Genomic DNA, 144,179 nt, shown 5'->3' with positions numbered 1-144,179 from the left:
ATTGCCAACAAGGGTTTTGCCACCAAGTACTAAATCATGTTTTGCAGAGGGGTCAAATACTTATTTCCCTCATTAAAATGCAAATCATTTTATAACATTTTTGACATGCGTTTTTCTGGATTTTTTTGTTGTTATTCTGTCTCTCAATGTTCAAATAAACCTACCATTAAAATTATAGACTGATCATTTCTTTGTAAGTGGGCAAACATACAAAGTCAGCAGGGGATCAAATACTTTTTCCCCTCACTGTAAGTATCATGATAATAGCCTATCGTGAGGTCCCTGTCAATTCCCAGCCCAACACCGTACCAGCATGCTTTTCAGCTGCCGCTCATTGTCCTAAAAAGGAACGCTGTCTCTCTCTCTCTCTCTCTCTCTCTCTCCCTCTCTCTCTTTCTCTCTCTTCTCCTTCAGACAATGGCTATTCTCAGCACTTCTTACACTCTTTCTCGCTATCTGTCTCAGAATATAGTTTGTCCTCACACCATTGACATAGCCTGGCTCAGTGTTGTGGATTTGCGACTCGGCAGCAATTCCATTATGAATGAGCGTTATGAATGCTCAGCGTCTTTCTGGCATATCTCTGTCTCCAAGGCCCCTCCAAGTAGGCTGCGTTTCTGGACTGAGCTTTGTGCCTCAAAGGGGTATAGAGGGAGCCACACTGGGCTTTTGGGAGCTTATGGAGGCAATCGCCAAATATGAAGGGTGGTGTTGGGGTCAGGGGTGGTGAAGGTATGGGGGGTACTGTAGTCCTCAGTGTTGGGGTCAGGGGTGGTGAAGGTATGGGGGGTACTGTAGTCCTCAGTGTTGGGGTCAGGGGTGGTGAAGGTATGGGGGGTACTGTAGTCCTCAGTGTTCGGGTCAGGGGTGGTGAAGGTATGGGGGTACTGTTGTCCTCAGTGTTGGGGAGTAGTGAACTACATGTATTTCAACCAGTAATTTAACTACATTTTGCAATAGCTTGGTGGTAGCTTGGTGGTAAATTCAAATCAAATCTTGGTAGTGTTTTCAGTAGTTAATACATTTTTTTACCATGTAGCGGTGTAGCTAACTACTGGAACTACAGACTACATTTTTGGCAAACATAAAATTAATATGGGAGGCAAGATTTATTTTATTCACTTGAAACACCGTTTTTGTGTTTAATAGGTTAAATTACACATTCTGTTAACAAATGGCACCAAAGTGATCTGTTCTTGCAATTTGTACTGTATGACATTTCAGATTTACATATGATAATTAAAAAAAAAGTAGTTTAGTTAAGTAAGCTAGATTTTTCTTAAGGTAGCTTTAGAGTAGCTTAACTTATTTCAGTGTGAAGTAATTGGTAGCTTGGTAAACTGTCTGTTCAGAGTAGCTTCCCCTACACTGGTAGTCTCTCGAGCTCTTGAGCGGTTAGATGTTCTTTACCATTCAGCCATCAGATTTGCCACCAATGCTCCTTATAGGACACATCACTGCACTCTATACTCTTCTGTAAACTGGTCATCTCTGTATATGTTATGCGGAGTGGAACAGGGAAACCCAAGAGCAGACTCAGACGAGGAGACTGGGATGAAGTAACCAAGGTATTTATTGAAACATGGGGAAGATGGAGTGCAGGCCAGGGGAAGCTCAGGTGGGTTTCAGGAACCAGGTGCGGAGGCTGAGGCTGGAGCGAGAGGGGTTGGGACAGGGTAAGCAGTGGAATCCAAGGGAGCAGTAGAGTGGGGAATCCAGGGCAGAGTAGCAGGATGAGGAGACGTGGGAATGGAGACAGGGACCGGAGTCAGAGCGGGCAGATTGAGCAAAGATTACGATCTGGCAGTGTGGGCAGGGCTGAGTATTTGTAGAGGTCTTGATTATGGAACAGGTTGCAGCTGGTGGGGATCTGCTCTGACTCTAGCACACCTGTCTCTGCCCACACAATCACACACAGAGAGGGAGAGGAGAGGGAGAGGGAGAGGGAGAGGGAGAGGGAGAGGGCACTGGGAGAGTGGCGGCAGGTCAAGGAGACACAGAATGAGCAGTAGAGGGCGTGGCAGGAGCAGATGTAACAGTATACCCGTCGCAAGCCCCACTGGTTGATGCTTATTTATAAAATCCTCTTAGGCCTCACTCCCCCCTATCTGAGATATCTACTGCAGCCCTCATCTTCCTCATACAACACCTGTTCTGCCAGTCACAGTCTGTTAAAGGTCCCCAAAGCACACACATCCCTGGGTCGTTCCTCTTTTCAGTTCGCTGCAGCTAGCGACTGGAACGAGCTGCAACAAACACTCAAACTGGACAGTTTTATCTCAATCTCTTCATTCAAAGACTCAATCATGGATACTCTTACTGACAGTTGTGGCTGCTTTGCATGATGTACTGTTGTCTCTACCTTCTTGCCCATTGTGCTGTTGTCTGTGCCCAATAATGTTTGTTCCATGTTTTGTGCTGCTACAATGTTGCGCTGCTGCCTGGTGTGTTGCTACCATGTTGTTGTCATGTTGTGTTGCTACCATGCTGTGTTGTCATGTGTTGCTGCCATGCTATGTTGTTGTCTTAGGTCTCTCTTTATGTAGTGTTGTGTTGTCTCTCTTGTCGTGATGTGTGTTTTGTGCTATATTTTTATAGGGGAATGCAAGGGAGCAGTAGAGTGGGGAATCCCGGGCAGAGTAGCAAGATGATTCATTTTTATTTTTAATCCCAGCCCTTGTCCATGCAGGAGGCCTTTTGCTTTATGGAGGCCGTCATTATAAATAAGAATTTGTTCTTAACTGACTTGCCTGGTTAAATAAAATAAAATAAAATAAAAATAGTTCTGCTGAGCTTTCTCAGTCCCTTGAGTTCCTGGGCACATGCTGTCTGTCGGTCCCTCTGGCTTTTCATGCTGGAAGAGAAAAGGAGGGAAAGGAGGGTGTGAGTGTACGTGTGTAATGCACTTTTGTGGGCGTGCGTGCATGATCGTGTGTACGGTGCCTTCGGAAAGTATTCAGACCCCTTGACTTTTTCCACATTTTGTTACATTACAGCCTTATTCTATAATGGATTAAATACAACTATTTCCTCAGCAATCTACACACAATACCCCATAATGAAAACAGTTTTTTAAAAATTTCAGCAAATGTATTAAAACCAAAAAACAGAAATACCTTATTTACATGAGTATTCAGACCCTTTGCTATGAGATTCGAAATTGAGCTCAGGTGCATCCTGTTTCCATTGATCGTCCTTGAGATGTTTCTACAACTTGATTGGAGTCCACCTGTGGTAAATTCAGTTGATTGGACATGATTTGGAAAGGTACACACCTGTCTATATATGCCTCTACAGTTGACAGTGCATGTCAGAGCAAAAACCAAGCCATGAGGTCAAAGGAATTGTCCGTTGAGCTCAGAGACAGGATTGTGTTGTGGCACAGATCTGGTGAAGTGTACCAAAACATTTCTGCAGCATTGAAGGTCACCAAGAACACAGTGGTCTCCATCATTCTTAAATGGAAGTTTGGAACCATCAAGACTCTTCCTAGAGCTGGCCGCCCGGCCAAACTGAGCAATCGGGGGAGAAGGACCTTGGTCAGGGAGGTGACCAAGAACCCGCTCTGACAGAGCTCCAGAGTTCCTCTGTGGAGATGGGAGAACCTTCCAGAAGGACAACCATCTCTGCAGCACTCCACCAATTAGGCCTTTATGGTAAAGTGGCCAGACGGAATCCACTCCTCTGTAAAAGCCACATGACAGCCCGATTGGAGTTTGCCAAAAAGCACCTTAAGACTCTCCGACGAGAAACAAGATTCTATGGTCTGATGAAACCAAGATTGAACTCTTTGGCCCATCCCTACGGTGAGCATGGTGGTAGCAGCATCCTTCTGTGGGGATGTTTTTCAGCGGCAGGGACTGGGAGACTAGTCAGGATCGAGGCAAAGATGAACGGAGCAAAGTACAGAGAGATCCTTGATGAAAACCTGCTCCAGAGTGCTCAGGACCTTAGACTGGGGCAAAGATTCACCTTCCAACAGGACAACAACCCTATGCACACAGCCAAGACAACGCAGGAGTGACTTCGGGACAAGACTCTGTGTGTCCTTGAGAGGCCCAGCCAGAGCCCGGACTTGAACCAAATCGAACATCTCTGGAGAGACCTGAAAATAGCTGTGCAGCAAGGCTCCCCATCTAATCTGACAGAGCTTGCGAGGATCTGCAGAGAAGAATGGGAGAAACTCGAGGCTGTAATCGCTGCCAAAGGTGCTTCAACAAAGTACTGAGTAAAGGGTCTGAATACTTATGTAAATGCAATATTTCAGTTTTAAAAAATGTATAAATTAGCTAACATTTATACAAATCTGTTTTTGCTTTGTCATTATGGGGTATTGTGTGTAAATTGATGAGGGGAAAAAAACTATTTAATCAATTTTAGAATAAGGCTGTAACCTAGCAAAAAGTGGAAAAAGTCAAAGGGTCTGAATACTTTCCGAAGGCACTGTATGTGCACATGGAAGTCTGTGTGTGTAAGAGAGAGAGGACAACTGTCCTTTACTCTCAAGACTTTAACCTTGTGGGTGTGAGGCTCTGGGCTGGAGGCTGGGCTGTGAGGCTGGGCTGGAGACTAGTCTGTCAGGCTCTGGGCTGGAGGCTGGTTTGTGAGGCTCTGGGCTGGAGACTGGTCTGTGAGGCTCTGGGCTGGAGACTAGTCTGTCAGGCTCTGGGCTGGAGGCTGGTCTGTGAGGCTCTGGGCTAGAGACTAGTCTGTCAGGCTCTGGGCTGGAGGCTGGTTTGTGAGGCTCTGGGCTGGAGACAGGTCTGTGAGGCTCTGGGCTGGAGGCAGGTCTATGAGGCTCTGGGCTGGAGTGTAGTCTTTGAGGCTCTGGGCTGGAGGCTAGTCTGTGAGGCTCTGGGCTGGAGGCTGGTCTGTGTGACTCGGGGCTGAAGGCTGCTCTGTGCAGGCGAGAACAGGCTAGGGAGGGATGCAGTCAGTAGCACACTGTCTGACATAGATAAAGACTCCAGGCCCTCCACCATTACTAGGATGCTACCATCTGGAACCTCTCTCTGAGCCCCATACACCCCACTCCCCCACCCACCCTGGACCATGCTGGGCCAAGGAGGCCTCTGTCACGGTGATGGAGATGCCTCCCTATGGCACACTTTGGTGGTCGTCAGTGTGAGTGAGGAGCCATAAGGACAGATAGCCAGGGCCTCTTTACAGATAGACTGACATAAAAAGACACTGCTACAGCAGAGAGTGCTTGGTGGGGGTTGGGGTTGGGGAGGAATACTGTTCCTTTCCTGAGGTTGGGTTGCTGCTATCCTACCGACCATGTGTTATTCTCTGTTTCACAGGTTCAGGTTTTGATCATCACCTGTCTTTACAAGGCGGAGGACTGGTGTGAGCCTTGAGGCTGCCCAGGGAAATTACCGTCCGACAGACGGCACGCTGAGGCTTTGTTAGCCAAGAGCACAGCACAACTCACTGCCTCTCCGGCCTGATCAAACGGGGCAACTCTCTACCATGGCCAAGTAAACAAACCTTTTTGCACTGTGCAGAGGCTGTCGGTGCTTTACGAAGGTGCTTATGGAGGGGAAGGAAGGAAGGCAGGCTGAGTTAGTCAGACAGTATAGTAAACAAGCAGCACTAAATGTCCTCCCTCTCTCCCCCTCTCCTCCCTCTCCTCCCTCTCCTCCCTCTCTTCTATCTCCCCCTCTCATCCCTCTCCTCCCTCTCTTCCCTCTCCTCCCTCTCTTTTTTCCCTCTCCTCCCTTTCTTCCCTCTCTTCCCTCTCCTCCCTCTCCTCCCTCTCCTCTCTCTCTTCCCTCTCTTCCCTCTCTTTCCTTTCTTCCTTCCCCGAATTCTTTATCCCTCCACTTAAACAAACATACAGATGTAGGATATTAATTTGAGCCAGTTTGCTACAGCAGGAAAATAATCCTTCAGCAACAGGGAAATGGGAATTATAGTGTGGATTATAATTTTTGTAGGGGTTGATAACTTTTCCGTAACCCGAAAATCAAGTATGAAGTTTTAAAGTGAAAATTACAAACTTCAGAAGCCTTTTAAAACCTCAAATACACTAGAAGATTTACATTTCCTGCTTTGCGCGAAAGTTCTCCTGCAACAGCTTGATCAAATTAGGATCCTACATTTGTATGGCAGTAATTGTGCTGCCAAGCTGCAGCGGAACTCATTTAGCAAACTTCCCAGTGCCTCACCGCTCCTCACATTTTTTTGTGCTTTAATTGATAATTGAATTGACTATCACCATGTAATCAATTAGAGGGTTCCTCCCTGACTCTGACTCCAGGCAGTTAATTGGCTTGTGCCAGAGAGAGCAGGAGAGAGTGCAGGAGAGACAGTGCAGAGCAGGGAGAGACCGACTGCCTATAGAACCACAGATGGGCTTTCAGAACAATTTGCATTGTGTCTGCCTTTAAATCACTGATTATCTTCCTGCTTCCAAGAAGTTGCCTGGGTGCAACCCAGGTTGACTAGGATTGGACCTTAGTGACTGTCCTCCAACTTGATTCAGGGACTGACTGGGGCAGACACAGAAGCATTGACGGACACAAAACACACAGCGGGAGTCTCTCTCTGCTTTGATCATATTCTTTCAGACACACATGCAAGTTCTCTATCCATTCAACACTCCTTTTGTAGGTTTTCTATACAAGTAGTGTCTGGAAAAATTCCTGACTGCCTGCTGTCCACTGTTGCTTTGTACCTGCAAGTGGAAAGAAAAGTATTGAAGGGAGGGGGCATAAAAGTGCAGTATTGATCCAACCCCTACCTTTATGTTATTCTGTCCTCTACAACGTGTCTTTTCACCCAGTTGACCTCTATTCGAGCCAAGCCAGTGTGACCCTCCTTGAATGATGGATGCTTGACTAGGTTCCACTGGGTTCCCCACCCACCTGGGACCTAGGCAGAGGTTGCTTGGCAGTGCACAGGCAGGGGGCTAATAGGCCCGGATAGGGCTGGATAAAGGGAGAGGGGTTTAGGACCGGGACGTAACCATCTGCTTTTGTGGTGGTGAGCATCAAAGCCCTGAAGGAGCCCAATTGGGACCCTCAGTTTAGAGGGGAAACCCCACATATGGGCTTCATATTTCACCAGCCAGTACACAGACAGGCAAGCAGGCCTTTTGGACACAGTCTACCCCCACTATTCTCTCTCTCTGTTTCTCTCTGCATGGCTTCTATAGAGCTTTGAGTTGACTGGAAGGAAGAGAGAAGAGAGCAGACAGACTCCCATGATTAATCCTGGGAATGTGGGTAGTACAATTGTCTGTTTGACCCAGAGGACTTGGGCCATACTCCCTCACTTCACTAAATAAAGATAGGGAGGAGAGGAAGTGGTAGTTGAGTGTGTTGTATGTAGTATAGTGAGTGGTCTTGGAGAAATGGGTCAGTGTGTAGTGTAGCTCCTAAAACATGCTTGCAGGGTGATTCATTATTGAAGTGACTAATACTTAATTTGCCTGGCAGCACCACTGGCTCTCTCACTCTCATCCACTGTGGTGGTCACACAACAACAGTCTGCCACTCTCCTCTCTCTCTCCCCTTCTCCCTCCCTCTCTATCTCTTAATCTCCATATCCACTTCTCCCTATCCCTCCTCTGTATATTCCTCAACCTCTCTATCTTTCCATTCCCACGCTATTGCCATCTCTCTCTCTTTTCTTTCCCTATCCTCTCTCCCCTCTCCTATCCCTCTCTACCTCTTTCTCACTCTCACTTACCTCGTGTTCTGCTCTCTACTCTACCTCTATTCTTCCCTAACTTGTTTTCTTTATCTTTCCTTCATTCACTCTAGCTCCTCGGTCCTCATTATCTACCTCCATTTCGTCTCTTGTTCTGTCAATCTCTCTGCCTAAGTCATTCATTGTCACCCTCCCTCTCTTTCCATCTCTCTATCTCCCTCTCTATTTCTGTCTGTTTTCTGTCCGTCAGTCCTGTATCTGTAAGGAGTGCTGGGATGCAGGAAAAGAGAAACATACAAACCAGAAACATATGATAGCAGCGCCGATGGAAGATAGCCAGACGACACAGTTGCAGTTCTGATATTTCCAGGCACTGCCTGGCTGTCGCAAGACTATGCTTGCCTAAAGGTAGCATATGGCATTCTCCAAGACTGTTGTGCTCATTGCCCTCCCACACAACGTCCTGTCTCCATCTGTCTGTCTGTCTGTCTGTCTGTCTGTCTGTCTGTCTGTCTGTCTGTCTGTCTGTCTGTCTGTCTGTCTGTCTGTCTGTCTGTCTGTCTGTCTGTCTGTCTGTCTGTCTGTCTGTCTGTCTGTCTGTCTGTCTGTCTGTCTGTCTGTCTGTCTCTCTCTCTCTCTCTCTCTCTCTCTCTCTCTCTCTCTCTCTCTCTCTCTCTCTCTCTCTCTCTCTCTCCTTGGTTATTTTCTCTCTTCCCCATCTCCCCTGTCACCGTACACAGCCCCTTCCCTCCCTGTTCTATTTCACACAGCCACACTTCAGTGGCATTGGCTGAGGAGGATGTCTCTGGCCCTGGCAGTTGGTGAGAGGGAGGGAGGCAGTAGAGGGAGGCTGCAAGGAACAGTCATTAGTTAAATATTAGCCAGCCTGTGTTATAATCCCTCAACAGTGAAGGGAGGGTTAGTGAGGCGGTCATGGTATTGAGAAACAATTGGGCATGTGGAGAGGGTTGGAGGGCGAGCTCTATGGCACGCACACAGTGAAACACACACAGAAGCAGGCTATAAACACATTTAAACACACACAGAGACACAAAGACAGACACAGACACAAAGACACAGACACAAAGACAAAGACACAGACACAAAGACACAGACACAGACACAAAGACAAAGACATACACACAAACCCCCATAGTGCCCCCAATAGCCCGTCACAGATGGCTGTCCCTTAATAATACCTAATGACACCTGCATATGTGACCAACCCCAGCAGAGGGGCCACAGAACACTCCAGCTCTACACTGAAACAGACAGAAGGTACTGTTTCAGTAGATACCTGGCGGAACACAAAGAGACAGTGTTTTGGTGCCAACTCCTCATCTACACAGTCAAAAGCTGTGCTACGGTTACACACATAATGCGCTGCACGGTATCTGTCTTGTGAACATGTGTTTTGACATTTGGGATTCAATTTAGGATAAGGAGTGATATATGAGGTAGTCTGTGCAACTCAGATGCTGTGAGAAAATGTAATATGTGTTATATATTGGCATGTAATGTGTGATATTATCTGTAACCAAGCACTGCAAAGTAGCATTTCTCATAAGTAAACAGAAGATAGACCACACATTTATATAACATAAGAACCTACCAGGTAAATACTGACTAAAACAGCTCTGTGAAGTAAAGTTTTACCATGAGGTTGTTTGATACATAACATTATTGAAGAGTGAAAATGTAGTTACATACCATGATATAATTTTTTGCGATATTTGACTCCATGTATCGATTTGCATTTTTTTATTATTATAATGTTGCTACTGTAGGTAGCATTAGCTAGTGCTAGTCGGCTGTACCTGCGCCAAAACTCTGGTATTTTTCATCCTATTGCTTGTTCTCATCTGTAAACCAACATGTTTTCAGCACTTTTATTTCTCTGACTGATCAAAACTTGTTTTTTTATTCTCTCTCTTGTCCCTCTGCAACAGACATATGGTGAGTAATATGTTTGGAACATCAAATCGCAATAAAATTGCGTTATCGAATTGCAATACACATAGAATCGTGAGAATCGCAATACATATCGTTCGGCACCTATGTCACGCCCTGATCTTAGAGAGCCTTTTTATTTCTCTATTTGGTTAGGTCAGGGTGTGATTTGGGTGGGCATTCTAGTTTTTCTATTTCTTTGTTTTCCGGTATGGTTCCCAATCAGAGGCAGCTGTCTATCGTTGTCTCTGATTGGGGATCATACTTAGGCAGCCTTTTCCCCACCTTAGTTTGTGGGATCTTGATTTTGTATAGCTGCTGTATAGCCTGCAGAACTTTACGTTCGTTTTTGTATTTTGTTGTTTTGTCTGTGTTCATTTTAATAAAAGTAAAATGTTCGCCTACCACGCTGCGCCTTGGTCCGATCATTACGACGAGTGTAACAACCTACTGTAAGTATCATGATTATATCCTATCGTGAGGTCCCTGGCAATTCCCAGTCCTACATAACATGTTATCATTAGCAGTAGCCTAATCCGTTCTAGACTAGTTTATTGATAATAGCTGTGTCCTCTACTCTATACAATATTAGTGCTATCTGTGACAGAAATGGATAATAGCTAAGGAAAATGATTCAGCAGTCCTCCCTTCTGATTCTCTACACTCTTAGAAAAAAGGTGCTATCTAAAACCTTTTTGGTTCCAGGTAGAACCTTTTTTCCACATAGGGTTCTACATTTACATTTTAGTCATTTAGCAGACGCTCTTATCCAGAGCGACTTACAGTAGTGAATGCATACATTTCATACATTTTTTTCCATACTGGTCCCCCGTGGGAATCGAACCAACAACCCTGACGTTGCAAACACCATGCTCTACCAACTGAGCCACACAGGTTCTACATGGAAGCCGAAAGGGTTTGACCTCGAACCAAAAAAAGGTTATCCTATGGGGACAGCCAAATAACCCATTTGGAACCCTTTTTTCTAAGAGTGTATCAAGGTATTAAGGGTTTTTGGGGAAATAATTATTACCCAGGAGGTCCATGGTAAAGGAGGAGCTCTGGACTGCTGTGTGCTGCTGAAGGTGGAGAAACACTGTGTGCTAGAGCTGAAGAGAGAGAACCCTACTGATATCTGCTACAGCGCCACAGCTCAGATATTAATTGTGTGTGTGTGTGTGTGTGTGTGTGTGGGCGTGAGGTGTGTGTATGGAGGGGGATGTGCCATGGAATGTGCCATGGAAGCATCTGACTCCCCCACCCTGACCCTGCACCACACACACACACACACACACACACACACACACACACACACACACACACACACACACACACACACACACACACACACACACACACACACACACACACACACTCTCTCTCTCTCTTTATCTCTCTTTCACACACACTCTAACAGACACACACCAAAGGAGATGCACAGCACAGCTATCCCATTCACACTAATCAAAGTGCAAATCCCTCAACCATCTGGCACATATTCATGCACACAAATACACACGCACACACACACACGCACACACACACACTGACACTCTGGGTCCCATAATCAATTAGTTTCTGGATTGCAGAGGAATGTCGGCTGGTAGCGTTCAGGCCACCCTTCACCCTCATTTCCTCACATGCTGACACAAATCAAACAGCACCTACTTACTTTACCCCCACCTCTGCCCCCCTCCTCTCTCTCTCTCTTGCTGTCTCGCTCTCTGACTGCCTGTCTGTTTGTGAGAGAGTAGACTGTATCTGAAATTTAGCTACGTGTGTTGGAGGATGTAGGTCTAGGCCTAGGAAAAACAGGGAACGCCTGTGTGTGTGTGTGTGTGTGTGTGTGTGTGTGTGTGTGTGTGTGTGTGTGTGTGTGTGTGTGTGTGTGTTTGCCTGCGAGTGTACACTACCAGTCAAAAGTTTATACACCTACTCATTCAAGGATTTTTCTTCATTTGTACTATTTTCTACATTGTAGAATAATAGTGAAGACATCAAAACTATGAAATAACACATATGGAATCACATATGGAATCATGTTTAACACAAAAATGTGTTAAACAAATCAAAATATATTTTCTATTTTAGATTCTTCAAAGTAGCCACCCTTTGCCTTGATGACAGCTTTGTACTCTTGGCATTCGCTCAAACAGATTCAGGAGGAATGCTTTTCCAACAGTCTTGAAGGAGTTCTCACATATGCTGAGCACTTGTTGGCTGCTTTTCCTTCACTCTGCGGTCCAACTCATCCCAAATCATCTCAATTGGGTTGAGGTCGGGTGATTGTGGAGGCCAGGTCATCTGAAGCAGCACTCCATCACTCTCCTTTTTGGTCAAATAGCCCTTACACAGCCTGGAGGTGTTTTTGGGTCATTGTCCTGTTGAAAAACAAACGATAGTCTCATTAAGCCCAAACCAGATGGGATGGCGTATCACTGCAGAATGCTGTAGTAGCCATGCTGGTTAAGTGTGCCTTGAATTCTAAATAAATCACAGGCAGTGTCACCAGCAAAGCACCCACACACATCACACTTCCTCCTACATGCTTCACGGTGGGAACCACACATGTGGAGATCCTCCTTTCACCTGCTCTGCGTCTCACAAAGACACGGCGGTTGGAACCAAAAATCTAATTTTAACTCATCAGACCAAACAACAGATTTCCACTGGTCTAATGTCCATTGCTCGTGTTTCTTGACCCAAGCAAGTCTATTCTACTTATTAGTAGTGGTTTCTTTGCAGCAATTCGACCATGAAGGCCTGATTCACGTACTCTCCTCTGAACAGTTGATGTTGAGATGTGTCTGTTACTTGAACTCTGTGAATCATTTATTTGGGCTGCAATCTGAGGTGTAGTTAATTCTTATGAACTTATCATTTGCAGCAGAGGTAACTCTGGGTCTTCCTTCCTGTGGCGGTCCTCATGAGAGCAAGTTTCATATTAGCGCATGAGGGTTTTTGACACTGCACTTGAAGAAACAGATTGACTGACCTTCTTATCTTAAAGTAATGATGTTCTGTCATTTCTCTTTGCTTATTAGAGCTGTTCCTGCCATAATATGGACTTGGTCTTTTACCAAATAGGGCTATTTTTTTTAAAGAATTGTCATTTAGCAGACACTCTTATCCAGAGCGACTTACAGTAGTGAATGCATAGATTTCATACATTTCTTTTCCCTGTACTGGTCCCCCGTGGGAATCAAACCCACAACCCTGGCGTTGCAAACACCAAGCTCTACCAACTGAGCCACACGGGACCACATGGTTGGTTTGTCTGACAGATGTTATTTCTATGTAAATTGTTCTGTAACAAGTGTTGTTTTTGTGCTCAATGGTGGATCTATTCATAATTATTTAAGAGATTCATAATTATTTAATATCTATTAATTTTAATTTTTTTACATTTACATTTTAGTCATTTAGCAGACGCTCTTATCCAGAGCGACTTACAGTAGAGTGCATACATTTTTTTATTACATTTCTAAATATTGCTATCTTTTGTATTTTTTCCCCTACCTTGTCACAACACAACTGATTGGCTCAAACATATTAATAAGGAAAGAAATTCCACAAATTAACTTTTAACAAGGCACACCTGTTAATTGAAATGCATTCCAGGTGACTACCTTATGAAGCTGGTTGAGAGAATGCCAAGAGTGTGCAAAGCTGTCATCAAGGCAATGAGTGGCTACTTTGAAGAATCTCAATTATATAATATATTTTGATATGTTTAACACTTTTTTGGTTACTACATGATTCCATATGTGTTATTTCATACTTTTGATGTCTTCACTATTATTCTTCAATGTTGAAAATAGTAGAAATAAAGAAAAACCCTTGAATGTGTAGGTGTGTCCAAACTTTTGACTGGTACTGTACGTCTAGGCGTGTGGGTGTGTGAGTGTGTGAGTATGCATCCTCCAGCACTAATGGTCACAGCTGCCTCAACACACACACAGACACCTCTCCCTCGCAACCCACTTGCAACCCCCTTCCACCTCTGTCAGATCAGGAATGCACAGGCACGTTCAGCCCTTAATGTTTGCCCCGTTTGCACTGTTTATGCAGCCCACGCACTCATTTAAAGAAACTTGATTGCTTTATTTCTACGTGTGTGTGTGTGTATTTCTCTGCCAACAGTGTGTCAAATCAAATTTATTTGTCACATACACATGGTTAGCAGATGTTAATGCAAGTGTATTGAAATGCTTGTGCTTCTAGTTCCGACCATGCAGTAATATCTAACAAGTAATATAACCTAACAATTCCACAACAACTACCTTATACACACAAGTGTAAAGGAATGAATACGAATATGTACATATAAATATATAAATGAGTGATGGCCGAACGGCATAGGCAAGATGCAGTAGATGGTAAGAGTACAGTATATACATATGAGATGAGTAATGTAGGGTATGAAACATATAAAGCGGCATTGTTTAAAGTGGCTAGTGATACATGTGTGTGCATTTGTGTGTCACGCCCTAGCTGTCTGTTTATTATTATATCATATCATAAAGTCTGCGTTTATTCTAATAAGTCCAGTAATGAATTGCACCATTAGACCGCTGGGTTCAGGAATGCTCACCGCCGGAACCACAGTGATTGCCCATTCAGGTTGTTCACCCTGTTTCTTAAAAGAGTCTGATTATCATTTTTTTCAGTAACTTCCCATTTAATTAAAAAAGGCCGATCATCCATGCTCAGTTTGTTTCTCTATATGTTTTGCTTCAGGAGTGAACCTATCCAGCCCAGTGCCGTTATTCTCTTTGGTGTAAAGACATTGCTCTCTGCCTGTTGTTGGAACTGCACTTCAGGAAGGCAAATAGAAAAAGTCGCCTGGCTGGCTGGCTGGGTGTGGTGCTCCAGTTTTACAGATTAACCTCCTTCACTACCGTTCAGAAGTTTGGGGTCACTTAGAAATGTCCTTGTTTTTGAAAGAAAAGCACATTTTTGTCCATTATAATAACATCAAATTGATCAGAAATACAGTGTAGACATTGTTAATGTTGTAAATGACTATTGTAGCTGGAAATGGCAGATTTTTTATGGAATATCTACATAGGCGTACAGAGGCCCATTGCCTCTTCACTGTTGACATTGAGACTGGTGTTTTGCGGGTACTATTTAATGAAGCTGCCAGTTGAGGACTTGTGAGGCGTATGTTTCTCAAACTAGGCACTCTAATGTACTTGTCCTCTTGCTCAGTTGTGCTCTAGGGCCTCCCACTCTTCTTTCTATTCTGGTTAGAGCCAGTTTGCGCTGTTCTGTGAAGGGAGTAGTAAACAGCGTTGAACGAGATCTTCAGTTTCTTGGCAATTTCTCGCATGGAATAGCCTTCATTTCTCAGAACAAGAATAGACTGACGAGTTGGAGAAGAAAGTTCTTTGTTACTGGCCATTTTGAGCCTGTAATCGAACCCACAAATGCTGATGCTCCAGATACTCAACTAGTCTAAAGAAGGCCAGTTTTATTGCTTCTTTAATCAGAACAACAGTTTTCAGCTGCGCTAACATAATTGCAAAAGGGTTTTCTAATGATCAATTAGCCTTTTAAAATTATAAACTTGGATTAGCTAACACAACATGCCATTGGAACACAGGAGTGATGGTTGCTGATAATGGGCCTCTGTACGCCTATGTAGATATTGCATTTAAAATCAGCTGTTTCCAGCTACAGTAGTCACTGAAAACATTAACAATGTCTACACTATATTTCTGATCAATTTGATGTTATTTTAATGGACAAAAAATGTGCTTTTCTTTCATTTACATTTTAGTCATTTAGCAGACGCTCTTATCCAGAGCGACTTACAGTAGTGAAAGCATACATTTCATACATTTTTTTTCTGTGCTGGCCCCCCGTGGGAATCAAACCCACAACCCTGGTGTTGCAAACACCATGCTCTACCAACTGAGCTACAAAAACAAGTACATTTCTAAGTGATCCCAAACTTTTGAACTTTTGTTTACGTACTGGTCACTTTTGCATCAAAGCTGCATTTTAGAATTGTGTAAAATGCAGATGATTAGGAGGAATGGTTAAGATGTCAGGATATGTTTTAGGATGTCCACTCTGTCTCCAAATCAAACACAGTTATTCACTTCTTCTATTTTATTAGCGACTGGTATAAGTTACAACAGGACAACATTAATTGGTACAGTTGTACTTCAAATGAACCTTCTGTGAATAAATAAGTACCATGCTAATAGTCAGATGAATACCAACACAGTCAGATGAATACCAACACAGTCAGATGAATACCAACACAGTCAGATGAATACCAACACAGTCAGATGAATACCAACACAGTCAGATGAATACCAACACAGTCAGATGAATACCAACACAGTCAGATGAATACCAACACAGTCAAATAATGATGGAAGAACGAGAGGTAAAATGAGTAGGTAGGAATGTTCAGAAGGTGAGGTCAGTGAAATGCCACAGCATCACCAGCATCTGTCCAGTGTAAAATATGTCCGTTACCTCCGCAAGGATCAAAGCAACTGCATCATTCTATAGACTGTCTGTACTCGATGATGCAACTTTAATCCATGGTTTTTCTCTCTTCCGAGGGAGTTTGTTTTCTCACAGTTTTGCAATTAAGCAAGAATCTCTTTTGAAGTGAATGGCCCCCCTCTCTCTTCCTGGCTTTGTTTCTTCTTATTTAAATGAGAGCATAGCGACCTGGCATACCACACCGTATTGAGCCCACTGAGTTTATAACACTGCTGTAGAACGTAAACAAAGGATGCTTCATTAGTAGCCTGGCACTTTATTAATCCTTAACACACACACGCACACCCATACGCACGCACACCCATACACACACACACACACACACACACACACACACACACACACACACACACACACGCACACCCATACACACACGCATACGCACGCACACCCATACACACACACACACACACGCACACCCATACACACACGCACACCCATACACATACACACATGCAAGCACGCACACCCACCCACCCACCCACCCACTCACACACACACACACACACACACACACACACACACACACACACACACACACACACACACACACACACACACACACACACACACACACACACACACACACACACACACACACACACACACACTCACTCCTGTCTCTTTGTCTGGTTAAGGCTTAAGTTAACAAATAATGAGGTCCTCGGTTGTACAAAGGACACTTAAACCGTACTAAGGACCAACTAAGGAGGGTCTCTGTGTGTGTGTCCTGGAAGTTGCAGTAATTGGTTAAAAAGGCTGAAGAACACCAGCGTTTGCCAACCGCCCCTTTCTGTCAGGGACCACAAAGAAGCAAAGAAATATGCAATTCAAAACAAAAATAGAAAACAAAAGGCAGACAGAAGCCACCCCCATCTTGAAAGCATATGCAGGCACATGCTCCGGCATTCTATTGTCTCAACTGCTGGCCCTCTCTCTATAACTCACTCTGTCCCTCTGACAACTTTCTCGGCAGGGACTTGGAGACGCCCCCACCAGAGGCGTGGGAGGGATGGGGGGTCAGGGGGGTCAGGTTGAGGGACGTGTTTTGGCAAAAGGAGCACGCTTCATTAGGCCTTTTGGCTCAGGGTTCATTAAAACTCCAGGAGAGGAACATTCCAGGATACTATTAACCAAGCACTCCTCCTGAAATGCTGTCAGGACCAACAGATTTGAACCATCATGTGTTAACCCCCCCCCCCCCCCACCCTCTCCTCCTCTACTCCAGCCAGACCCTCTATTCTATGCGCCACCACAGCACTGCACCCTGTCTTACTCTCCTCCCCAGACAATAGGCTCCATCTGTTAGGCAGCTCAACTTTCCCTGGCAGGACTCTGGGGGGCCGTGAGGCTGAGAGCTGAGCCCAGTACGGCAGGCGGAGGGGTGACAGTCACCTCTCAGACACCTCCACTGATGACGGAGAGAAGGAGGGATGGAGGGAGGGAGTATGTTCTAACGGTTCAGTGAGGCCATGAGGGAAAGAGAATTGTATTTTTGACGGGGCGGGGGTGATGGAGTTAGAGAGGGAATGAGTGAGAGAGGAAAGGAGGGAGTGAGCTTTAGGGGTGGAGAGAATTGATACAGGGAGAGAGGGATGAAAGGAGAGGGGGAAAGAGGGAGTGGGTCTCTGGGTTCGGGGTGAGGTGAACCACCAGGGTCCCATCATAGATCCAATAGCCGACAGCTGCTGCTGAGGAGAATATAAGTCATGCAGCTGTGACTGGGACCAACACTGGCTTTTGGCACTATAATCACCAAGAACGGGGGTTTACTAGTCTATACGTTCAGCTGTACTCAAAACATACTGGACAGATTATTAAAAATAAACCACAGTACTGTTCTCAATACCAGTGTCAAGGGACTTGATATTCACTTGACGTGGCTTGTTTTTATATTAGGATATGTCCGCTATATATGCACCGATATACCAGCTATAGTAGAGATGTAAGGCAATGTAAAGTCCAGGGTATAAAGTTGGTAGTGTGCAGTAGGACAGGTATAGATGCATGAGTCCCTGTGGTGCCATCGGCCGGGCTGATTATGTGGGCTCCATGCCTGGTCAGTTTTAACTGGAGGAGATTAGAGAGAGCAGGAGAAGGGTTTAACCTCGTTTGGATCTCTGATATGTTAATTAAAATGGATTTGTGAAAAAGGGATGGAGGGATGGGGAGGATGGCAAGCTCCACCTCAGCCGACCCAAAACTCCATCTGTTGGCTGAGGTAGGTGTGGGTGCGCACGCGTGAGTGTGTGTGTGCGTGTGTGGCCAGCAGAACAGAGATAATAGGCCATACAGCTTATGTTATTAAAGCGCCATTTTACCGCTTAATCGCTTTGTGAAAGGCTTCTTTTTTGGATCTGTTCGACAACGTTTCTGCCCCTGCTTTGTTATTCTCCCCATTTTTAGCTTTCCTGGATTTAACTCAGTTGCATCCATCCGTTTCCTAATCCCTCTGTTTTATCAGTGACACTCGGGGAGCAACCCAGATTGTGTGGCCATGTCAAGTTCCATGCTTGTCAGACCCTGGATCATGTCTGTCTCTCTCTATCTGGGTGGGTTATTGCCTGGCCTGTCAGACCCTGGATCGTGTCTGTCTCTCTCTATCTGGGTGGGTTATAGCCTGGCCTGTCAGACCCTGGATCGTGTCTGTCTCTCTCTATCTGGGTGGGTTATTACCTGGCCTGTCAGACCCTGGATCGTGTCTGTCTCTCTCTATCTGGGTGGGTTATTGCCTGGCCTGTCAAACCCTGGATCGTGTCTGTCTCTCTCTATCTGGGTGGGTTATTGCCTGGCCTGTCAGACCCTGGATCGTGTCTGTCTCTCTCTATCTGGGTGGGTTATTGCCTGGCCTGTGAAGATGTAGATATTCAAGTGTCTGAGACAGGCCGCAGCTGACGGGACGCTAAATAAAAGAATGGGATACACAAGGCTGGGCAAAACACATCGTCTTCTCTGACCTCAAATTTCAATATGATCCCCCTACTCTCCCTCCCTCCCTCCCTCCCTCCCTCCCTCCCTCCCTCCCTCCCTCCCTCCCTCCCTCCCTCCCTCCCTCCCTCCAATCTTCCCTCCATCCCTCCATCAAACCCCTGCGCGGTGATAGATGGTGCGGCAGAGACAGCGAGCGTTAAAGTTTGTGGGCCGTGGACCGACGGCGCCGCATGAAAATCACCGGCGTAGAGTAAGCACTCGGAATTGGATGAGAATGAGAGTGAGGGAGGGAGGGAGGTGTCAGCACTTTTCTTCCCATACATTTCACTCAGCTGAAGAGAGTCTTATTATCTGACCCGGCTCCCGTTCCCTGAGTGACCTAATAATATTGTGGTGGTGATCCCCAGCCAGCCTCTAACCTCATCACATCACACAGGAATCTACTACCATACTTCCTCTAAGAAGCTCTGCAGCGTAGCTTAGCTAGCTTGTTCTGAGACTCTGGCCTGATCATATGCACCACCAGTATCCATATCACTTGAATTGAATTAGCGTTATCCATATCACTTGAATTGAATTGGCGTTATCCATATCACTTGAATTGAATTAGCGTTATACTATTAATGTTCTTTGTTTATTCATAAGATAAGACATACTGTATTGTCCCCAAAGGGATATTTGTCTTGGGAAATCAAGTGCTGCTGTTGCCACATAACAAGTCATATGTCACAATCACAGTCATGCACTCCTCAGCCCAGACCCAGAGCTAGCACATTATAGAAGTCTTTAACGTTTAGTCCTGCATCTTGGCCTTACCTCCTACATAACATCTCAGAAGAGGGCCAAATGCCAGATCTTTCATAATCAAAGAAATGTCAAATATCAAAGTATTAGTATCTGTATCATATTAGTAGAATTTTCATTATCCTATTCTACTCATTTTAAAGTTATTCTGTTTGTTTAGTATGTTAGTGATTCGATTTATTTGATACTTGAGTTTCATAAAAATAACTCCAGTCAAGTTATTTGATGAAGTCTCACTCACTTTTCCACACACTTTTGCATCATGCTCCCTTCACCAATGTTGCCATTGTAATGTTCTGTGGTGTGTTCATTCAAACGTGTGCAGCCTTGCTTCACACAGGGTGTCATAACAGGGTCAAAGCACAAACACTTGACCTTCCCTTTGATTGGTCCACCCAGCGGAAGGTGGTGTGTTATTTAACGTGCTGATGTCGAGCATCTGACTCACAATATCTATTTATTAAATAGCTGTTATGCACACGCTTGTTAGGGGGTTTGGGATAAATGGAACCGATTTGGGGAATAATCCTTTCCCAATCTGGCCACCACAGCTGGATGTCTCAACCTCGACCCAGCCAACACCGCCTTACCAACCCACCCACCCACCCACCCAACACCGCCACTCAGTCATGCATGCACACACGCACACGCCACACACACACACACACACACACACACACACACACACACACACACACACACACACACACACACACACACACACACACACACACACACACACACACACATCCTCCTCTTCAACCCCCTGACTCTGACCAACACAGGACAGGAACAGAAAGAGAGATAGAGGGATAGAGAGACAGAGATAGAGGGTAAGGGAGAGGAAGAGCAGTCAGGGATAGATATAGGGATAGAGAGACAGAGATAGGAAGAGGGGTCAGGGAGAGATATATGGATAGAGAGACAGAGATAGGAAGAGGGGTCAGGGAGAGATGTAGGGATATAGGGTAAAGGAGAGGAAGAGTGTCAGGGAGAGAGGAAGAGGGGTCAGGGAAAGACATAGGGATAGAGAGACAGAGATGGGGGTAAGGGTGAGGAAGTGGGGTCAGGGAGAGTTATAGGGATAAAGAGACAGAGATAGTTCACCTGGCCGTGCTGCTGCTCCAGTTCCAACTGTTCTGCCTGCAGCTATGGAACCCTGACCTGTTCACCTGACGTGCTACCTGTCCCAGACCTGTTGTCCCAGACCTGCTGGAACCCTGACCTATTCACCGGACGTGCTACCTGTACCAGACCTGTTGTCCCAGACCTGCTGGAACCCTGACCTATTCACCGGACGTGCTACCTGTCCCAGACCTGCTGTTTTCAACTCTCTAGAGACAGCAGGAGCGGTAGAGATACTCTCAAAGATCGGCTATGAAAAAGCCAACTGACACTTGTGTTACTGACTTGTTGCACCCTCAACAACTACTATGATTATTATTATTTGTCAATGCTGGTCATTTATGAACATTTGAACATCTAGGCCATGTGCTGTTATAATCTCCACCCGGCACAGCCAGAAGAGGACTGGCCACCCCTCATAGCCTGGTTCCTCTCTAGGTTTCTTCCTAGGTTCTGGCCTTTCTATGGAGTTTTTCCTAGCCACCGTGCTTCTACACCTGCATTGCTTGCTGTTTGGGGTTTTAGGCTGGGTTTCTGTACAGCACTTTGTGATATCAGCTGATGTAAGAAGGGCTATATAAATACATTTGATTTGATTTGATAGGAAGAGGAGTCAGTGAGAGAAATATGGATAGAGAGACAGAGATAGGAAGAGGGGTCAGGGAGAGATATATGGATAGAGAGACAGAGATAGGAAGAGGGGTTAGGGAGAGATGTAGGGATATAGGGTAAGGGAGAGGAAGAGTGTCAGGGAGAGAGGAAGAGGGGTCAGGGAAAGACAGGGATAGAGAGACAGAGATGGGGGTAAGGGTGAGGAAGTGGGGTCAGGGAGAGTTATAGGGATAAAGAGACAGAGAAAGGAAGAGGAGTCAGTGAGAGATATAGTAATAGAAAGCTAGAGATAGGAAGAGGAATCAAATCAAATTGTATTGGTCACATACACGTAATTAGCAGATGTTATTGTGGGTGCAGCAAAATGCTTGTGCTTCTAGCTCCGACAGTGCGGTAATATCTAACAAGTAGTAACTAACAAATTACACAACATATACCCCATACACACAAATCAAAGTAGGAATGAATTAACACTATATACATATGGACGTGCGATGTCAGAGCGGAACGGACTAAGATACAGTAGAATAGTATAGAACACAGTATATACACATGAGATGAGTAATGCAAGATACGTAAACATTATTAAGTGAATGAGATGCCATAGAATAGTACAGAAAACAGTATATACATATGAGATGAGTAATGCCAGATATGTTAACATTAAGTGACTAAAATACAGTAGAATAGTATTGAATACAGTATATACATATGAGATGTGTAATGAGTAATGCAAGATTTGTAAACATTATTGAGTGACTAAGATACCATAGAAAAGTAAGGAGAGATATAGGGATAGAGATAGGAAGAGAGGTCAGGGAGAGATATGCAGATTGAGGCAGTGGATGTCTGATTGGGTTCTCCCTCTTCCAAATCCCTCTTAACCCAGATACCCATGGTCCCTCCACCTACTCAAACATGGCTGGGTCACAAAAGGGAATTAGGATGGAAACCCTAGACACACACAAACACACACACACTCAGACTCACACACACACACACACACTCAGACTCACACACACACACTCAGGCTCTCACACACGCACGCACGCACGCTCGCACGCACGCACACACACACACAAACACACACACACACACACACACACAGACCCTCTTGGAAAGATAAAACAGCTTCAAGTCCCTGATCCCGGCACGTCATTCCAAACTCAATGTCCTCCAAATCCAACAAGAGAATCCAACAAGCCTTACTACTGCAGACTACCTATGCCAGATTGCCTACGATCTGATCCATGTGGTAGGGGAGAGTGGGGTAAGTTGAGCCACCTTTGTTTCTGGGTAGCCATACACAAAATTGGAGTCTGTGAAGGAAGAACTCACATTGGAAAAGTGTTAAGCAAGTTAGGTCCAAAAAACAGATTTTCACCAAGTCAAATGTATTTATTGTGTTAGAGGTTTCATGATGCTTGTATCTAAACCAAAGCAGATAATTTTAAGTTAGTTCTATACATCACTTGGGGTCTCTATAAGATTCAATATAAGGTCCTAAACCTAGCATGAAAGTGCATCCTTGTACATGTGTGGGCTAATATTGTCACGACTTCCGCTGAAGTCAGTCCCTCTCCTTGTTCGGGCGGCGTTCGGCGGTCGACGTCACCGGTCTTCTAGCCATCGCCGATCCACCTTTCATTTTCCATTTGTTTTGTCTTTGTTTTCTACACACCTGGTTTCATTCCCCAATTACATGTTCATGTATTTAACCCTCTGTTTCCCCCATGTTTTTGTGTGTGATTGTTTCTATGTTCATTTGGTACGTTATGGCTGGTTTTCGACGGGTGCTGTTTTCACCCGTGCGTAATTGATTACCGTTTATTGTTGGTCAAGTGTATTGTTACCTTGTGCCTTTATTTTGAGTAAAGTATGTTGCTCACTCATTCTGCTCTCCTGCGCCTGACTTCATGCACCAGCTATACCCACCTTGTGACAAATATAGTCAAAATGTTTACCTTGGGGTAAGCTGAGCCAATGGCCATGGGGTAAATTCAGCCAATGGTTGAGCCAATGGCAAGTTGATAAAATTGAAGTGTAACGCAAGGAATTTTCGCTGGCTCAACTTACCACATAACCGGGCTATATTGTGCCAAGAGAGCACGTTTTTTAGACAAGCTATGTTTTCCAAAGTGTAATGTTTACATTAATTTTCATTATTTCCAGAGATACACAACATCCTGAAATATATGTAAATATCTTTGTGAGAAAGAATACTATATTTCCCTTGAGGGAGAAGTGCTGAATGTAAAAAATGTCTCCACTCTCCCCTACTCTGGCGTTGTAGCGATGGCTGGCATGTAATCACACTGCCTTCCTCTTTCCTCTTTGGGTTATTGAGGCTGAAGACCTCAAGACCTTTAGCTCCATCTCCTGTGGCTGCTTGGTAGCCAGATTGACCAGAGAAAAGCATTGTGACCTTGCCGTCTGACACGGAGCGTAGCCCCACACAGATACGCCAGTTACAGCAGCTTTAGCAGGGCAACAACAGCACAACAACAAATAGTAGAAGCAGGTTAGCCTGTTGTAATTAGTGGTAGGCCAAAAGGGTTGGGATGTAATTCTTTAGCTCAGGGAATGGAGAGACCCAGAGGCCCCTGTGCAGGGCCATAGGAGACCCTGTAGGGTCACCCGGGGTCTTCTTTCATTAAACAGGCAGCCCTAAGACCTAGAGGGCTGAAAGCGTTAAACCCTGCTATTGGTGGAGATCACATATTGGATGTTGAACATACTGTCTGTACTGTCTGTCTCTGTCTCGGTCTGTCTCTCTGCTCTAAGCCGATCGGCCCAAGCTGCCGCCGTGTTCATTTCATAAAGAAACTTTTTTGGGGGGTTGACAAGTGGCACGCTCTGATCTGTTGTTACGTTACAGTTACTGATCCAACTGTCACCCTTAACACTCCTGTTACACACACATCACACACAGGCAAACACACATGAGTGCACTCACACACACACACACAACTTTCTCTTTCTCTCTTATTGCCCTCTTTTTTCATTGCAGTGCTTATTGCTTTACCCTATCTCTGCTTCTGACCTCTAGCTTTTTGGAGGCCCTAAGCGAGATTTGGTTTGAGGGCACCCCACTTCACAGGTAAACTATTTGAGTGGGGCCCTTCTGGATGGCAGAGAGAAGCAATTTAAGTTTTAAAGTTAATTTCCTGCAATTCTACACATTTTGCCATGGGGTGGAGAGAAAATGTTGCATTTTTAAAACTAATTTCATGGAATTCTACAGATTTTGCCATGGAGCGGACAGAAAATGTTGCAGTTTTAAGGTCTGGCCCACTGGGCACATGCCCTGCATGCCTGGTCAGTCATTTGGACATGATTGCTACAAGGTGTAGATAGCTGGCTAGATTAATTTACCAATGAAACATTTTTTTGCTGACATGAGCAAATTGACTGAATGTCGGTGAGTGACATTACAAGAAAAAAACTTGCTTATTGCAATTATTATATATATATATATATATATATATATATATATATATATATATATATACACTGCTCAAAAAAATAAAGGGAACACTTAAACAACACAATGTAACTCCAAGTCAATCACACTTCTGTGAAATCAAACTGTCCACTTAGGAAGCAACACTGATTGACAATACATTTCACATGCTGTTGTGCAAATGGAATAGACAACAGGTGGAAATTATAGGCAATTAGCAAGACACCCCCAATAAAGGAGTGGTTCTGCAGGTGGTGACCACAGACCACTTCTCAGTTCCTATGCTTCCTGGCTTATGTTTTGGTCACTTTTGAATGCTGGCGGTGCTTTCACTCTAGTGGTAGCATGAGACGGAATCTACAACCCACACAAGTGGCTCAGGTAGTGCAGCTCATCCAGGATGGCACATCAATGCGAGCTGTGGCAAGAAGGTTTCCTGTGTCTGTCAGCGTAGTGTCCAGAGCATGGAGGCGCTACCAGGAGACAGGCCAGTACATCAGGAGACGTGGAGGAGGCCGTAGGAGGGCAACAACCCAGCAGCAGGACCGCTACCTCCGCCTTTGTGCAAGGAGGAGCAGGAGAAGCACTGCCAGAGCCCTACAAAATGACCTCCAGCAGGCCACAAATGTGTATGTGTCTGCTCAAACGGTCAGAAACAGACTCCATGAGGGTGGTATGAGGGCCCGACGTCCACAGGTGGGGGTTGTGCTTACAGCCCAACACCGTGCAGGACGTTTGGCATTTGCCAGAGAACACCAAGATTGGCAAATTCGCCACTGGCGCCCTGTGCTCTTCACAGATGAAAGCAGGTTCACACTGAGCACGTGACAGACGTGACAGAGTCTGGAGATGCCGTGGAGAACGTTCTGCTGCCTGCAACATCCTCCAGCATGACCGGTTTGGCGGTGGGTCAGTCATGGTGTGAGGTGGCATTTCTTTGGGGGGCCGCACAGCCCTCCATGTGCTCACCAGAGGTAGCCTGACTGCCATTAGGTACGAGATGAGATCCTCAGACCCCTTGTGAGACCATATGCTGGTGCGGTTGGCCCTGGGTTCCTCCTAATGCAAGACAATGCTAGACCTCATGTGGCTGGAGTGTGTCAGCAGTTCCTGCAAGAGGAAGGCATTGATGCTATGGACTGGCCCATCCGTTTCCCAGACCTGAATCCAATTGAGCACATCTGGGACATCATGTCTCGCTCCATCCACCAACGCCACGTTGCATCACAGACTGTCCAGGAGTTGGCGGATGCTTTAGTCCAGGTCTGGGAGGAGATCCCTCAGGAGACCATCCGCCACCTCATCAGGAGCATGCCCAGGCGTTGTAGGGAGGTCATACAGGCACGTGGAGGCCACACACACTACTGAGCCTCAGTTTTTTTTTTTTTTTTTGGTTGGGGTCCCCCTAGCGGCCGGGGGCCCTAAGTGAATGCCTGCCCTGCTTTGCATCCAAAGACTTCCTGTTCCCTTCCATCTTTTTTTCTAAACAACTTGTTCATGTCAATCATCTCTCTTATAGAAACTCCTTTCAGTTTCTCTCTCATTACTTTCATTCCTTCTACACCTCTCTTCTATCTTAAATTTTCCTGCTTGTTTCTCTGTTTCTTTCCATCCATCCATCCCTCATTTCCCTCTTTCCATTACCTCTTTCCCTCGTTCTTGTCTGCCTTCCTCTCACTATTTTCCCTCTATCCCTCCCCTCTGCATCACTCTTTTCTCTCTCCATCTCTCTGTCAGGTCCAGTCTCTCTCCTCTCCCCCTGTCTAGCCGCAGAGGCTCCTGCATTAGCCGTGTTGCTGACAGTGCTGTTTGTGTGAGCAGTGAGCTCCTCCATGGCCTCCCTCGCCTCTCTGCCTCCTCCTCCCCTATCTACCCCCTCCATGCAGGGGAATTAACCTTTCAGCCCTGGGCTTCTGTATTTAATGACTGTCTGAGGGGCCACCTCCAACTACATGGCCCAGCTGTTAGCATCTGTTCCCACAGCACAACCCCCCCCCCCACACACACACAGCACAGTACACACACGCTACAGGGGCTCCATGCTGCTGCCCTCTCTTTATTACCTGCAGAAGCTGTGGAAAGCTTATTAACACCACAGACAATACCTGCTGCAGAGGGTCTATGCCTAATTCATGGCTGAGCACACAATGAATGTACTGTACAACGGCCGTAGGTGAGTACTGTATAATGTATGCTGTGTGTACTGTATATGGTTGGATATGGACTGAATACTGCAGATTGTACATAAAAAGCACTAAGTGGGGTCAAATAAAAAATACGTATTGGTAGAAAAGAATGTGACCTTTGTGTTAGTCACTGTAGAAATGTTCCAATATGCCTCCCAGTCTCCAGTCACCATTCACTTTCAGGTGTGCACGTTAATATGTATTTGAAAATTATTTTATATATATATATATATACCGTATGTATATATTAAAGTAAACACCTGAAAGTGAATGGCTAGGAGACTGGGAGGCATATTGGAACCTTTCAGCACGAAATCAAGTATTCTGAAGTGGAAAATGAATTCAGCGTAGTCTCCAACTCTACAGCAGCGCAGCTGAATCCCCCCAGGAGTATTCAGTATATAAAATAAAGTAAAGTGGATACTCGCTGTCCCATGCATTATGTATGAGCATAAATGTTACAAAACGGGCGGCAGTGGAGACATCCATGTTGCCTTTGTATCTTTGAAGGTTCCCTTGCTCCCTCAAACCCCAGACACTATGAGTTCTGTAGTCTCCCTCGGAAAGGATGAGCAGAGGAATCATATTCTCTGTTTATTACAGCTACACTGTACAGCATATTGAAGCTTTTTATTAGAAATGTAGAATATTCTAGTAGACTTGAAATGATATTGTTTCTCTACTCCCTATGCCTAGCCTATATACTCACTATCCCTAGCCTATATAATCCCTGTCCCTAGCCTATATACTCACTATCCCTAGCCAATATACTCCTTATCCCTAGCCTATATAATCCCTGTCCCTAGCCTATATACTCACTATCCCTAGCCTAAATAATCCCTGTCCCTAGCCTATATAATCCCTATCCCTAGCCAATATACTCCCTATCCCTAGCCAATATACTCCCTATCCCTAGCCTATATACTCACTATCCCAAGCCTATATTATCCACATCCCTAGCCTATCTAATCATATCCCTAGCCAATATACTCCCTGTCCTAGCCTAAATAATTCCTATCCCTAGCCAATATACTCCCTATCTCTAGCCAATATACTCCCTATCCCTAGCCAATATACTCCCTATCCCTAGCCTATCTAATCCAATCCTTAGCCTATATACTCACTCTCCCTAGCCTATATAATCCATATCCCTAGCCTATATAATTCTTATCCCTAGCCAATATACTCCCTATCCCTAGCCAATATGTTCCATATCCCTAGCCCAATATACTCCCTATTCCTAGCCTATCTAATCATATCCCTAGCCAATATACTCCCTGTCCCTAGCCTAAATAATTCCTATCCCTAGCCAATATACTCCCTATTCCTAGCCTATCTAATCATATCCCTAGCCTATATACTCACTCTCCCTAGCCTAAATAATTCCTATCCCTAGCCAATATACTCACTATTCCTAGCCAATCTAATCATATCCCTAGCCTATATACTCACTCTCCCTAGCCTAAATAATTCCCATCCCTAGCCAATATACTCACTATTCCTAGCCAATCTAATCATATCCCTAGCCTATATACTCACTATTTTTAGCCTATATAATCCCTATCCCTAGCCAATATACTCCCTGTCCCTAGCCTATATAATCCTTATCCCTAGCCAATATAATCCATATCCCTAGCCAATATACTCTCTATCAATAGCCTTTCTAATCCTATCCCTAGCCTATATAATCCCTATCCCTAGCCTATATACTTACTATCCCTAGCCAATATACTCCCTGTCCCTAGCCTATATAACCATGTCCCTAGCCAATATACTCACTATCCCTAGCCAATATTCTCACTATCCCTAGCCAATATACTCCCTGTCCCTAGCCTATATAATCCATATCCCTAGCCTATATACTCCCTATCCCTAGCCTATATAATCACTATCCCTAGCCTATATAATCCCTATCCCTAGCCAATATACTCCCTGTCCCTAGCCTATATAATCCCTATCCCTAGCCAATATACTCACTATCCCTAGCCTATATTTGTACTATCCCTAGCCTATATACTCCCTGTCTCTAGCCTATGAACTCACTATACCTAGCCTATATAATCCCTATTCCTAGCCAATATACTCCATGTTCCTAGCCTATATAATCCCTAGCCCTAGCTAATATACTCCCTATCCCTGGCCTATATACTCACTATCCCTAGCCTATATAATCCCTATCTCTAGTTTATATAATCCCTATCCCTAGTTTATATAATCCCTATCCCTAGACTATATTCTTACTATCCCTAGCCAATATACACCCTATCCCTAGCCTATATAATCCCTATCCCTAGTTTATATAATCCCTATCCCTAGTTTATATAATCCCTATCCCTAGACTATATTCTTACTATCCCTAGCCAATATACACCCTATCCCTAGCCTATATAATCCCTATCCCTAGCCTATATTCTTACTATCCCTAGCCAATATACTCCCTATCCATAGCCAATGTAAAACATCTAAATGAGTGGCATCACTTTTTTGTTGTCAGCTGTTTTTTTGCATCTATTTTTCCTTAAGATGACCCCCCTAACCCTCATACACACTCCTCTCTCTTCCTCCTGTGTCTTTCTCTGTCTAAGAAGAGGAGGATACAGTACATTTGGAGTCAGAGAGTGGGAGAGTCCTATTGGCATTCTTTCTCATCCACGCTGCACACTTTTGTTCCAAGCGACATCGTGAGATCAGGCGAGACATAGAGAGCGGCTCCGGGGCCTCGACGTTGCTCAACAGGTAAGCACAGCTCTTCTCTCTCATGCAAATCCTTACGTATATTCAAAGACTAGTGGCTTCTTTATGAGAGATGCACTGTCTCTCTTACTCTTTCTCTCTCTCACTATCGCTCCCTTTTTCTCTCTCTACCACGGTCTCTCTGTGAGCTCTCAGGAGACAGATAAGGATGAGTCAGTGGAGGTTTGAAAGGACGTCTTCTCTCCTTCTGTCTCTCTTTTTTTCTCTCTTCCAACTTTCTCTCGAGGCAAGTGACATGTTAGGGAGTCAGAGAGAGAGAGACACATTGAGTCGAAGTTGACGACTCTACAGAGCAGAAACAGAAACCAAGCCAAGCAGACAGACACTCTGCTCAGGTTGGTGAGAAGAGCTTCTCGGAGACATGCTGTCCAGCTGCCACTGTAAATTGCTGGACGAGGCTGATGCAATCTGGCTCGTCCACCTGCCCGTCCTTGACTTGGCTTGAAGTTTGCTCTGTCTATTTGCGTCTGGAGAAGCAGGCAGGCTCACCCAGGCAACGCTAATCAGACTGTCAGAGGACCACCATGTTTTCATGCACAATTAATGATTTTAGTTCGATTAAGCCATATGGATAACCTAATCTGCATCTTTGGCCTATAACTGATTCTGCTGGTGAGTGTCAGTGGGGTAATGGTGTCACAACAGACCTCCCCTATGAGGCCCTGTAATTGGGCCCACAGGCTAATGGTGAGATTGGTGGTGTGTGGGTGAGCCTGATATTAAGATGTAGGACCATATCTGAATTGCATGGTTGCATGAGGTTGAGGCTTCATTTTCTGTACATTGAGTGATTTCATGGGGTTTTGCATCAAATTGGTCCAGGATTGAGTGTATTGAGTCGTTTGATGGTGTTATGAAAGAAGCCATTAAAATTCTACCTGTCGGGGTCACGCCTGATGCCTCTGCTCTCTCCAATACCCTGGAGGGGAGAACGGCTGACTTGTCTCCAAGAGCAAATCAAATTTCAAATCAAACTTTCTCATTAGCATCTGTGGAAAGCTAGTGAGGGACAAGGTCAGAAACTGTAGTAGCAGTGAAGGTAGAATATCTACTGACTTATACAGGCAAGTTACAACAATGCTTATCCTGGGTGGTGAGCACCAGTTTTCAATCTCATCCTGACTCATACTACTCTATTGTTGTCAGTGAAATTCAGATTATATTACACAGTACAAGGTTTTCCTAGACAAATACATTATTTAGCTTGATAGCACTTGAGTAAATGTGGGAAAATTCAAGGAGTGTGAGTACTTTCTGAAGGCACTGTAGATACTGAATGAATGTAATTGTTCATGTATTCCATTATACTGTGTGCATGTGTGCGTGTTATGAAGCTTGTTGAGCTAGTTCTGGATAATGACAGAGATTTGTGCAAGGACAAGAACTCGATTAGCTGCCAGGGCTGAAGGTCTGCTTTTTAGCTGTTTGTGTCTCATGTTGTGAATTTTGAATATGTGTTTGTGTGTGTGCTTGCATGCATGTGTTCATGCATGCATACTCGTGTGTATGGTTTTCTCAGGTAGCCTAGTGTTTAGAATGTCGCTGGTTTGAATACCTGAGCCGACAAGGTAAAATATCTGCTGATGTGCCCTTGAGCAAGGCACTTAACCTACCATAGCTGACCCTGGAAATCAACACATTTCACTGCACCTATCTGGTGTTTGTGACAATAAAACATTCATTATTTATTTTTTGGATGATTGTTTTCTGCAATTGTTTTCTCCATTCATTTTAATTTTAACATGACTTCATCAGAGTCCATCCAACAGACACAGCCCAGACCCAACCCTAAAATAAACATTGTCTAGGACAATGAAGCGAAACAAAAACAAACACTAGAGAATGAACCAATCCTCCATTTTGTGCACGGACCTATTTTCCCAGTAATTAAGCCCTGTGTTTGGGTTAGCAGTGGTGGCGGTAGTGCAGGGAGGGGACAGAAGGTCAGAGTTCGTAGGCTGCGGCTCTTTTCATTAAGATGTTCGGTAGAAACGTGTTGAGTCATGTAGCCTTCCTCTCCAGACCAGTTCTACCTCTCTCCCTCTCAGCCAAGTTGGGCCCCTGCAGTTCTGCAGTTCTGCAGTAACAGCATCACTCCCACGGAGGAGGGAAGGCATGGGGAACTTTCATTACACATATAGAAACCAACCAGCCAGCACTTTACTTTCTCTGGTATTTAGATCTCAGATGTGAGGAAAAGGGCAGACTGGGATGGAAAATAAGTATGAGGAAAATCAATTAATGAACATCAGTCGGGGCTGAAATGCTTATGGTGTTTTAAAGGGGCAATCAGCAGGTCAGGTTAAAACAAAGTGTCTCTCTGCCCATGTTTTGATAAGGGATTGGGCAGGAGAAATGTAACCACTCTCAAATTCATAAACAGAGCAAGGACTGACAATCCATGATATCAAAAGTATAATTTTAACCATGTTTTGAGGCTCTACAGTGTTAGTTTACATTTACGTTGTTTACAAACATTGGAGCTTTTGTTTTGGGTTCTGAGGGGATACGACAATTGAACCAAGCTCACGAGGTTAAGCTATATTGAAGTTATATTCTTCAAGAATCAATGGGTACATATCCTATATACAGTGAGTCCAAAAATGTATATACATGTAGCAACTGCAGATTGACCCTTTAATAAAGGGAGTATTAGAAAGAGGGAAAGGGAGGCAGAGAGAGAGAAACAGGGAGAGAGAGAAAAAGAGGGAGAGTGTGTGAGAGAAACAGAGAGGGAGAGTGAGTGAGAGAAACAAAGAGGGAGAGTGAGTGAGAGAAACAAAGAGGGTGAGTGTGTGAGTGAAACAAAGAGGGAGAGTGAGTGAGAGAAACAAAGAGGGAGAGTGAGTGAGAGAAACAAAGAGGGAGAGTGAGTGAGAGAAACAAAGAGGGAGAGTGAGTGAGAGAAACAAAGAGGGAGAGTGAGTGAGAGAAACAAAGAGGGAGAGTGAGTGAGAGAAACAAAGAGGGTGAGTGAGTGAGAGAAACAAAGAGGGTGAGTGTGTGAGAGAAACAAAGAGGGAGAGTGAGTGAGAGAAACAAAGAGGGAGAGTGAGTGAGTGAAACAAAGAGGGAGAGTGAGTGAGAGAAACAAAGAGGGAGAGTGAGTGAGAGAAACAAAGAGGGAGAGTGAGTGAGAGAAACAAAGAGGGAGAGTGAGTGAGTGAAACAAAGAGGGTGATAGTGTGTGAGGGAGAAAGAGAGAGAGAGGGGGGAGAGAAGGCAGATTTGTTTTTGAGAGCTCAGAACAGACATCTAATGTGGTGAAGGGGGATCAAATTGCCCTTGTGTGTTCAAAGTGTATGTTGGGGGGCTCTGAAATGCACTGATGTTTCTGAGAGCCAGGAATAATTGAGTGTGAGCTAATTCTTATCAAAGCCTGTTGGAGTGCAACTAATCGACTGAGGGGAGATGCCTCAAAGAACCGTTGCTTTTAATTCATTTTGTTTATTCAGATGAGAAAATGTTTAGTTTTCAATCAAGTAAATCACTATTATTTGTTCCACCGCGACAGATAAATTGATTGATTGCAAACTAACTTAAAATGCACATCGGGTCCCTTTCCAAAAGAAACAGGCAGAGGGGGACTGTTAGATTAGAACAGAATGTAATGGACGTAGACATAGTGTTACTCATGGATTTAACTCAAAACTGTTGATGGGTTAATTCACTAGTGCATGCAAGAGTCATCCAATGATCAGTAACCAGGTTAGTCTGTCTTCACCAACATAGCTAGCTACAGTAGCTAGCACAATATGGCTAGCTACTGGCTATGGCTATGGCTTTGAGAATACTTTGTGTGTGCTCAGTAACTCAAAACTTGACATTGAGTCAACTAAGCCTTGACTAACTCAACTTTCACCAACATGATGGTAGTCCGTCATTGTGAATTAGAATTTGTTCTTAACTGAGTTAAATAAAGGTGCCTAGTTAAATAAAGGTTAAATAAAAAATAAAAAAATTGACAAACAGTTCACTGTCTGTCATCTCTGTGATTGGTCGTTTCAGGATTCCGCAGGGCCTGGATTAAACGATTGGAGCCTGAGGTTTGAGATGGGTTTGTCATCAACAACGTGCTTCTCTAGTCCACTTCTTCTTCTCCTCACTCTGCAATGGGGTAAGAAAAACAGCCACAATGTACCTATTGTCACCTTTCGAACTCAGCAAGGCCTTCTGTTAAATTACACACCATTATATTACTCTATAGCACTGTGCTCTCCTGGACTTTATGAGAGGCATAATCTAGAGTTCTGTTCAACTCAATGGATGAGTTTGCATCAAGGTTTCTGTAGCCTGTTGTAGTGTTGTTGATAATTGTATGCAGCACATCAGGAATTATTCCTTGAATAAGACCCTTTGCATTTCACTTACCTTGAATTGCACACTTCTGCCATTGGATTGTTATTCATCGACAATCACATTGATACAATTAGATATTGTGCTAAGGCCTCAACATTACGCTTCCTTGCCAATGTACCAGCTGGTTCTCAGAAGAGCAAAACCAACTGAATGGGAGCAGAAATAGGACAGCTTAACGACAACACATTGTCAGAAGAGAAGGATCCTGTGACGAGTGGCTAATCGTTTTCTCAAAATACGCTGTCGAATCACCAAGCTGTCAAAGTTGTTGTTTTTCCAATCTGTGATCGTCTGTTTACTGCTGCTGGAACTCCTCAGACAATGACAATCTGTTCAGATTATTTTGTAAATCACATAAAAAAATGGTGGCTGTCAATCAACATGAAATCCCACAGTACTTGTAAGCCTTTGCTCTGTGAAACAAATCTAGTTCCAGTGTTCATAGCATCATTATGCAGTTACAGCACATTTACTGACACATACAGTAAATCAGCTCCAAAATAAATCTAACAATCACAACGAATATTTATCATCCACACTAATCTGTTAATGGAACAGATCCCACTGTACTGCTGACATAATTATTTCAAGTTGATGAGGTCTGATAGCATGCCTTTACATTTAAATTCTCTCTCTCCTGCCTTTGCAAACATCACAGAGAGAAACAGAGAGACATTGTTCAGTAAGTTAACAAGTGACAGGTATCATCTTCTCTTAACTTCTACCTGCTTTCTGTCGACCCTGTCCAATGTTTTGATACTAATAACTTCATCTGCAATTATTACAGATGCTTTTCATAGCGGTTCAGCTTATACTCCAGAATATGGCTAGCTTCTGCTTCCATCTCGTTGTGACAGCGAAGGCCATGGAGTTTTGTGGGCAGCATCAGCTCCATAGCATAATTCCAAGCCATTATCTCGTTCAAATAGACGGCAAATCCTTGGATGGGGAAAGGAAATGAATGGCCTACGGTGTTTGCCTGTCTTACCACTTCCATCCCCCATGCACCTCTCTAGGTAGTGGCAGTAGAAGAAGAGAAGAATCCATTTTGTTCCTGTTTGTTTTTCAACTTCCTTTTGCTGCTCATTTGTACACGGAATTGTTGTGTATTCATTTATGTAAACTGATATGCAAATGAAATTTTGTGGCTGGTTGTTTGCATGCGTCGTCTATAATGGCCAATCTTGCCCTTCACGTTTGACGTGAGGTGACTGATGTCCCCTTGATCTGAGAGTTCTCCCTCTCACTCACATTGCCGAGGCGCAGCCGAGCATGCAGTTCGCAAACAACTTTGTGATTGGCTCAAAGAGGGTCAAGATTCAAACAACCTTCCAGAATTAGGCGGTGTAAATAGCTGCTCTCCTCTCCACTGCATAGTTTAAAAATAAGATGCATGCTTATATATTAGGGCCCATAATTAGCATAGGACTTTGCATGCAGAGCTACACTCGCATTACCTTGTGATCCTGGTCTCATTGTTCTAGCCTCCACCTCACTCACTCACTCCCAGGCTGGCTGAGTGGCGGTAAGGTTACCTTCCAGCCACCAGTGCAGTGTACCGGAGCGTTTCACTTCATACGGGGAGTGAGGGATTGCCCACCCCCACCTCCTGACACCCCCACACCACCTATGACAAACGAGGGCATTAAACCAAATATCATTACTCTCATCTGTAGAAATTAGCCGAAGGGACATCGCCAGTGAAGAAAAAGCAATGGGTGAACAAGGGCTTGGTGGGATTCCCCCCCGCCCTCTCTTCTTTTCCATTCCTTATCTCCTGGACCGAGGAGGGGTTTAATTCGCAGTAATTACATTATTGACTCATTTTCAGGGCCGAATTGCTCCAATTTCCCATCAATAAAACATACGATGTGATGAATAATGTGGCCCGACTCTACTGTGTTTATTTGAGCCCTCATCCCCTGCCTCCCTAGCTTTCCCTTCTTCCCCTCCATCTTCTCACCCTCCTCCTCTCCCTCCATCCATTTTACAATCCCCCTAACCCATCCCTCCCTCTGTTCCCTCTTTCCTCTCACCATCTTCCCTCCTTTCCCTCCCTCTCTTCTTCAGGTGTGGTGGAGGTGGGGGCCCAGCAGGCGTTCAGGACCCAGCCCAAGAACATGACGGTGCGTGCGGGGACTACGGTGATGCTGAGGTGTGAGGTGCTGAGGCCCTCAGGGGTTGTCCAGTGGGTGAAGGATGGCCTGCTTCTGGGTCCACAACAGAGCCTGCCGGGGTTCCCTCGCTACAGCCTGTTGGGGGACCCTAAGAGAGGTGAGAGCCCGGGGAAGGGTTAGGGTTAGAGTTTGGGTTGTGGTTGATGGTTAGGGCTAAACCAGGATGTGGACTTGAAGCTAGGGTTAGGGTTATGGCCAGGGTTGAGCCGGGCTGTGGACATGAAGCTAGGGTTAGATTTAGGGTTGTGTTTGAGGCTAGGGCTAGGGTTGAACCAGGATGCAGACATATAGCTAGGTGTAGGGTTGGCGTTTGCGTTATGGTTGAATACAAAGTAGGGAAATGTTAATAGTAGGGAGAAATGGGTGGGAAAAGCAATATATCAAAATTGGGTAAGAAATAATGACAGGGAAGCATAAAATGATAACACACATGGGTAGTAGCCCAACACAAATGTGTTTTTACAGCTTGAGCATATGCAGAACACAAGCCACCAAATTAAAACATTGAGTGGTAGACAACCCATAGGACAAGATGAACATGAGGAATATGTCTGCATTATGAGCACAGAGATGCAGTCGCAGAATGAAGGCCTACACAAGCCACGCAAACAGGTCAAAAGGGCCAAGAGTTCAAGCATTGTGTTGTTGCTCTAAGAAGTGTGTGAATTTGATGGTTTTCTTTATTGTGACATATTTCAAATGACAGGTTGTTCGCTGTGAGGGTGAACGGTGCATCTGTCAGCTTTAATTGCATTGGCTGTAAGACAGACATAGTAGCAGTAAGCCTACACTGTATAGCCTTGATATGCATAGAGGACACAGTGATAGGCCTAAATGAAGTTACCACGGGGACCTGATGGTAGTGGCTTAACAGAGGACGTCTAAACAGAGGCCATCTGTGACTACAGAGACTATGTGAATGTGAAATAGCCTCGCGTGTACCACCATTGCCCCCCTCAGAAGTGAATAAATGGAAAATGAAAGTGGCAAGAGAGAGTGAGAGATATAGAGAGAGATGACAGCAATACAATTAGACCCAACCAAATCATGAAAAAACAAAAAGATAATTACTTGACACATTGGAAAAAATGTACAAAAAAACAGAGCAAACTAAAATGCTATTTGGCCCTGACCACTGTGCCTGACCCAAAATAAAGGAAATCTTTGACTATGTGCAGACTCAGTGAGCATAGGTTTGCTATTGAGAAAGGCCGCTGAAGGCAGACCTGGCTCTCAAGAGAAGACAGGCTATGTGCACACCTGCCACAAAATTGGGTGAAAGCTGAGCTGCACTTCCTAACCTCCTGCCAAATGTATGAACATATAAGAGACACATATTTCCCTCAGATTACACAGACCCACAAAGAAATCGAAAACAAATCCAATTTTGATAAACTCCCATATCTATTGGGTGAAATACCACAGTGTGTCATCACAGCAGCAATATTTGTTACCCTTTGCCCCAAGAAAAGTGCAACCAGTGAAGAACAAACACCTGTAACGTCCGCCGTATGGAGTAGACCAAGGCACAGCGGGTTGAGTGCTCATATTTAACTTTTATTTGAGATACGTAACAAAACAAGAAAACGAACAAACGAACAGTCTTGCAATGCAAAATCAGCAGTGCAAAAACAACTTCCCACAAACGACAGGTGAAAAAGGGCTACCTAAGTATGACTCCCAATCAGCAACAACGATGTACAGCTGTTCCTGATTGAGAGCCATACCAGGCCAACACAAATAAATATACAACATAGAAAAACCATAGAAATACAAAACATAGAACAAAACCCCAAAACCCCGGCAAGGCACCCTTTGCCTTGATGACAGCTTTGCACAATCTTGACATTCTCTCAACCAGCTTCACCTGGAATGCTTTTCCAACAGTCTTGAAGGAGTTCCCACATATGCTCAGCAATTGATGGCTGCTTTTCCTTCACTCTGTGGTCCAACTCAACCCAAACCATCTCAATTGGTTTGAGGTCGGGTGATTGTGGAGGCCAGGTCATCTGATGCAGCATTCCATCACTCTCTTTCTTGGTCAAATAGCCCTTACACAGCAATAATTTAGATTTTTCAAACATACGACTATTTTACACCATTTTAAAGACAAGACTCTCGTTAATCTTACCACATTGTCCAATTTCAAAAAGGCTTTACAGTGAAAGCAAAACATTACATTATGTTAGGAGAGTACATAGCCACAAATAATCACACAGCCATTTTCCAAGCAAGCAAATATGTCACATAAACCCAAAACACAGCTAAATGAAGCACTAACCATTGATGATCTTCATCAGATGACACTCCTAGGACATTATGTTATACAATACATGCATGTTTTGTTCAATCAAGTTCATATTTATATCCAAAAACAGCTTTTTACATTGGCATGTGATGTTCAGAACTAGCATTCCCACCCAAAACTTCTGGTGAATTTACTAAATTACTCATCATAAACGTTGACAAAATACATAACAATTATTTTAAGAATTATAGATACAGAACTCCTTTATGCAATCGCTATGTCATATTTTAAAATAGCTTTTCGGCGAAAGCACATTTTGCAATATTCTGAGTACATAGCTCAGCCATCACGGCTAGCTATGTTGACACCCACCAACTTCGAGGCACCTTTGCTGATCTTCGTCAGAATGCACTCCCAGGACTGCTACTTCCACAATAAATGTTGTTTTTCTTCCAAATAATCCATAGTTATGTCCAAATACCTCCGTTTTGTTCGTGCGTTCAGGTCACTATCCGAAGGGTAATGCACGAGCGCATTTCGAGACAAAAAATTCTTTATGTTCCTTTACCGTACTTAGAAGCATGTCAAATGCTATTTAAAATCAAATTTTATGGTATTTTTCTCGTAAAATAGCGATAATATTCCAACCGGACAATAGTGTATTCATTCAAAAAGGAAAAGAAAACACAGCATGGTCGTGGGACCGCGCATATCCAGTCTCTTAGTCACCAGGCAGACCACTGACAAACTGAGCTACCATACTCTGCCCAGAGACAGGAGAGGCCTCAATCCGCTTTCTGAAGGCTTTAGAGAGCCAATGGAAGCCTGAGAAAGTGCAACGTAACCCCAGGGATACTGTAGGTTCGAAAGGGACTAGAAAGAAGAACTACACATTTGCAGACAGGCCACTTCCTGCTTGGAATCTTCTCAGGTTTTTGCCTGCCATATGAGTTCTGTTATACTCACAGACACCATTCAAACAGTTTTAGAAACTTCAGAGTGGTTTCTATCCAAATCTACTAATAATATGCATATTCTCGTTTCTGGGAAAGAGTAGTAACCAGTTTAAATCGGGTACGTTTTTTATCCGGCCGTGAAAATACTGCCCCCTAGCCCATACAGGTTAAGTTTGCCTTGAATTTAAAAAAAATTACTGACAGTGTCACCAGTAAAGCACCCCACATCATCACACCTCCTCTTCCATTCTTCACGGTGGGAACTACACATGCGGAGATCATCTGTTCACCTACTCTGCATTTCACAAAGACACGGCGGTTGGAACCAGAAATCTCACATTTGGACTCATCAGAGAAAACAACAGATTTCCACAGGTCTTTTTTATTTTTTATTTTACCTTTATTTAACTAGGCAAGTCAGTTAAGAACAAATTATTATTTTCAATGATGGCCTAGGAACAGGGGGTTGGTTAACTGCCTTGTACAGTGGCAGAACGACTAATGTCCATTGCTCTTGTTTCTTGGCCCAAGCAAGTCTCTTCTTCTTATTGGTGTCCTTTAGTAGTGGTTTCTTTGCAGCTATTCGACTTTGAAGGCTTGATTTGCGCAGTCTCCTCTGAACAGTTGATGTTGAGATGTGTCTGTTACTTGAACTCTGTGAATCATTTATTTGGGCAGCAATTTTTGAGGCTGGAAACTCTAATGAACTTATTGTCTGCAGCAGAGGTTACTCTGGGTCTTCCTTTCCTGTGGCGTGCCTCATAAGAGCTAGTTTCATCATGGTTTTTGACACTGCACTTGAAGAAACTTTCAAAGTTCTTGGCATTTTCCAGATTGACTGACCTTCATGTCTTCAAGTAATTAATGACTGTTAATTCTCTTTGCTTATTTGAGCTGTTCTTGCCATAATATGGACTTGGTCTTTTACCAGATAGGGCTATCTTCTGTATACCACCCTACCTTGTCACAACACAACTGATTCGCTCAAACGCATTAAGAAGGAAATGAATTCCACAAATTAACTTTTAGCAAGGCACACCTGTTAATTGAAATGCATTCCAGGTGACTACCTCATGAAGCTGGTTGAGAGAATGCCAAGAGTGTGCAAAGCTGCCATCAAGGCAAAGGGTGGCTACTTTGAAGAATCTCAAATATAAAATATATTTTGATTTTGTTGAACACTTTTTTTGTTACTACATGATTCCACGTGTTATTTCAAATTTTTGATGTCTTCACCACATAAAATGTAGAAATTATTCTACAAAATCAAAAATAAAGAAAAACCCTTGAATGAGTAGGTGTGTCCAAACCCCCTTAAATTGAAATGGAATTGAGAGAGAGAGATGAGAATAAAATTATGTAGCAGGATATGCACACGGCGTGTGTAAAAGGCAATCGTCAATTAGAAGGCAATCCTAAATAAGAGCATAACATTTGCTCATGCTCAACCAGCACAGAGCCACAGGGTGCTATTCCATGGTGCCATGGCTGTTGTGAGACACACAACACTAGCAGACTGGCACACGGGAGTTGACAGACATTCAGGTACACACTAAACTCTAGAAATTGCACACATATTCACAGACACTGATAGGCAGAATGAGACACTTATATATGCTTGTGGCATACACATTCTTAAATCTATTGAAGCAAAAACACAAGCGTTATCACTTGACGCCACTCGATGAAACTTGTCACTGATTGTCACCATCAGTGATGTCTGTTGGCGCTGAAAGAGCTCTCACACTCTCACATACGCTCTCACACACACACACTTGGCAAGTTGATTGCAGCATTTGTGGTGAGTAATTTCAGGAAAGAGGAAAATTATTAATAATTCGAAGTCTTCCCGCTGTATGATAGCATAGATGTGAAAATTGCTGCTGGTTGGTATTAATTATCTTGCCAGCTTTGTTGATGAGTCCTTTTTTAGGACTGGGAGGTTGTCACACCAAGATGCTATTTTATACATGTTAGTACGCTGTGAGTCAGAGAGCGACACAAAGCAGGAAAAAGCCCCCAGACCCCAAACATCCTATAATAGACACGTTTAATGGCATCAGTCAACATATTAACCCGTGGATGGTGAAACACTATCAGGAGAGAAATAAAGATGGAGAGGTACTTTGTCTCTCCTCCTCAATCGATACATACCATATTCCCACCAATATAAAACAAAATGACAGATCTGGAGTCAGACTTCATACACCACACAGCTATCCCTCTTCGTTGGTTAGTGTGTGTCTGCTATTTTCCAAACCTACGTAGCCTAATGGTAAATCAACAGAGTGTGAGACCAAGTTGCAAGCAAAATGTCCCCGAATTCAGGTACACAATGCTAGAGAAAATATTTACTGAATTGGACTAAAGCCTCTTGTGTTATAAACAGATGGAATTCCAGTGTGTATCTGGTGCTAAGATCCTCCTCAGTACTGTATGTGTGGAAACCAAGCTCTCTCACTGTGGTCGGTAGTCAATACCACTCTCTCTCTCCTCTTTTCAAAGGGCTTCAACTTGGTGCCTGATAAATGAGAATCCTACCAGTCTGTTTCCCCATAGGTATCGATGATGCAGGCAGACACTACGCTGTATCTACAGTATTATAACAGCTCTGTATCAACCACATAATCTGGCAGCATTACAGATATTCAAGTCTTTCATTTCCCACACAAAACATCTGTGTTCATTCAACCATGTTTCCTCGGTTGAAGGTAATTCAAAGCTCAGTGCTTTTTGGAACCAGTGCCCCATAGAGACACAGGGGCTTGGTAGTGAATGTTCATAGATGTACATTGGGTGTGTATAAAGAGAGCTATTTCAGATGAAGAGTGAATGGTAGAGACTAAATGGACCACCTCTCATTGTAATTACAGTTCATTGTGTGAAGCTTCGCAATTACAAGATAATGCGTCATTACAACATGAATTACTGTCTTTGTGTCTCTCTCTACTCCAGGACAGTACTATCTCCAAATCGAGAAAACCGAATTGGAGGACGACGCCCCCTACGAATGCCAAGTGGGCCAATCCGAGAGCAGCCGGGCAATCATCTCCCATACAGCGTGGATCAATGTGCAGAGTGAGCAAAACCACTGTTACTCCATAGGGGGGCACAGAGGGTGGTGGGTCATCTTATTCAAGAGAAAGCATGACATTAATGTATGAAAATCTTCAGGAGCTCAGCCACACACTGGACCTCTTGACCTGTAATCTACAGGTCCTTGTCCTTGACACAATGTGTTATTTGTTGCTATGCAACTTGAGTCTGCTGTTTAGGCTTATTTTGGGCTCAAAATTATAGCGATTAAACCCGTTTCTTACTTTTATTTGTACATAAACAGAGTACAATAACATAAAGTGGCCATTTTTGTTACTTCTTGGATATTTAAGCAATAAGGTCTGAAGTGGTGTGTTACTGTATATGGCCAGTATACCACTGATAAGGGCTGTTCTTAGGCCCTACGAAAGCGGAGTGGATACACCCCTTAGCTGTGGTATATTTGCCATATACCACAAACCTCGGAAGGTTCCTTATTGCTTTAATAAACTGCTTACCAACATATTAAAATAATGAATGACATATTTTCATTAAAAACTGTCACGAATCCCACCGAAGGTGGCTCCCCTGCCTGCTCGGGCGGCGCTCGGCGGTCGTCGTCACCGGCCTACTAGCCGCCGCTGATCCCTTTTTCCTTTTCGTTTGGTATGTCTTATTGTTTGCACCTGTTCCTCATTTGGTTCTCTTGATTTATGGTTATTTAAGCCTGTTTAGCCCGCCCAGGTTTGTGCGGGATTATTTTGCGTCAGAGTGTGTTTTTGTTATTGGATGTGCTGGCGATCGACAAGTGTTATTTTATATGCATGCTGTGTACCTGTTGTTCTGGGCACTTTGCATTTTTCACGCCGGTTGTGTTGGCGTCGACCGTTTTGTGTTTTATGGAATAAACACAAATTTCCTTACCTCTGCTCTCTGCGCCTGACTCCTACCACCACTCCTAGCAGTTACTGACAAAAACATTATTTTCATAAGTCAATTCATACTATTTCATCCTTCCACCAAAGGAAATCTTTTCCCATCATTGCTATGCAATCAAAGAATGCTTTCCATTCAGCCTGGCTAACATTCTTGTCTTTTGTTAGCTCGCCATCGACCGAAAACAAAATCACGTCAATCTCTGCAGTTGAAATGATAGCAAACTAGCTGTATTTCCTTTTGTTTGAGTTTTTTCTATTGAAAATTCTTTGGATATATCCATAATAATGATTGTGATTTTGCCTGGCTCAGTCAGAAAAGTTGCTGTCTCATCAGGACACCGTTCACTCTCTATGACAGAGGACGATCTCATTTGTAATTTGCAAAATGTTTGCAGAATTGCAGAGAGGCAGACAGCAAGGTGAATACAGTAACCCAAACCCAACAGTTGCACAGTCCATCCGCTAATCCCATGACCATGAACTGCAGGACATATCTAAGATTATTCCTTTATCGCACACAATAGAGAAATATGACAATTGAGATATGTTCTAGATTCAATGGACCACACACAAGCAGTGTGTGAGCCTCCGTCCGTAACATCCACTCATGGTGCTCCGTGTCAGTAGCTCCTGGAGAAGTAAATCATAATAGAATGGGAGTGAATGAAAAGTTTCCACACAGACGTGGGAAGGAATGGATGTAATTGTGTGAGTACACCAGGCCGCCTGTTGTCACTTTATGATGAACAGCATACTCTCTCATTCCCTTTCTCCTCTCTCTCTCCTCTCTTTCACCTCTTTCTCTCTCCTCTCTCTCATTTCTCTCTCTCCTCTCTCTCTCTCACCCTCTTTCTCGGAGCTGGCTTTCTCTGTCTCCTTGCTTTTGGGAGCTATGCCATATGTGGAGAGCACGGTGACTCTGAAAGAGCTTTTCTTCTCCTGCTACGGTGTATTCATTTCCCCCTTCTCCATTCATCTCTCGCTCTTTCACTCTTTCTTTTGGGGGGCCATGGAGTGTGTATACTGGGGTGCTGGGGATGGGGGGGCGTTGCCTTGGTGACTCTCGCTGCCTCTCTCGCTCTCCTGGGAAGGGAGCAGATTTTTCTGACATCAATGGGAGAGACTGAGAGAGAAAGGAAGGAGGGGGAGTGAACCCCAGCTCTCTCTACACTCCCCCCTGTTCCAGCCAGCTCCGTCTTTATACACCTGCAGCTACAGCAGGACTCAGTCCCACATTTATCACTGCTGTGACTTGAAGTGTGTTGTTGGGTGGGTGTGTACACAGTCACTCACAATACGTAAAGGCTATCCACCCAGGTGCCTATGAGGCACCGGGCCCAGATCAGAGAGGTCCAGGCCCAGATCAGAGAGGTCCAGGCCCAGATCAGAGAGGTCCAGGCCCAGATCAGAGAGATCAGGGTGTCAGGAGACTGTAGTGTAGTAGTTTGTCTGGAGGAAACCTTCAACTCTCCTGTCTGTCCAACATGCGTAGATCCTAATGCTCCCACACTTCCCAGCTGCTATCCCTGAATATTTTCCCTGAATGTTTTCCAACTGATTCCATGACAGATGGATGTATTGATACAATCAGACAGACAGACAGACCAGCCTGAGGCCACAGACTAATCTAAATCCTGCAACAGCAGTGGTCGTCAGTCCTGGGGACCCAGAGGTGTGCAGACGTTTGTTCCAGAACAACACTAAAACACTTGCTTCAACTAATCACAGGCTTTAATATTAGTTGATGAGTTGAGTCAGATGTGTTATTATTGTAATACTGGGTTAGAACCAAAGCCAGTACTGTACAACCTATGAGTGAAATGAGTAACACAGCTTGACAGCTTTCCAATGAGTTAAGAGTTCCTCCAGACTACCACAGCTCCCATGATAACACAGACAGCCTTTACCAGTCAGCCAACCAAAACACTATCGCACTATCTCCTTTAAGAAAAGAGAGATAGAGGTTGTCACACCCTGATCTGCTTCACCTGTCTTTGTGATTGTCTCCACCCCCCTCCAGGCGTCGCCCATCTTCCCCATTATCCTCTGTGTATTTATACCTGTGTTCTCTGTTTGTCTGTTGCCAGTTCGTCTTGTTTGTCAAGCTTACCAGAGTGTGTCCTGTCAGCGCTTGTCTTTTCCCAGCCTCTCTTTTTCTCGCCCTCCTGGTTTTTGACCCTTGCCTTGCCTGTCCTGACCCTGAACCTGCCCGCCTGACCATCTGCCTGCCCCTGAGCCTGCCTGCTGTCCTGTACCTTTGCCCCTTTCTGGATTTCCAACCTCTGCCTGACCTGAACCTGAGCCTGCCTGCCATCCTGTACCTTTGCCTCTGTTGCTGTAATAAACACTGTTACTTCGTCAAGGTTTGCATCTGGGTCTTACCTTATCCTGATAGAGGTAGAGACGCAAAGAGAGTGAGAAAGCATAGAAAGATCATGTAAAACCAAAAGAAAAGCGAGCCTTGCTCTCTAGTTGGATTCCCCCAGGTCGGAGTGGTGGATTGTGGGTATCATCACCAGCTAATTCGAGACGGATCACCACACGCATCGAACAGTCGAGAGGGAGGCACACAAACGTCAATAAGTCCTCTCAGCGGGCCAACAAAGAGTCATTTTCGAGACATTTCTATCAGGGGCGACATAATTCCTGTGTGTTTTTCCCATCCTGCCGAGTTCAGATAGGGGATTACGGCAATAGGCAGATCAAGCGGCAGCAAGTAATCCATGACAAAAACAACCTCTCCACCACCCCCGCGTCCTCCCGCCGAAACTTATACTCCCGGCCTCCGCCCGTCAGAATACCAGAACACCTGACACATCCACTGTCCTTTGTTTGAAACCATTAGCGTTTCCATATAATCCTATTAATTAACAAGTCCCTCTTTCCATTTCTCCTCTCTCTCTCTCTCTCTCTCGCTTTTTCTCTGTCTCCCTTTATCTCGCTCTCGCTCTCTCTCTCTCTAAGCACAGGCCTGCCTGTATATCCGGATCCTGCAAATAATATTCTAAATGTTTTTGTTTGATGTGTCCCCGTTTTTAAGAATACGTTACTCATGCAGTTAAGCTGCAGTTAGGTATTTCTGTGGGAGTAGACGGGGATTGGGGGAAAGGGGGGTGTTTAAGCTTGTTATCAGTGTTGGTTGGGGGTTAGAGACAACAGTTAAAGGTACGACGGTTGGCTAACGAGTTTAGCGCACGAAGAGTATACTGCACAATGAGCCTTCATGTTATGGCACTACTTTATGAATAATGTAGCAACTCATAAACGGGGGCATTTACACAAGCAGAATGGAAGGCAGGGTGATTTTGTTCAATGGGTATACCTTTGTTCTATTTGCCTGTGAAATAGGCCCTCTTTTTCAGCACAGTGAGCAATCAGGTACTAGCTGCCCAAGGCTGCGGACCAAAAAATGAGCCTTAGCTAGGTATGTGGTGTGCTGCGGATATGAGAAGGATTTTACGAGTTATTGCTCAATAATCTCAAATATGTGGCCAGGTCAAAAAGCTAGTGAGTGTTCTGTTGTTGTTTTGTCTGTCTCTAGTATCCAGTTCTCACTCACAGGGAAGATGCTGTGTCTTTGTGACAGGGGATGGAGGTGGGGGTTGTTGAATAAGATGTTGTTTCTTATGTAATGTGAAAGATGAGGGGGAGAAGGACTGACTGGGGCCTATTTCTGTCTTGGACACCTGCTTCGCTTCCTGTTCAGCACTGGGGAGAACGGAAGAGAGGAGGAGAGGGATGAGGAACGAGGGAGGAGGATGAAGGGGGAGGACCGCTTCAATGGCTTTCAGCCTCAAATCTCACACACCTGAGTCCTTAGTGTGTGCGTGTGTCTGTGCGGCGTGCATGAATGCATGCATGTCTGGTTTGATCTAGTGAGTCAGGCACATGAAGAGTTTCATTCCAAAACGCTATATATCCATTTTCAAAAATGTTGCTAAATGAGCTTTTAATGTTTAAAGAAATTAGGAAATAGATTGGTGTGTTTATCTAATCATGGCATGGGGTTGTTCAATGACAGACATGTATTTGTTTCAAATATAATTTGATGGTTTCATTTCAGAGAGACAAACAATCATGTTTTTGGAGGCAAAATGCTATATATCTGCCTCACTCTCATAGAAATAAGTAGTACTGCTTGGTTTTACACAGCCAAATGTAACAAATAAGTAGATTTAAATATACTGTATGTAAAACAATACAATTTGCCATTTTTCTCATTTAGCAGATACTCTTATCCAGAGCGACTTACAGTAAGTGCATCTATCTTAAGATAGCTAGGTGAGACAACCACATATCACAGTCAAATATACAGGTTACAAACATTCCGTTCCAGCTAAACAATGGCTATATAGAGTTTTGCAAAAAAACAATTGTAATTCAAATGTCAATAATTTCGGAGCAAAAAACACAAATATGAAAGATGTGTGGATAATATAGCGTTTTGGAAATGAACTCTTCACATGCATGTGTTCTCTGTGGTGGCTAATTTCCGCATTACCAAATGAGGAGTTACAAACACACCAGTCCGAGTTAAACTACATCTTTAATACTTAAGATACTTTTGCAAAAGTTCTTGACCTTCAATAATGCACTCTCTCGAATGAACCAGGAAAGTGATTACAGAATGGCTACAGGGATCTTTTATAGCAACGATACACCCCCTTCAAAGTACATTGACAAACCACAGATACTTAGTAACAGTTCACAAAGGTTAAGTTTTGTATGACAGATATCAATAAAACACATCAGACAGTAACTGCTATGTCAACAGGATTAATGGTATAGCCCAGTATCTGGTCTCCTTAGAACCGTCCCTCCCTGGTACGGTATTGAACAGAACTATTTCATCCAATGGCATATATCAATTGTCAACTCTAGATACTCCCATCTCAAGCAAACCCCCTCTTGACCCCACTCCTGGACAGGCTCACTGGGGGGAATGAGCCTCTAGGCCATATATTATCACAGGATAAGTGTGAGATCTAAGAGAGGACATACAAGGGTCCAGACACTGCCATAATCCTCCCCACAATAAAGAAAAGGAGGGAGTGACTTGCTCACAGACATTGTGGAGACAAGTCATTGGTTCCCCATTAATCACGCCATCCCTTCACATGGTTTAAGAATTGGTAAAGAGACATTCACATATGAAGACAAATCTGACCTCTCCCCTCTCTGTGCCCCAAGTGTCTGAGCGCCAGCTAAGGTAGACGTGCAACTGAAAAGACACCAGAGTCCAATGGACACTTTCTAATGACAAGTACCTCAAATAAGCATATTATACTAATAAAACATCTTAATTATCTATGTTACCCAACTAATTCTGATTTGTCCACGACATCTCACAGGAGTGTGTGTGTGTGTGTGTGTGTGTGTGTGTGTGTGTGTGTGTGTGTGTGTGTGTGTGTGTGTGTGTGTGACTGTTAACAATGACAGTGATGTAAACGACAGACTCTCTGGGGGGGGGGTTTTGGGAGGTAGTGGGGGAACTCAGGTGGGGCTCATTGGGGTCACATGGTCCACCTGAGTGGCTGTGGTGATACGGGGCTCTCATTCCCAACACAAGCTACAGCACACCCTCCACCATACTGCACCTCCCTCTGCAGATTTAACAGCAGTGATAGAGAAAGAGAGAGAGAGGGAGGAAGAGGGTTGGCTAGGGCTGGGGAAGGGGGATAGGGGATGATGGAGTAAGTGTGAGATAGGAAGAGGAGGCGAGCATGAGAGTGAGAGAGAGCGGGAGCAAGAGAGAAGAAATGACATACCTGCCCAGCTCGTTTGCGAACATCATTATTCTTATTTTAGGAGATTTGTTAGGTGGCGAGACTCTCCTGGAGCACAACAAGTGATGCAGCCGTGTGAATCATGTGGGCTTCAGTAGATTGAGCGTGCAGGGGCCTGTCAATAGACACATGGCCCAGTCATCGGCCCATCATCCCGGGGAGTGGAGACTGGTGTGGGAGGGGGAAAAAACACACAAACAAATGCATCTCATTATTTCAGTGCTCACCTCTGCAGTGCTCCAGGTAACCCATCACAGTCCACACAGATCCAATTGCTTCCATTAAATCCGTTTGAAGCTGCAGCTAGATCTCATCTGTCTCAATAGCGGGGCTGGAGCCAATAGGACTACTCTACTGCACACAGCAACAGCTCCTCCCAGTGGCGCTAGGTGAATTACCCAGATTTGGAGGAGAGGAGAGAAACTGTTTATCCAGCCATAACCATTGGATTTATGTCAGCATTCAGCAGTGGATGATGGAATTACCCCTTGATGAAACATATAGCTCTTCCCCTGGATGACTCGCATGACGAACAAACAATAGCTGCTTGTTTGTCTCTCTTTCTTCCTCTACTGTTCAATTTTCTCTTTCTTTCTTTCTTTCTTTATCTCCTCTCTCTCTCTCGTCATCCTCTCTCTTCTTCTCTATATTCCTCTCACTAAACCATGCTGTCAGTTGATATCTGTTGAAAAGTAGCAATGACCTTTGTTTCTTGTGTGCTATGCTGGCTCTCACCCACTCACAGAAAGCTTCCATTTGCTTGGTAAAATATATGTTAAAAGATCTCTTTCCTCTCCTCTTTCCATGTCCCTACTCCTTTACCCTATTCTGTGACAGGTTGTTGTGGAGTAGATGATCATGTGTCCAGGGTAAATGACAGTTGTGCTGAAGCCTGTTTGTTGATTAGCACATCTGGTGACATTTTCTCTCTGAATTCCCTTCCAAATAACTTCAACTCTCTTCAACAAAGTTTTCTTTCTCTGAATTCCTGCATGGTCCGAAAGAAATTAAAGAGAGTGGGGAAGAGAAAACTAGGAGTGGGAAGTGCTTTGATCTGCTGTGTAAGCACGTATTCAGCTGGGGGGTGATCTGAGAGAAGAACTGTTTGGCGCTAACACAGATTATCATCTGTCTTGTTTCATCACCAACCCATCTCTGTATGCACACCACAGTTTTATCTACTGTACACCACACTAATGATATGGACCCACTGATTCTCCAGGAATATAACAGAACCTGCCTTATTAGCTTGGTACAAATGTCTTTCTTCAACATCTAAGGGTCTCAAATGTTTTTAATGCATTAATGACCAAAATCAAATTTTTCTGTGATCTGTAAACAGAATCACCAATTCTGGTCAAGGCCTAGTCTGTACTGTATATCTCTTAAGACGACCCAGAACCACTGTTATAGACACCAGTCCTCTGTTCTCCCTTCAGTTCCTCCCTCTAAACCTTACTTTGAGCTGGAGACCACAGAGCCGTGGGTAGCAGGGAAAAGCTACACTGTCACATGCATCGCTCCAGACGCCAAACCAGAGGCAGTGATCACTCTGTTTAAAGGTAGGTCACCAAGTACGGTATCAACCCACTGCACACCAACTAAATAATGCTAGTACATACAGGTTTTTCCATTAGGAATAGCAGAGACGTTAAATGTGAATCAGTACTGAGTTGAGGGAAAAACATGTTTGCAAAGACCTGTTTCAACCTACACTATAATTGTAGTACACTACAACTCAATGCCCTGTTTTTACAATGACATTTTAAAACTATGGCCGTGTCTGAAATCTGTCTTGCCTACTACTTACTAAAACGACATACTGTGTACTAGTAGTACTACATACTATTTAGAATTTACTGGTTAGTAAACCATATGCAGTAAGCAACAAATATTGTAATAATTATCATCCATACTGAGAAGGCGTCATCTTTTTTAAATAAATGTTTTACCTTTATTTAACTAGGCAATCTAATGCGCAATCGTGCTTGTTCCCTGCCATTTTTGTAGAGCACGTCCCCTATTCTGATTATCAGCTGTCGTCAAACACCCTACACCCCAACCCGAGCACTCTGCCACCTCTGGTCTTTTGTTCCTCCCACCCCTACGAGGTGCCTGCTTCTACTCATCCCAGGCAAAGCTTTTCTCTGTCCTGGCACCCAAATGGTGGAACAAGCTTCCCCCTAACGTCAGGACAGATAAGTCCCTGCCCATCTTCCAAAACGTCTGAAACCCCCAACTCTTCACAAAGTATCTTTGGAAAAATGGTGGGGACAAAACGAACACCCTTGCCTTGTTTGCTCTAACACACACACTCTCTTTCCTCCTCCCCCTCCCCCTCTCTTTCTCTCTCAGACGGAGTTGAGCTGACAGGTGTAGAGTCTTTCCCTATGCCTGGCTCTGAGGACAAACTCCAGAACACACACGCTACAAAAGAGTATGTGTTCCTGTTCTGTCGTGTGTGTGTGTGTGTGTGTGTGTGTGTGTGTGTGTGTGTGTGTGTGTGTGTGTGTGTGTGTGTGTGTGTGTGTGTGTGTGTGTGTGTGTGTGTGTTATCCCTAATTGAAGCACTTCTGCATTCTCACAGAACTACAGTACAGTGTAATGAATTGGTGCCGACGGTGAACTGTCACTCGGTGCCTTGTGTCAAATCAAATTAGCTTTTGTCATAGACACAGAATTACATTTCAGTTGCTAGACAGATCCAATCCTATCTGATTCACCTGGTGGTACATACATACATTCACCAATGCTGCAGATCAGTCTAATCCAGCTCTAAAGATAATAACCCCTTGTCATCTGCAAAAACACGCTGTAGAAGGTATTAAGGACATAGTTCAGTTCCAACGCAGAATAGCCTGGTCTCCAACTAAATCCTTTATGTGTAGATGGTGGTTATAAGTAGAAATCATATTTTGTATAGGAGCTTTTAAATCTGGAGATGAATCTAGATAACATCGTGGACTTTGGGTTTGTCATGGGTATAATGCGCACATTGTTATGATGATTAGCGGGGTTATAATGCTCTTGATATCCAGACCCCAGAGATTGTATGAATCTGTCTGTTCTTATGGGGTCTCAAGGGCTCAATTAGAGTGTTAAGGGGTGATGTGTCCTATGTTAAGCCATGATCTTTAATGTTATCCATCATCTATTCTTCTCTTCCATCCAATCCTTCCCCATGACCCCTTTTCCCCCACGCTCCTCACTCACCCATCCATATCACACACACACACACACACACACACACACACACACACACACACACACACACACACACACACACACACACACACACACACACACACACACACACACACACACACACACCCCTCTGCAGGTTCATGTTCTTAAGCAGTTCGGACAATGGGAGGGAGCTGGTGTGTCGTGCGAAGAACCCGGCTCTCCCTAGGGCTCTGGAGACCAGCCTGGTGATGAATGTATACTGTGAGTGTGTGTTGTTCCTTACCTCATGGACTCACAGACACCTTTACCTTTCCTTATTCCCTTCTCCAGCCACGTGTGGACCCCGACCCCGGGCTGGCATTGGGGCAAACATCCTCACACTGAGCAACCACTCCGAGGGGAGACTTTCAACCACGGGCGAACTCACACCTACTGGGGACTCAATCCCAATGCTCAGCCTGGAGTGTTTAATTTTTATTTATTTTTTCACCTTTATTTAACCAGGTAGGCCAGTTGAGAACAAGTTCTCATTTACAACTACGACCTGGCCAAGATAAAGCAAAGCAGTCCGACACAAACAACAACACAGAGTTACACATGGGATAAACAAACGTACAGTCAATAACACAATAGAAAACAATCTATATACAGTGTGTGCAAATGAGGTAAGATTAGGGAGGTAAGGCAATAAATTGGCCGTAGTGGCGAAGTAATTACAATTCAGCAATTAAACACTGGAGTGATAGATGTGCAGAGGATAAATGTGCAAGTAGAGATACTGGGTTGCAAAGGAGCAAAAATAAATAAATAACAACATGGGGATGAGGGAGTTGGATGGGCTATTTACAGATGGGCTACTGTATGCACAGGTGCAGTGATCTGTGAGCTGCTCTGACAGCTGATGCTTAAAGTTAGTGAGGGAGATGAGTCTCCAGGTTCAGTGATTTTTTCAATTCGTTCCAGTCACTTGCAGCAGAGAACTGGAAGGCGGCCAAAGGAGGAATAGGCTTTGGGGGTGACCAGTGAAATATACCTGCTAGACAGCGTGTTATGGGTGGGTGCTGCTATGGTGACCAGTGAGCTGAGATAAGGCGGGGCTTTACCTATCAAAGACTTATAGATGATCTGGAGCCAGTGGGTTTGTCGACGAATATGAAGCGAGGGCCAGCCAACAAGAGCATACAGGTCGCAGTGGTGGGTATTATATGGGGCTTTGGTGACGAAACGGAGGGCACTGTGGTAGACTGCATCCAATTTGCTAAGTAGAGCATTGGAGGCTATTTTATAAATGACATCGCTGAAGTCAAGGATCGGTAAGATAGTCAGTTTTACGAGGGTATGTTTGGCAGCATGAGTGAAGGATGCTTTGTTGCGAAATAGGAAGCCAATTCTAGATTTAATTTTGGATTGGAGATGCTTAATGTGAGTCTGGAAGGAGTGTTTACAGTGTAACCAGACACCTAGGTATTTGTAATTGTCCACATATTCTAAGTCAGAACCGTCCAGAGTAGTGATGCTGGGCAGGTGAGGCAGCGATCGGTTGAAGAGCATGCATTTAGTTTTAATTGTGTTTAAGAGCAGTTGGAGGCCACGGAAGGAGAGTTGTATGGCATTGAAGCTCATCTGGAGGTTAGTTAACACAGTGTCCAAAGAAGGGCCAGAAGTATACAGAATGGTGTCGTCTGCGTAGAGGTGGTTCAGAGAATCACCAGCAGTAAGAGCGACATCATTGATGTATACAGAGAAAAGAGTCGGCTCTAAGAGTGTTAGAGGTCGACATGAAAGCATCAACGTCTCTACTGCTGTCACATTCAGCCCACTCAACTCTGTCAATTCCTCTGGCATCAGTGCAATCCAAACTCCAACTCAAGCCCAACTGAAACACTATGATAATACTGATCAGAGGAGCCTGGGAATGAAACTCAAGCCCGAATTCTAAACTCTACTGATGCTAAATATAATTGTCAGGACTGTGAGACCATAACATCTCCTACAGTGTAGGACATACAGTACACAACGTAATAGGGGTGGGTGATTTTACATCTCAAAGGATCATTTCCTTGTTAACCTTTGTCTTGTTTGGACAAACAGTATATCTTTGAAACAATATGGCAACCCAGCCTATTGTTTTAGTTGTTCCTCAACATTTTGTAGAACAATTTCAGTAATTGATTGTTCTAGAGTCCACCCACCTGGTTCTGTCCCAGGTCTAAATCAGCTGCTGATTAAATGCTACTGTTACTGAAGACACTCAATGGTGAACATTCCCATTCTACTTCCTTTCCTTCCACCCCCGCCATATTATCCACAGCCATCCATATGAAATACTGTCTCTATCTATCTCCCTCTGCATTAGACGCTGTCCTATTCTATCTCCTACACTTTAACCACCGCCCAGAAATGGAAATGCTTCTACACCTCCTCTCTCTCACTCCCTCTTTTTTATTTTTTTATTTTTCTTTCTTTCTTTCTTTCTTTCTTTCTTTCTTTCTTTCTTTCTTTCTTTCTTTCTTTCTTTCTTTCTTTCTTTCTTTCTTTCTTTCTTTCTTTCTTTCTTTCTGTCTGTCTGTCTGTCTGTCTTTCACTCTCTCTCTCTTTCACTCTCTCTCTCTTTCACTCTCTCTCTCTTTCACTCTCTCTCTTTCACTCTCTCTCTCTTTCACTCTCTCTTTCTCTCTCTCTTTCACTCTCTCTTTCTCTCTCTCTTTCTCTCTCTCTTTCTCTTACTCTCTCTACTCTCTGTATTAAACAACATCCCTCCACAGTAAGTGCTAATGTAGCAGAACCCGTCGACCACCGCAACAGTAGTCCTTACTCAGCAAGCCAGCCCATCAAAGCCTGGAGCACCGTGTCCATTTTCAGCCAGCCAGATTGTTAGTGAGGTAGCAATTTGTCATGCCGGCCCAGGGTCCACATACAGCTGCCTGCGCTCCCAAACTCATTGCAGCAATAACAAAGGCTGGCCCTCCCTTAATTTATTTTACGCTGTATATTTTATTCAGGAAGGCTGTAATTTATTCATATTTCCAAACGTTGCTTTATTACTGTTTAAACATCTGTTATGTTGCTTTATGGAGTCGATCTAGCCGGCTGCTCCCTTAATACTTAATGCTTTCATCAGAGCTAGAGCCCTTACTCTGCAGTCAGGATAAATGTTGCCGATTTATTGGCCCTGTCTCAACAAATAGAGAGGATGCTCCCTTGCTCATAAAGCCAAGTGTCCACTCATCCCAGTGCATATTTCTCACCCTCTCTATCCTCTCTTTCTGTCATCTTCTCTGTTTCTGATGATTCATCTCTCCCCCTCTCTCTCCCTCTTTCTTTCTATTGCTCCCTCTCTTCCTCTCTATTCACTTTCTGTCGTTCTTTCCCAAGATGTTGTTTCATCTCTCTCTTTCCCTCTCAACATCAGTCCCACCCCAGCATCCAGTAATCCAGGGCCTGGACAGAGAAGGCCTGGTGAAGAGGGGGACCATGTTGAAGCTGGTTTGTGTGTCCCAGGGAGGGAACCCATTGGCCACCCTACACTGGACCAAGGTACAGAGACTACACTCGGCTAAAGCTTATAATCAGTAGTTTTTGGTGTATTCTCCATCTTCTACTTCTGTACTCTTTCTTTCAGAACTCACTCCCTTCCTGCTGCAGCCAGTCAGTCACCTATTATGTTAGTGAATAACCCATAGCCCCGTCCTGTCCTCTGCTTGTTACTAACTCCTAGCCCCATCCTGTCCTCTGCTTGTTACTAACTCCTAGCCCCGTCCTGTCCTCTGCTTGTTACTAACTCCTAGCCCTGTCCTGTCCTTTGCTTGTTACTAACTCCTAGCCCTGTCCTGTCCTCTGCTTGTTACTAACTCCTAGCCCTGTCATGTCCTCTGCTTGTTAATAACTCCTAGCCCCGTCCTGTCCTCTGCTTGTTACTAACTCCTGGCCCTGTCCTGTCCTGTCCTCTTCTTGTTACTAACTCCTAGCCCTGTCCTGTCCTCTGCTTGTTACTAACTCCTAGCCCTGTCCTGTCCTCTGCTTGTTACTAACTCCTAGCCCTGTCCTGTCCTCTGCTTGTTACTAACTCCTAGCCCTGTCCTGCCCTCTGCTTGTTACTAACTCCTAGCCCCGTCCTGTCCTCTGCTTCTTACTAACTCATAGTTCTGTCCTGTGGATCAGAATGGGGAGGTGATTTCCACCAGCTGGGAGGTGGACACAGAGTCGCGACGGGCCATCAGCCACCTGACCCTGCAGGTTAAACCACAGGACAACCAAGCCGAGCTGCGCTGTGAGAGCGTCAACCAGGTGACCCCTGTGCCTCTGTCCAGCAGCCGCAAGATCACTGTCCTCTGTGAGTCCCCGACTGCTAAGAGATACATGCACTTGAATGCTACAACACACACACACACAGACACACAAAATCAATGGAATGTTTGTGTTTATTCAAATGGTTGTTAACCCAATCATTGAAGTTATTTTCAATAGCATTCATCCCAATCACAATTACATTAACATTAGTCCTAGCTCCAATACTGAAACAAATTCTGCATTAACACAAATTCTAATATCGATATCATTAATGAAACTAATGGCAATTATGACCCGGGCCCATATTTCACACAGAAACTAATTTGAATCCCAGCTTGGTCTTTTACAGTGAGCTAATTTAACTGAATCGCTTCATTGCACAATCCAAAGGCAATAAAACCGGCACTTTCTGTGGCGATAATAATGCCAGGTAATAAATGATACATTTTCACTTCACTGCATAGGAGATTTCTCTACTACCATGACTGGAAAACAAACAGAGAATGAAGGTTCCTTCGCATCACACCGACTCTTCCTTCACGCCATCACTCGTTATCTTGCTGCGTCAGTTAACGGGATAAACCGCTCTCTTCTTCCTCTCCAATCCCACGTAAAAGCCATGTTACCTCCTAGCTATTCCTATTCACGCCTCATACACGTCAAAAATGAGTTGCAGACCCTTTATCAATGTATCTCTTTTTCTATTGCTCTCTCTCTCCTTTTAGTTTAGTCTTGAGCTGGAGGGCAGAGAGACGAACTGGTGTGTTATGGATATGCCTGCGTCGCCCTAAGGCATGTGTGTAGCCTAACACACTGTCTGTCTATGAGTGTAGCCCTCATGTCTGCCTGTGTCCCGTGTATAATGTACAATCATACATGACATGATGCATTCATGTCTGCCTGCTCAGTCATTAGCCTGTCTTACTGCAGCCCCTCAGGGCTAACTGCTCAGCTGCACTTCCTTTGTGCCAGTTAAGATCCCTCCTTTGAAAAGGCGTTTGATAAAGTATGATTAGAATTTATATATAAATGCCTGAAATACTTTAATTTTGGTGAATCTCTTATACAATGGGTTAAAGTGATGTACAGCAACGCCAGATGTAAAATAGTAAACAATGGTTACTTCTCAGAAAGTATTGAGCTTTTAAGAGGAGTAAAACAAGGCTGTCCGTTATCTCCATATCTATTTATTATGGTCATTGAAATGCTAGCTATTAAAATTAGATCCAACAAGAACATCATGGGGTTAGAAATCCAGGGGATAAAAACACAAGTGTCAATGTATGCTGATGACTCTAGTTTTTTCTTAAGTCCGCAATCTGGATCTCTGCACAGTCTCATTGAAGATCTTGATCACTTTTCTACCTCTCTGAATTAAAACCTAATTATTACAGGTGTATCATATTACGTATTGGATCGTCAAAAAATACAGTGTTTACACTACCTTGTAGTTTACCAATAAAATTGGCGGATGGTGAAGTAGACATACTTGGTATTCACATCTCAAAAAATATAAATGAACTTACCACAATTAATTTCAATAGAAAGTTAGCAAAAATAGATAAGATTTTGCAACCATGGAGAGGTAAATAGTTGTCTATTTATGGAAAATTACATTGATTAACTCTTTGGTCCTATCACAGTTTACTTACTAATGGCGTTGCCTACTCCAAATGATTCATTTTTTTTAATATATTTCATTTTACATGGAATGCTAAGCCAGACAAAATTAAACGTGCCTATTTATATAATGAATATGAGTTTGGGGGGTTAAAATTATTAAATATTAAAGCTTTAAACCTCACTAAAAGCTTCACTCATATATAAGTTATACTTATACCCAAAATGGTTCTCCAGTAGATTATTAAGAAAAGCTCATACTTTGCTCCAAAATTGCTTTTTTTTGCCTTCATACAGATTACAACTTCTCATTTCCGACTAATTGAAAATGAAATTTTGTTTAAAGTATCTCCCTTTCTTAAACAAGCCATACAAAGCTGGTTACAATTTCAGTTTTATACTCCAGAAAAGATTACAACAAATGTTATGGTTAAGCTCAAATATATTAATTAGTAAAAAAACGATTCTTTATCGAAAAAATTATTTAGAATTGTGTTATATTTATTAATGATATTATGAATACAAATGGAGGAGTTATGTCACATATGCAGTTATCAAAAATATATGGGAATATCTGCTCAATCCAAACTTACAACCAACTGATTGCAGCACTACCACAAAAAAATGGAGGAGGCAAGTGGAAAAGGGAGAAGGTAGGGAACTTGTTTGCCTGCCATATATTAAAGATACAAATTGGCTGAAAGGAACTGGCATAAATAGAAAAATATACCAGTTTCATCTGAGGACAAAAATGTTGACAGCTGCACCATATAGGTTGCAAAATAAATGGGAGGAGATTTTCGATGTACCGATTCCATGGCACATGGTTAATGAACTGGTACGAAAAACTATACTTAACTCAACCCTTAGAGTTTTTCAATTTAAATGATTATGTAAAATTCTTGCCACCAACAGAATGCTATATATATGGGCCACAGAACAGTCTCAGCTCTGTAGATTTTTTTGTGAAGAGACAGAATCAATAGATAATTTATTCTGGTATTGCCCCTATGTAACTTGTTTCTGGTCACAGGTTCAGGAATGGTTAAAAAATCACAACATGCACTTAAAATTAACCTTCCAAATAGCAGTGTTGGGCAAACTGGAAAGCCATAGCCAGTCAATAAACACTATAATAATACTCGTTGGAAAGGTTTTCATCTTTAGCTCACAATCTGTGGATAATATACGATTAGAAAAATAAAAAAATGTTGTATAACATCACAGCACAATTGAAAAATATATGGCACATGGAAACCAAACGATGGCGGTCTATGGTGATAGGTGGGATGGGCTGAAAGTGGCTGAGGGTTGGGGGATTAAAGAGTTTGTTTGGTAATGTAATGTCCTCAGGAGAGGACAAGACTTCATAAAGTGATGTTGATAGATTAGAAATGGTTTCTTTACTTCTTCCTTTACTTTCAAATCCAGTCTTTCCATCCTTTCTATAAAATATTGATCCTGACACAGAGCACTTTATTGACTGAATTTACTGTGTGTGTGTGTGTGTGTGTGTGTGTGTGTGTGTGTGTGTGTGTGTGTGTGTGTGTGTGTGTGTGTGTGTGTGTGTGTGTGTGTGTGTGTGTGTGTGTGTGTGTGTGTGTGTGTGTGTGCCAGTTGAGCCAGAGAAGGTGATGGTGCTGGGGTTGTTCGAGGCGAGAGAGGGAGAGGAGGTGACCCTGTGCTGTTACACCTCCTCCAGTAACCCGCCTGTACACATCCGCTGGTGGCTGGGCTTCAGGGAACTCAACACCACCGTGGTCAATGTGGAAGAGGTAGAGGACCTGCATTTACTTCGACACACACTTCTTCTCACACTGAATCACAGTTGCAGTTCAAGCTTGTATGGCTCCCTGGCTCAAGGCGCTGAAGCGGTATGATCCCACCTCCTCTGACAAGTCCTGGGCCTCAATCTTCATCACAGGGTCTTTGGTTTGATCCCTCACCTCAATCAGCGCCTCTCTCACTGCTGCTGCCTGATACCTCAGTGGCTCGACATGCTTAACTTTACTCCCACCTTGTCTCAGTCCACATCTTCAAAGTGATGTCCACATGTTTTTTCAGGATGGCCCATTGCTGTGTGGAGGCTGAGATTAAGGTGTACAGTTTGTGTAAGATGCCAAAGTAACCCATGGCATCAACAGAACTTTAAGCAGCATCAGCCACAACCAGGTTCAATGTGTGAACCCCACATGGCACAATAGAGCTCTTGGATTAATTTCCAGGAGTCTGGCTTGGACACCTTCATTTTCGCCTCTCTTGTTGGCCCCATTATCATAAGACTTTCATCTGCAGTCCTCAAAAGGAATTTTTAGCTCCTCTAATCTTTTGAGAATCAGGGATGCCAAATGTTGGCCCGTGGACTCCTCTGCCTCCAAAACCCCCATAAAATGTTCCTTTATGTGGGGCTCCTCCTTCAGTGACACAATTCTAATCACATCAGACAACTGTTCAGTATGGCTGACATCTGAGGTGCAATCTAGAATGATAGAGAAGAATTTTGCCAGCTTGATGTCACTCACCATTACTGTAACGTCCTTGCTGCTCAACAAATCAATGAGTTCATTCTGTATTTGGTGGCCAAGGTAGCTGGTGGTGTGACTCGAGGTCCTTTTTTGGACACAGTTAAGGTGCTCTTTCATGACTGGATCAAATTGTGCCATCAGTTCAACCTCTTTGAGGAAATTTCCATTTGATGGAGAGTACAGTGTTTCTGTGTTTCCCCTTAGTGCCAGATTTCTAATTGCCAGAGACTGCACAATAGCAGTCAGACGTGTCAACCCCTCTCCAACTTATCCTCTCAGGCTCCATAAGTGCCATCATGCTTATCAATTGTTTCCCCTTTTTTGATCCTCATTGCCAGTTCTTTCCATGTTTTCATGCAGTTTTGGTGTTTTGGTGTTTTGGACTGGTGTCGTGTGAAGTCAGAAAATAACTTATATGTTTCCAGTCTGTCAGTCCTGCTAAATTAATTTTCTTCTTAGAAATAAGTTTGCAGCAGAAGCAGAAGAGGCTGTTGTTTCTTTCAGAATACACCAACCATCTTCTAGGGATTTTTTCACCACTCACCAAGGTCTCCCTGAAATACTGGTGGTGGCAACTTCTTTCATCACACTCATTCCTTGGGAAAACAAAATTAGATGGTACCTAACTTGGTCCTCTGCAAACGAGTTGTGTCCAAATTCTGTCAGTCAGAACTGACGGCCAGTCAGCAGGGTCTGTAGAGAGGGGTTCATCCTCAGCAGCAGGATGTGGTGGGGATGCTGCTAAAGGCATTTCTAATGGAGAGCACATGGGCATTAGTTTACAGATGTGATTCACAGCTTTTATAGTGGTGGAACATCCCACATACATATCCAGTAATAATAAAATAATCACTGTTACCTACAATGTGGAAACTTAAAACTTTGCAAAAGGAAAAAACAAACACACCCAAAGAATCCTGGTGGGGAGAAGTGGAAGCAAATGGGTCTTCATCCTCATCCTCAGGCTCAGACAACGTTTGTGAAGACACCTGTGTGGGTGAGGAGGTGGATGGCTCTGAGATCATTTCTGAAGAGGCCTGTGTGGCTGAGGAGGTGGATAGCTCCTCATCCTGGCCTGTGCCAGAGGGTGCTGGCCCCTGAATTTGCATTGAAATACAGTATGAGTCTGACACCCTAAATACATTTGTTGCACAATTAAATATACATGTCATTATGTCATTAATTTTCAGAATAGGAACCAATTGAACCATACAACCTCCTTGGCTAATTCTAGGCATAAGACACCCCAAAAGACTCAATATGCAGTTTTGGTGTTCTGGACTACTGTCGTGTGAAGTCAGCAGTCCAAAATATCAGCATAATATAGACGTATTTTAAGTTAGCCTACAGCATTGGACATTCCCCCTACTGAGCTCAGGACCTAGTAAGTACAATCACAGAAAACCTTTATGATGTCACCTCAATGAAAGTTAACCAAATCAATTATGGGCTAGTTAGGTTGTAATCGTTTTGCTGCAGGCTACACACATTATCATGATGAAACTGTGTGAACTTATATCCAACGTTATGTAAGTTAGTTGGACAGAAAACTGAATATTGTCGCCCTATGTGTAATAGCATAGCAAGTAACATAGCAACATACAGTATGCTAACAAACATAACACTAGCCTATTTCATTACATGCATAATATTATACTCATAAAGAGATGACATAGCTGCATACCTTTATCTTTTGCGCGTTTCTCCTCTTCTTCTTTCCTCTTTTTCCTAAACTGGGCACCTGATCTCTTAGACCTTTTCTTATCCATTTGTGTTGATTTGGCACTCGAGCATCAATACATTACCCATCCCCCAACACTGTCAACCAAGAGTCAAGACTAAACCAATTCACCTTGGTGGTGTGCAGACTGGTTTTATATTATTCTTAACAATTTCGCACAACCCCCCCAAAAAAGCAACAATATGTCTGTGAAACTATATATTCACAGTATTATGAATGAATTGTGGTTTATTTGGTAGCATTTCGTAGTGTAACTGATTTTACTAATTGCATTAGTACTGTACAAAGTTAGAGGTGCACTATTTGATAGATTCCACTGCTCCCCCTACCTCGGGCTTCCAGTGGGGAGACTTGAGGTCAACCTATACCCGCCCCCCTCCCCATCTCATACTTCTGAGTGGGAGACCTTCCCAGGCAGTAGCCTGCCTAGCTCACAAGCTAGAATAAGGTCACAGACTCCGACAAGGTCAATTGACCCACAGTCCCACACGGTGACATGATATCATTGACTTGACGTGCAAATGAGCAATAGAAAACTGATCGCGCAAATGTCACCATTCCTAATTTTTTTGTGCGGGTGCCCTGTGCCGCCCCCGGCAAGATGCCGCCCTGGGCGGCTGCCCATGTCGCCCATACCTAACTCCACCACTGCTGCATCATACACTATAAACCTACTTCCATGAAATAGCTCAGGAAATATTTGAGTGAGCTAAACCAGACAGGTTCCTGACAGGGGAGCACATGGGGCAGAAAGTAATTAAGTAATTTTCCAACAGAAAATCCACATTTCTAGATAAAGGAAGCTTCCAGAAAACACTTCCAGCAGCATTAGTGCAGCCTCACTTTGGTGTGTAATACATTGTACAGCAGCTACCCTATGTTCTTCAAGAACAAGCTACAGACAGCTCAGAATAGAATGTCAAGGGTCATTCTGAATCTTAGCCCTCAGGCCCATGTTGGCCCTTCTCAGCTCAGTGAACTACAGTGGCTATCAGTTGAAGCTGAGATTGGCCCATGAAACTGTGTATGTACAGTCCCCCAGTGTCTAAAGAACTCTCTTACTACTGTTAGGGACTCTCATTCCTACACCATGAAAGGCAGTGCCACAGATTTTGTGCCATGTCGATTCAAGAGCACTAGAGTGGAACAAACTCCAGGCTGAGATAAAAACTGTTTCTGCCAGTCTTGGGCACAGGGACTATGGTGGCATCTTTGAAACATATAGGTATTACATACTCGGTTAGGGAGATGTTGAAAATGTCAGTGAAGACACTTGCCAGTTTGTCTGCGCGTGCTTTGAGTACACGTCCTGGTAATCCGTCTAGCCCAGTGGCTTTGTGAATGTTGACCTGTTTAAAGGTTTGCTCACATCGGCTACAGAGAGCATGATCACACAGTTGTCCGGAACAGCTGGTGCTCTCATGCATGCTTCAGTGTTGCTTGCCTCGAAGCGAGCATAAAAGGCATTTACCTCGTCTGGCAGGCTCGCGTCCCTGGGCAGCTCGCGGCTGGGATTTCCTTTGTAGTCCCTTTGCCTACCAATAGAGGACCACAACGGAAACAAGTCTTTGACTTTTTGTGTATATAACCCTCTGTAATTTCGGTACATGTTTAGGTTGCCTGCTGTGGCTTCTTTACGTATTGTAAATTGAATTGAAAATTACCTTTCAAACTACACCTCGGAAGTCAATACACACTTAAAATACTTAATTCAGACTTCAGGCAGTCTGATTTGCACATCTCGAGCCCCCAATGACAAGCATCTGTGAGAGACGCCTTTGATTCTGAAAGAACTCATATTATTCTACCCCGTGTAGAGTTTCCACCTTAACCACGTTAAATCTGTTCTTCATTCTCTCTCCGCTCTGAACAAAGAACTACTGTTCAGTCTATACTACACAAGGCTTTGCCACTGAGTGAAGCCTCAAAAAGTGTTCCAGTATTCTTCTCTCAGCTTTTTAGTATGTTAATGAGATAAAAGTGAATAAAAGCTGACACGGGAGTTGAGAGAACCATTATTTCGGCTCTTTGTTCATTTGGAGAAATAATTTTCATTTGATCTAGCATTTACAGCTGCATTCTATCCAGCTTTAATGTGCCTGAATACATCTGAGTGTTAATAAAGACTGACACATCAGTGGTGGTTCTTTGTGAACGCGTTCCTTCTTGTGTCTGTTTCTCTCTGAAAAAGGCTTTTGCACTAATCATCTCAATAAAAGCCTTGATAAACCCGGGGTGCCAAGCAGACATCACTAGCATCATGCAGGAGCAAATGGGGGTTTGATTACATTTATTACGGGTTTTGCGAGCAGGAAGAAGAATATGAAAGTGATTTATTTGTTTGTTTATTATCAGGGACCAGGCACAATATAAGTAGAGCACAAGAGTTAGAGAGCCACAAAGCTAATTTCCATCATCAAAACAGTATTATTATTGTATTTCCTGTGAGCAGCTTACTGTGTATGTATCTCCAAGGAAAATGTTCAGGGACACTAGAACTTCCCGTCTCTTCCTGACGTTGTCATGTGTCCTTTCCTGTCTCCAGGGAGAACACGGGGGGAAGACAACCATGTCTAACCTGACCCATATTGTCTCTCGGGAGGAGAATGGGCTGCCCCTCACCTGTGAGACGTTCAACAAGGGCACACGCTTCTCCAAGAGCCAGTCCAACAACCTCATTGTTTTCTGTGAGTCTCTGGATAGAACTATGACAACAACAACCCTACAAGCCTAATGGTTGTAGGGAATCTCTATTGAATGACTATGACAAGTACAACCATGAAAGAACCTTGCATAACCAGAACATAACTATGCATTGTACAGTAACAATTGCAACAATCTCAATCTGTGCTTTCTGTAACTATAACAATACAGACACAACCCCCTCTCTCTTTCCCGCCCTCCCCCTCTCTCTCTCTCTCTCTCTCTCTCTCTCTCTCTCTCCCTCCCCCTCCACTCTCTCTCTCCCCCCTTCCTCTCTGTACTCCCTCCCCTTCACCCCTATCTCTCTCTCCTCCTCCACCTTCCCCTCTCAGACCCTCCTCAGAAAGTGTGGATAGAAGCCCCTCCCCCAGGGCTTCCTCTGAGATCAGGAACCATCATACGCCTCATCTGCTTCTCTAGTGGGGGAAGCCCCAAAGGAACCCTCAACTGGTACAAGGTGTGTACATGTGTGTATTGTATGACAACATACATTTCGATTGGTTAAGTTGTTAAAAGTTGTAACAGCTTAGACTCTCTGTCTGTACGGTACCATGTCGTCCATTCTCTACTCTCCTCTCCACACCGCAGGATGGTAAGGCGTTATCAGACTACCCCAAACAGGTGCCCTCTGATAAAGGCGTCTCCAAAGAACTGGTCGTGCGCCTCCAGCCCAGTGACAACATGGCAACCTACCGCTGTAATGCCACCAATAAGGCCAAGATGGTCCTCAACACTTCCGTCAAACTCATGGTCCAGTGTGAGTCTTAAAGACCGACAGACCGGGCTCTGGGCATGAGTGGATTAATACTAGCCTTTATGGACCTGACTAATAGACGAGGAAAGCATTAGCTATATTCAGGAGGATAGGTAAATTCAAGACTATAGGTGGATTCAAGATGATAGGTAATTAATTCAAGATGATAGGTAGATTCTAGATATAGCTACAAAGACACGGAATCAGCAGCCTCAGTATGTTGACAGTGGTGTCTTGTCCCCTCTCCTCTACCCTCCACCCCTCCCCAGTCCCTGCAGTGAGTGTGACAATCATAGCCAAGCAGAAGGAGCTGCGTCGGGGCCAAAACCTCAGTCTGGACTGTCTGTCTGGGAGCAGCAACCCCCAGGCCAACATTTCCTGGAGCCTGGGCCCAACCAGGTGAGGGGAGGGCAGGTTAAGCAGAGCCGGTCTGTGGGCCGTGGAGTCAATGGAGACCCTAGACTACAGTCTTGTGCAGGTCCATTTTTTGCAAACCGCACCTGCCACAATACCGCGGCAGCACCGTAACCCGCCAATCATGACAGAAAGCTGTCGCAACCCGGCCTGTAATTTGTACCCAAACCCGCCCGCAAACCGCCAGATCATATCAATTGATTTAATTGTTATGACTAGTAGTAGGCCTAGGGCATATAGGCCTATAGACAGTAGTAGCCTATCCCAATGCCATAGCTTATTGAAAGAATTATGTGATTGCGTGCAGCCATTTGAAAAGACAAAAGCAAGCAATAGGCCTCACTGAGTTTTGAAAAGCCTTGTTCTACCTGCTGGATGAGGGGCCTGTTTTGGACTGCCCTCATCAACACAAACTTGTACGCTGAGTCAAAATCCATCCATGGGCTAACTTCAACAATTAGGCAACAATATCCTGTTAACATAATTGTAACTTGTGAACTGTTTTCCATGAGTTGGCTTTACACTTGCGTTATCAAACGCTGCCATTACGTGTACAAGTTAGTTAGCTAGCTAGCTAGCCCAGGTAAGATCGGTGAGTACTGAGTGAAAGTCACATGAGGGGAAGAGCAAGAAGTGGGAAAGCAGGAGAGGATAATGCGTTTTACAAGATAGTAAATAAATAGAGGGCTAATCTTTATATCTGTGCCATTATAACATCTGTGACAGCATGGGCACCGCCACCGAGGCTACAACCCATAGGAAATCCCCACCCAGTTGAATACTTTGACTACTTTAAAATGAAGGAAGCATGGTGGAAGCCCTCACTGACGCTGCCCATGATAAAATGGCCATTTGGCCACTAGAGGCCTCTATCATTCTCTGACGTTTTCCTCAGCACCACTGTGAGCATTCTGTGCAAGCAGCCTGTCTCAGTTCCGCTCTGATGGCACACACACACTACAGAATAAATGAATCAACTGTCAAAGCACAGAAAAAATTGTGAAGTTGTTATTTTATTAATTAAAACTGCAACCCGGCCACGGATTTATCGAATGTTCAAAATAAACCCGCCAAATGTTCTCCTCTCATCTCTCCCTCTCCCAGGCTGAAAGGGGTGGATCTGCCTCCTAAGAACACAACGTTTGGGGGCGTATCAGTACGCAGTACCCTGTCCCTCCCCCTGTCCTCCCAGCACCATGGCCAGAGGATCACCTGTCAGGCCTACAGCTCTCTGCTGTCTGAGGGAGTCAACACCTTCTACAAGCTCAACGTCCTCTGTGAGTGGTGAAGAGTGTGGGTGGGTGGGTGGGTGGGTGGGTGAGTGAGTGGGTGGGTTGTATACATGTGTCTATTTCTCTCTGTGTGTTATACAGAGCTTTTGAATACTTTAGTTGTTTCACTGTGAATATGAATTTTTTTTCACTGTGAATACTTCATTTGTTTCACTGGGGATCCAAATAAAGTATTGAAAATGTGTGCACAGTTATGAGTAGGAGAAAAAGAAAGTCTGTGCTGCTGTGTGTGAGGCTTGAAGCATGATGGTAATGTGACACGATAGTGTGCATGGAAGGCAGTTTTGTTTGTGTGTGTTTGTGATGTTCTCTGTGTTTGTGCGTGTGAGTGTGTGTGTGTGTGTGTGTGTGTGTGTGTGTGTGTGTGTGTGTGTGTGTGTGTGTGTGTGTGTGTGTGTGTGTGTGTGTGTGTGTGTGTGTGTGTGTGTGTGTATATATGTGTGTGTGTCTGCGTGTATGAGTGAGTGTTACTGTATTCCTTTGTTGTGACTGTGGTTTAGTCAGGCTCTACGGCAGTGTTCTTCTAATTGTGTGTGTGCTTTGCAGCACAGCCATGTTATTCTTTGATGCTGTTTCGCAGGCTGTAAGCAGCCAGCTCTTCAAAGCCTGCTGCTCCGTGCGAGCATGAAGGAATGTCACTGTGTGTTTGTGTGCAGCTGCTGTTGGACAACACTACTGTCACTCGCTGTTTTAATGCCTGTCCCTCTCCTTGCCTCTCTCCCGAACCTCCCGAACCTCCCTCCCACCCTCGTTCTCTCCCTACCTCTCTCTCTCCCTCCCTCTCACCCCGGCCTCCTGTGTGAATTCAGTATTTTTGTGATATTGGTGTACACCGCTTCTCTACAGGTTATTCTTTCATTTGCACTGCTGTCGCCTTTCATGGCTGATATGGTTTCTTTGTGTCCGTTTTTCTCCCTTTGTGTGTGTGTGTGTGTGTGTGTGTGTGTGTGTGTGTGTGTGTGTGTGTGTGTGTGTGTGTGTGTGTGTGTGTGTGTTGTCGTGTCTTTGGGGGTACCATTAAACGGAAGATATGTTTATCAATTAGCTCCCTGTAATTATTATCACGCGATTAAACTGATTAATCGTTTACTTGTAATTAACTAGGAGGTCGGGGCACCACGGAGAATATTCAGATTACAAAGCTATAATTTTCCTAATATAACTTTCCTGTACTATAATATTCTATTCTATTATAGTATAGGTCGATTATCTTGTAAGTTTAAATGGGGTATTTACCTCTAGTCCAGTCTCATTCCAAAACGTCGTAAATTGTTGTATCTGCACGAACCCAGTCTTTACTAAAATCATCCATACATCAATTGTCTTAAAATCATTTATTTACTACACTAAGTAATTAACAGAAAAACATACAAACAGTAATTATCGTCAACAAAGGATTGGTATCGGAATGTGCCCTTGTGGGCTAAACAGGCTGGTCGTCCTGTTGAACAATGGGTCATAAATGGTCAGCTGAGAAGTTTACACAGAGTTCATTAACAATTGACAATTGAAGGCTCACTCATTCGGGAACAATTGCAATCAATATATATATTTACGCTCAGTGTGTCGTTCTGATTCTTGTTGGAGAGTAGTTCTGTTGGGGAGTTTTGTCCGCGTTCTCTCTCTCTCTCTCTCTCGGTTAGAATGGATCTTTCAGAGCGACATTCATTAATGTCGTCATAGAATGGTGGTTTCGTTGGTCTTCGTGTTCGATGATATAATTTACTTAGCTGCAGACTAATAATTAATATCAAAGACTTGTTCTTATTCTGTCGGTATCAATAGTCTAAAAGTTAACCACGTGGTATGGTTCACTTTCAGTAGAGGACTTGGATGGTCAAACCTCTGGCCCTAGAGTGTAGGCCTGGTCTGGAGAAATGTAAATCAGGGAGTGTTTTATAGTGCCCATCGAACAGGCTGGTCAAATGACGCCTGGTCCTGTATATGTCCCTGGGGCGTGCCTATGACTGAGTTAGATTTGGTTACAGAAATACAATTCTATCACATTACATCAGTACATAGCATCTCAATGTCTTACAAAAGCTTTATCCTTATTAATACATTCCATACACCCATATGAGGCAAGTCTTAAACTGAGTCTATTATATAAACAGTTTTATGGTAATATGGCTATATTGTCTCTTCTGAGTATCACAAAATTGTACCAAAAGAGGCCAACGTCATGACATACCCCCCCTGGTGGTTTGGATCTTGTTTATCCTGCAAGTTACAAATCAACATAAAATCATGACCACGTGATGTCCCATTGGTAGATCATCGTTGCAGTCCTCTCTGGTGGTTGAACTTGGTAGGCTCTCTGAAAGCGGAGCCGTCCACCACAAGGATGGGCAGTTGATGTCCGGTTGGTGATCGCCGTTGCGGTCTCCTCAATTGGTGTACCTTGGTAGGTTCCCTGGAAGCTGTAAAGTACCCCAGGAAGGGCCAGGGGATGTCCTGGTTGGTGATCGCCGTTGCGGTCCCCCCCTCTGGTGGTTTACCTTGGTAGTCTCTCTGACAGCGGGCATGCCGCCACAAGGATAGGCTGTGAGTGTCCGGATTTGGGGTCGCCGTTCCGGACCTGTCGTCCAGACTGGAAGATCTGGGCAGTAACTTAGGCAGATGTTAACAACGCACACACACTCATGAAATATATATAATTACATTCATTCCCCAATGAGCGGCGTTGTGGCACTAAGTGATGGTTGTATGGGGACTTTGTTTATGGCTCTATCACTTCCTAAGTGTCAAAGGAACTGAACCGAAAAGGAATGAAAGCATAAACAAAACAAAAATATACAAAATATAGTTCACACAAAAAATATCATCTAATTGGACTGTATTCTATATACGTCCAATGTTCTGGCAAAATGATTATCATGGCATTGTCTCTAATGCCATATCTAGGGTTTTCCTACTTGGTGTGTTGCTTAGGCGCTATCCTAAGTTGATAACTATATGATAAGTCTACAGCTGTAATGCACTAGTTTTGGGCAGTCTACAGGTATGACCTACGGACTTCTGGGAAGAAAACTGGTGAGTGCTGTAGTGTCAAAGGCCTAGAAGTAAATGTTCAACTTTACTAAGGCTGGTATATTGCTTGGGCCCTTAAGTGGTCCTAGCATAAATCCTAATTGGATGTTCCGTTGTGCATGTGCGTTTATGCTTACACAAGCGCGCATGTCAAGGGAAGAAAACCAAGTATCCGGGCAGATTACAACTTGTTCAGAATGAGTCTGACGTAATCAGGTAATTTTCAGGTCAATGCCTGGAGGTCAGTCAGAATTGGTGTCAAGGGAGTCTGTAGTAGTTTTCTACAAGTCACTGTCTTCCACTATTGTAGTGGCGATAGGTATGAAGTCTATTTCATAGCTATGTTATCCACGGAGGAGCTAACCTCACGACGGAAGTACTCTTTAAGTATTGGACCAGTCATAGGTGGTGTGATCATGGTTCATGACTTCTAATAATTTTATTCCTGAATGGAGGGTCCTATTTATTAGTGACATGTGTGTTAACCATTGGAAGAGTGCACTGGAGATTCCCCTCCACGTGTTGCACTCTGAGTGACTCCTATGTCGCTGTTGTCAATGGTAATTTGATTTGTTAAGTCTCTAACCTTCTTACTGATTGTAGCTGGTATTGGTACTGGTACTCAAGGGGACCAGTTATCCTACCGATTTATTCTGAAATATTATCTACCGGAACACATGATTGGAGTATTTTATTAGTTGTATTGTAGTTGAACCTACGCATGGCAAAGAATGATTATTGATGCCATTAGTTTTGGAGGTAGACAAGTCCACTGGACTTCCTTTACGACCAGTGTGGTACACCTCAGTACTATCTTAGATGTCTTCTAAGATAATCCCCGTCTAGGGGCCTGTCTGCTCCTCACTGTTCTCATAGGAGAGTTTACAACTAGATTTGATTTATTCTCTGGCGGCCTCGTACGGTGTTTTCCGTAGTCTCGACCCCCCCACAGGCCTCGATGAGGCTCATCATGGGTCTGGGCTACTATTCCCCCCCTTTGTGCCTCGGGACCCCCCCACCAGCGGGTGGTGTTGGTGTCCGATGCGCAAATGAAAAGGTCGGACCCTATGTACGAGTTGTCAGCGGCCGCGTTTTTATGAGAGTGGCTGTAACCTTTCAACCAAATCTCCTGGTGTTTGTGCTTCAAAACGCTCAGTCGCTGTCGAGGCATGTCAGTCACCACCGCGTCCGCGTGTGGCAACCTCTTCATTACCTGTGAACTGAGACGAGGATATCGGTCTGTGATATCGCAAAGTGCTTCACAAGTGGGAGTCATCGGGTCAGTTGCTGGACTGACGCCATTAGTGTCATTGTCAGGGCCGACAGTCCCCAACAAAGCGGAAGGTGTATCATCGGAAGCAGAGTATACTCTGCGCATCAATGTTTTTCTTGCTGGGACGGCCGCAGTGCTTGCGGAAGTGTCCAAAGGGAAAGAAAAGTTCATCTCAACTACCGTATTACATGACTGCAAGGAGGAGGGAAGTTGCTTATTCACAGAGACAGCTGGCTCGAAATCATGAAAAGAATGGTCAATCAGGTTGGCTGATGGAACGTGTCGAGATATCGTACTATCTCCATGGATCGGATTTTGTACCAAGAGGTTTCTAAACGTCTTTTTCTCAAGGGGTGCTTTCGACAGATACCCCTCGTGAAGGACTGCATTGCAGCTAGCGTTAAGGGGAGACGGTGTGGTCAGTGGAGAAGGCACTGTGGCCTGTGACCATACCTGGTTGGTTTTCCAATCCATCAATGGGAGTAACCGATCCATCAAGTCTGCTCCATGTTGCAGGGTTACAGTTTCGAGGCTGGTAACATACACAGGGTGAACGAGCGATACGTCCTGGAAGTGTAGTTTCAGCATGACTCTCAATGTGAGAGGCGAGGTAGTCTGAGTGACCCCTCGAAGTTTAGTGTCGCATCGTTCCACTTTTAACCAACGTTTAGTTGGCTTCAAAGCCCTTTTGAGATCATCAAACAATGTTTGAGAGATGAGTGATATTGTCGCACCCGAATCAAGTAGCGCATGACAAGCTAAGCAGTCCTCCAGGACTGTTTCCAGGTATGGCCGTTTAGATTCGTGGTTAGTGGACATATTCCCCACAAAGTGGAGTGGTCGTTCGCAACGACGTGATGTGCCATGTCTGTTCAAGATGGAAGCAGATTTACTTTTCTGATTTTGAGTGGGCTTGGCTTTAACGAAGCGTTTGACCTTTTTCTTCGCAACTTTTGTATCAGAGTCTATAGACAGAGCCCGGGGGCTTGTTTCTTGATCAAGCGGGCCCTGGATAGGGTCTTGAATGAGAGCGGGAGAAATTTGAACTTTAACGTCCATGCTATGGGTGTTAATTCCTGCGGACCTGGTGTCCGGTAATTCCCTGTCTAGTCCTTGTGACTTGTCTTTTACCCTTTTCTCAAATTGTTCTCGCTTAAGTTCTTCCCGTAGTGGGACTTCTGGAGAACATTGGTCTACGTTTTGGTCGTCCTTCAACCCTTTGTTACCCTTGTGCTCTGACACTTTTTGTGGGTTGGGTGCAGGAACGTAGCGAACGGGTCGATTGTAGCGGTAGTCATGTTGATGGCTACGTACTTTACAGTTATTTCGACCGCGGAGGTTATTGGAATCATGGTTTCGTGGTAGAAACTGTTGTTGTGCGTCATCTCTAGACGCTCCAATACCTGATAATGCACCCTCTAACTGGAGTGAGTGCTCCTGGTTAAACTTCAAAACTGAGTGGTCAGGGCTCTTAGCGTTGTGAACTTTTGATGCCTCAAAAGCTGTGCTTGCAAGCTCTCTGAGTTGTAAGATAGGCAAGCCAACGTGGGCTGCAGGGCCCAAGTAGGTAATGAAGGTGGGATACATGTTCGACAGAAACATTTGTTTGAATGGTAACAGCTCTTCCATTCCTGTTTCTGTGAGTAGGCCAAAGTAAGCTGAACGAAGCCTATGATAGAAAGCTTGTGGGTGTTCGTTCCGAGCTTGTTTGACGGTGTTAGCCAGTGAGCTATCGTGTTTGCGAGTCGCAGAACCACTGAATTCTAATTTCAAAGCTGTGGCAAGTTTAGCATAGTCATTTAGCACGTGTTGCTGTTGTAGACGAATGAACCTCGTCACGTGTCTATTCGACGTTCGCTTCAACAGGTAAACCCTGTCAGAACCCGTAGCGTTCGGGTAGCCACCCAACGCGTCCTCTATGTCAGCTAGGAACGTCTCAGTGTCGTTTGGCTGACCTGGAACGGGGTCAAAGGTGGGGAAATTCTTGACGAGTTTGTCAAGGTATTCTGCGCCAAGCGGGCGGAGAGTGTTGGCTTCATCCTGTGGAGAAATTGGGGCTGAAAGGCCAAGAGAAGAAGCCAAGCCTTGTTGTTGTTGGCCAAGAGGCGCCATATTACTCAGTGCCGAAGGGCCAAGAGGAGAAGACTGAGGGACACATGAGGGAGGCAAGGTCTGAAACCTATTGTCTTCACTCCTGTGAGTACAGTGCTCCGGTTGCTTGGATGGGAAGTCGCGCTGTAGAGCGTGACCATTCTGGATTTCCTCCAGATGGTACCTAAGGGTGGAATTCTGCTGCATTGCAGAGTTCACTTGAGCGCTTGGAGTACTGATTTTGGACACGTGAGTGTCACACCTGCTCCTTTCGGTCTCAAACTTATCTGTCATGGTTTGCAGATAGAGGTACGGAGCGAGAGATTCAGTGATGAGATTTCCTCTGCTTGCTTAGAAATCAATATTTCCAACCTCATCACCTGAGTTCTCTCATCATTCATTTGGTCAGCGACTTCAATAAGTTCTGCTGATTTATCATCCAACTTTGTCATTGTGTTCATTAACTGATCGTCTTTTGTCTGCAGCGCTTTGAGGAGCACCGTGTTATTTTGAGTAACATTCAACAAAACAGCATGCATGTTGTCAAGTTGAGCGCTCCTGTTTGTAGATAACTCTTCAGATTTATCTAGTTTGGCATGGACATCATCGTATTTAGTTTTGGCTAAATCGAGTTGTTCCTGTAGAAAACGATTTTGTTGAAGAGCTTGTGCTTGTTCATCGTCATACGTTTTTGCAATTACATTTAATTGTTCAGTTTTCGAACGCAGTTCCATAGCTAGCAGAATTTTTCCTTTTTCTGCATTTGTCATTGGTTTCCCGGTTCTCTCCACCTGTCCCTTTATGTCTACCGTTACCTGCTCGTGCTTCAGCTGTGCACTGCGGTATTGGACAGATGGCAATCTCGGATGGCAAGACATCAGTGCTAGACTGGAGAGAACCTTTACGAGGCCTGCGCCTCGTAAACATTGTTGTCTGTTTTTCCACTAATGGCATAATTAGGGTTGTTATCGCTGCTGAGGTCAGAGATCAATCCATTTACGGGTGGAGGTTCACTAATTAGCGGGCGAGTGGGAACCACCCCCTCTGATAGCTTGCACATTATTAGAACATTTGAAAGGAAAAAATTGTTTTTCCTAATTTTTCAAAATTTGGTTTTGGAATGTGGAAAACTGCAAAGACGATTTTAATCTATTTATAGACGTTAATGAACCATCAGTACTGTACAGTACTGTGGAAGTTGGACGTGAATGAATTTGCAAAAGCAAATTGAATTAATCAATGCCAATGATTAGTCCTACCTGGGTAGGCTATCTGGGTATTAAACTTGAATTACCTGAGAGGTTGCTTCATCCAGGTTAATATGCAAAGTTTAAGTTGTCTCATTTAATTGGAAGAACCTAGAAAGGTATGTTCGACAATTTAACTAAATAAATTGAATGAGACGATAATCCATACAATCTCCATTGATTGGATATCATAAGTGTAAACCGTAGTTCAAATGTTGGGACCCTTCACCACTAGGGTACGCACCTCCCTGGGGCTGAACGTCCGTAAAGGGGTTTTACTGACTGTGCCTTGCTAAAGCAGATTTGACTAATTAATCTATTTATGATATATCAAACCTGTATAGGCTATCTGGGAATTAACTTTCAATTAACCTGAGAGCATTGCTTCATCTAAGTTAAGTTTGGAAAAAGTTAATCATGTCTCATTGTAGACGCCCAATCAATTTTGGATATTATTTGAAAGATCCACTTGAAAAGGTAAATCTGGCAATTTCACTTGTTAGTTAAATTGAACGAGACGTGCTCCCCGTTTGAATTTCCCCTAGAGATGTACTGGCAATTCTTCACCACCAGGGTGCAGAATGCTGAAATTTAAACGGAAGTACAAAGGTCGGACTTCCGTCGCGCTAGCGGAGAAATTTTAAACGTGTTACGGTGGGGGTAAAATGTTCCCTCTCTGTTAGCTTACCCGTAATGCTAAGCTATTGCTACTTGGTTCAGGAGTATCCTTCCAAGCACCAAAATAGGATCCTTTCCCTTATGGAAAGGGTGGGTTTTCTAGTGACGTCTCACCTTAACCCCATTCAGCATACTCTGCTAGGGTTTATGTTGACCGGAGCGACACGGTACCTAACTAAAAATACGTATACGGTCTGCCCACAGTCCTAGTACGGTAGGCAAACCACTCGGCTCGGTTCCCGGACAGCTAACCTCTAATTTCTAACCTTACTCTAGAAGTTAATATTTACCGACAGAAATAGTACCGTTTGGCCTAACGGACTAAATCTGGAATTTAATCCTCACTGCTATCGACATAAGACCGGAGCTATTCTAAATAGCTTCTCTCAATGGAAAATGCACAATCACTTTGTTTACATAGCAGGCTGTTTGTACAATTCTGTTTGCACAATTGATATATAGAATTTCACAGCAAAGTCCAATTCTATCTTAGATTCCTCGCACGGGGGCTCCAAATGTATTATCAAATTGAACCAACGTGCGTTTTAGTTTGAGTCCTCATACGGGGGCACCAATATGTCGTGTCTTTGGGGGTACCATTAAACGGAAGATATGTTTATCAATTAGCTCCCTGTAATTATTATCACGCGATTAAACTGATTAATCGTTTACTTGTAATTAACTAGGAGGTCGGGGCACCAAGGAGAATATTCAGATTACAAAGCTATAATTTTCCTAATATAACTTTCCTGTACTATAATATTATATTCTATTATAGTATAGGTCGATTATCTTCTAAGTTTAAATGGGGTATTTACCTCTAGTCCAGTCTCATTCCAAAACGTCGTAAATTGTTGTATCTGCACGAACCCAGTCTTTACTAAAATCATCCATACATCAATTGTCTTAAAATCATTTATTTACTACACTAAGTAATTAACAGAAAAACATACAAACAGTAATTATCGTCAACAAAGGATTGGTATCGGAATGTGCCCTTGTGGGCTAAACAGGCTGGTCGGCCTGTTGAACAATGGGTCATAAATGGTCAGCTGAGAAGTTTACACAGAGTTCATTAACAATTGATAATTGAAGGCTCACTCATTCGGGAACAATTGCAATCAATATATATATTTACGCTCAGTGTGTCGTTCTGATTCTTGTTGGAGAGTAGTTCTGTTGGGGAGTTTTGTCCGCGTTCTCTCTCTCTCTCTCGGTTAGAATGGATCTTTCAGAGCGACATTCATTAATGTCGTCATAGAATGGTGGTTTCGTTGGTCTTCGTGTTCGATGATATAATTTACTTAGCTGCAGACTAATAATTAATATCAAAGACTTGTTCTTATTCTGTCGGTATCAATACTCTAAAAGTTAACCACGTGGTATGGTTCACTTTCAGTAGAGGACTTGGATGGTCAAACCTCTGGCCCTAGAGTGTAGGCCTGGTCTGGAGAAATGTAAATCAGGGAGTGTTTTATAGTGCCCATCGAACAGGCTGGTCAAATGACGCCTGGTCCTGTATATGTCCCTGGGGCGTGCCTATGACTGAGTTAGATTTGGTTACAGAAATACAATTCTATCACATTACATCAGTACATAGCATCTCAATGTCTTACAAAAGCTTTATCCTTATTAATACATTCCATACACCCATATGAGGCAAGTCTTAAACTGAGTCTATTATATAAACAGTTTTATGGTAATATGGCTATATTGTCTCTTCTGAGTATCACAATATTGTACCAAAAGAGGCCAACGTCATGACAGTGTGTGTGTGTGTGTGTGTGTGTGTGTCAGATCCCCCAGAGTTCAGCCCTGACCATCCCCAGAAGATACAGGTAGTGGAGGATGAGACAGCCATCCTTCCCTTGCTGGTCTCGGCTAATCCAGATGTCGTCTCCTGCAGTTGGCTCTACCGCAAGGAGGAGCTGCACAAAGGTGATCCACCCTGCTCTCGTCCTTTCTCCCTGTGGTATCTCTATATAGCCAGCCAACTAACTCTCTACAGCTGAGCCAGCAACTGTGTTCGTATCAGCCGCCATTCAGGCTCTAAATAAAACATGGCAGGTCGGGCAGCAATGTGAACCTGCCTGATGTGATTCTCGTTCAAATCAAATCAAATTGTATTTTATTTGTCACATGCTTTGTAAACAGTGAAATGCTTACTTCCTTACGGCCCTTCTCAACAATGCAGAGAGAAAAAAGATAGATAAATAATAGAAAAGTAAAACACAATAATAAAAGTAATAATAAATACACAATGAGTAATGCTAACTTGTCTATACACTGTACACATGGTACCAATACCGAGTTAATGTGCAGGGGTAGATATGTACATAGAACTAGGAATAAAGTGACAGATAATAAACAGTAGCAGTAGCATATTTCAAGTTAGTGCCAAAAGGGTCAACGCAGATAGTCCGGGTAGCTATTTGGTTAACTATTTAACTAATTATTTAGCAGTCTTATGGCTTGTTCAGGGTCCTATTGGTTCAAAACTTGGTGCATCAGTACCACTTGCCATACGGTAGCAGAGAGAACAGTCTATGACTAGGGTGGGCCTTCCTCTGACACCGCCTAGTATAGAGGTCCTAGATGGCAGGGAGCATTAGGCCATACGCATTATCCTCTATAGTGCCTTGCGGTCGGATGCCAAGCAGTTGCCATACCAAGCGGTGATGCAGCCAGTGCCCATGTCAAATCTTTTCAGCCTCCTGAGGGGGAAGAGATGTTGTCGTGCCCTCTTCACGACTGTGTTGGTGTGTGTGGACCATGATAGATCCTTAGTGACGTGTACACCAACAAACTTCAAGCTCTCGACCCGCTACAGCCCCACTACAACCCCGTCAATGTGAATGGGGGCGTGCTCGGCCTCCGTTTTTGGTAGTCCACGATCAGCTCCTTTGTCTTGTTGACGTTAAGGGAGAGGTTGTTGTCCTTGCAATCTCTGACTTCCTCCCCTATAAGTTGTCGTTGTCGGTCATCAGCAAACATAATTATGGTGTTGGAGTCATGCGTGGTCACGTAGTCGTCGGTGAACTGGGAGTACAGGAGGGGTCTAAGCATGCACCCCTGAGGGGCCCCATGTTGAGGGTCAGCATGGCAGATGTGTTATTGCCTACCTTCCTGACCTATGGGCGGCCTGTCAAGAAGTCCAGGATCCAGTTGCAGATGGAGACGTCTGGAGTGGGTCTAGTATTTCTGGGATAATGGTATAAATGTGAGCCATGACCAGCCTTTCAAAGCACTACATGGCTACAGACGTGAGTGCTATGGGTCGGTAGTCATTTAGGCAGGTTACCTTAGTGTTCTTGGGCACAGGCACTATGGTGGTCTGCTTAAAACATGTTGATGTTACAGACTTGGACATGGAGAGGTTGAAAATGTCAGTGAAGACACTTGCCAGTTGGTCAGTGCATCCTCGCAGTACACGTCCTGGTAATCCGTCTGGCCCTGCGGTCTTGTGAATGTTGACCTGTTTAAAAGTCTTACACACATCGGCTACAGAGAGCGTGATCACATAGTCTTCCGGAACAGCTGGTGCTCTCATGCATGTTTCAGTGTTATTTCCCCCGAAGCGAGCATAGAAGAAGTTTAGCTCGTCTGGTAGGCTCGTGTCACTGGGCAGCTGTCGGCTGTGCTTCCCTTTGTAGTCTGTAATTCCCTGTCATCGGGCCACAGCCACCACACTCCTATCCCTAACCTCCCACCTCAACCTCCACCACCGCACCCACCTCCCTGAGGGGTTACCCAGCCATTAAAGGAGGGGTGCTGTGGTACAGTGGTGGTCTGACACATGGGCTGTTGTTTCTGTGGGAATTTTTCCAGGCCAATCAATAATATAGCATTAGATGTCACTTATAAGCCTTGAGTGGCTTAGGGACATGTGGTTTATGCATTTATAATGAATATTTTTGTGTGGCTGTGGATGTGTGTGTGTGTGTGTGTGTGTGTGTGTGTGTGTGTGTGTGTGTGTGTGTGTGTGTGTGTGTGTGTGTGTGTGTGTGTGTGTGTGTGTGTGTGTGTGTGTGTGTGTGTGTGTGTGTGTGTGTGTGTGTGTGTGTGTGTGTGTGTGTGTCCGTGCGTGTGTGGTTGTGTGTGTGTGTGTCCGTGCATGTGTGGTTGTGTGTGTGTGTGTGTGTGTGTATGTGTGTGTGTGTGTGTTTATGAACAGAAATGGATCCTCGGTACCACTTTACTGAGAGCACAGTGTTTGAGATCTGGAATGTGACAAGGAGAGACACCGGGGTCTACACTGTGAACTGTACCAACGAGGTGGGGTCTGACAATACCACCATCACTCTGGACGTACAGTGTAAGTCTCACTGGCGTTGAATCTGGTCTGTCTACTCACCTCAACACCGTGTTAGAACACTGAACTCAAGTCGAGGCATTAGCTCAGGGATTGAACACAAGTCTTCAGGACTCAGGCAAAGTTTCTCAGTCCTCATACGAGTGTGGTTCATCAAGCCACCTACATTACATGCTAGTGTTGTATACCCAAAAACACCAATTCTGTCACAACCTTGAACCAACAGACCAACACATCCCCGTCCCACTGCACTCTTAATGACGTAACAATAGCACTGTTCTGAATGTAGGTCTGAATGTTCCAGTAAAACCTACAGTGCAGAACAAGCCTAATGGACAGACAGCACAGCGCTGTCCTGATCCGATGGAACCTGACAGTTGGAGGTATCCATAATGTATAGAGGATTGTAATAGCTTTTATGCGTGGCGATGTAGCCCACTTAACAATGTTGTTCCTGGTTAAAATGAATGTGGTATGTGAGAAGGCCGTAAGTGTCTCTGGTGATTCCATCAGTGTGCTGTGTGTATCAACACAGACAGGGGCATTGGGGCGCTAATGCCACTACTGTTATAACTAGATGGTACCCACAGGAAGAGAAGAGCACACAGCCAGGTGGAAAGGGATTACACTGCAGTATGTTGGTGGAGTTATAGTGCTGCCGTATCCAGGACATAGTGACTGACTGAAGGAGGGATGGAAGGAGGGAAAGTGGGCCATGATGACTGCACCCTGCCTGCCTCTGTGTCGCTCAAAGTTAAAGTGGAGGACAGGCGGCATGCAATGGGGAACCTCCAGGGTGATATGGCCCAATTTAGGGACATTGAATTGGGAAGGGGTGTCTGACAGTAGGGGGTTGGGACAGTTCTAAAATAAACTGGGGTTAAATTGATTGGCAAATATTTAATGTAAAGTGGTCACTTAGAGAAAGGTCATTAGTTACAGTATGTAGAGGGTGTCTGTAGGATCAGTGATGCATAGAATAGAATAGAATGGAATAGAATAGAATGGAATATAATACAATGGAATGAATAGAATTACAGAGAGAGCTGGAAGACAGTGGGTGGTGAGTGACTGATTGTTCCTTAAGTTCTAAAGTAGAAATGTACTTTCCTACTGTTTCTCTCGTCCTACTTTCTTATTGCCTACTCCCCAGATGCCCCTAGTGTGAAGATGGAGAAGGACCCAGTGTACGTGGACGTGGGGGAGACAGCAGACCTGTTTTGTGTAGCAGATGCCAACCCCATCATCAACACTGACATGTTCTCCTGGAAATGGCTGGTGAGAATCCCCATATCCCCATCTCATCTCACCTCTCCTTTCTTCTCATTTCATTTCCCTTTATCTGGCCTCCTTTCTTTTATTTGACCATTTCTTACCGTTTATCACTCCCCTCTTAAATGCAGAGACGTGCCATATTTCAGCGGCTCTAACTATCCTTCCGCCCCACCTCTCCTGGCTCCCGGCTCCACACTTGGCCCAAATCCAGAAAAATTGCTTTCATTACGGCACGGCGACTAAAGGGCACATTCATCAACGTATGCTCTCTTCCCTGTATCTACTGCTCTCTTTTTTCTCTCTTTTACTCTTTTTCGCTCTCTCTTTCTCTTTCTCCGCTCCCCTTGGAGTACCTGCACTGATCTTGCACAGGAGAGGGTGGGGTGTACGAAGATGTGCATGCTGTCCTCCTGTCTTCCTATCCTCTTGCCTTCCTCTCGTTTACCCCTCTCTCTGTCTTCCTCAGGGCGAGGGGGAGATGGAAGAGATGGGGGAGCAGAGCCAGGATGAGGCCACTGGGCAGCTGACCATCCAAGGGGCGACTCGGGCCCACGCCGGACGCTACCAGTGCACTGCCGACAACAATATAGCGCCCCCTGCCAGCGTGGCAGTCCAGCTGGTGGTGCGCTGTGGGTCTAACGAACTCTACCAAGATCTATCAATCATGTAGTGTGAATACATCATGGGTGCAATGGAGTGGAAAAGGGTTGTGGGTGTCTTTGTTTGCGTGACACCATTCATTATGTCTATGCATATCTGTATTCATTTGCATGTATTCCATGTTTCTGTCTATCCATTTCTGTTTGTACATGTACAATGTGAACATCTCTGGCTGTATGTTTGTCCTTTCCTGTGTAGTTAAGCCAGAGCTCCAGAAGGGGCCTCAGTGGAATAAGGTGGCGAGCAGAGGGGATGGCACCAGAACAGCTGAGGTGGTGTGCCAGGGAGAGGGCATCCCGCGGCTCCACTTCTCCTGGGCTAAAAACGGCTTGCCCATAGACTTCATACACCCTAGGTGAGAGCACATCACATCCCACCCCTCACTCTCCATCTGGTTCTCACCTTCTCCCCGTTCCACACACACACACATAATCAAACATAGCCACACACATCCCTAACAATGTAAAAACTTTAAACTACTGTGTCATGAGAATGTGGCAAAATATTCATGATGGTGGATAACTAGATTCGTTTCCATAGTTTATACATTCATTCAGTATCTCACCATTAAATCTTAATTTGGGACTTTGCCTCTCCCTATGCAAATACCTGTCACAGTGCCTGCTGTCTGCCCTATAGCCATATTGTGTGTGTGTGTGTGTGTGTGTGTGTGTGTGTGTGTGTGTGTGTGTGTGTGTGTGTGCGCGTGCGTGTACTGCAGGTACCAGGAGAAGACAGTTAGGGAGGGCTCATTACACACCAGCACGGTTACCGTGGTGAATGTGAGTGCAGCGCTGGACTACGCAGTATTCACCTGCACCGCTCGCAACACTCTGGGAGAAGACACACTCAACATCCAACTGCTCAGCACCAGTATGTGTGTGTGTGTGTGTGTGAATGGGTAAAAGGTCAGAGTTTAGGTCAGACATCAGGGCCCAGGGATGTTGCTATGATGTAAAACACGTACTTTACAGCCAACTGCTAGAGTCCCATTGGTCCTAATTTAACTACGTCCTCTCATAAAGTAGTGTTTGGGCATTTGTGTATGTGCTGCCTTGTCCACGATTTTATTAGTGTGGGAGGACCCTCCAGCTTATAGAGAAAATGTTCAGTCTCTCTCGACGGTAGGAAGAGCAAGTCCTCAGTGTCAGACACCCTTTAGCTATGTCATTTCTATGGAGTATCTCTCCTTTATCCCCTCCCTATAGCTCTAATTCCCCTCTCTGTCAGATAGGCTGAGTCGCCCTCTGGCTCACTAGCAAGTGTATTCCTACCCCGGCGATGTCAACACGGCCCCTGCTCCCAGCAAGCCCCCCAGCCTCCATTGGACACATTTAATGTTTAAAAGCGTGAAATACAATCCAATATTCACTGCTGTTTTTTTCTCTCCCTCTGTTTTTTTTACTGCCTTGAATATTCATAATCTGACGCAGCGATATAAATGTTATATGCTTCTTATCATCAGAAGGCCGGGAAAGGAAAGAAGGCTGTATTCTCTCTATCCATGCCCGCCTCGCTGCCGCAGTTTGGATTAAAAAAAGACAGATCCAAATAAGACTGACCCCTCTAACCTCGTATCTTATGAGCGGAACTGATAATGGACATGATTTACTCTGCAAACAGCATGCCTGCAAGCACAGCTTTTCTCTCTCATTCTAGTGCTGAACTCTCTCATTCTCTTCTGCTCTCTTCCTCTGTCATTCTCTCTTGTTTATCCTTTCTATTCTCCTATTTCACCTACCCTTCATTCTACCCCCCCCTTCTTTCTCTCTCTCTTTCCCTCTCTCTACATTTTTCCCACCCTGTTTTTTCCCCAAATCTCTCTCCTTTTCTCTTCACCCCCCCCCCCCATCTCTTTCTCTTACCTTCCATCTCTCTCTAACACACAGATCAACCAGATCCTCCCTCAGAGTTCCGCCTGGTCAGCTTCACACATACCTCTGCAACTCTAGAATGGATCCCAGGCTTCGATGGGGGCTTGGAGCAGAGATTCCGTGTCAGGTGAGAGAGCATTGACTACAGTTTGGCCGGACATGATGTGTCAAATATTGTGATCTCTTCTTTGCATTCATAAGCAACCAACACATCCTTGATAGGGATATTAGGAACAGGTCTGGATCAAGGGTCAATTCCATTTCACTCCTTTCAGGTTAGAGCCCATCCATGTACTGACTAAGATACTGTTAATTAACAGATACCGTTGGGCTGACTCTGTGAGTTTCCTCTACGTGGATGTGTTCCCTCCAAGAGCAAACATCTTCATTGTGACAGGCCTGTCCCCCGCCACTACATACAACTTTTCTGTCAACGCACTCAACTCCATGGGAGAGAGCGGCTACGCCGACAACAACTCAGTACTCACCATCACCACCAAGGGTCAGTCTAGAGCAAGTTCACAACATGACTTCTGGGTCCTTGCTAGGAGAGGCACAATGGTCGGACATTAGATGGTTTGGACACCTGCCCAGCTGGTATTGAGATCAGGTTATGTCTCTAATGACATCCTATGCCCCATTTTGTAGAACATTAATAATCTTGGCACTATATTGGGAATAGGATGTCATTTGACATTTGACCCAGGTTTATTTTGCAGCGTAAGAACAGCATTGATGTTTTTTTCCCCCTGTCTTCCATGGTTCTTCTAACCAGAGTGGGAAGGAGCAGTCCAGGAAGAGGATCCCTTAGGGGAGGGTAAGTTTATTTCATATTTTTTGGGACTGTGGAAAATGGCTATTTTCTAAGCAGCTATCTTCATTTGGCTAAATCATGTTAATGTACAGTATGCACCTCCAAGGCCCTTAAATGTGTGCTCTTTGAGTAATGGTACTGTAGTAATGGCAGCCGTGGTCATAAATGCTACCTTCTTTCCTTGTGTTAGTCTTCTATCAATAAAGGAAGTGAGAGACCGCCTTACATTCTGATTATTATTATCCCTTAATAAGTTTGACTCAATATGCAATAAACGTATCTACCACAAAAGAGTCAAAACTCAGAGTGAAGTTCAGTTGTTTAATCCCAAAGAGCAACAGCTGTAATGGGTGCCTGTCGAATGGTGCAGCCATATACAGTGGGGGAAAAAAGTATTTGATCCCCTGCTGATTTTGTACGTTTGCCCACTGATAAAGAAAGGATCAACCTATAATTTTAATGGTAGGTTTATTTGAACAGTGAGAGACAGAATAACAACAAAAATATCCAGAAAAATGCATTTAAAAAATGTTATAAATTGATTTGCATTTTAATGAGGGAAATAAGTATTTGACCCCCTCTCAATCAAAAAGATTTCTGGCTCCCAGGTGTCTTTTATACAGGTAACGAGCTGAGATTAGGAGCACACTCTTAAAGGGAGTGCTCCTAACCGCAGCTTGTTACCTGTAAAAAAGACACCTGTCTACAGAAGCAATCAATCAATCAGATTCCAAACTCTCCACCATGGCCAAGACCAAAGAGCTCTCCAAGGACGTCAGGGACAAGATTGTAGACCTACACAAGGCTGGAATGGGCTACAACACCATCGCCAAGCAGCTTGGTGAGAAGGTGACAACAGTTGGTGTGATTATTCGCAAATGGAAGAAACACAAAAGAACTGTCAATATCCCTCGGCCTGAGGCTCCATGCAAGATCTCCCCTCGTGGGGTTGCAATGATCATGAGAACGGTGAGGAATCAGCCCAGAACTACACGGGAGGATCTTGTCAATGATCTCAAGGCAGCTGGGACCATAGTCACCAAGAAAACAATTGGTAACACACTACGCCGTGAAGGACTGAAATCCTGCAGCACCCGCAAGGTCCCCCTGCTCAAGAATACATATACATGCCCGTCTGAAGTTTGCCAATGAACATCTGAATGATTCAGAGGACAACTGGTGAAAGTGTTGTGGTCAGATGAGACCAAAATGGAGCTCTTTGGCATCAACTCAACTCGCCGTGTTTGGAGGAGGAGGAATGCTGCCTATGAACCCAAGAACACCATCTCCACCGTCAAACATGGAGGTGGAAACATTATGCTTTGGGGGTGTTTTTCTGCTAAGGGGACAGGACAACTTCACTGCATCAAAGGGACGATGGACGGGGCCATGTACCGTCAAATCTTGGGTGAGAACATCCTTCCCTCAGCCAGGGCATTGAAAATGGGTTGTGGATGGGTATTCCAGCATGACAATGACCCAAAAGACACGGCCAAGGCAACAAAAGAGTGGCTCAAGAAGAAGAGCTTTAAGGTCCTGGAGTGGCCTAGCCAGTCTCCAGACCTCAATCCCATAGAAAATCTGTGGAGGGAGCTGAAGGTTCAAGTTGCCAAACGTCAGCCTCGAAACCTTAATGACTTGGAGAAGATCTGCAAAGAGGAGTGGGACAAAATCCCTCCCGAGATGTGTGCAAACCTGGTGGCCAACTACAAGAAACGTCTGACCTCTGTGATTGCCAACAAGGGTTTTGCCACCAAGTACTAAGTCATGTTTTGCAGAGGGGTCAAATACTTATTTCCCTCATTAAAATACAAATCATTTTATAACATTTTTGACATGCGTTTTTCTGGATTTTTTTGTTGTTATTCTGTCTCTCACTGTTCAAATAAACCTACCATTAAAATTATAGACTGATCATTTCTTTGTAAGTGGGCAAACGTTCAAAATTAGCAGGGGATCAAATACTTTTTTCCCCCACTGTACGTGCCTTTCGAGTGGCGCAGCACTCTTATATCCAAGCAAAGCTCCCCACCCATACAATTATATATCAGTAGTTTTCCACTCACATCACACAGCACTTTCCACTGAGCTTACGGACATGGTCTGCTGCTAACCATGACCCAGGAGTTTCAGTCATCCCAACCAATGTTGGCACCACTTCCTCTTATCTTGTTGCTGTTTAGGCCATTGAAAATATCTGTGGTTTCCAGTCACCGGAACCCTAACAGACAGTTATCTAAAACTACATACTCACTAATATCAACTAACCCTTTTTCTCTACTTTTACTATCACCTTACAATACAAAAACACCCCCAAAGACTTAAGGCCTCATTCTACTTCCCCTTTAATCACACAAAAGCTATTAATCATACAAACCACAATTATTTACAACCGAACACCCTGTTCCTGGATCTTGCTTCCTATGATGTCACCATGGTGGATCAACTCATTCCTGTTCTTGGTTCTCTTGTAAACCAGAGACGAGAGGGTTGTCGCTGTATCAGACTGTGATCATGGCGGTGGTTGGTGGGGCTCCGCTGCTGGCTCTCAACTGGCTGGGCTGCTTCCTGTGTCTGAGGTGGAAGAAGAGGCGGGGCCAGACAGGTAACCATGGCAATACCATGGTCAAGGTTGTGTGACTGTTTTCTTCTGCATCTCAGTCTCAGAAACCTCTGCCCAAGTCACCAAAGAGTTGAGCCTGAATCTTAATGAATCTCTCATTTCTTTCTTTTTTTCTCTCTCCCGCCATTTCTCTCAGTGTCCTCTTATCTCTTCTCTTCCTCCTTTCCCTCCAAACACACCCATCTGTTCCTCCCTCCCTCTGCAACCATCCTCCAAGACTGTCACTTCTTCCCTCTATCTTTCCCTTCATCTAATTTATTTTATATTTTGTCTCTCTCCCCCTCCCTCTCTCTCTCCCTCCATCCCTTACTTCCTTTATCTCTATATCTGTCTCCCTCAGTTTCCGTTCCCTGCAACTGTCAGGTCGCCTATCTCACATACCTCTCATCTCACTCTCTCCTCTCCACCCTTCGTCCTCACACACTTCTCTATTTCTTCATCCATCCTTCTCTGTCAGATCTCTTTTACTTCTTCAATAGTGCCCCTATCCCACTTATTCATCCCCCACCCTCTCTCTCTCTCTCTCTCTCTCGCCATCACTTTCTCTCCCTCTCTCTCACTCTCCCTCCCTCTCTTCTCCAGAGAGTAAAAGCAGTGTTTCAGATGGGAAGAAGAGTAAAGGAGATGGGTGAGTCATCATCTTAGTGTGTCCAGGCTAGTCAGCGTGTCCAGGCTCTGTGTGTCCAGGCTAGTCAGCACCCAATCCAGTCCAGTGGTTACAGACAAATGACTATACGTCCAATCCCCTCAGAGGCCTAAACCCTGCCCTACTGACAGACCACACCCAGCACCCACAACAGCAAAACTACAGGACCCTGTGACGTATGATGTAATGTAGCAACAGAAGAGTAAAGCAGACGCTCCTGTCAGTCTAAATTTGCAATTAGGGGGCAAAGCAACAGCGCAAGTACAGGTGTCACATCCAAATATACTCAAAATGCAATACGCCATATGGCATTGACAGTGCTATGCTCTTGTGCACTGTACTGTTGTGTACGTCTTTGTATGTAGCTATTTTCTCCCTGAGGATTAAGAAAGAGTGACATACGATGAGTGGGTGGGTGATGGGATGGAGGGTGTTGATTGGATGATGTTGATATGTCTTAATTTAAAAATGGGAAGGAAACAAAATAAAAGAGTGAGATGGGAGGATGTCGGTGGGTGGTTGGGGAGTCGGGATGTGATGCTGTGTTTTCTAATTAAAAAAAGATGTAAAAAGAATGGAGGAGGTTAGACGCTTTGTTCTGTCTGTCATATCCAGGTCCACTGTGTCCACTGCCAGCAGCTCCACCAGGTACGAGGTCAGAGAGCTGGTGAATCCTGCGGCCCAGTGCACCCTCCTCATCGACAGCGGATCAGAACCAGACAGCAGCGTCTACGAGAGCTACGCTGGGGTAAGAGGAGAGAGAGGGGGAGGAGGAGGTGGGGAGAGGCGGGGTGGAGGAAAGAGAGGGGGAAAAGGGGGATACTTAGTAAGTTGCACAACTGAGGAGAGGGAGTAAGGAGAGGAAAGAGGGAGTAAGGAGAGGAAAGAGGGAGAAAGGGGGATGACAGAGAGAGAGATAATAGAGAGAGTGAAAAACACAGTAAGGTAGAGTGGTGGATGAAGGGGATAGAAGAGGAAGTTGACAAAATAAAGAGAGCGGGAGGGGCTTAGAGAGGAATAGGAGAAGAATAAAGTGAGAAAACAGGAGGGATGAGAGGTAGGAGGATGCTAGCACACAGAGGTGGAGAGGTGAGCAGAAAAGGAAGGATTAAGGAAGGGGGAGATCGGTCAGAAGAGAGGAAGTGGAGGAGTCAGGCATAACGAGGGAAACAGAGGAGAGATAAACTAATAAACACCTTTGGCTGTTCTCAGAGTAGGAAAGGGAGATCGATAGCCCACAATTAGCATTCAAAATACACTTCGATCCTGGTGAAATTGCACATTGTAAAAGGCCAACAAGGCTGTGAACCCTGCAGAAAAATGTTAAGTAGAATATAACAACACCGTCAGAAAGAGACTATGGTTAGAATAGGCTCTAATGCAAGCAAATTCTCCTCAGAGATGTTAGCTAACCTTCAGTTATAATACAATACATCTAGTCTAGGCAACAAAATATACTGTTTGTCAGGTGTCTCTGTACAGAGTCACCATGTACAGTCGTGGCCAAAAGTTTTGAGAATGACTCAAATATTAATTTTCACAAAGTCTGCTGCCTCAGTTTGTATGATGGCAATTTGTGTATACTCCAGAATGTTATGAAGAGTGATCAGATGAATTGCAATTAATTGCAGAGTCACTCTTTGCCATGCAAATGAACTGAATCCCCAAAAACATTTCCACTGCATTTCAGGCCTGCCACAAAAGGACCAGCTGACATCATGTCAGTGATTCTCTCGTTAACACAGGTGTGAGTGATGACGAGGACATGCTGATTGAGTTCGAATAACAGACTCGAAGCTTCAAAAGGAGGGTGGTGCTTGGAATCATTGTTCTTCCTCTGTCATCCATGGTTAGCTGCAAGGAAACACGGGCCGTCATCATTGCTTTGCACAAAAAAAGGGCTTCACAGGCAAGGATATTGCTGCCAGTAAGATTGCACCCAAATCAACCATTTATCGGATGATCTCGAACTTCAAGGAGAGCGGTTCAAAAGTTGATTCAGCTGCGGGATCGGGGTACCAACAGTAAAGAGCTTGCTCAGGAATGGGAGCAGGCAGGTATGAGTGCATCTGCACGCACAGTGAGGTGAAGACTTTTGGAGGATGGCCTGGTGTCAAGAAGGGAAGCAAAGAAGCCACTTCTCTCCAGGAAAAACATCAGGGACAGACTGATATTCTGCAAATGGTACAGGGATTGGACTGCTGAGGACTGGGGTAAAGTCATTTTCTCTGATGAATCCCCTTTCCGATTGTTTGGGGCATCTGGAAAAAAGCTTGTCCGGAGAAGACAAGGTGAGCGCTACCATCAGTCCTGTGTCATGCCAACAGTAAAGCATCCTGAGACCATTCATGTGTGGGGTTGCTTCTCAGCCAAGGGAGTGGGCTCACTCACAATTTTGCCTAAGAACACAGCCATGAATAAAGAATGGTACCAACACATCCCCCCGAGAGCAACTTCTCCCAACCATCCAGGAACAGTTTGGTGATGAACAATGCCTTTTCCAGCATGATGGAGCACCTTGCCATAAGGCAAAAGTGATAACTAAGTGCCTCGGGGAACAAAACATCGATATTTTGGGTCCATGGCCTGGAAACTCCCCAGACCTTAATCCCATTGAGAACTTGTGGTCAATCCTCAAGAGGCGGGTGGACAAACAAAATCCCACAAATTCTGACAAACTCCAAGCATTGATTATGCAAGAATGGGCTGCCATCAGTCAGGATGTGGCCCAGAAGTTAATTGACAGCATGCCAGGGCAGATTGCAGAGGTCTTGAAAAAGAAGGGTCAACACTGCAAATATTGACTCTGCATCAACTTCATGTAATTGTCGATAAAAGCCTATGACACTTAAGAAATGCTTGTAATTATACTTCAGTATTCCATAGTAACATCTGACAAAAATATCTAAAGACACTGAAGCAGCAAACTTTGGAAATTAATATTTGTGTCATTCTCAATACTTTTGGCCGCGACTGTACAGTACAGCATCTGTCTAGGTTTTTCACCTATGGTCTTTGTCCTCCGAGGAGAGCTCCCACTACTACTACCCCACCAGTGACTACCGCCCGTCTCTCTACCCCCACCCCGAGGGAGCACAAGGGCAAGGTGAGAGACACCAAAATACTAACTATGAATAATACATCACAAGAGAAAAGACAGAGACATTTCTCTGTTTAACTTCAAATTACCTCTTTGGCTCTCTTTTTCAAGATGGCCGCTGCTACCCACTAGAACCCATAGGCCATGAGTATGAGGAGGTGAGAGACTGGGGCATGTATCAGGACGTGCTGAGGTTGTCTCTCCCACTGCCTCCTTCCCAGTTTGACCCCAGGTTACCAGAGCAGAGGCGAGAGTGGAGACCACCACCACCCAGTTACCCTCAGGTCAGCACAACCCCACTGGGATAAAGTACTAGTTATTGATCCCTGAGGGGTGATGACCCTTATAGTTTCACATATTGGACTAGATGTATTTTATCACCTTGAGTTTTTTCCAAATAACATAGAGATTGGATGGGAAGTATCGTGTCAAAATCATTTCAAGTTAGGATTTGGCTTACAGTGCTATATAGTATCGTCATGTCTCTCACCTTCTTGACACAGCTTTCTTCTCCAACAGGGAAGTGGGAGGGACATGACTGCCCCGCAGCAGCCAATCAGAAGAAAGGATCCGGTGGTTGAGCGACGCCCAGAGAGAAACAACTATGATTTACCTTTTGAGCTCAGAGGACAGTTAGTTTAGTAAGCTTAGGCCTTGATTCCAGAATGTGGGAAATACCTCAGACTCAAATACAAACTCTTAATGCTGTGCTGGTATTGAGTACGATATGAATAGGAAGCCTTTCAACTGATCAAAATGTTACTACCAACAGGTACAGTATTTACAGTAGGTGATGTTTTGGGACAGTCAATCAATACAAATTAGGCCTACTGTCGATCCAAAGACGTAAAATGTAAAAGATTAAGCAACAAAACATGTTTTTCTTACAGATCTTTTAGTAACAATTGACTATACTCTACTGTACAAATAAAATGGCAAGGATAATCTAGGCCTAAGCCTAACTGATACACAATTCCAACATGCCTCCAGTGTTTTTATACAGATACATGTCATATCCAAAATCTTTCTCCAACCAGAGCCTTTACTGGAAATGTCACTCCAGCAAGATGAGAGATGAAAAGGAAGTTAGAAAGTCAGAGAAGATTTTTGTATTTTGTATTTGTATTTGCATTTGTATTTATTATGGATCCCCATTAGCTGCTGCCAAAGCAGCAGCTACTCTTACAGTTTTTTACGATTGCTTACACACTAAAATTAAACTTTTCCCACAATTAGCTAAACCTTACACTCAAGGAGCAAAACACAAGGCTAGATTTTCACAACTGTAAGCACATTGTCAGCTTCACACTATTTGCAAAACATTACACACAGTGATTTGCAAAACACTAAACACTTGTATACGTCAGACACAGAAGTATATCATGATGTCACTTCCTTGCAATTCCAAAGCACTGACTGTCAAATTACCACACCTATGAGCCAATCTGTTAAACACAGCCTTCAAGTGCACAAACACATGATTGCTAAATTGTAGACACACCAATCAGGTTTAAGCACTATAAAAATGCAGCAGGTAGGTTCACCTGCCTTCAACCAAAATGGAAGGAGTCAGAAGAAGAGTGAGGATGAGAGGAGGAGTACACAGAGGAGGAGAAGGAGTTAGAGTAAGAGGCAGAGGCCGGGCCCGAGCCAGAGGTCGAGGAAGACCTGAAGCAGGAGGAGAACGTGCACAAAGAAGAAGAGGACCGAACTTATCAAATGACATTCGTGCAACACTAGTGGACCATGTTGTGAACCACGGATTGACGCTGAGGGAGGCTGGACTGAGAGTTCAGCCAAATCTTAGCAGATATACAGTGGCATCTGTCATAAGGACATTGACAGGAAAACAGGTAAAAGAAGATCTGTCTACAGTTACAGTAATCAGCCGCTTATTGTATGCACCATATCAGCACTTGTGATACCCCTTCCTGTGACATTGTACAGTAAGTTACATGTATTATTCTCTACATAGGATTGAGGGTCGGGAACGACAAGGAGGAAGGGGGCCCATATTCATGCAAGAACAAGAGAGAGAGAGATAATAAACATGGTTTTGGCAAATAATGCTATCAGGCTCAGAGAACTACAAGCCAACATTATCGGTGACCATGCCATTTTCAATAATGTCCATCAGGTCTCTCAGTCAACACTGGCACGCATCCTGAAAAGACATCAAGTTCAAATGAAACAACTTTATCGAGTGCCTTTTGAGCGGAATTCAGAGGGTCAAACGGCTGCGGCATGAGTATGTGGAGGTTTGTATTGTTCACTTTAGCACTGTGATGTTACATACTGCACACATTACTTTTTTACATTGACTGTATACTAGACCTATCCTGAACTACACAATCTTGTCTTTCACTGTATTTCAGGGAGGTTTGCAGATGGATGCAGAGGAAATCCTGCATGAATTCATATATATTGATGAGGCAGGGTTCAACTTCACAAAAGCAAGAAGGAGAGGCAGAAATATCATTGGCCACAGGGCTATAATCAATATCCCAGGGCAACGTGGGGGTAACAACACCCTTTGCGCTGCCATTTCACAGCATGGGGTTCCCCTCCGTCATGCCAAAATGGGCCCTTACAACACACCTCACATTCTCGCATTTTTGGACCGATTGCACCACATCGTCACAGCAGGTAATGAAATGCACCAGATGCAATACTGTCATCTGGGACAATGTGACATTCCACCGCTCTGCTTTGGTCCAGAACTGGTTTCAACACCATCCACAGTTGACAGTACTATACCTTCCACCATACTCTCCGTTTCTAAACCCTATTGAAGAGTTTTTCTCTGCATGGCGGTGGAAGGTTTACGATCTCCAGCCCCAGGTACCCCTCATTCAGGCCATGGAGGACGCCTGTGACCAAGTCGACGCCGCAGCTGTGCAAGGATGGATTCGACATTCAAGACGGTTCTTCCCGCGTTGTCTTGCTAATGAGGATATTGCTTGTGATGTTGATGAAATTCTCTGGCCAGATCCAGCTAGGCGAAGAGATAATGTATAGTATGTTTACTGTAGTATTTTCTGTACAATATTGTCCGTTTTTTTCAGATTATTTTTTGTTTGTTGTTATTTACTGTAATTGTAACCTGTACTGGATACAGTATTTTACGTTTGTCTGTTTGCTGAGCTAACAGTGTTATGCACACTACTGTAGTAGCATGAAAACTGGGACATGTTTTGTTGTGATTCTCCATGTTGACTGATTTGGGTATATGGAGAGAAATAAATGATATTTTCCTCAGTCTGCAGCATTGGTCTTGTGTAGTGTTTGTATAGTTGCACTTTCTCTGTACTTCATTTACAGTACTCTAATCACTGACAATTAGACTTGCTAAAAGTGTTTTAGGTTAGCAACAGCAGTGTAACTGGTTCAAAAAGATTGAAGTCATATGAAATGTGTGTGTTTCGTATGGTAACAAAATATTGTTTTTATGAAGTCGTGTATAGTTTTGACAAAAGTGTTCCATTTTGCAAATGATCTGAAGTGTTGTGCTACTTTGGCGTAGGGTTGTGCTAATTGTGTGTAGTGTTTTGACAAACCGGGCCCTGTTTTCAAAATTGTGCTTAAACAATTGAAAAAAACTGTAAAGGGGTCCAGCAAAATTAAGGCAGTTTATACAATTTAAAAAATGTACAATACATTCACAGATTTCACAACACAGTGTGCCCTCAGGCCCCAACGCCACCAATACCGCATATCTACAGTACTAAATCCATGTGTATGTATAGTGTGTGTGTGCATGTGTCTGTGCCGATGTTTGTGTTGCTTCACAGTCTCCGCTGTTCCATAAGGTGTTTTTTTATTATCTAATTTTACTGCCTGCGTCAGTTACTTGATGTGGAATAGAGTTCCATGTAGTCATGGCTCTATGCAGTACTATGTGCCTCCCATAGTCTTTTCTGGACTTGGGGACTGTGAAGTGACCTCTGAGCTCATGGGTGTCCAAGCTGTGTGCCAGTAGTTTAGACAGACAGCTCGGTGCATTCAACTTGTCAATACCTCTCATAAATAAAAGTAATGACGAAGTCAATCTCTCCTCCACTTTCAGCCAGGGGAGATTGACATGCATATTAATATTAGCTCTCTGTGTACATCCAAGGGCCTGCCGTGCTGCCCTGTTCTGAGCCAATTGCAATTTTCCTAAGTCCTTTTTTTGTGCCACCTGACCACACGACTGAACAATAGTCAAGGTGCGACAAAACTAGGGCCTGTAGGACCTGCCTTATTGATAGTGTTAAATGTACCGACATTTGTTGTTTCTCTAAAATCTGCGATGGTGACAAAAGGCGCTGCATGATTTACAACTGTCCCGTTGACGGGACGCCGATCCCTCAAATCACCCAGAAAATATACTTCTCCGTTGATATCACATACATTATCAAGCATTTCACACATATTATCCAGATACTGACTTTTAGCACTTGGTGGTCTATAGCAGCTTCCCACAAGAATGGGCTTTAGGTGAGGCAGATGAACCTGTAGCCATATTACTTCAACAGAATTTAACATTAGATCGCCTCTAAGCTTTACAGGAATGTGGTTCTGAATATAAACTGCAACACCGCCTCCGTTGGCATTTGTCTTTTCGGTAGATGTTATAACCATGTACTGCTACCACTGTATCATCAAAGGTATTATCTAAGTGAGTTTCAGAGATAGTCAGAATATGAATGTCATCTGTTACAAGCAAGTTATTGACTTCATGGACCTTGTTTCTTAGGCTACGTATGTTAATATGGGCTGTTTTTAGCACTTTTCTGGGTTGCTTGATTGTTTTTAATGCTTTACTGGGAAGCTTATCAGAGGTAGACTTACTCATGTTATTTACATAAAGTGGTCTTCCTACAATTGCACACCGCCTCAGTGCTAACAGTGTAACTGGTTTATAGCCTCATGATTACTGCTTACAATAGCTGTAGGATAAACAGATGTATTCGGTGCAATTAGGGGTACATAAATTCAATTATTTACATCATGTTTGCCAATGCCCCTAAGATCATGTATATTTGATGCAGCATTATGATGACTCATTGTAACAATGGTAGGGATTAACTGAGCTGGTCTTGGATCATTTAGCAGTCATTGTTTTAACGCAGCCTCGAAGTGCGTGGACAGAGATGACCGTAAACTTCAATCAAGTTCTCAATCATGTGGGGCCACAGGTTTCCCTCCATCCTCCCCAGACCAGCTTCCTACCCCAATGCCCTACATCCCTCTCCTCCTCTCTCCCACCCTCCTCCCTCCCACTCCGCTCTTCTCTCTCCCACCCTCCTCCATCCCACTCCACTCTACTCTTCCTTCCCACCCTCCTCCATTCCACTTCCCTTTAGCCCAGTCAGTACTACATCCTACAGACCCTGCACTCAGAAAGGCAGAAAGACAGACAGGTAGACAGGGACACAGACAGTCAAGGGAGACAGTCAGACATCCGCTGGCACTTTTGGGCCATATGTGAAGCAGGACTCGCAGCGTCGCCCAAACTGAAACCATCTTCCATGCGCCTGCTTGCCGCGGGCACCTTGTCCTTTTGAACAATCTGCCTGTCTGTGACACACGTCCCTCACAGCGGCAGACGAAGCCTGGGACTATTACAACACATGGTCACTGCCCAAACCTCCTCCACCTACCTCCCCCTCAACCTCCCCCATTCCCACCCTCTCACTCCAACCTCCTCCCCCCTCCTCTGAAAGAAAGAGACCCTGAGCACTCCCGGTTCGCCCCTCCAGCCCTGGGGTGAGCCTCTGAAGGTCGGGGATGAAGGCAGTAATTGAGCATGGTAATGTGTTGTAAAGGTAAAACCACCACACTGTATCAACAGTCTGCCTCCCTCCCGCTAATCCTGTTGTCTTTCACATTTCAGTTTCAACTCATCATTCTAGACAGAGACCATGCAGGCCATTAGTCCTACTCTGCGACGAGAGAAAGAGGAAGGGAGGCTGAGAGAGAGGGTAAGCGAGTGGAGAGAGAGAGTATGACAGATAGATGTAATTTAAGATCTAGGTAGAAAGTCTACCCTCAGATAGCCCTCTAACTTGGTTTTATTGTGCAGCTGGGTAGTTAGTTCAAGGTAGTTTAAGTTCATTGCAGGATATTTCTCCCTGGTCTGTACAGATTGAACTGATATGAACATTTTGACAATGTACCTGGTTATAAATGTACCTGACTTGGTGGTGTTATTCAGGTGAGGGTTCAGATTAGGAATTGTCCTACAAACATTGTCCTGAGAGCATAGCATCTACACAAACACACACAGAGATGTTCCTCCTCCCACTTCCCATAATATCTGGTGTGTGTGTGTGTGTGTGTGTGTGTGTGTGTGTGTGTGTGTGCGTGTCCCAGGAGGACAAAGAACAACACTACTTCCTCATAGCCCTCTGCATAAAAATCACATTGAACACACACTCACACACTTACACACCCAAACACATACAATATTATACACACAGACACAACCAACCAACACCCTACTTCCTCATTCTCCCTTAAGCTTGATTTTTCATATCAGTCACGAGTGCACACACAGACAAATACACACAGACAGAGTCGAAAACATCATCTTGATTTACTCATTCCAAGGGGAAAAATAGAATAAGCCACTGGTTCTATTTTAATGAGGATCATTCCGCCTGCTTTAAGACCTATTCTATTTCTGGAGGAGGTCTCCCAGGAGATCCCAGATATTATTTATTATTACTACTCTGTATTGGGAAAATTCTCACCAAATTGGCCTGAAAACGTAACTGTTGTGAACACAGTTGTGGAAATATTTACAGTTAGGGTCTATTTGAGATCAAGCACTTGACTGATAATGATGAAGTCTGTGTTCTTCTATTGTCTATTCTATATGCGTTTCCCCCACATTGCCAGGAATCTGCGGTTGTCTCTACCCAGCTACCCAGATATGAAAGAGATGAATCCCAATGATTCACCAGACTGCTGGTGCTGTCTCTCAATTAGGGGTGACAGATAGCCTAGTGGTTAGAGCGTGGGGCCAGTAACCAGAAGGTTGCTGGATTGAATCCCCGAGCTGACAAAGTAAAAATCTGTTGTTCTACCTCTGTACAAGCAGATAACCCACTGTTCCTAGGCTGTCATTGTAAATAATAATTTGTTCTTGACTGACTTGCCTAGTTTAAATAAAAGGTGTGTTATTTTCCATCATGGACTGTCAAGACACATTTGTCTCATTACTGAACAATTGTTTAAGTTCCAGTCAAAGTGACAAGCAGGTATTCAAATGAAAGTCTATTCTCTCCTGCTGCCGATGCATCATGGAGGAGTGGAGAGGAACTATAATCTGCTAAATTGAAGGTTTGACAGCCTAATACAGGTACGTCAACGTCCATTTCTCTTCTCTCATGTCATGGGTAGTTTGATGTATTATGTGCAGAAGAAGGTCCCAACGGTACGAGTAGGAACAGGAAACAAATGGAGAAATGAATTAGCTTAAAAGTACAATATGTTTTTTCCTCTTTATACACCTCTTTTCTATACCCTTTTTCTACACAATAGAACAAAATACACTGCAATAAAAGTGAATAGACCTTTGTCAATCCCAGGTGGCTAATAAGGTTGCTGAACCAATGCCGTAGCACAAACCATACAATCAGTAAAACCTTACCCTATATGCTGCATCACATTTTCACTTCCTGAACTAAGTACAGTAGAGATAAAATTGAAATTACCCTAGTCCTGCTCTACAGAAACCTGAGAGTACATACTGTCACGTCCTGACCAGTAAAAGAGGTTGTTTGTTATTGTAGTTTGGTCAGGGCGTGGCAGGGGGTGTTTGTTTGGAGTGTTTCGGGGTCTTGTTAGTCTATTTCAATGTTAGTTCTAGTATGTCTATTTCTATGTGGTGTTTATTGGGTTGACCTTCAATTGGAAGCAGCTGCTCCTCGTTGCTTCTAATTGAAGGTCCTATTTAAGAGGGGTGTTTTTTCTATGGGATTTGTGGGTAGTTGTTTCCTGTTTTGTGTTCGTGCACCTGATGGGACTGTTTAGGGTCGTTTGTTGTTTTTGTATACGTGTTTCTTTTTGTTTTCCTTCTTTAATAAAATAAGAAGATGAGTTTACACGTTCCCACTGCGTTTTGGTCCAATCCCTACTACACCCGTGACACATACAGACATCTTTAGCGCAGTTTCCTGGAGCGGGTTATGTGAGCAAAGAGAATGTAAAGTGAGTTTTAGATTTGGATGTAACTCAAAAAAAAAGAAGAGTTGTCTTATGAAAGGCAGCTTTGAAATAAAAACAGAATTAATGGTTAATATTTGATGAAGGCTGATTTGAATACATGCTAAAACTAAAAGAGTATGGTGAACCTCTTTAACTATTGATGTTAGCTAATGGCTTTGATGGCATGGCATACACGTTCCTCCCTGTCTGGACCACGTGGTTAATAAAGAACACCAGAATACAATAAAACCAGTTACATTTGCATGTTGGGTAGGCTATAACACCACAGCGCTTTTAAAGCTGTGTAACACGCATTGAGGTATGTCTATTGCCATTTAATAGCCATAGAGGTAATAGAAAAACAATGTTTAACAGACAGAAAGTATTATTTTAGTGTCCAATGTTCACCATTGTACAATATGTTGACAGCATTGCATTACTGTAAGCTTGCTGAAGACATCTGTAGAATACAGTAGAGCAGCGGTCCCCAACCTTTTTTGGGCCACGGACCGGTTTAATGTCAGACAATATTTTCACGGACCGGCCTTTAAGGTGTTGCGGATAAATACACAAAATAAAATGATACGACCGGCATAAAAACGGTGGTATTCTTAAAATATAATAATAAACGTGAATCCACTGTGTACTCGTATGCAACTTTATTAGCAGCGTCCTCGTAACATCGCACCAACAACATAACATGAGTAACATCCTCTCTGCCCCCTAACACTCTCTGGTCGCTATGGTAACGTTTAAACATGCCTTAAAAATAAGATACAACACAAAAACAAATTTAAAGTGCATGAAAAATACAACTCACCATAACGCTAAATCAGTGGGAGCCCTGAGCTTGTTTCTCTGCAACGAGACGGTCCCATCTAGGGGTAATGGGAGACAATGACACCCGAAGTGTGTTGCTTATGTCTTATGTCCGGTCTACTCCGTAATTTTGTTTTGGTTGCTGTCACTGCAGAAAATCCCGCTTCACACAAATAGGATGTCGGAAATGGCAACAGGGTTTTCAATGCTGTTGTGGCGATTTCAGGGTATTCTGCCGTGACTTTAATCCAGAACACCGGCAGAGTTGTTGTCTCGAACATACTTTTAAGGCCGCCGTCATTTGCGATCTCCAGCAGTTGATCTTCTTCTTGCATAGACATGCTGGATTCACCTGTTTTTTTGACAAATGGGTCGCGGATCCATTCCTTGGCAGTTTGTGGGTCTTTTGTGGTTGGGAAGTAGTGCTCAAACTCTTTTAAAAGCAAAGACAGGTGTACGTGCACCAGCTGGGACAATGAAGGCTCGGGCTCAGTCTCTTCCAAAATCCCTGCGAATGTTTGAAACATGTCAAATATACCTCTGTTCACGCGCTGTCCCCACAAATCCAGTTTGGCTTTAAATGCAGCTACTTTATCTGCCAACTTGAAGACAGTTGTCATTTTCCCCAGAAGTGACCGATTGAGTTCATTGAGCAGGTTGAATATGTCGCACAAGTAAGCGAGTTTTACGACCCATTCCTCGTCACTGAAATGTGCTGCCAGCGGTGACATTTTTTCTGAGAGAAATCTCTGCAGCGGCTCTCGTAATTCAAACACTCTGGCCAGCGATCTCCCTCGGGACAACCATCTTATTTCTGTGTATAAGAGAAGGTGTCTGTGCTCCGCGTTCATTTTTCTAAATAAAACATTGTTCAGACTCAGATAGTAAATAAAACGGAAATAATGTAAGTTATTTATTCTTTCTCTGCAGCCCGGTACCAAATGACCCACAGACTGGTACTGGTCCGCGGCCCGGGGGTTGGGGACCGCTGCAGTAGAGAATGTGCCTGTGATTCTCAGCCATGGTCAGTGGACTTCAGGAAACAGCAGAGGGAGCACCCCCCTATCCACATTGATGGGACAGCAGTAGAGAAGGTGGAAAGTTTTAAGTTCCTCGGCGTACACATCCCGGACAAACTGAAAAGGTCCACTCACACAAACAGTGTGGTGAAGAAGGCGCAACAGCGCCTCTTCAAACTCAGGAGGCTGAAGAAATTTGGCTTGTCACCTAAACCCTCACAAACTTTTACAGATGCACAATTGAGAGCATCCTGTCGGGCTGCATCACCACTGGTACGGCAACTGCACCACCCACAACCGCAAGGCTCTCCAGAGGGTGGTGCGGTCTGCACAATGCATCACCGGGGGCAAAATACCTGCCGTCTATGACACCTACAGCACCAGATGTCACAGGAATGCCAAAAAGATCATCAAGGACAACAACCACCTGAGTCATTGCCTGTTCACCCCTGCACCATCCGAAGGCAGGTACAGGTGCATCAAAGCTGAAAAACAGCTTATATCTCAAGGCCATCAGACTGTAAACAGCCATCACTAACAGAGAGAGGTGTGACCAATCAAATTTGATTTGGATTGTGTTCACCTGTTTGAAGACTACCTGCTGAAATCTAGTGGTCTGGTGCAGTGTGGCCAGTGGCATGTCTTGTGAGGAGGAGGAGAAGGAGGATGTACAGCATGTTGAGAAGTAAAGAACGTGACTGGATGGGGACAGTCCAAAAGCCACCCCAACTCCTGCAACGAAGACTGTGTCCTCTGTTTGAGGGCCTGATTTGGCCCCATTGTCCATTGTGACCGGCCTGGACTGGAATCACTGTTGTGTAATATTGTAGTGGCTGGAGAGGCTGTGCTGACAACTCTCCAAGAGCATCACCCCACTGGGCTATAACTGATGGAATCAATGCTGTAATTTCAACCCACAAAAATAAATGTGATGTTGAATCAACATGGAAATCTAATTGCATTTGAAAAAAATTATCATAAATGTAAGAGTATTTATTCTTTTTTTCAACTAACTTTTAACCTAAGTCAACGACACTGTAATTTGTATTTGTTGATTTCACTTTGAATACTCGTTAGTTGACAAGTCAAACAAATGTAAATCAAAACTAGACGTTGAGCTGACATCTGTGCCCAGTGGGGCTATTTTCCTTATTGTGTTTCTCAGTACAGTACTATGCTTCTTCAATGCACTTTCTTACTGGAAGTTCTGCGCTAATTGAATCTGTGAAGGACAGTTCCCTTCCCACTAATCTTTGATGATGCTTAAATGTATGAGTACTGTGAGAATTAAGAATTAATTAAGAATTAAAATTAAACTTTTTGCGTACAGTTGTTGCTGCATTCCCTACGTTTAAAGGTGTACAATACATTGAAAAGGCGACAGCATTGAAAAGTCTCCAGGGTCACATTTGGACATTTTCTGAAGAATTCTAAAGATGTATTTAGTGTCTGTCTATCTGGTCTTTATTCTGAGTACTGTAAGGCCAATGTGGGAGTACAGAAAGACAGACTGACTGGCGAGCACGAGACGGGGTACAATGCAAAAGAGAGACATGCAGACACACAGACATGGAGAGAAGCTGTCAAAAAGAGAGACAAGCAGACAAAGACAAGCAAACACCAACAGAGAGAAATAGACAGACAGACAGACAGACAGACAGACAGACAGACAGACACTAACACAGAGACGATTGAGGCAGACTGACTGACAGTGAGAGAGACTAGTCTGGAAGACAGAACAAAAAAGGAAGTGACGTGACCCACGTGTGAGAGCCAGCAAACAGAGAGAGAAAAAAAAGTGTATTGCGCCAGGGATGGAACAAGGAAGTCATGAGCAGAAGGGTGTGGTCGACTAACTAATGGTTCCTGACGGACACACAGAGGAAAGGGACCGTGTATGCTGCTCTGGAACAAGCTCTGGAACTACGCAACAACTCAGGATGGACACCAAGGTGAGCTGAATGGCTTTCTTTGGGGACTCAAAGAGGAAATGAGGAAGGGAGGGACATTGGTACTCATGAGAAAGGGAGAGAGTAAGATATGTGAAGTAAGAGACAGAGAGAGAGAGCATGTGGCGGATGTTCGAGATGGACGGACAAACAGATACACAGAAAGATAAACAGACAATGGGTGAGTGAGTGAGAGAGATAGAGAAGGCCAGACAGGGGGTTAGAGGGGTGAGAGAGAGGCTGGTAGGGAGGCTGGGTGAGAGAGAGTCTGGTAGGGAGGCTGGGACAGCCCCAGGCGAACAGGCCCTTGCCTTGACATATGCTTCAGAGGCTTCAGAGTGAAATTAGGACTGGCGTAACCCGCTAATCTGAGCTGTCAAGCCTCATGATGCCCACTGACGCTCACCTGTCACCGCCTCCCCTGAGGACATGCTGCCATCAGAATAGGTCAGGGGATCTCAGCTAGGTACTGATACAACACAAACACTCCTCTGGCTGTCAATCCCTCCCTCCTTTCCTGCCTTCATCCACCTTGCTCTCTGCTCTCCATCCCTCTAGAACAAATAATCATTGGGTTCCTCGTTGGTTTACTGATGATGTTATTTTTCTGTATACACAACTGCTTTTTCTCAGAACTAAAAGGTTGTCAGGGTGATTGCGATTCTCCTCAGAATGAATGTGTTTACTTGTTTGCCTGTTATTTTATGTCTATGATTACCATATGGTGCCGATGAGTGATTAGAAAAACCTATTATGACCCTGTACAGTAGTTGTGTGTCTCAGAGAAAGCTCTGAGAGTAGCACCTGATTGCTGTAAGTGTTGTTGTTATGACAGATCCTCATTCTGCAACTAGATTTAGTTGGCGACACTAAGGAGTTCAGAAAGGATTTACAGTGTGATGGCTGAAGGAGCGGTGGTAGCGACCTCAAACTTCCCCCTCAGCTAAATTAGGGCCGTGTGCTGTGTGATGATATGTGTAACTATACAGAGATCATGGCTTTCAGTTGGAAAAATGGAAACAGGGCTTCAGTATAATTCCATGGATTACAAAATGTGAGTGCACTCATCCAGTTTGTATATCATATTATACGTTTCGTTTGATATTGTCAGCCATCTTTATTGTGGGAAAAATGTGCTTGACTGCACTTTGGTGTGGGGGTGAGAAGTGGTAGAAACAACCGCTATGAGTACAATTTCCTGTGTTTCAAAAGAAATGTTATAACAGCACAAGGCAAGACCCAGATGCAGACACGGGAGGCAGATGGTTTGAGTCTTGATATTTATTAAACAATCCAAAAGGGGTAGGCAAGAGAATGGTCGTGGACAGGCAAAAGGTCAAAACCAGTTCAGAGTCCAGGAGGTACAGAGTGGCAGGCAGACTCGAGGTCAGGGCAGGCAGAATGGTCAGCCAGGCGGGTACAGAGTCCAGAAAACAAGCAAGGGTCAAAAGCCAGGAGGACTAGCAAAAGGGAATAGAAGCAGGAGTACGGAGAACCCGATAGTTGACTTGAAAAACATACAAGACGAACTGGCACAGAGAGACAGGAAACACAAGGATATATACGCCAGGGATAATAAGCGACACCTGGAGGGGGTGGAGACAATCACAAGACAGGTGATACAGATCAGGGTGTGACACATGTACCCTCAGTGACTGACATGAAACCAGTAACATGGCTACTTCCTCTTTATACTGATATTAGTCATGGGCCTACATGATCGCATTCCTTGTTCCACACAGTAGCTCGTAGTGTCTGTCTCGTTGTGTAGAGTACCTTTAGAACACCATTAGAGAATCATTACAAAACCATTACAGCTACTGTAGAGATAGGAGCTGGTTCTGAAACCTGTTACTCAGCCCTATAATGGGCAGAGAGAAGATTAGAGAGTGTGTGTTTACGTGCAGCAGGAGCACACAAACAAGCAGGATGTTAATGAAGGTTGATAGATGTGTGGTTGTCATGTGTCTGTTGTAATCTATTATCGGTATAACAGATGTGCCTGTGTGGCTGTCTCTAAGTGATCTGTATTCATTGCAGTGTCACCTTTGCTGCTTAAGGGCCTTTGCTTATCTTGCAGATTTCCAGCTGAAGTAGTAGTCAGCTTAACGCTGTATTAATTACAGACCCTGCTGAGACTCTGTACCACAATCAATCTCTCACTCATATCTATCTCTCACTTCTTCACGTGCTCCGTCTTTCAGATTCAGCTGAGCTGGACGGCAGTATGTCTGTTTCTCACACTACCAGGTAAGTCATCAAAAATAACAATTTATTTCTCTGTCACACATACACATGCGTGCACCCACGGTCACACACACTGTTCTCATATATAAACATACTGTATACACACTCTCTCCCTTTCTCATCTCAAACTAAAATGTGTCTAATCCAGAGGTCTTCACCTTTCCTTGCCCAGGGACCCCCATTATATGTTATCAAAACATGGTTTTTTTCTTCAGATGTTTTGTCTATCATCCGGTGAATGATAATGAGAAGGACAAGTAATCAACAATTCAAAATGGGTAGATTTGGTAGATAGGTTTTCATTATTTTGACCTCCACACATTATAATTGGAAAAAGTGTAAACTCTAACATAGCCTATTAGTTAGAAAGGTAACTCCAAGCTAGGGATGCAACGATTATAGAATTTTGGGTAACAATTAAATGTAATGCAAATGGCCACAGTTGTCATAATTGTCTCAAAAACAAATGGGTTTTGAACTCTTGGAAACCAAGCTTCTCCTCCCAACTGGGCCGTTCTGCTAGTAAAATGATTACTAACTTCACCCTCTCCATGTAAAAATGAAAACTGCTATTGGGTGAGCCATATCTACTTGAATATAAAGTTCAATCTCTCCCTTCTCCTAAAATAAATCTATTACAATAATTGTGATGATTATTATACGACAGATGTGCCAGCCCTACTTCACATACATGTTGGTAGCAGCTGTTTAGCTGGTTAAACAAAGGTTAGCAATTTGTTGACAAAAATGTATGTCCAAGTCAAGAAAGCTTGCCAGCAGCTAGCGTAATTCACCGCGACTGGTATTCTCTGGAGTTTTTTCAAAGCCTATGTCACATACTCCAGTGAGTGTAATGCGCTCCAATGAGTTTAATTTGCTCAATATTAGGAGTTGAGAAATAAAGACATAATGAAAAAGATATTCCCCTCTTTTCTAAAGTAGGTATTTAAAAATGTGTTCAGTCTGTTGCTAGTGATATTCATACAAATCTATAAATTTTTGCCATATATTTTTGCGGACCACCTGCAGTACCTCCGCGGACTCCTAGGGGTCTAAACAGTCTCGAGCCACAGTTTTTTCAGTGACATCTCTCCTCCTATGAACCACATTGTAAATATCTCAAATGACCTCACAGGAATTCAGCAACAGAACCGATTTCAGTTCTAATCACATTTCCTTGTGGGAAACCAGTGGGCCAATAGCAGGCTTGTAGCGATTCATCATGGAGTGGTTAGTTGGAAGGTATTGATGGGGAGTGGAGTGTGTACAAAGGCCTGCTTCTCCCGTCTCTCAGGGCCAGGAAAATCCACCTCTGTGTTGGCCAGAGCAGCCCCTTCATAACAACGCTGCACTGCCCGCTCACAAGACAATTATTATGACAGACTTTGAATACATTCACACCACACCACTCTATCTACCCAGCTAACAATTCTAGGGAGAGATAATGTTTTTATGATGTTACCCTTAATGTTCCTTTAATGTTTGAGTGTCCAGTTTTCCGTTATTTAGGGTAACATTCTATCTTTGTGGGCAAAAACCTTCTGAGAACCTTTTCAGCATGTTTTGGCGTTATAGTAAGGACAACGTTCCCTTAATGTCAAACAAAACATACCCAGAACACTACACATCACGCCTTGTAACCGAGCCAATCAAGGACCTGATTGGTGAACCACTGATAGCTCCTTGTCTGTTCGCAAGTGATACTCACACACAGTGCTTTAAAAAAAAAAAAAGTAAACTTAAATATTTGACACACTTTGACATACACTATATATACAAAAGTATGTAGATCCCCTTCAAATTAGCGGATTCGGCTATTTCAGCCAAACCCGTTGCTGACAAGTGTATAAAATCGAGCACACAGCCATGCAATCTCCATAGACAAACATTGGCAGTTGAATGGCCTTACTGAAGAGCTCAGTGACTTTCAACGTGGCACCGTCATAGGATGCCACCTTTCCAACAAGTCAGTTCGTCAAATTTCTGCCCTGCTAGAACTGCCACAGTCAACTGTAAGTGCTGTTATTGTGAAGTGGAAACATATATGAGCAACAACGGCTCAGTCGCGAAGTGGTTGGCCACACAAGCTCACAGAACGGGACCACCAAGTGCTGAAGCACGCAGCGTGTAAAAATCGCCTGTCCTCTGTTGCAACACTCACTACCAAGTTCCAAACTGCCTCTGGAAGCAACGTCAACACAAGAACTGTTAATCTGGAGCTTCATGAAATGGGTTTCCATGGCAGAGCAGCCGTACACAAGCCTAAGATCACCATGCGCAATGCCAAGCGTTGGCTGGAGTGGTGTAAAGCTCGCCGCCATCTGGAGAAGTGGAAACACTTTCTCTAGAGTGATGAATCCCGCTTCATCATCAGACTGTCCGACAGACAAGTCTGGGTTTGGCGGATGCCAGGAAACACTACCTGCCCCAATGCATAGTGCCAACTGTAAAGTTTGGTGGAGGAGAAATAATGGTCTGGGGCTGTTTTTCATGGTTCGGGCTAGGCCCCTTATTTCCAGTGAAGGGAAATCCTAACGTTACAGCATACAATGACATTCTAGATGATTCTGTGCTTGCAACTTTGTGGCAACAGTTTGGGAAAGGCCTGTCCTGTTTAAGCATGACAATGCCCTCATATATAAAGCGAGGTCCATACAGAAATGGTTTGTTGAGATCGGTGTGGAAGAACTTGACTGGCCCGCACAGAGCCCTGACCTCAACCCCATCGAACACCTTTGGGATGAATTGGAACGTTGACTCAAGTCAGGCCTAATCACCCAACATCAGTGCCCAACCTCATTAATGCTCTACCTGAATGGAAGCCAGTCCCCTCAACAATATTCTAACATCTAGTGGAATGCCCAACCAGAAGAGTGGAGGCTGTTATAGCAGCAAAGGGGAAACCAACTCCATATTAATGCCCATGATTTTGGAATTAGATATTTGACTTTTGGTCTTCTAGTGTATTTGAGTGAGAATCGACTAACAAAATCAATGATTACTACAAGTTTAGATAGCTGGCCGCTAGACTTAACAAAATATATATGCTGACATAGGATAATTTAGTGACTGTCAGTGACTGACATAACAAGAGAAACTGCTTACACACAACCAAAATTGCACCTTGTGTATACTACTATTTTTAACTCTCAATAGTAAGTTGAGACCCCAACTGAGTTCCTATGATTTACTTTGGGTACAGTATAGTTAGGCCCTGTCCAGAAGAAACCCTAACCCCTCCTCCTTTGGCACTCATGAATATGAAACAGCTCAATAGGTGTACGCAATAGGTTGAGTGCACTTTGGAGTAAATCTCAGCTCTGTTAAAGTACAAACACTATATCATTGATCATAGTAATTCAGGAGTATCATTAAAACAGCTTAACATGCCCCAACATTAGACAACTATAGAAAAAGCTCTTAAAATACTGAAATAAGTCAATGAAATCATTGAGATTACCGTACCGTGAACCAAGAGGTTGTGAATTCAAATCCTAGGTGAAGACATGTTGAATAATTATTGTGTATATGCACATTCATCTATTTTTAAAGTGTGTAAAACGCGTAAGTTAAAAGCACTATGTTAAATGCACTGTGTGTGTGAGTATCCCTAACGTTCACAACAGGCAAAGAGCTATCAGTGGTTCCCCATTCAGGCCCTTGATTGGCTCTGCAACATTAACAAGGCGTGATGTGTAATTCAACTTTTTTGGGGGGGAAACATTTATTTAGGACCATCAGGCGATATCCTGACAAATGATACACAGAAATGTTCCTGCATCGTTCCCATAAAAAGTGTCTAGAACAATATCTTATGTTCTGAGAACATGACAACCATGTTTGATGGAACGTTGATGGATATTCTCATAACACAGAACTGGACACATGACTGTTCTTGCAACCTTACCATGAAACATGTCTAGAACATTGATATCTTTACTTCTGAGAACATGGTAACCCCATTCTGGGTAAGTTATATTTGACATTAAGGGAATGGTTTCTTGGAAACATTCCTTGCACATCACCAGAACATCTGATATCAGAACTGATATCAGAACATGAATATCTTCTACCAATCAAACGATGAAGCTGTTTTAGTAAGAGCATCAAGTACTTCTCCTCTCAACCTTTTGAAAGAACTGCCATTTTGACCACTTTCCCAAGTTAGACAAGAACGTAAAGCGTATGAAATCTTAGTCTACATCTCTGCTATACAAATGTGAAATCAGAATAGAATAGAATATATTATACCAGTCAAACGATACAGCTGTTTTAGTAACAACATTGACAACTTTCTCCCAACTTTTCAGAACTACATTTTTGCCCACTTTCCCAACAACTTGGACAAAAACGTAGAGCATATGAAATCTTCTAGTTCTCTGCTTTTCAAATCTGAAATCAGAACATAAATATATTTTACCAATGAAATTATAGCACTGTGGGAGCAAATAAGACTGATTATGCCACACAGCTCAACCCAACCCACTAACTAACCCATTATAAGAAAACCCACTGGCACAAACCAAACTACAATAGTGACCCCACGTACTGTAGCACCTATGTGAACTAAGCCACAATAACAATTAGCTACAATAGTAGAATCGTCAGTTCGCCTTCAAAATAAAAGTCCTGCATTGAAACTGATGCAAACAGATACAAATAGTGGAATCATGCCATATATGTACTAGATAAGGCAAAAAAGGTTGGAATGTTGTTGTAAATTTAACAAAATACAATAATTTGTTAATTTCACAAATCACCTAACCAGTCAGCTTATCGTGCGTATTGAACATTCATATTGCACTGTACTGTCTAACCTACAGTGAGGGGGAAAAAGTATTTGATCCCCTGCTGATTTTGTACGTTTGCCCACTGACAAAGAAATGATCAGTCTATAATTTTAATAGTAGGTTTATTTGAACAGTGAGAGACAGAATAACAACAAAAAAATCCAGAAAAACAAAAATGTTATCAAATGATTTGCATTTTAATGAGGGAAATAAGTATTTGACCCCTCTGCAAAACATGACTTAGTACTTGGTGGCAAAACCCATGTTGGCAAAACCCATGTTGGCAATCACAGAGGTCAGACGTTTCTTGTAGTTGGCCACCAGGTTTGCACATACAGTGGGGGAAAAAAGTATTTAGTCAGCCACCAATTGTGCAAATTCTCCCACTTAAAAAGATGAGAGAGGCCTGTAATTTTCATCATAGGTACACGTCAGCTATGACAGACAAAATGAGGAAAAAAAATCCAGAAAATCACATTTTAGGATTTTTTATGAATTTATTTGCAAATTATGGTGGAAAATAAGTATTTGGTCACCAACAAACAAGCAAGATTTCTGGCTCTCACAGACCTGTAACTTCTTCTTTAAGAGGCTCCTCTGTCCTCCACTCGTTACCTGTATTAATGGTACCTGTTTGAACTTGTTATCAGTATAAAAGACACCTGTCCACAACCTCAAACAGTCACACTCCAAACTCCACTATGGCCAAGACCAAAGAGCTGTCAAAGGACACCAGAAACAAAATTGTAGACCTGCACCAGGCTGGGAAGACTGAATCTGCAATAGGTAAGCAACTTGGTTTGAAGAAATCAACTGTGGGAGCAATTATTAGGAAATGGAAGACATACAAGACCACTGATAATCTCCCTCAATCTGGGGCTCCACGCAAGATCTCACCCCGTTGGGTCAAAATTATCACAAGAACGGTGAGCAAAAATCCCAGAACCACACGGGGGCACCTAGTGAATGACCTGCAGAGAGCTGGGACCAAAGCAACAAAGCCTACCATCAGTAACACACTACGCCGCCAGGGACTCAAATCCTGCAGTGCCAGACGTGTCCCCCTGCTTAAGCCAGTACATGTCCAGGCCCGTCTGAAGTTTGCTAGAGAGCATTTGGATGATCCAGAAGAGGATTGGGAGAATGTCATATGGTCAGATGAAACCAAAATAGAACTTTTTGGTAAAAACTCAACTCGTCGTGTTTGGAGGACAAAGAATGCTGAGTTGCATCCAAAGAACACCATACCTACTGTGAAACATGGGGGTGGAAACATCATGCTTTGTGGCTGTTTTTCTGCAAAGGGACCAGGATGACTGATCCGTGTAAAGGAAAGAATGAATGGGGCCATGTATCGTGAGATTTTGAGTGAAAACCTCCTTCCATCAGCAAGGGCATTGAAGATGAAACATGGCTGGGTCTTTCAGCATGACAATGATCCCAAACACACCGCCCGGGCAACAAAGGAGTGGCTTCGTAAGAAGCATTTCAAGGTCCTGGAGTGGCCTAGCCAGTCTCCAGATCTCAACCCCATAGAAAATCTTTGGAGGGAGTTGAAAGTCAGTGTTGCCCAGCGACAGCCCCAAAACATCACTGCTCTAGAGGAGATCTGCATGGCGGAATGGGCCAAAATACCAGCAACAGTGTGTGAACCTTGTGAAGACTTACAGAAAACATTTGACCTGTGTCATTGCCAACAAAGGGTATATAACAAAGTATTGAGAAACTTTTGTTATTGACCAAATACTTATTTTTCCACCATAATTTGCAAATAAATTCATAAAAAATCCTACAATGTGATTTTCTGGATTACAGGCCTCTCATCTTTTTAAGTGGAAGAACTTGCACAATTGGTGGCTGACTAAATACTTTTTTCCCCCACTGTATCTCAGGAGGGATTTTGTCCGACTCCTCTTTGCAGATCTTCTCCAAGTCATTAAGGTTTAGAGGCTGATGTTTGGCAACTCAAACCTTCAGCTCCCTCCACAGATTTTCTATGGGATTAAGGTCTGGAGACTGGCTTGGCCACTCCAGAACCTTAATGTGCTTCTTCTTGAGCCACTCCTTTGTTGCCTTGGCCGTGTATTTTGGGTCATTGTCATGCTGGAATACACATCCACGACCCATTTTCAATGCCCTGGCTGAGGGAAGGAGGTTCTCACCCAGGATTTGACGGTACATGGCCCCGTCCATCGTCCCTTTGATGCGGTGAAGTTGTCCTGTCCCCTTAGCAGAAAAACACTGCCAAAGCATAATGTTTCCACCTCCATGTTTGACGATGGGGATGGGGTTCTTGGGGTCATAGGCAGCATTCCTCCTCCTCCAAACACGGCGAGTTGAGTTGATGCCAAAGAGCTCCATTTTGGTCTCATCTGACCACAACACTTTCACCAGTTGTCCTCTGAGTCATTCAGATGTTCATTGGCAAACTTCAGACGGGCATGTATATGTGCTTTCTTGAGCAGGGGGACCTTGCGGGCGCTGCAGGATTTCAGTCCTTCACGGCATAGTGTGTTACCATTTGTTTTCTTGGTGACTATGGTCCCAGCTGCCTTGAGATCATTGACAAGATCCTCCCGTGTAGTTCTGGGCTGATTCCTCACCGTTCTCATGCTCATTGCAACTCCACGAGGTGAGATCTTGTATGGAGCCCCAGGCCAAGGGAGATTGACAGTTCTTCTGTGTTTTTTCAATTTGCGAATAATCGCACCAACTGTGGTCACCTTCTCACCAAGCTGCTTGGTGATGGTCTTGTAGCCCATTCCAGCCTTGTGTAGGTCTACAATCTTGTCCCTGGCATCCTTGGAGAGCTCTTTGTTCTTGGCCATGGTGGAGAGTTTGGAATCTGATTGATTGCTTCTTTAGACAGGTGTCTTTTATACAGGTAACGAGCTGAGATTAGGAGCACTCCCTTTAAGAGTGTGCTCCTAATCTCAGCTCGTTACCTGTATAAAAGACACCTGGGAGCCAGAAATCTTTCTGATTGAGAGGGGGTCAAATACTTATTTCGCTCATTAAAATGCAAATCAATTTATAACATTTTTGACATGCGTTTTTCTGGATTTGTTGTTGTTATTCTGTCTCTCACTGTTCAAATAAACTTACCATTAAATTATAGACTGATCCTTTCTTTGTCAGTGGGCAAACGTACAAAATCAGCAGGGTATCAAAAACTTTTCCCCCTCACTGTAGGGATTGTGCACTCATGACATAGGGTATCAGCCTAGTTGGTGACACCCACAGAAGACAATTCTGAACAGTTTACACAAATATTAGAGTCTTGGGTTTCCTGTCCTTCTCCTCTGGCAAGTAATTCAGTTAATTAAAAAAGAGTAGGCTATGTGTTTACATTCTAATTGTCAACATTACAGTGCCTTCTGAAAGTATTCACACACCTTGACTTTTTCCACATTTTGTTACATTACAGCCTTACTTTAAAATTGATTAAATAAAAAAACATTCTCAGCAATCTACACACAATACCACATAAGGACAAAGCAAAAACAGGTTTTCAGAAATGTTTGCAAATGTGTAAAATAAAATGGAAATTTACATAAGTATTCAGACACTTTGCATGAGATTTGAAATTGAGCTCAGGTGCATCCTATTTACATTGATCATCCTTGAAATGTTTCTACAACTTGGAGTCCATGTGTTGTACATTCAATTGATTGGACATGATTTGGAAAGGCACACACCTGTCTATATAAGTTCCCACAGTTGACAGTGCATGTCAGAGCAAAAACCAAGCCATGAGGTCAAAGGAATTGTCCGTAGACCTCCGACACATGGTTGTGTCGAGGCACAGATCTGGGGAAGTATACCAAAAACATTTCTGCAGTCCCTAAGAACACAGTGGCCTCTATCATTCTTTAATGGAAGAAGTTTGGAACAACCAAGACTCTTCCTAGAGCTGGCCACCCGGCCAAACTGAGCAATAGGGGGAGAAGGGCCTTGGTCAGGGAGGTGACCAAGAACCCGATGGTCACTCTGAAAGAGCTCCAGAGTTCCACTGTGGAGATGGGAAAACCTTCCAGAAGGACAACCATCTCTGCAGCACTCCACCAATCAGGCCTTTAAGGTAGAGTGGCAAGACGGAAGCCACTCCTCAGTAAAAGGCACATGACAGCCTGCTTGGAGTTTGCCAAAAGGCACCGAAAGGCTCTCAGACCATGAGAAACAAGATTCTCCTGGTTTGATGAAACCATGTTAGAACTTTTTGGCCTGAATGCCAAGCATCACGTCTGAAAGAAACCTGGCACCATCCCTACGGTGAAGCATGGTGGTGGCAGCATCATGCTGTGGGGATTTTTTTCATTAGCTGGGACTGGGAGACTAGTCAGGATCGAGGCAAAGATGAACGGAGCAAAGTACAGAGAGATCCTTCATGAAAACCTACTCCAGAATGCTCAGGACCTCAGACTGTGGCGAAGGTTCACCTTCCAACAGGACAACGACCCTAATCACACAGCCAAGACAACACAGGAGTGGCTTTGGGACAAGTCTCTGAATGTCTTTGAGCGGCCCAGCCAGAGCCCAGTCTTGAACCCGATTTGAACATATCTGGAGAGACCTGAAAATAGCTATGCAGCGATGCTCCTTATCCAGCCTGACAGAGCTTGAGAGGATCTGTAGAGAAGAATGAGAGAAAATCCCCAAATACATGTGTGCCAAGCTTGTAGTGTCATAACCAAGAAGACTCAATGCTGTAATCGCGGCTAAATTCTTCAACAAAGTACTGAGTAAAGAGTCTGAATAATTATGTAAATGTAATATTTCAGTTTTATATTTTCATAAATTAGCAAACATTTCTAAAAAACTCTTTGTACTTTGTTATTATGGGGTATTGTGTGTGTGGATTGATGAGGGAAAAACACTATGTAATCAATTTTAGAATAAGGTTGTAACGTAACAAAATGTGGAAAAAGTCAAGGGGTCTGAATACGTCCCGAATGCACTGTATACTGTAGAGAATCATTTTACCATCTAAACCGATGTGAAATATATTTTCCACAGCCACAAATCTTGTATTGTCAGCTGTTTGAAGCTGGTGTACAAAACTGAAAGTAAAAGATGCAAAAACTAAACTTGAAAACCAGAACCATAGAAATAGCGCACACAGAACTGATCTACCACTTCTTAGACCTGCTTTCAATGAAGAATGACAGACCTACAGTATAAGTCACATATCTATGTGAATTTGGTCAGGTTGCCCAAAAAGTTGCATTTTGCTGCTTTAACGTTACTGATTAGAAATGTAGCCTATTTTTAATTTGTTCTGTATTCTAGGCCTATACTTGGGATATATTTTCTGTTTAAAGCTAAGTCTGCTTGAGAAAGTAAATGATATGATTATGGTCTCTGTCATGCTCTGAACTGTAGGTGCGCCTACACATGCCTCCTGTCCTGTTGAGCTCAAGCCTCCCAGAGTAGTGGTGAGGTATGGAGACTCAGTCTCAGTCAACTGCACATCATCCACAGACCCCGAAGGGATGGGGTGGGAGGCCACGTCCGGAGGTACAGAATTGCATGAAAATGTCAACCTTGTCACCTGGACTGTGGAAAGCCTCATAGACTGGACAATAGAACCTAAATGCTACATCAATCCACAAAATGGAAGTCAGTGTACTGAGACTCTCCCTGTCATTCTCTACAGTAAGTTGTTTTTCTTTTTCTTATATTTGTGAGTTTTGTCAGTAAAATCCATTATATTTCACTAAGTGTAACTATTTTGTCTCTAGAGACTCCAGACAGCGTGTCTATCTCTCCTCTGAGCCACTCTGGTCCAATGATGGAGGGGAAGGAGTACCAGCTGCAGTGTGACATCCAGAACATCGCTCCTTTACAGAACCTGGTTGTGAGGTGGTACAAAGGGAATGAAACTATAGAGACTCAAAGGTTTAATGACTCCACAAAGGAATCAGTGAATATGTCCTCCACTATCACCATCACCCACAGAAGATATGAGGGTGAAGTAGAGTACAGATGTGAGGCAGAGCTGGACCTGGGACCAGAGGAACCAAAACCTTCTGCCTTATCAAAACCTCTTAAAGTTACTGTTTACTGTAAGTCTTTTTGTTTCCTTTTGGGGGTTGGTGGAATAAAGGGACTTTTTAACGGGCTGCAGGGCTATTCCATTCCACATACTATCTTCTACAAATCAGATTATAGCACTCGGGGAGCACATAAAACTGATTATGACACGCATCTCACCCCAACCCACTAAACTAACCCACTATAACAACTCCCACACTCACTAACCAAACTACAATAGTGACCCCACTTACTATAGCTAACCCATGGCCTACCTACCTAAAACATTCTGAATTACTACTGCAATGTTTTGCTACTAGTACTTCTGGGTTACTTACTACGTCCTAGTCCCCCACTAAAGTCTACTAACAACTATTTATAAAACAGTCACTGCCTCTACTATACCAGCCTCAATTTGTCAACACTAACAAACTTCTAAACTTCTTCCACTAGATGCAAAATAATAGCCACATTTTTTTTCTAATTCCTTATGACTAAAAGTGAAGTAGTCTGACTGTAGTTATTTATGATTAAATATGTACAGTCGTGGCCAAAAGTTTTGAGAATGACACAAATATTAATTTTCACAAAGTCTGCTGCCTCAGTTTGTATGATGGCAATTTGCATATACTCCAGAATGTTATGAAGAGTGATCAGATGAATTGCAATTAATTGCAAAGTCCCTCTTTGCCATGCAAATTAACTGAATCCCAAAAAATAATTTCCACTGCATTTCAGCCCTGCCACAAAAGGACCAGCTGACATCATGTCAGTGATTCTCTCGTTAACACAGGTGTTAGTGTTGATGAGGACAAGGCTGGAGATCAGTCTGTCATGCTGATTGAGTTCGAATAACAGACCGGAATCTTCAAAAGGAGATTGGTGCTTGGAATCATTGTTCTTCATCTGTCAACCATGGTTACCTTCAAGGAAACACGTGCCATCATCATTGCTTTGCACAAAAAGGGCTTCACAGGCAAGGATATTGCTGCCAGTAAGATTGCACCTAAATCAACCATTTATCGGATCATCAAGAACTTCAAGGAGAGCAGTTCAATTGTTGTGAAGAAGGCTTCAGGGCGCCCAAGAAAGTCCAGCAAGCACCAGGACCGTCTCCTAAAGTTGATTCAGCTGCGGGATCGGGGCACCACCAGTAAAGAGCTTGCTCAGGAATGGCAGCAGGCAGGTGTGAGTGCATCTGCACTCACAGTGAGGCGAAGACTTTTGGAGGATGGCCTGGTGTCAAGAAGGGAAGCAAAGAAGCCACTTCTCTCCAGGAAAAAACATCAGGGACAGACTGATATTCTGCAAATTGTACAGGGATTGGACTGCTGAGGACTGTGGTAAAGTCATTTTCTCTGATGAATCCCCTTTTCGATTGTTTGGGGCATCTGGAAAAAAGCTTGTCCGCAGAAGACAAGGTGAGCACTACCATCAGTCCTGTGTCATGCCAACAGTAAAGCATCCTGAGACCATTCATGTGTGGGGTTGCTTCTCAGCCAAGGGAGTGGGTTCACTCACAATTTTGCCTAAGAACACAGCCATGAATAAGGAATGGTACCAACACATCCCCCGAGGGCAACTTCTCCCAACCATCCAGGGACAGTTTGGTGACGAACAATGCCTTTTCCAGCATGATGGAGCACCTTGCCATGAGGCAAAAGTGATAACTAAGTGGCTCGGGGAACAAAACATTGATATTTTTTTGGGTCCATGGCCTGGAAACTCCCCAGACCTTAATCACATTGAGAACTTGTGGTCAATCCTCAAGAGGCGGGTGGACAAAAAAAAACCCACAAATTCTGACAAACTCCAAGCATGATTTTGCAAGAATGGGCTGCCATCAGTCAGGATGTGGCCCAGAAGTTAATTGACAGCATGCCAGGGCGGATTGCAGAGGTCTTGAAAAAGAAGGGTCAACACTGCAAATATTGACTGTTTGCATCAACTTCATGTAATTGTCAATAAAAGCCTTTAACACTTATGAAATGCTTGTAATTATACTTCAGTGTTCCATAGTAACATCTGATAAAAATATCTAAAGACACTGAAGCAGCAAACTTTGTGGAAATTAATATTTGTGTCATTCTCAAAACTTTTGGCCACGACTGTACTTCTGACTATATTTCACCTATTCACTTAAGTAAAACATTTAAATGCCACAATTTAAAGGATGTACCACTTATTACTGACTTGTTATAGTTATCTGGAACACCACTCCTCTTACACCGTTTAAGATATAAATGCCATTCCATCTGGATTAAGTTTCTTTAATACAACTTTTTGATAACATTTGTACTTTTTAAACTATTAAACTTTCTGTCCTCCTAAAACAACTTCATCCACTCTAAAGACATTTCTTCAACATTCTAAAGCTCCCATTGTTGAAAACTCCCATGGCTTCCAACATTCTATTCACTGTAAACAATGTACCTTTGACACAAGTCAGCTACTATCCCAACAATTTATACAAAACCTTAGAGGCTATGAAATCTTAGTCTAATTTCTCTGCTATATAAATCTGAAATCAGAACTTCTACCAATCAAAATTGCTCCAGCAAAGAGGCAATGCAGAACTCGCTATGTTAACACATAAACAGCTAACTCTCGCCATTCCACCCAGTTGCTGAAGTTATCTGACGCGAGCTAACTAGTCAGCCCAGACAGAAGAACAAAACAAACAATAATATATTTAAAAAGTAGTCGTTACTTTATTGTCAATTTCAATCAGGCACTGAGGTTATCTACCTAAGAAACACAGATATAAGACTTGCTCACAATAATCATTGAATGTCAGCTGTGTCACGCTGTGGGCATTTTTACATGACATAACACACTCCAGTAATACAGTTGATATAGTAGTCTATCAAAGTAACCAGACCTGATATTTTAATATATTTAACTTTGACTATATTTCACTGCTTCACTTAATTAAAACTTTTTAAACTTTAACTACCACACAAATCATTTTAAAGAGCTGAAGCAAGTCACACAATATTATTTCATATAAAATTACATTTCTAGTTTAAATTGTGTGTTTACAACATTTCTGCCACAGACCAAGGCCACACGTCTAACTCAATGTCATCCTCTTTGCTTTTCCCCTCAGCTCACACAAACAAGTCAACAACACCTACGACTAAGTCCTTAACCAACACAGTTAAATAGCAAACCTCTTATTCCCTCCTTGACATATTGGAATTACCTGTTCCCTGAAAAATAAACACCCATATTGGTAATCCCTGAAAAACACTGCAACAGAGCTATAGTGAATGGATGCTTTGCTATAAAGAATCTCCCATAACCAGTTCTGTCTTTCACGTCAAGGGTGCATGCAATTTTAAATCGAATTAGCTCTGTAATTAGCAAATGTTACATTCCCCTTTCTCGTTAAGATAGACAGGCAGTGGATTGTACAGCACCTGACAAGGACACCACTGATATGCTTTAAAAAGTGTAATTAGACTGACCCAATTTCCTATGAGAGTCGTGCCATTGAAATATGCTGAAATTCTATAAAAAAGTGAGTGTTACATAAATGGAATGCACCTGGAGTTTAATGAGATGTAATTATGTACAGGTCCATATGACAGAGATAAGGACTCAAAATGCTGACAGAGAAAATGTTTATTTTTTTTAATCTCTCGCTCTCTCTCTGTCCGTAGTGACACCCTCTCCAACCACCTCTGAAAATACCATCAAGAGAACCATCGCTCCTCTTGTTGCCTGGGGTAACAAAGGCCTTTCCTAGCCTAACTTTTCCTTAAATCTGGAGGGGTTTTCTGAGTTTTGTTATTGTTATCTCACAGAACATTTGACAGTATCACAATTCCCCATCTCCCAAACAAAACCCTTGGAGGAGTTGTGAAACAGAGCACCTCAGCTCGCTGTCTCTAACTTGTCCTCAGATTAATGCTTGATTGTGGCTGATGTAAGAGATAAGAAGTCTCTGAGTGTGTCCCTCTGCATTGTGCAGGCTTACGTAAGGGTTGAGATGTGGCTTCAACAACTCTTCAATTGGACCAGACCGCTCTGTTGTCATCTCACTGTGTTGTTGTTCCCATGTGACCCACCTCTCTCTTTGTTGCAGGAATATAGGTTACACCTATTATGCTCTAAAAACACACAATGCAAGTAGTGTCTTTCAACAACTAAGTGATATTTTATTTTTCTTTGATCACAGATGCAAAGTGGGATGAAGCATTCAATTATGGTAAGAGGATCTGACTTTTTCCAAAGTGCACAAATATAATGATCAACCAAGCAGCTAAAATCCACTTATCAATACCACAATGCCTCCAAACATGGGTTACAATCGCATGGTAATAGACTCATCTATGTGTCACTGTGTCTGTGCTCAGACTACTACTTCCTCCGTGTTGTTGGTCTGTCTATGGCTGCAGTGCTCTTCATCCTGGGTATTATGGTCATTAGCTGTGAGTAGAAAACATTAACCCTCCGTGTCTCTTTGCTTTGTTGTATTCACGCTGTTAGTACTGTACTGTTATCATAAAAACAGCTCTTTCTATCCCTCTTATTGTCTTTCTCTCTCTTTCTCGTTCTCTATCACACAGGTGGTAAAATATGCCGGATGCCTAGGTGTCATGTGGGCACAGGGAAGTGAGTAGTCCTCTATAGCCACTTATATCAATGTGACACACACTCACACACACATTCAGTATACACCCAACCACACACGTCACCTTCAGCTTCATATACTACAACTGACACAACTGTGGCAACGCTTTTGTGGCTGTGACCTCATTATGGAACACAGGCCCAATCATGCAACAGTATTTGTAATGGAAGTGTTCCAGTGAAGTGACTGACTATAAAGGGACAACGTAAAAAGCCAAGTGGACCAGCAGGGTTGCAATGGTTAGGGATATAATTCTGTGTTGGTATTGAATGCTATTGTATTCTATCTATACCATGAGTGAGTATCTGTGTGCCTAAATTAGTTTATGTAGATACAGTACTGTGAACATGGATAAATCACTGTATAGAGTAAGTGTCTAAAGTCAGTCTTGACATCAGTCATAATCACTGAATGGACTGCTGACTTAGATCCTATTGTTGACAAATGGCATAAAGCATTGTTCGGCTGTATTCGATTGGTTCGTCAGCCATGTACAGTTATGTAAATATTTGTTTTCATTGTTTGATGAATTGATGTTAGAATAATCAATGTTTGATTAATTTAAATGTGATTATCTGACCTTAGATGAATTGACCCTGGATAATCGGACATTTCATTAATTGACGTCATGTGTGTTTTTTCCCAGGTCGTACCAAGTGGCCAGAGAGTAGTGAGGGGACAAACGTGTTACTGAGTGGCCTCAAGAAGAGTTCATCAGAGGGACATGGTGAAACAACACTGATACAACAGACCTTATCGACCATGTGCGTGTGTATGTGTGTGTGAAAACGTTGTTGGACTAATCTCTGAGTCTCTCATTTCAGAGATAAGAACGTGAGATGTGTTTCATGTGCCTTTCCCACAGACTCACTCAACATTATGAAATTACCCCTCCCTCACTCTTCTAAAGACTTACCTGTAGTTTTGAATGCAAGTTTTATTATACTTTGGCACTCATGTTTCTATGTATATTTTCAAATGCTTCCAAAATGTTACAGAATACATACTGTAGATGTTACGTAGCTCAGAGGCGCCCCCAAGAGCACTGGAAGAGATACTGATCCTTTTTTCTCTGATATTCCAGAGATGGCAATTTCATGCCTAGCTTTTCACAGATTTTCATGTAGATTTTATCTGTAGATTTGTCACCAACGTGGATGACATTTTCTATAATAAATCACATACATGTCCTGTTCATGGTCTCATTTCCACAGATATTATGCAGGTCCATCATGCCTCTGACAGCCTCATCTAACCGAACAGTCCCTCTGGTTCCGGGTAGGGAATGGCCAATACTACATGCCAAAGGCACAATACAGACATAGGTGCCTGAGAAGCTCCCTGTTCTACCTTTAAATGGAAATTCGACTCAAACTATATTTGGGATTTTTTTTCATTAATGCACTGTTAATACAGTTATAAAATGTTTTGCATGTCAGCAGTCAAGTTTTCAAGATATTGGACTTTCAAGAAGCAAAGTGTCACTGGCCACATCATGATTGTCCTTAAAATAGAACAGAAAGGTGGAGAGAAAAACAAAATCTCCAGAATAAACCATGGACAAATGAGTCACACTGACAAGTGAAGAATAGGGGCATTATTATCCTGTTAGTCTTTGTTAAATGTTATTTCCATTACCTTCCATTACCGAATTCAACTTTGAAATTAAAATTAATTGCGAGTCTGGCTGCATAATGACAAGATGAGTCATGTTTGAAATCAGGTTTCCAACTCTTTCGAACAGCCTGCTCAACTCTAGCCAAGCTGTTTCTATGAAAACGTTTAAAATCATTACCTCAGTAACGGCCGAGCCTCATACAATAAACCTCATGAATAAAATGGCCCTGAAAAACATTCCACTATCTGTTAATCTTCAAAATACCCCTAAAGTTATCAGGATGTAAAAATAAAACCTGTTCACTTCCCTTTCCTGTATTGTATAACTCACAAAGAAAACAGATGGTTAGTAGTTCCAGCATGTTCTTTACTCAGAAAACAGACTGACAAAATGTTTTAGTAGAAAGTTATTTTAAGCTTCTTAGTGGCTTTTCATTGTACAATTTACAATTTAAATGAGCAAAACTCTGGATTATGCCACATAGTGTACCAGCTCTGTGTCCATATGGCATATTGTGAAGCATTCACGCCGAGACAAAGCATAGCAGAACACATTTAATGTAAAAATAGTCATAACCCATGATATAGAAGAGCCATATACAGAACATGAGTAATGCTAGTCCAAATTGAATGATTGGAGAATGTGTGGGCTGTGGAAACCTACAGGACAAGTAGAACAGCAAGATTACACTTTTAGTGCAGGTCTCGTTATTCTAAAACACACTCAGATTCATAGACATAGGAATGGATGAGATATAGAGTATTGTAGAAACACTTTGCTACTGTACGTTAACAGTTAATGATCCTGAGCAAACAGAATGTACAGGGTTTATCACCATTGATTGAGTACTGATGAAGACGTGTGCTTAACTAAAAGACAAAATTATCATTTGAATATTGAGTTTACAATAGGACATTTCATAACAATATAATAATACACCAAGCTACTTGTCAAAAAAAATAAATTGGAAGACATTTGCATAATGTATTGCTGTGCAGAGGACCCATCATCCCTGAAATGCATCAAGCTCCTCAAACAAAATCTGCTGGTTGATACATTTTCCTATTTTCATCAAAAGACAGAATGCACAACCGTTTTTTTTGGAGGGGGGGTGGTGTAAGGACTTTTGTATAATAAGTTAAGGCTCTTGGAGAGCCATGTCTGACGGTGTCAGGGATTGGCTGAAATCGGTAATGCTTTCTCTTGACAAAAAAATAAAGATTAGATGAAAAATGGGCCTAGAGAAACTTTTGCACAGCTGAAAAAGCCCATGGAGCTCATTTGAAAATACAATATGTTTTCCAATATTTGAACATTTCATACCCTTTTCAACGTAAGGCCTGGAAGAAATAAATGAAGGACAATCAGTTTTGATGCATTCACAATAACAACGCTTTGTGGCTTTGAAGGAGCATAATTCCATGGAGATGTGCGAGTGTAGCTGAATGTACAGAGCATTACACAGGTCAAACCAATTATTTTAGGATTTTTGCACTTTGTTTGGTTCATGGCTTATTCAACATGCTTTCTTGAACGGTTTTTAGATGTACTTTGTATCGTGAACAAGAAAAACTGTTCTATGCAAACCTCATCTTATAGTGAGACTAGTCGCGGACTCGTAACCACATCTGCTTTGTAGGTGAAGGGTATTTCTCATGGTATTTATGAGTATGGAAAAAGGCTTTCTTGAATGTGACTGTGGTCAGTAAACAAAGGGTAAGTGAAAGTTGTTTTGTTCTTTTAAATGTATGGCAAATTATTCTCCTTTTGAAATGCTGTCAGAGCTAGACTACATCTAAGAAAGGCTTACGGGGCTAGTTGTGATGCTTCAATCAAACCCCACATACACAATCTCCCCAAACGCAAACACCTGCAGAGTGCAGACACACACATACCACACCGTGTGCATTTAAAATCTGTTTCTCACTATTAGTAGCACCAGCTACTAATTGAATTTTATCAACTTAAACAGATTGGGACAATTCTGATTGAGTGAACCAGATAACACAAAATGTGATGGAGGCGCTAATAACACACAGGTGTTTCTGTACAGCCTGGAGCCAAGCCAAGCCCATCCCCAGCTGATGACATCACAGCGGTAAGGTTGAGTGGAGAAAGACAGTGCGCACGCTGTTTTGACAGACCCAGTGATTTCAACACTACTTGATCTTGGGTGTAATTCACTCACACTCACAACAACCCTTGTTCCCTCATGATAACGCAACAAATGAATAGCCCTGTCATGCCGAAGCACAACATGTCCAACTCCCCCTCTCCTCTGACCCCTGCCAAAAAAACATCCTTTCTCTGTAATGCAGAGTAAGAAATAAGCCAGCCAGCACCTCGGCCCTAAAGCTTTTGTTCACCGGGCACGATTGATTTCCATTTAAATGAAACTAGAGCCAGGGAGCGATGGTGGAGCGGCCCTATACTCAGTATGAATGAAACATGGGCATCGTGGGTATTTCCCCACTCACCCCCCACCCTACCTACCCCCACACTTTATTTTATCCTCTCGATTTCTCTCCCCCATACCCCCGTCCCAGCACTATAAACCATTAAAATCAGACTTTCCTCAGCCATCCGAGAGCGATTTACAATCGGTGATGTGGTTGACGTTTTGAACAAAAGCATTTCAAAAAGAAAAAGAGAATGGGAGGGGGGGGTTGAAAAGAAAACATCATTCACTATGGTTGATTAATTCTCCACCTCAAGTGAATGTTCAAACAGACCTGACTGGCTTTTTCCACCCATTTCTTTTCCTTTTTTCCCCTCAGAGGTTGAGAAGATGGGAGAACAAGCTTTATCATTGAACTGTATTGGCTGTTATCACTAATAGGCCAAGGACAGGATATGTCACAGAGTTGAATGGGGAAATTTAACGAGGACTGAGTTGGTTTAGGGTGGTTTAAACTTGCTTTTCTCATGCAAAAAAGCCTGTTCTGAATGCACCAAATCAACTCAGAATACAGTTTAGTTTAGCGACGGAGCGGAGAAACCTGTCGGGAACAATTGCAAATGACTTTTAGCAATACTTGTTTTTCTTGTAAAATATGCCATTGGACAAAAGGAGTTTGTCACATTTGGTCACATTCACTGGCTTCAGGGTTTCTCAATAGAATCCAATGACAAAACTTTGGTTCCAAATGTTGCTATGTGTCCCAAGCTTAAAGGGATAATCCGTAGTTGAAACAATAAAGCGTTCTCTCCCTATTTTGGTAAAGAACTGAGGGATGGGGCTGGAGAAATGTAACCATTCTCAAACTCATAGGCTATGAGCTATGGATGCAAGGACTGACCATCCTTGATATCAAAATTATAGTTTTAACCATGTTTTGAGGCTATATAGCATTTGTTTAAACATACTTTGTTTGTAAACTTTGGAGTAAAACAAGCTTATGTTTTGGGTTCTGATGGGGCATGACAGTTGAACTAAGCTGAGGCATATATAGTATTCAAGAATCAATGAGTACATCCAGAAATGGATGTAGCAACTGCAGAATGCCCCTTTAAATATACACACATACTTTGGGATATGTGGCACAGAAACGAACAAGAGACCAAATATAGGAAACTAAGTTACACTGGCTTTGGAGGGGGCCCATGACACAGTAACAGATGGTCCCAGAGAGGAGAGCAGTAGGGAATGGTTCAGTAAGAGCAGGCTGGGGTGGAAAGTGTTCCCTTCCTGAGTCAATGGGCAGTGTGTTGTAGAGCTCAGTTCATTGGTCCTCCCCTGCAGGCGTCCAATGGGACTGGAGCTCATCCTGTGGTTAGACCGTTCCTTTCATTCCCTGTTCTGCAGGCACTGAGTAGATCCTAAAGAAAGGAGAGAAGAGAAGAGTGAGAGGGGAAAATGAATTATACCAATCCAAAAAACTGGTGGAACTTTACACATCTGAAATATTATTCATTCACTACTATAAAATATTAAAAACATACGATAGTGATATTTATTTCCTTGTTAAGAGTTTATGGGGGATATATCAATTTAGAAACATTGGATGTCCTTGGGAAATGTACAGACTACAGCATATAAACATTACACGTTTTGGAGAATTGGGGATTACAATTTTTGAGATCCTTCCCATAAGACAGCCTGTTCACATTCGCACATGGAAAGCAGGTAGCTACAATCCTTGTTTGTCGGAATCCAGGAAATGCATGTTGGTTTATAGCGCGCTGCAGGAGTTTGGCATGCTACATGGCAACTGCATTACCTCCACACATCCCCTCCCCAGGTGGGACTTATGGCCCTGGCAAGTCTCCCTGTTGATCCAACAAGCCGAGGGTTGTTGTGTGAATAAGCCTCTTTTCAGCACACCTATCACTCAACACACAACACAGCCAGAGCTAACTGCAGCCCTAGGAGCCAAGCGTTAATCCTGCAGAGGAATTTAACCCCTTTTTCTTTCTAAGCCTGCATCATCATTTCTATAGTGCCGAGGTGGCTACGTGCTAGGTAAACTCTCTAACCTCTATCGTTGGCTAGGTCACGTAGCAGCTAGCATGGAACAAAGGAAACTGATTACTCTGCAGAACGCCAGCCCACAGCACAGTTACACAAACCCAAAGACAGACCCAGAGAAATAAATAAAAAAAGAGAAAGAGACAGGTAGAGCCCTCAGTTAACCCCCCCACCCCCCCTCCTCCCTCAGGGGCCCCAGGAGAATGACTAACTGACTATCTCTCACTGTCTGTTCAACTGGTTCAGGCTGTTCTCTGTGCTCTGATTGTTGTTGTCAGATAATGTCATCATACCATAGAGACAGAGCTGGGATTTACTGCTCACTGTGCAATGTGCTTCATACTCTAGATTTCTATGGACATGTTATTCCTGCTCTGGGCTCTGGGAGCAGGCTGGGTCTTGCCCTGTAGGGGTCATGAAGGGCCGACCGTTCTCTCTGGGTTATTGTTAACAGTTGACAGGGTGGGGTGAGGTAGAGCAGTGGAGTGGGCTGGATGGTTTCAGGCTGTGCAGGTAATTGCAGCACAAGTCCAGACGGGCTCGACGGCTCAGCGGCTGGGTGGATCTGCTCCTCCTGATTGAGTTTCGCAACCTCAGCAAGAGTTTGTCTGGTTTTACATGACGCTGGCATGATGCCGTAGTGGAGCGTGTTGCCAAGCCAGCGGTGTGGTGGATGGACTGACTGTTACTCACTCGACTGGTTCTGTCGCTTCCTTCCAGGCGGGCAGGCAGGTAGCGGGAGACTAAGTGGAACATCTCTCTGAGAGACACTGATTTCTATTATCTCAAGGCCTGTTCCTCTTAGGGAAAGTAAACACTCCGAGAGGAATAACATGAAGAGACAAGGCAGAGTGACTTACAGTTCAACGTGTTTTAAAAACTCTAATTGAACTCAATTTCCCATGGATCCCCCATGGACAAAAATTGCAGCCCTGATGGTTTTATCAGGAAGATGGTGTCAATGGAGGAATTAGGGGTACTAGGTTACACTGAGACAAAATATGCACAACATATTGTAAGACTTTCAGTCAAACAGATTGAATGGAGAAGTGTGGCCTTACCCTTGTGGTCGGTTGTGCATGCGGCGCCGGACCAGCACTACGGCTGAAACCAAACAGAAAAGGGAAAAGGTCACCATTTCCTCCTTGCCGCTGGAGAATAGTTCACATTTGCTTAAGTATTAGAGCTTACATGACACCCTGGAAGTGGAGTAAATCATGTCAAGTACCTGACTCAAGGGCCTAACAGCCGTAGGCCTGCGAACTCACTGACTTCAACAAACCACTTTTCTAAAGGTTGCTACATCTGGTCCCTGATCAAACCATCAGTAATAATGTGCCAGATACAGGCCCTGTAATGTGTTGTGAGGTGTGAAAAGAGGTCTGCCAGTCACATAGCATGTATATCTGGTCTGATATTTTCTCAGTCTTATCTTGACTTTTAATCCTTACCTACTATCACTGCGATTGACAGTGCCACCACACTCACGGCTACGATGATGACAATGGTAGTAAATCCATCTGAGAGCAGATAACACACGACAAAAGGAGTTGATGGTTGCAACACAGTGGGATGAAATTAACATAGAAACTTAATTAACACCATTATTTTAGCATGACATGGCTAATGTTCATACAAACCAAGAAGTATGAATTTGCTAAAATATTTACTTATAAATGGATTTATAACACATTGAAATTACAGTTCATCAAGTAAGAAGGTACCTATGGGCCTACTGACATGCAGAAATAAGGTTACTTAAATTCTACATACTGTAAAAGTAGAACAAGTTGTAGACAAAGTTTTTCCTACCTTCCGCTACTTTTTCTCCTGTTGCCTTGTTTGTGTCCACAATATCATTAGTTTCAGGTTCGATAAACACGTAATTGTTCCTGAGATTTGGGATCACTGAAACAGGCAAGAACACACCTAATTATTCTCCGACCTCCATTTCCATTCAGAAGGATATCACCAGTACAGACACATACAAACAAACAACATTCATCTGCTCACTGACTTCATGGACTAATTCTATCCCTGTCTGATCAACGTGGCAGAGGAGGAACAGAACTGGCAGATTTAACAGATCATCATTCTGACTGGATCGATTTCACTCCCAGCCAATCATTAAGCATTCAACATTCACTCCCGGATTCTGATGAGGGGGAGGAAGAAGGGCTTCGGCAGTGCAGCTCCTCTCCTGGCCTGGCTGAGAGAAGGTGTTTCTCCAGAAGATGTGGCCTGCCTGCCTGTGGGGCAGCCCTCCCTGTACTAAATAGCTCTGTAATTATATCAAAGCAACATCATGGGGAAGATGAAGAGTGACAGCAAGCGACGCCGAGAGAAAATGAGAATGCCAATGTGGATTAGTGCCCTGACCGGGGGGGGGATCTCTACGTGTCTGTCTAGTCTAACTTCTGCTTGATGGATACACAGGGGGGGTTCTCCCCACAGATAATTGATTCCATTCTGGGGGTAATGATGAGGGGAACGGTGGTGTAACAGAGGTGTGACCTCTCTTACTCTGCTGACTGAGCTGCTTGCCCATCACATTTCTAACAGGGGGCGAGTTAAAGGGTTAAACTCACCGTTTAGCGTGAATAGATCTTCATCGTCTCCATCTGTGGGACATTCAGAACAGAGGAAGAGGGGAAAGCCCAGTCAGCATCAATATAAAGTAGCTTGTATTACATTTAAAGATTAGCAGTAGTTATATTGCTGTGCTTCATTTGAGGGTTCACTCATGGAACATTATTGGATCATCACGGTACTCCTAAACATAATCATCACTTTTGTAACATTTAAAAAAATGTTTTCATATACTCCTGATTTCATGCTACTTGTGATTTTGTCCCCTTTGGTTTCCAGATGAAGATGTATTCCATACCTGCTGCGTCTGCTGATCCTTCACTCTCCTCCTCTGAGGAAGCTGTATGGGAATAGAGATGGGGAGGATGGGACCAGATTAACTCACAGCAGCTTCTTACTGTACATCACTAAGGTTATTCGTTACATCTCTGCACTATACTGGAGCAGAGCTACTCTCCTATGAACTACTGCTGTGGGATATACAGAATGATTGAGCTGCCATCCATTCAATGGTATACTCACTCATGAACTCTATACTTCTGTGGCTAGGGCATTTAGCTCATGGAAAATGTAGCCATCTTATTACCAGTTTCAGAGTTTTGTGGGAATAACTAACTATACCTTTAGATAGGTAGTAAAACACTACGGTAGCATACACAGGCTCATATCTTCTTTATGTTGAACTGTGGTTTATATAATGTGTATGTATTCTTTCCTCAAAATATACTTTAATTTTTTTATTTCACCTTTATTTAACCAGGTAGGCTAGTTGAGAACAAGTTCTCATTTACAACTGTGACCTGACCAAGATAAAGTAAGGCAGTGCGACACAAACAACAACACAGAGTTACATATGGAGTAAACAAGCGTACAGTGAATAACACAATAGAAAAAAAGAAAGTCTATATACAGTGTGCGCAAATGGCGTGAGGAGGTAAGGCAATAAATAGGCCATAGTAGCGAAGTAATACAATTTAGCACATTAACACTGGAGTGATAGATGTGCAGATGATGATGTGCAAGTAGAAATACTGGTGTGAAAAAGAGCAGAAAAAGTAAATAAAAACAATATTGGGATGAGGTAGGTAGATTGGATGGGCTATTTACAGATGGGCTATGTACAGCTGCAGCAATCGGTTAGCTGCTCAGATAGCTGATGTTTAAAGTTAGTGAGGAAAATATAAGTCTCCAGCTTCAGTGATTTTTGCAATTCGTTCCAGTCATTTGCAGCAGCGAACTGGAAGGAAAGGCGGCCAAAGAGGTGTTGGCTTTGGGGTTGACCAGTGAGATATACCTGCTGGAGCGCGTGCTACGGGTGGGTGTTGTTATCGTGACCAGTGAGCTGAGATAAGGCCGAGATTTACCAAGCATAGACTTATAGATGACCTGGAGCCAGTGGGGTCTGGCGACGAATATGTAGCGAGGGCAAGCCGACTAGAGCATACAGGTCGCAGTGGTGGGTGGTATATGGGGCTTTGGTGACAAACTGTGATAGACCGCATCCAGTTTGCTGAGTAGAGTGTTGGAGGCTATTTTGTAAATGACATCGCCGAAGTCGAGGATCTGTAGGATAGTCAGTTTTACGAGGGTATGTTTGGCTGCCTCGCCTGGTTCACCAACTACTTCTCAGACAGAGTTCAGTGTGTCCAATCGGACGGCCTGTTGTCTGGACCTCTGGCAGTCTCTATGGGGGTACGACAGGGTTAAATTCTTGGGCCGACTCTTTTCTCTGTATACATCAACGATGTCGCTCTTGCTGCGGGTGATTCCCTGATCCACCTCTAAGCAGACGACACCATTCTGTAGACATCTGGCCCTTCTTTAGACACTGTGTTAACAAACTTCCAAGCGAGCTTCAATGGGCAAGTAGCTGCGGGGGGTGCGAAGCTGTTGGCCGGGGTTGGGGTAGTCAGGAGGAAAGCATGGCCAGCCGTAGAGAAATGCTTCTTGAAATTCTCGATTATCATGGATTTATCGGTGGTGACAGTATTACCTAGCCTCAGTGCAGTGGGCAGCTGGGAGGAGGTGCTCTTATTCTCCATGGACTTTACAGTGTCCCAAAACCTTTTGGAGTTAGAGCTACAGGATGCAAATTTCTGTTTGAAAAAGCTAGCGTGTTTTGATTCCTGACTCCCCTGAAAAGTTGCATATCGCAGGGACTATTCGATGCTAGTGCAGTCCGCCACAGGATGTTTTGGTGCTGGTTAAGGGCAGTCAGGTCTGGAGTGAACCTAGGGCTATATCTGTTCTTAGTTCTACATTCTTTGAAAGGGGCATGCTTATTTAAGATGGTGAGGAAATTACTTTTAAAGAACGACCAGGCATCCTCAACTGACGGGATGAGGTCAATATCCTTCCAGGATACCCGGGCCAGGTCGATTAGAAAGGCCTGCTCGCAGAAGTGTTTTAGGGAGCATTTGACAGTGAAGAGGGGTGGTTGTTTGACCGTGGGCAATGAGGCAGTGATGGCTGAGATCCTGATTGAAAACAGCAGAGGTGTATTTGGAGGGCAAGTTGGTCAGGATAATATCTATGAGGGTGCCCATGTTTACGGATTTAGGGTTGTACCTGGTGGGTTCCTCGAACATTTGTGTGAGATTGAGGGCATCTAGCTTAGATTGTAGTACTGCCGGGGTGTTAAGCATATCACAGTTTACGTCACCTAACAGAACGAACTCTGAGGATAGATGGGGGGCAATCAATTGACATATGGAGTCCAGAGCACAGCTGGGAGCTGAGGGGGGTCTATAACAGGTGGCAACTGTGAGCGACTTATTTCTGGAGAGACTAATTTTAAAATTAGAAGCTCGAACTGTTTGGGCATAGACCTGGAAAGTATGACAGAACTTTGCAGGCTATCTTAAGTATCAGCCTAGGTTCATCTAAGAAGTTTTCCACTTAATATTCTGCTATCTCTGGAAGCTATAGGACTCAGAGAGAGACGGTGTATATTTCTCATGTTTAACACATACAGGCATAAAAACAATAAAAAGGTGATCTGTGTGATTAGATCTTTATCAGTGTCTCAGTGTCTGCTGCAAGAGCATTGTGGGAAGGTGAGAACATGCGATACGTACCAGCAGCTCCTCGCAGAGTCACAATCAAACACAGAAACAGCAATCGCAACATCTTCCAATGCTGGAGGGGAGAGAAGAGAAGAAACCAAGTTATAAATACCGGTCATTAATATTCTGCTATTGATGTGTGTGAAAAATGAAAATCTTCCCGTTTGAAAAAGCGAAAGTGAGATGGCGTGAAAGAGTCAACTATAGTCTGTTGTTGAGGCTGTCTGTTGTTTACTCAAACATTTAGGTTTACCTCAGAACCACAGGTAGTCAATGGAAAATTACAGGTATCGGGAACACTATCTTCTGCAATAACGACACTGACTACCATGATGACACAACTCCATACAGGTGGCACAAGCACTGCCCTGATGTTAAAGGACGATGTATATCTTGTCTCAGGGGTAGGGGTGGATGTAAACTGTGTTTCCCAGTGCTCAGCAGAAAGTAACCCTGTCCCACTCAGTCACAGCCAGCTGGCATGAATTGCCTTTTCAACACTTTCCCCTCCCATCTGGGTAACGGTGTGGGACTGTGTATGACTCGGTGTACTTTTACATTTTGTATTGTGTGATTGTGTGTACTGTGTGTGTAAGGGTTTGAATGGTGCGTAAGGCCACAGTGCTTTGTTCTAACCAGCCATTAGGATTTACATCGTGTTAGCCATTAAACTCTGTCACCCTCTGTTTAGACACTAAAAAGTTATTTGTAACTAAACAAATATTTAAGTTTCTGTCAGCTCCAGTTTGGAAGATGGCCCAACAGTCACATTCGTTTCGTCTGGCTGCGAGTGGGAGATTTTTTCCTGCCGCCTTCTTGAGAAACCTCACACTACTTCCTGGTGGCAGCGGGCCCAGAACAGAGTCTCTTCTCTTGCTCTATTCGCTCATCTCCCCAACACACAGATGTGGAACACAGCTGTTCCTAGCTAAACAAAGCCTCGACAACCAGCTGGCCAGCCGCAGTACAATTGGCTGTATTTTTAAAACGGGCCCAGGCTTGGGAATGACCTCTTCCCTAGTCGATGTCCGACTGGGCGGATGACGCCTCGGTGGTCAAATATAACACGGCTCCCTGGCATGGGCCCAGAAGCCTTTGCTCTACCAGGGAACCAGGGTTAGAGTGGTGGGAGAATTCCCCCTTAGAGAACTGGAGCAAATACTGCTGCTACTGCCCTCCCTCTCATTGTCAGCGATGCCCATTGTGTACAGGGACCCTACTTCCTTTAGCTAATGACTACACTACTATGTGAGGGCTCTGGGAAGTGAATGGAGGTGAACTGCATTGTTGGGACATTGGACAGGCTGTACACCAGGAGTTTCCACCAACCTCCTACCCCCTATCCTCACTGCCCTCTACACCATTAATATGTTACTGAAGTCCAGTTGAACTTCCAGTTGGGACAGTGTTGCCGTACATTTGTTTACCATGGCAGTGTGAAGACATCAAGAGTCAAGGCAACAGGTATAAATGAGATTATGGCCCATAGACTCCCGAACCATAATGGTGAGGGGAAGTCAGTAAAAAGAAAGAGGGAGAGGTGGACTGTAGTGGTGGCGGGGGAGGGAGTGGAGAGTAACGGAGTCTCCTCCATCTCAGTTCACTAGTCCAGCAGGGGATTTGATGCTTGAGAAAGACCTGAGGATCGGGAGTCTATGGGCTATAATCTCATTTGTATGTGTTGCCTTGGCTTCAGATGTCTTCACACTGCCATGGTAAATAAATCACCATCCTGGAGGGCCGCAGAGGGAGAGTTACGTGGACTGGGCTTCTAAATTACCAGGCTTGAATAAGCGGGTCATGGAGGGAGACATATGTTAGTTTAAGGTGTTAATCAGATGACAGGAGAGAGACTGATTTCAGTGGGAGACCAGTGTGCTGCAGTGTACTGCGTTCTGCTCAGGCCTCACAGAGAGCTGCAGTGAATCTCGCGACAACCAAAGCAGCATCAGTCTCAAATAAAATCCCCTCTGTATCCAATTTAGTTTAGTCAGAGATGCTTGGGTGAAATAATAAGCTGATCCAATTTGGAAACATTTATCAACACAGTCCATTGCCTCAGAATCAAAACGCCTCCTGTGAGATGGTTTTATTTCTCTAAATTGGGTAATATATTCTTGTATATTTGAATGGTGATTGAATTTGTGTTGGTATCCATGCAGGATTTTACTAGGCCCCAATTTGCACCCTATCATAAGCAGTGGCCTCCCAATGAAGGAGAGAGAAGAGGCCTGCCCAGAAGTCACAGCTCTACAACGATCATACACTATCATAAATCTATGCATCCTAAATCAAGAGTGCAGCACTAAGCGGAAGCTTCTTCTGCAACCTACACTTAGTGTACAGAACATTAGGAACACCTTCCTGATATTGACTTGCCCTCAGAACAGTCTCAATTCGTCAGGGCATGGATTCTAAAAGGAGTCGAAAGCATTCCACAGGGATGCTGGCCCATGTTTACTCCAATGCTTCCCTTTGGGTGGTAGACCCTTCTTGATACACACAGGAAACTGTTGAGCATGAAAAACCCAGCAACACTGCAGTTCTTGACACACAAACCGGTGCGCCTGGCACCTACTACCATACCCGTTCAAAAGCACTTCAATCTTTTGTCTTGCCCATTCACCCTATGAATGGCACACATACACAATCCATGTTTCAATTGTCTCAAAGCTTAAAAATCCTTATGTAACCTGTCTCCTCCCCTTCATTTATACTGATTGATGTCGATTTAACAAGGTACATCAATAAGGGATCATAGCTTTCACCTGGATTAATATGGTCAGTCTGTCATGGAAAGGTGTTTTGTAAACTGGCCTTGTTTTTCTGCCATTTGTTTCCCTTATGTTTTTTCCCCAGCACACACGCACGTTGAGCAGAGCAGCATACCTCACTGGCTAAGCCCGTCCCAGAGAACATCTTGATCTTGTTTACAGGTTTTAATTCTGAATGATAACACTCCCCACCCCACCAACATCACTACCACATAATCCAACAAACACACAAATAAAAAGAATGCACACAGACATATACATACATTATTCCCATACAGGCAGCTAGATGAATAAATGCCACTATCTCTGTCTCTCACGAACACACACTGCTGTCATGACTGACGTGGGTGAAAAAAAAACACTGATGTGGCAAGATAGCTAAGAAATTAGGGGGAGAGAGAGAGAGAGAGACAGAAAGAGAGAGAGAAGCTAGATTAAACTTTTATCATACAGCACAGTAAGAACAAACAGACATAAATATAAAAAGAGAGCAAAAGAATAACAGACAGAACGAACCAAGTGAGCAAGAGAGGGGGAAAGGGAGAGGAAGAGAAAGACTGAATGCTACCTGATGATTTGTTATTCAATGCCATTCAATTGCAAAATGTGGTAGCTCTGCTTTCTATTGTTCAGCGAAGGGAGAAAATATTCACATGAAATGTTTACTCAACTGTCCCCTCCACAGAAAACGTTTATCTAGGTGAGTTGAATGCAAATAGATTATTTCTAGAACCCATAAACAACAAATGTCCCTTACACTATGGCAACAGGCCACAAATAGCAATTATGGAGCAGGTAAATACGCACATTAACACAAACAGTACAGTCAGAGCACATTACCTGCTATTGAGAGCATGCACACAGGTTGCCATGAAGCAATTCAGCATCAGGCAACATAAGAATGTGGCATTGGGCTGGCTGCGTGTGTGAACCAAATTAAGAAATGAAACCCACAGTAGCAAAGTACACAGAGAGGATGTGACCATCCTTTTGCAGACATGCTATCATCATCATCATAGAACCAAATGGAACATTTTTAAGAAGCTCAAGATTCTGCTGTCTGTCTGCCTGAGTCTCTGTCTGAGCATCTGTCTGACCAACAAAAGGAACTACAGACAACAGAGACCGTCACAAGACTAAGGAAGTGATTCTGACATGATGATGACCACTGTGCCGACTGCCACCATTACTGAAGTACAGCACAATGTACATGTGATGCGGTTGGCCTATGGCACGCTGACTGGCGTAGCAGTGTTATACAGGATTATACTGTCTCTTTCGGGGAAACTTTAGTGCTATTCAATTAGACAAAACATCTTCAACAGCCATCTGATGGAGAGATGCTGCTGCTGTTCTTTGTTTTGTTAATGCAACAGCAGACCAGTGTTTTCCCTACACCTGTAAAGCTGTGGCGGGCTCCTCAGCCTAGCTCTGCTCCCTAAGAGAAGAAGTCTTCAAGTGATTTCAATTGAAACTATTAGAAGAGTTGTATATTGATTTATGGGCCTTTGCATCCTGCCTGGAAAATGATCTAGTATAAACACTGACCAAGACAGTGAGCTTGAAATCAGATTTCAGTATTCCATCCGAGCCTCTCCATAATCTAGACCTTCACAGCTGGGTCTCATATGCCTCTCAGAAATACACTTGATTAAAACAAATGTTCAAAATCCTCTGCCTTGGCTGCTATGTGTACAGACTTCTCCCACCAAGATTAAACCATTTGATGTCAATGTGGGCTTCCACCACTCTTTGGGGGGAAACTTGAGTTAGTATAGTAGAACTAAAGGTCTCTAAAAACAGAATTGTTTGATCTGAGAAAAAATTAGGTCAGGCATACGTGTGTATGAGACAGGAAGTGAGAAAATGACTGCCTTGTCTGTGTTTCATGCTAAGTCATAAAGCCTGACTGTGTGATCGCTCCTTATCTGTTTGATGCAACAGCCCTTATCAACACAACTGGTTAAAGTCAAAAGTTCAGACCATAAACCTGCTTCCTTATGGGACTAGTCTTTACATTTGAATTGCAAATGTAGCTTACTGTAACTATTTGGAGTGCATCATATAAAGGGCAGTGAGGTAGGTAGCAGCCTATAGGTCCAATGTTAATGACTGCTAATAAACAAACCTCACAAAACACTAGTATCACCTCAACTATGTGGTTGAGAATAAATATGCAAAAATGTAATAACTGCTTCAGAGTTTCAATCCAGACAGTTTTTGAATGAGAACATTTCTGTGATTCATTATCATTACACAGTTAGGACAGCTTACAAACAACGGTTAGGTTCAGTAGTCTGCCTGGTGGTTGGAAAAAATATTCCCAATCTTAGTCATTAGTTGGCTGATAAGATAGTTAAAAAGGCAAACTCGTTCTGCTTGGCAGCTGTGCAGAAGAAAAGACAGTACACTGCAGTGCACATGCAGGGTGAATGGTTTCTGTTCCAACTGAGAGCAATATTGCCAAGACAACAAAACACATATCAACAAGCCTATTTAGCCTAGGTAGAAATCCATAATACCCTTTCCTCCAACCTTCGCCAATGTTTTTGATCTCATATGAAAATGATCATAAAAGATGCAAAAAGATGTTCACCTTGTTCAGGTAGCCAACACATTACAGAATCTGTGCAAAGGTTTCCTGGTCGCCTATGTAGGCAAGACTGAGGCTACTGTAGACTAATTGATCATGTTTGTATTAATATATCAGCCCCAGACAACCAACAGAACATGAGCTGACATATACTCAACTTGTGTCGAGGCATTGCAAGACCATTTAAACTAAATATTCCAATAACACCAAAATATTTTAAATAAAGCATTTTCATGTAGTCTCATAGTCCCATACTCTCTTCTATAATGTCATAGTCTATAAATTATAGGGTTGTCTTAAAATGATACATTTGGGTCTGTCTGCCGCCCACTCAAAAGGTACTCACCTACACTGACTTTCTGCACCGTGCGGCGGGCTGTGTTTCACAATAGGCTATTATGAGACTAAAATGAACCTGCAAGATGTTCACGCGCCGGTGGCAGGATACACTGTGATGCTGCAAGGGCCAAGTTCAGAGAAACTTGTTCGAAACAAAAAGGGAATTCACTAGCGATTTGTCACATCGCTTAGTAGAAAGAAATGCCCCAAATACGTCATTGACATGTTTGCGCAGTTGTTTTACAGGGAAGATATGAAAAAATCCCTTGTGTTACAGTACGCCTAGCCCTATACAATACACAGACACATATGCGGACGCGGCAGTTGTCTGAAAGTTGGAATTTTCCTTTGCAATGTTCTGAATTGAAAGCGCTATCATTTGGTTGTAACATTTAAGTCAATTTGACAGCCCTTCTTCGACAGAGAGAGGTATTACAGTGTGACATGTGGTCATGTTGTTCCCTCCATGAGCTCACACTCATCTGTCAATCTGAGCTAATTTAGGGCCAGCTGTCAACACTTTACCGATGTTCGAGAGCGTCAAATCCGTGATACATTGTGGGCAAAGTGTCACTGTCTGACTGATCTATAAATAATAATGAATAGTTATTTATAACGCAATGTTATTTGTAGATCAGTTACCAACTGCAATTCAGTCCAATTCAGTCCAATTCAGACAGGCAGATTTTTTTTCTTCTCACTAATTGTTATTTTGAAAGTGAAAAGATCTAATGTGATTGGTCAAAATACCAATTAGTGAAAGAACTATCAGAATTGGGCTACCTGTGCAAATGCTTCAATTAAATATCATTAATGATGCTCATGTGTGTGAATTTGGGGTTAGCAGCGTATTTCTTCAGCAAATACGACCATTTAAATACAGTTGTTTTTCAGTTAATTTGATCCAACTAAACAACTGTTTTTGTTCAGAACAATTACGTTTATGTTGCTGTTCCAGGTGTAAGTACTGCATCTCTCTTATGGTTTAGCAAGCCTTGGCCTGTTGTATATTTCCATACAATGTGTATGTGACTTCTGTGTGCAAAGTCATTGGAAAACTCTTGAAATAATAGATTGATGGAGCCCTTCAGGCTATTTCTGTGTTCCCTCGTGGGCTGGCCCTGGACATGTGATAATGGAATTTATATGTTCAAGGTAATGACTAAAGGATTCCACCCTGAAACGTATAACTGTGTAAAGAATTTGAATTATAAGACTGTAATTCTCTAATGTGTGTGCATAGGACAAGTTAAGACTTTACTATTTAGCAATGTAAGTGAGACATCCAAGGAAAAGAGGAACTGTCGACAGACAACTTGTGACAAGACAGCTTATGACAACTGTGAAACTGATGACAGAAAGGTCTCCCCACCCAGGGAGGGGAGAAACCATTAGGCTTGCAGTAGATTATGAAACATGTGGCAAAATATGATAAGCAATGTATGTGTTGGAAAATTATTGTAAATAGCATTGACAGTGTTAGAGAAGAGGAGGGGCTTTTATAAGGGGTATGGTATGACCAAATGTGAGGTATAAAAGGCTATGTGCATTGTATGATTTTTAGAGCTCTCTGAATAAAGAACTAACCTTTTGCAGAATTCTGGGACTTTGTCAAATTCTTCTATTAACCAGGGCCTTACAACCTCTGGGGAATTGGTCAAAGCTATAGTGATTGTATTATCATTGGGATTGACAATTCTCGTGACAATATGTGACACAGGCGGTCGCCTAGGGCCCCGGCTGAGTTGTGTTTTTTAATTTTTTTTAAGAACTCAGTCGGGGTCTCAACTTACTGTTGAGCGTTAGAGTAGTAGACTACACAAGGTGCAATTTCGAAACTTGGTTGGGCATCAGTAGTTTCCTATTATTTTATGAGTCAATGAATTAGCCCATGTCAGGTATAATTGTTTTATATATATAAATTGGTAAATTTGTTTACCCAGCTTTCTAAACTTGTAATAATAATGGCTGAATTACTGACTGGGCACGTCAAGAGGGCATGAGGTGTGGCCCCCCAAAAGGCTACGCCTGGTTCCCTCATGCTGCCTTTACCTGTTAGGTGTGCCATCCCATGTCATTCCCATCATTATGACTTAAGTGAAATATCACTCTGTTTGTTTGATCATGCAAGACGAAAGTCGCAGGTCTTGGCCCCAAGCCTTGGATTGACATGCGGGCCAATTACTGTATGCCAATACTGAGTTGTAAACCTTCTCTTAATAAGTTATACCATAGCTACTTGAGATGTTTTTGTTAGATGGGGCCCCTATGCTACAAGACTAACAATCAATTGACTATTTAATAAAACACATTTTTTTTACTTTTTTAAAATTTAACTAGGCAAGTCAGTTAAGAACAAATTCCTATATATACCTTATTTAAAAGGTATCACTTGAATGGACTTAAAATGGGACTGCACTGAATCGGATAAGGGCAGGTATGTGTTGTGTGAATCATCACTCAGGGTAAACTAACATGAAATACCTTGTGAACTATCTCATGTAATTCACACATGCAACATACTGTTATGTTACCTCTCCCTTAAACCACTCAAGACTCAACAGTTGAGTAACTATTTGTATAGTTTCGTGTTGTTAGTGGGGTGGGGCTACCTGCGTCTCAGTTCTTGAGATAATGAAGACATTGACCTCCCTGGATATTATGCCAGCCTCCCCTGGTTAGTGGATATTCTATCCCTTAGCATGGTGCCATTTAATGTCATGGTAGTGCTGGGGCCACCTTAGTAGACTCCAAATTAGGCCCTTATCTCCCATTTGTTAGTCAGGTGGTCATGGGTCCTCCAATGGAAGCTTACGACCATCTGACAAGCAATGCTAGATTAGTGCATTGTCTGGCAGCTTATAATGGCTTTTGACATGCAGAATAGAATTTGTTGAAGCTACAGTTAAAACAGTCACCTCTCTTCCCTCTCTGTCTTATTCACATTTGAGTTGATTAAAACGAATCTATTTAGGATTGTTGGCAGAGCAGTAACTGAGGTTTGGGTTTAAATTGAACATACTTGTTAACAGAGCACCTTTGTCTGTAAGCTATGCTTTAGGGAATGTCCATATTAAAACAAAGCTTTTCTGTAGTTGTTATCCCTCTTTAAGCATTATAACCCCCTTGTTAACTGTCAATCATTAACTAGTCTTGCTCCGGACCTGTGTTCTTACAAAAAAAGTATTGCAGAGTTTTATTTAATTGCTCATGCAAAAAATACTAAAGCGGTTTCTTCACAGCCCCACCTCCTAAATTTCAGACAGTGCTGAAAGAGGATCGTTTTAATGTACTTAGCTTTACAACTGACATCTTATCAAGGCTCTTGCTATATTCTAAGTTTATACTGGAAAGCATCACTCACCTCAAGTCGTGTTGACACTTCTAGCTGTGCTGAGTTGATTCTACACCACTGCTATGTTTTGTTCCACTGCTGTTGTGATCCCTGGCAACATGGGAGCTTCCTGAGAATGTGCACACAGGTGCACATCAGACAGAGGTCAGGAACTAAGAACTGTGCTCTGAATTCCCTCATTGGCTGCTGAGCCAGGTGCAATCTGACACCTGCCCTGATAGTGTTATCTGTTTTCAAGTACTTGCACACTGCTCAGTGCTCTTAGCTTGGCGTGAAACATATACAGTAGGTTTTACTTACAGGTGATCAGTGTGAGCTGTGACAGTAATACTTTTTCTGCAAATGCAATGTTCCAACAGTTTCATACATTTTTTATTTGCTCTCCTCGACTAGTGTTTGTACAATTTATAGCTTTTTCAGATTGAAGAAATCTCATTAGCCCCATTTTAGTTTTAACATGGGAATGTCCTATAGCCGGATCCTCCACATAGGCGCTGGAGAGTGTTCAGCTCCAAATCCCTGTTAGGGATTTGCTCTCGGAAGTCTGTTGGTGTCGCAACAGGTTACACATGCTCTAAACAGGACATTGACAACTTCACTTACGACCTTGCTGACCTGAAGCCAGTTTCTAACTTGGAGTTGTTTTCCCTCCCCTGACTAACGTTAACATGTGTGAAAAACAAGGTGTGTACTCCAACTAGAGACGAGCTCATGGATCCATAGGTCATTTTACTTTTCAACCTTTTTAAGAAAATACAATAAAAAATGCGGTTTCTTCAGGCAACATAAACACTGACTACTTTGCGTCTCCTCTCCCTGTGAGGAGATGCACTGTCGACCTAACAGGCTGTGTGTAAAGAAGGACGGAAAGCCTGTCTTCTCTTCAGAGTCTAACATTTACTCTGCATAGGGGGATTCTTACTACCGCACCCTCGTCAGTACAAACACTTTGCCGTGATTGTGGCTAGTACGTGTCCATACTGTCTTGTTGCTTTTGCAGATCAATAGTCAGAGGAACCTGCCCCTAGCCCTGGCCGCCGGCTCTCTGCCTTTATACCCTAGCAGCTCTAGCGTTGTCTTGGAAACAGACTTTGGCCTGATGCTGCGGTATGACTGGCATCACAACCTTGAATTGGAAGTGGCATCGGAGCTGTCTGGTTCACTGTGTATTATCTGTGGAAACTACAACCACAATGCAACTAATGACTTTGCCACCCCTGATGGAATTGTGGCGACTGTGGACTTTGCGCTTCACTGGAAAGTGGACTGCGGCGCCTCATGTCCTGTGTGCAGTACAGGCCAAGTGAACTCTAAACCTGCATTGGGTTCGGTTTCAGGCTGCTGCAGAGCCACGGCCATGTTGATCCTGACCTGGACGTCTGCAGCTGCAAGGCTGACCAATGTGCTGCTGATGGAGCTCCTTCTGCTGTCTGTAGGTTGATGCAGGCCTACTCTGACATATGTCAGAGGCTGGGGCTCAGTCTTTCAAGGCCGGCTACCTCTCAGTGAAAGGCCGGCTATCTACTCAGTGGCAGCCATTGTGTCCCAGACAGCAGGTGTGGCTGCAGCCATCAAGGTCTCTACTACCTCCCCAAGGAGATGGTCTGGATGTACCGCCAGTGTCGGAAGCAGTGCACCTGCCAGCCTTCCTCCAAGAACATCACCTATGTCCAGGCCCAGTGTCAGGAGGACAAGGTGTGCAAGATTCTGGCTGGGCTACCATAAGGAAGGGCTTAGGGTGTGCACAGCTCAAGGGGATCAGCATTACACCATTTTTGACGGGAACAGGTATGACTTCCAAAGCACCTGTGCGTACCAGCTGGTGAGGCACTTCCCTAGACATTTACATTTTAGTCATTTAGCAGGCGCTCTTATCCAGAGCAACTTACAGTAGTGAATGCATACATTTAATTTCATACATTTTTTTTTTCTTTTCGTACTGGCCCCCCGTGGGAATCAAACCCACAACCCTGGCGTTGCAAACACCATGCGTTGCAAACACCATTCACTACCAACTGAGCTACAGGGA

The 144,179-nt window shown here is 43.6% G+C and overlaps 3 protein-coding genes and 1 long non-coding RNA gene across 9 annotated transcripts; 2 read left to right on the top strand and 2 right to left on the bottom strand.

Annotated features, from left to right (window-relative positions):
* Positions 1-29,820: 29,820 nt before the first annotated feature.
* Positions 29,821-92,636, top strand: nphs1 (NPHS1 adhesion molecule, nephrin). 4 transcript variants are annotated; one of them, XM_045718654.1, is made up of 30 exons: positions 29,821-29,991; positions 34,018-34,126; positions 36,439-36,642; positions 42,705-42,827; positions 50,949-51,071; positions 51,865-51,946; positions 52,850-52,956; positions 56,108-56,232; positions 56,857-57,028; positions 60,223-60,380; positions 65,417-65,558; positions 65,907-66,031; positions 66,163-66,331; positions 66,598-66,727; positions 67,847-68,019; positions 78,151-78,291; positions 80,528-80,668; positions 81,819-81,943; positions 82,407-82,569; positions 82,799-82,955; positions 83,322-83,473; positions 84,490-84,601; positions 84,795-84,976; positions 85,250-85,291; positions 87,768-87,893; positions 88,494-88,539; positions 89,173-89,305; positions 91,588-91,663; positions 91,769-91,941; positions 92,177-92,636. In XM_045718654.1, the coding sequence occupies exons 2-30, from the start codon at positions 34,063-34,065 to the stop codon at positions 92,297-92,299; spliced, it is 3,789 nt and encodes a 1,262-aa protein (XP_045574610.1). In that variant the 5' UTR covers positions 29,821-29,991; positions 34,018-34,062; the 3' UTR covers positions 92,300-92,636. The 4 variants fall into 4 exon arrangements, with proteins under 4 accessions (XP_045574610.1, XP_045574609.1, XP_045574612.1 ...); XM_045718653.1 differs by having other exon boundaries at positions 91,585-91,663; XM_045718656.1 differs by lacking the exons at positions 91,588-91,663; positions 91,769-91,941; positions 92,177-92,636 and having other exon boundaries at positions 88,252-88,539.
* On the bottom strand, positions 88,489-101,395 carry LOC123743146 (uncharacterized). Its single transcript, XR_006769945.1, has 2 exons — positions 100,674-101,395; positions 88,489-89,300 (listed from the first exon to the last, which is right to left on the bottom strand). It is a non-coding gene; the product is annotated as an uncharacterized lncRNA (long non-coding RNA).
* Positions 101,396-103,383: 1,988 nt separating this feature from the next.
* fxyd5b (FXYD domain containing ion transport regulator 5b) lies at positions 103,384-122,540 on the top strand. Of its 2 annotated transcripts, NM_001123724.1 has the most exon segments (9): positions 103,569-103,643; positions 105,845-105,890; positions 116,060-116,332; positions 116,419-116,742; positions 120,376-120,441; positions 120,894-120,923; positions 121,072-121,146; positions 121,285-121,330; positions 121,996-122,137. In NM_001123724.1, coding segments are annotated over 9 exon segments (897 nt in total). In that variant the 5' UTR covers positions 103,569-103,631; the 3' UTR covers positions 122,021-122,137.
* Positions 122,541-123,360: 820 nt separating this feature from the next.
* si:dkey-262k9.2 (uncharacterized) lies at positions 123,361-142,392 on the bottom strand. 2 transcript variants are annotated; one of them, XM_014201479.2, is made up of 8 exons: positions 142,160-142,392; positions 133,102-133,162; positions 130,323-130,364; positions 130,024-130,056; positions 129,248-129,343; positions 128,887-128,955; positions 128,497-128,539; positions 123,361-126,786 (listed from the first exon to the last, which is right to left on the bottom strand). In XM_014201479.2, exons 2-8 carry the CDS (start codon positions 133,151-133,153, stop codon positions 126,741-126,743), a joined length of 381 nt encoding a protein of 126 aa, XP_014056954.1. In that variant the 5' UTR covers positions 133,154-133,162; positions 142,160-142,392; the 3' UTR covers positions 123,361-126,740. The 2 variants fall into 2 exon arrangements, with proteins under 2 accessions (XP_014056954.1, XP_014056955.1); XM_014201480.2 differs by lacking the exon at positions 142,160-142,392 and adding an exon at positions 138,803-139,025.
* Between the last annotated feature and the right edge of the window lie 1,787 nt (positions 142,393-144,179).

This window comes from Salmo salar, chromosome ssa05 (assembly GCF_905237065.1).
Source record: "Salmo salar chromosome ssa05, Ssal_v3.1, whole genome shotgun sequence".
Taxonomy (NCBI): domain Eukaryota; kingdom Metazoa; phylum Chordata; class Actinopteri; order Salmoniformes; family Salmonidae; genus Salmo; species Salmo salar.
Note: the sequence above shows the minus strand (reverse complement) of the source record. Positions and strands in the feature narration are given on the sequence as shown.

Excerpts from the sequence above, each read along its gene's own strand:
- fxyd5b (XM_045717670.1), top strand. The coding sequence starts at position 103,551 with ATGGTTCCTGACGGACACACAGAGGAAAGGGACCGTGTATGCTGCTCT. Across the intron at positions 103,644-105,844 it reads AACTCAGGATGGACACCAAG|ATTCAGCTGAGCTGGACGGC; the intron begins GTGAGCTGAATG and ends TCCGTCTTTCAG. Across the intron at positions 105,891-116,059 it reads TCTGTTTCTCACACTACCAG|GTGCGCCTACACATGCCTCC; the intron begins GTAAGTCATCAA and ends TCTGAACTGTAG.
- si:dkey-262k9.2 (XM_014201479.2), bottom strand. The coding sequence starts at position 133,153 with ATGTTGCGATTGCTGTTTCTGTGTTTGATTGTGACTCTGCGAGGAGCT. Across the intron at positions 130,365-133,101 it reads GACTCTGCGAGGAGCTGCTG|CTTCCTCAGAGGAGGAGAGT; the intron begins GTACGTATCGCA and ends ATTCCCATACAG. Across the intron at positions 130,057-130,322 it reads AGGATCAGCAGACGCAGCAG|ATGGAGACGATGAAGATCTA; the intron begins GTATGGAATACA and ends AATGTCCCACAG.
- nphs1 (XM_045718653.1), top strand. The coding sequence starts at position 34,063 with ATGGGTTTGTCATCAACAACGTGCTTCTCTAGTCCACTTCTTCTTCTC. Across the intron at positions 81,944-82,406 it reads TGTTCTCCTGGAAATGGCTG|GGCGAGGGGGAGATGGAAGA; the intron begins GTGAGAATCCCC and ends TGTCTTCCTCAG. Across the intron at positions 84,977-85,249 it reads ACTCACCATCACCACCAAGG|AGTGGGAAGGAGCAGTCCAG; the intron begins GTCAGTCTAGAG and ends TCTTCTAACCAG.